At 40.5% G+C, this 144179-nt stretch overlaps 1 long non-coding RNA gene across 1 annotated transcript; it reads right to left on the reverse strand.

The window, feature by feature from the left end:
* Positions 1–77259: 77259 nt before the first annotated feature.
* On the reverse strand, positions 77260–79134 carry LOC145640985 (uncharacterized). Its single transcript, XR_014115070.1, has 2 exons — positions 78971–79134; positions 77260–77500 (listed from the first exon to the last, which is right to left on the reverse strand). It is a non-coding gene; the product is annotated as an uncharacterized LOC145640985 (long non-coding RNA).
* Between the last annotated feature and the right edge of the window lie 65045 nt (positions 79135–144179).

Here is a 144179-nt window from a genome sequence, read left to right on the forward strand (position 1 = left end):
CCGCCTAGGGAACAGGGGAGACGATCGGCACATGACCATCCGTTTCCTAGTGGTTGAAGAGCTCATAGCTTACAACCTCATCTTTGGTCGACCCACTCTAAATGAGTGTAAGGCCTTCATCATCTCTGCCCTCATGCTGCTCTAGTATGAGAAGGATGATGGAACAGTCGGTTTCCTCAATGGGTAACAAAAGACGGCTTGAGAGTGTTACCTCTCGGACGTCAAGCCCGCGGCCGCAACATCTGGCCGGGGCAAGCAGACAATCGACCTCGACGATGTCGAGGAAGAACAGTCGGCCCCACCAGCCGGAAAAAAAAGAAAGACTGATCAGCTGCTGGTGGTCAAAAAAGAAAAACAATAGCAATCACTGATCGGGGAACGGTCGGATAATCTCCGTCCCCAGCCTGCTGGCGAACACATAGATATCCCTCTGGACGACAGCCGCCTAGAGCGGACGGTTAAGGTGGGGACGGTTGCATTTGCAAAGCTAGGTGAGAGCCTACACCAGCTGTTTAGAGAATTCAAACACATCTTTGCCTTTGAAGTGGAAGAGATGCCGGCATCAGCCCGGATCTCGCTGTCCACAAACTTGCCGTGGATCCTAAAAATAAGCCCATCCGGCAAAAGAAAAGAAACCATGGCGAGGAAAGAAGTCAGGCGGCAGCCGCCGAAGTTAAAAAGCTGCTGGACCCCAAGTTCATTCGACCATGCAATTTCCCTGAGTGGGTAGCTAACGTTGTGTTAGTAAAAAAGCCGAATGGAACATGGCGCATGTGTGTTGATTACACAGACCTCAACAAGGCATGTCTAAAAGATAGTTATCGACTGCCTAAGATCGACAGTCTGGTCGATTCAACAGCCGGACATGCCCTGATGAGTTTTATGGACGCCTATTCAGGTTTCCATCAGATCCCCCTGTGGAAGAAAGATCAAGAAAAGACGGCATTCGTCACTGATCAGGGGTTGTTCTGTTATACGGTGATGCCGTTTGGTTTGAAGAATGCGCCTGCTACTTTCCAACAAATGATTAATACGGTCTTCATTAATCAAATCGGAAGGAATGTAGAGGCGTACATTGATGACATCATAGTCAAATCCAAACAACAGGCGGATCATCTTGCTGATCACCGAGAAACATTCGCCACACTCAGGCGGCACAAGGTCATGCTAAACCCAAAAAAGTGTGTCTTTGGTGTTGAGTCTGGGAAGTTCCTCGGATTTTTGATAGACCAAAGGGGAATAGAGGCCAACCCGGAGAAAACACAGGCGGTAATCGACATGCAGTCGCCCCGTACTGTGAAGGAAGTACAAAAGTTAATAGGTTGCCTGGCAACCTTGGGGAGATTCCTCAGGCGGTCAGGCGACAAGTGTCTCTACTTATTCTAGGCAATAAAAAAGAAGACCAACTTTGAATGGGGGGATGATGCAGAGGCGACCTTTCTAAAGCTGAAAACTCATCTGCACTCTTTGCCGAGGCTTGTTATCCCTTTGCCCAACGCAAAGCTCTTCATGTATTTATCCGTCTCTGATCATGCTCCCAATGTATTTCATTAGCCATGTTCTCAAGAACGCAGAGCTTCGTTACCCCATGGTTGAAAAATTTGGCCTTGCCCTTTACATGGCCATCAAGACGCTAAAACCCTACTTCTTGGCGCATGCGGTAGAGGTCTATACTGACCAACCGATCAAGCGGCCACTCACAACCTTGGAGTGTTCTGGAAGAATGCTTAAATGGGCGATTGAAATGCAAGGATTAGAAATCACTTAAGAACCAAGGAAGGAAATAAAGGGGCAAGAATTCGACGACTTTATTATTGAAATGACAAAGCCGGTTGCACCAGACAATACTGACCAGGTTTGGGAATTGTATGTGGATGGGAGCCCCACTGCGAACGGCTGTGGTGCAGGGATTATCTGCCAATCTCCTAAGGGAGATAAGTAAGAATATGCGCTACGGTTCAAGTTCTAGGTCTCTAATAATGAGGCCGAGAATAAGGCCTTGCTAGCTGGCATTCGGTATTGCAAGGCGGCAGGGGCAAAGAAAATTGACGCCTGCTCCGATTCTAAACTGGTCGTACTCCAGGTCAATGGAACGTACGAGGCCACTCATTCGGCCATGATAAAATATTTTCTTGCGGTCAAATGTGAGTTGGGACACTTAAGTAGTTCCATCTAACTCAGGTGCCCAGATCCTCAAACAATCAGGCAGATGCTCTGTCAAAACTAGCCTCCTGTGAAACGCCTCGGTCGGTTTTCTGGGAGGTCATGGAAAAGAGAAGTATATCTAATGAATACCCCATTGGAATACTCGACCGAAGCTCAACCTGGATGGACAACATCCGGGTTTATCTTGAAGACGGCACACTCCCCAAGTCACCCCAGGAGGCGGCTGTTTCGAAGAAGAAAGCGGCAAACTCCGAGCTGAGACAAGGAGAACTCTTCAAGACTGATTTCTTGAAACACATGTTGAAGTGTGTTACCCCAGAAAAGGGTAAAGAGGTCTTCTAAGATTTGCATGCGGGTTTATGTGCCTCCCATATAGGCGGCAGGTCCTTAGCTGCCAAGGCCAGGCTCTATTTCTGGCCTACTCTTGAGTCGGATGCCATGGAAATGGTAAAAAAATGCGACAAGTGCCAAAAGTTTGGCAAGCTCATCCATCATCCGGCCACAGACCTGATAGCCATCCACTTCCCAATACCCTTTGCCAAAATGGGAATGGACATACTTGGGCCTTATACAGCAGCACTAGGCGGCAAGCGCTACTTATTGGTAGCTTTGGATTACTTTACCAAGTGGGTAGAGGTGGAGGCGGTCAAAAACATCAAGACAAAAGATGTCATTTCCTTCATTTGGAAGAATATTATCACTCGTTTTGGGGTGCCCATGTTTATGGTTTTTTATAATGATCCTCAATTTGAGACGCCTCAACTCAAGACTTAGCTGGGAGACCAAGGGGTCTCAAGCTTCTTTGCATCAGTCGGCCAGCCTCAAGCAAACGACCAGGTCGAAGCCTTCAACAAGCTAATAAAATTGAACGGGCTGGTGGCCTTTGGGCGAATGAATTACCACACGTCCTCTGGTCCATCAGAACGACTACTAAAGGGGCGACTAGAGAAACCCCATTCCTCATGGTGTATGGTGCAGAAGTTGTCCTACCCATTGAATACTATGAACCTACCATTCGAGTCATGTTATTTGACGAAGAAGTAAACTGGGAGGCCATGCGGCAGGCATTGGACTCACTTCCAGAGCGCAGGGGCAATGCTGCCTTGCGCCATGAGATTTACCGTCTGAGAATGACATGGGCTTACAACAAAAGAGTACACAAGCGTCCTCTCAAAGTGGGGGTCTTTGTGCTACGGAAAATGGAGGCAGTCGGTAAGGCAAATGAGCAGGGAAAGCTAACCCCAAATTGGGAAGGCCCCTACCGAATATATGAGGAAGTAAGAGACGGCACCTATCGCCTGAAAGAACCAGACGGTAGGCAGCTGCCTAGAACTTGGAATGTAGATAACTTGAAAAAGAACTATTTCTAAGTACGAATGTAAATACCTCAAATTTTGTCATTTCTAATTTTGTTAATGAGAATATGCCTTCATTTCCCAACTTGTCTTTTTTATTAGCGTCACCTGTACAAAATACAGACGACCAATGTATTTGGAAAGCGTCTGTCCCAACAGCAGACGCCCCAATCTCTCTGAAGGAGCCAACTACTTTAAAGTAGTATTCCTACGAAAATCTTTAAGTTTATGCCAACACTTAACGAATATCTGCTTAATTCCTTAAAAGGCCTAAGGCCAGATAAAATCATTTAAAGGCCAATGGTCGGATGTTAATAAACAAATAGAGGCCGAACAGTCACAGTCTGCTCCAACATGAGTATGACCGTATGCTCCAACATGAGTCGGATAACCGGCGACGTCAAGCATCTCCCATTTGGGTGGCACATTTCTCTACGAATACATCAAGCAGCTCTACCAAATGCTAAGGCAGCATTCGCAGTCGTTTGATTTAATCGAAAGTGAAATCTAAAAGGCCAGAATTTTCTAACTGTTCCAGCACAGTCGGAAAAGGGTCATTGTTTCATAAGTTGAGGCTATTGAACCATTAAGCCAGATGTGCCTGTTTTTGCTCTTGGGCAAGACAGGCGGAAAATTTTGCTAATCTACAAGTTAAGTTAACTTATGAGGCCTTTGGCCAGATACGCCTGTTTCTGCTCAAACGCAGAACAGGCGGACTATTATTTACAAAAAAAAATGAAAAAAATGAGCTAAAATACTTAGCAGATTAAAAAAGAGACATGTGGGTCGGATGTGCCTGTTCTTTGCTCTTGGGGAAAGACAGGCGGATTTTTCTTCTTAAGTAAAATTAAGACTAAGTTAAAACTTAGCATCTTATCTTGACGAGGCCTATGGCTGGATGCGCCTGCTTTTAGCTCTTGGGGCAAAACCGGCGAAGGTTTTCTTCTTAGCAAATTTGCTAAGTCAAGAATTTTGTATTTCGTTTGTGCCAATGGCCGAATGAAAACAATTATTCATTAGCTCCGGATGGCCGTTGTAGGCGTCGCTCGAAGTGCGCCTACGTTAAAATCATGTTGTGAATATGCTTGACACTCATGGAAGTGGGAATTGACATTACGATGAGGGACAACGATTAGGGACAAATAAAGTAGGGAGCCGCCAACAAGTTTTTAAGGAACTTGTAAACCATTCACGGATCATTATAAAGCAACCACGAATAAGGGAAAACGAAGGCAACAACGATTGACCCGTGAAGGTTATACCCCATTCATAATCCATGAGATTACTAACTCCATATGGTTCGGAACCACTTAAGGAGGATCGGGGATGATGGTACGAAGTGAGTCACGGAGTCATATTCGCCCGTATTGGCCTTTACTCGATTCTTATATTGAAAAGCATTACTGTGATCTCAAAGGCATACAAACAAAATATTCAATTCGTTCCAAACTATTATTTAACTAAATTGGTTGAATATTAATGTACACATAATTCTAAAATATTTGGTGATCACTTTAATTAATAACAAGATTAAAAAGGAACCTAAACCGGTTGTCCAAATTATCTTATTAGGCGTGATTTTCAATTACATATTCCCTTTAACATGAAATATGGTGATCATAAAAAATATAATAGAACAACATTAATAGTAGAGCCAATTTAATCACAATTCCAACAACATAAAATCGTTAGAAAAATAATAAAAATAAAAGGAGCATGACTCTTACTTTGATACTGTTTGTTTGCAATTACAAAATAATAAACGAGTTAGTAACTTCAAAGAAGTAATAAAACGATGATTAAATTAAATTAAATAAAGTAAAGTTGATTTTGGAGCCAAACTCTCAAACAGTTCTACCTTTCACGCCTTGGCTTAAGGATAGAACCACGAGTAAAGTATGGACTCCTTTGAGTACTTGAAGAAGGAATTTTGAAGTAGAAAAGGGTAGGATAGTGTTTAGGTTAAAGCATAGAAGAGAGAAAAATAAATTAGAGAATTACTCGGTGCCCCGTACATCATAAATGAGGGATATTTATAAGGAAAATGTGCTGAGGGAGCACACGGAACCCTAAATTGATAAAAACCCTAAAAAAGTATCCCGTGACACGGCAAACTGTATAGTGTCACGAGAATTCCCACCGTCAGACGACACATTTTCCCGTGACACGGTACATTTTTGGTGTGACGCAGAAAATTTTTCAGAAAACGGGATAGAAAACGCGTTAAGGGTTTACACGGAAAAGACACAGAATGTCCCGTGTCACGGCAGACTTCCCGTGTCATGACGGGAAGGGTTCCCGTGACACGGTAGGTACCTGCCGTGGCGCGGGAATTTCCAGCCTGTTTTTCCGTCTAAATACATTTGTAACCCTAATTTCATTCGGCATTTTAAGTGTCGTTTGATAATTTCGGGCCTTTTTCTGACTTATTATTATTTGGGCTTAAATAAGAAAATAATTAAATAAAAATAAATAAAAGGTTTGGGCCAAAAATAAATAATAAAACAATAAAATAAAAAAAGGTTTGGGCTAAAATTAAATAATAAGTTTGGGCTAGAATTAAAACTATGCTTTTACCAAACATCAAGACTAATCCGTGGACTGTTCAAAAATATGAATTCAATCAAATACGATTTTTTAAGCATAGTCGACGGCACGCTTCTCCACCACGGTTCTGGAGCCGGCGATTTGAACCCTCGACTTCACCAGATCATTACGAGGGATCCTGCTACGAACGCCCTATGGGAATCGGCTAGTTTAGTAGATTTATATACGGCGGTTGTAGGGTTTCGCAGCCCCCGGGGTTGCGGTGCGACGGTCTTTCGCGCATTGTTGGAGTATTTCTGGGATACAACCAACACTTTTCATTTTGCTTGGGGGGAGATGATAGTGACCCCCCTAGACTTCAGTATGATTAGCGGGCTGCGCTTCACCGACCGGGCTATAGCTCAAATGTTTGATCTGTCTTGGGGATCGGCCGAGGCAGCTAATTTGTTAGGTCCGATCGTTCAGTATATCAGGACCTGAACAGTGTCTCGAGGTTGTCCTAGGAGCGGGCGATCGGAGATGGCTTCGGTTTTAGCTCGTGGCTTCGACATGGAGGATCCATCGGTTGAGCAGCGGGTGTGGATCTTCATCCTAATTCTGATCTTCATGACCCTTTCTCCTGATAATAGTTCACGCGTACTCCTTTGCTACCTCCCCTCTTTGGTCAGGATCCATGAGATAGGATCCTATAGCTGGGCCAGCCTTGGATACGCCGATCTTCTCTTATCGCTACGTTATGGCTGTCGGCAGCTGAATGACGAGTCTCCCATCATCGTCTATGGTCTGTGGAGATTCGTAGAGGTGATGATCTTTTCCTCTTTTGGTTTCACTTTAATTTATTCGACTCATGTGGTAAAGATTACTTTTCATTGCAGCTATGGTTCTACGAGTACTTCCCAGGCTTGGCTCCTCGCCGGCGTCATGGAGCGGTCCATGATTTCCCTGTCGGGGCCAGCTGACGTGATTGAGGAGAGTCGCGGGTGGAGTCTGTCCCTTCGTTGCGTGGGTTACTACGCCGAGGCACCTCTTCTGTTGGCGTAAGGATTAGTTTTGTAGCCTGTTATTTTCCCTCTGACGTTGTTTCCGTTGTTTCATGCCAACTTTTTATGGTTTTCAGGTTCCCATTGACGTCCAGTATTGTCCTTGGGCCGGGATGACTAATCTACCTGAGGCCTTGCGTCTTTCAGCGCACCGCACCATTTTGGTTGGTACCGGACGCTTTGTCTGGTATTTAGGGGAGCGAGTCGTTCGTCAGCATAATGGCGATCGCTTTGTGGTGCCTTCATCTCCACCAGAGTCGATGCTGGACTCATGCTTGATCAGAGAGTTGATAAACAGGGGAGAGCGCTTTACTTTTCCATGGCAGGAGCTTGTACACATGGAGAGTGACTATGCGCGGGACTTGCTTCCTTCACTTGCTCCTCCACCCCGTCTTCCTGAGGTATGATTTCGTTTGAGGATCTTCGTTACTAGTCTCTGTTTTAAATAGTCGAATAACTTAATTATTTGATCGTATTTTCAGACGACTATTCGCCCTGTGGGGAGGATCAAGATTCCTCCTCAGTCTGACCGCTATCCAGGGCCGATTGGTATTACCGAGGACAATATCACTGGCACGCGAAAGGGTTACAGACAGGCGTAGGAGTCTCTGCCCGAGGTTTTTGAGCCGGTAAGTTTTTTTGATGCATTATTCATCCTTTTAACACCGCTTGTTACTGACTTTTCTTTGTTTTATCCTAAGCCAAACCGCCCAGAGATGATGGGTCTCATGAAGCTGGTTGATGCCCTAAAGTATTGCATCATCAAGCTTCGGCATGGTGCGAGTTGTCGGAGCTCTAGCGGCGTTCTTGAGGTATCATTCATTTTTGTTTTTACTTCTACTATTTGTCTTATTTTGCATTGTTGACACCTTTTGATTTTTTATCTTTCAGGAGCAACGGAGGTCCCGCTCGCGCTCGAGGCATAGAGGCTCGGACGAGGAGGAGCTTGGTCATGGTAGACGATCTCCTGAGATTCACCGGCGTTCTCATTCTCAGCGAAAGCCTTAGACTACTCAGCCGTTTCAGGAGGCTTAGTGGCAGCAGCCTCAGTCTTCCCAACGCTCTCCGGGCCAGAGTCAGGGGCAGCGACAGTCGTTTTCACAGCCTCCACAGCCTGAGCTTGGGTCTGTTTTGACTCCCTTAGATCCTGGTTCATTTTCAGCTCCATTGTCCGGGATTCCTCCACCGGTGTCGGCTTGTTCTCACTTCCAATGTATGTCAGTTTCGATGTATGGGACGATGCCTTCACCGACGATTCCCGTGTCTTTGAGCCAGTCTACACCGTTTTCCGGCTGGACGGGTCCTGCCTTGAGTTTGACTACTGCTGGGGTTACAGGGACTACTAGGGACACTACTCCCCGTACTCGGATGATGGAGGGACTCTTTGGCTCTCCGTTCTCATATTCACAGGGTGGAGATGATACTGATTCTGGCTCTAGAGACTTTTGACCGAGGGTTTTTATTTGTACATACTATGATGACACTTGACATGTTTATTTATTATGACTCTTTTGTACATTATTCATAGCTTATGTATTTATTATTGTGTGTTAGTGTGTGCTTGAAACTCATTGTGTGTGATCGTGTATTTATTAATAACGTGACAAAAAATATAAGTGGAGTAATGGAGGGTACCGACCTTCCCCAAAAGAAAAAGAAATAAAAAGAAAAGCAAAAATAAAAAAAAATGATAAGGAAATATTAAATTGATGACTAAATAAATAAATAAAATTACCTTCCCCAAAAGAAAAATAAATAAAAAGACAAGCAAAAATAAATAAAATGATAAATAAATAAAATATTAAAGTGATGAAAAAAATAAGGATAATAATAATAAAAAAAATAGTAATAATAGAGATAAAAAAGTTGAGAATTTTATTAGAAATAAAACTCTCAGAAAACTGAAAAATAAACGGTGAACATAAAATACTATAAAAAATCCGGATAAATACGGGAAAAGATAAAAAAAAAGAAAAAGAAAACGCTTGTGGTGCCGTGACACGGCACTATGCACCGTGTCACGGCAGAACTTGCCGTTTCGCGGCAAAAGGTCCCGTGACACGGTAGGACTTGCCGTGTCACGGTACGCATATTACTAAGCGGTGTGTTTTACGCGTATGAAAAGATAAATTCTGGGCAGTTTCAAGCGCTTTTGCTAGAAAATAAGACCAGTTTATTCATGATATGCATAATTACAAAACAAAAAATAATTTAGAATTTCATATTTTAATAAACATGTCTTACAATTTTGATAATACATTGCGCGACTGGTCTTATTCTTTAACCAATGCTGAAAAAAGAAAGTTAGAATTATTTCATGTTAGGGGTTTGCTAGCCCTGCGACATGTAGTTATTGAACATGATTTTCTTAGGGCAGCATTAGATTATTGGAGTCCAGAAACACACTGTTTTAAATTTGATTATGATGAAATCTGTCCCCTGCCGGAGGAATTCGGTGCAATCTTTGGATTTCCTGCTAGAAATCTTATTGCCATGCCTACCCTACGTGAATATTATTACCAAGATTTTGAACGCCATCTGAATCTAACAGATCCAGATTTAAATAGAATTGTTTGTGATAATGAGGTAGACTTAGAAAAACTTGCAAATTTATATTTTAATCGCCCTATCTCTGAGTCTTATCATGTATATCGTAGAAGGGCATATATTTCTTCCATGTTTAGCAAGATTTTATTTGCAAACGGTAGGGTAGGACATGCTTGTCTAGCGTCTATGCTTGAACATGTCGAATCTGGAAGATCTCCTATGCCGACGTGCCTTGGAGAAACATTTCGTGGGCTTGACGAAGCAAAAGCTGACTGGAAAGCCATCAGAAAGGGCTCTCTGGTACTGCTGTAGGTAAAAATACGCTCCAAGTAGCCCCTGTGACACAAAGCAGGCACCGTGTCACGGTGGGTGTCTGCCGTGACACGGTGAAACCTGCCGTGTCACGGGAATCTGCAATTATTTTTTTATTTTTTTTATTTTTTTTTACGACTAATTTTTTTTTCTTCTTTTTTTTTTTTTTTTTATTGCAGATTTGGTTGATGGAGCGTTTAGAATTATTTGAAGCCCCCGACGATGTTGAAAAATATGGCTCTAACGACCTAGTCCGCAGGAAAAAGAATTACCTTGCGAACATGTCGTATGAAGATTGGAAAAATTTTTTTGCAAAGAGGGAATTTTTCATTCGTTGGGTGGTTCCTTGGTGGAGGCTTACTAGGATGGTTGGTACGAATGATACTCCATATTGTCGTGTTCCTAGCATCTCAAAACTGACCTTTTATTGCCCTTCTCGACTAATGCGGCAGTATGGACTTGAACAAGTAGTTCCACGCTATAACGATAGTCCTCGTGAAGTATCGTTGCATGAAAGTAACGTTCACAAGTACGACACTTATTGGATTGGAAGACCTTTGTGGACCGTTTCTGCAAGTGACCAAGCTCCTCCTCCTTTATCTAGTGCATACAAGGCATGGTTGAACCCTAGAAGTAGAAGGGAACGATTCGGATCACGCAAGTCTAATGTGAAAAGTCGTCTTGGAAATAAGAAAGCCCCTCCTAAAGATCGTCTAGGTCCGAGAACACAAGGGATTGAGTTTAAGACTCCTACAATGCCAAGAAAGAAGAATTATGTGAAAGGAAAGTGTAAAGAAAAGATGGTCTATAGGGAGAAATAACCGAAGAAATTCAAGAAAGGTGAAAGGGGAGAAAGTTCGACTAGGGGTGTGACGGTTCGGGCTACGAAAGACACAATAATGGTGAAGGCCGACCTAATTGACCAAGAGAAGGATGTTCCTAAAGTGAAGAGAGATTAGATCAATAGTGCTTTACTTTTTATGATTTATAATTTTTATTTAAAATAAGGCATATGATGCCAGTAATTGTAGTCGCATTTATTTTAATAATAATAGCACATTTATTTCAGCCTTAAAAAAATAAAAAATTACAATGACTTTTATTTATTATTTATTTATCCGAGTCAAGGAGTCGGACGCAATGGAAGAACGAAAATATAAAAAAAAACCTCGAACAAACAATGAATTCGCAACGAATGCGTCACTAAAAAAAACGGAAAACCTGAAATTCCACCGTGTCACGGTGAAAAATCCTGTGACACGTTACAAATTCCCGCGTAACGACAATTTCCCGTTTTTGTTTTTTTTTGTTTTTTTTTTGCGCTCAGGGCCACCGTGCCACGGTGAACTGCACCGTGACACGGTGGACTGTCCCGTGTCGCGGTAATTTCCCCTTTTTTTTGTTTTTTTTACGCAATGCTGAATTGACGCACATATTTGATCAACAGAGGGAGGACTTTTTTTTTAAAGTGGTCGGGCCCCATTGAGGGGTTGCCTACGTATCCTAAAAAGGAATCAGTCCAAACGTAGCTCTATTGGGTCATGAACCCATGCGACTAGGCATAGAATTTCTTGAGTTAATCCAAGTTGGTTAAATTGTGGAAGCCGTTACCGTCCATGTCCACTAATTGTGCCGCTCCGCCAGACAGGATGGCTTTAACAATGTACAGGCCTGACCAATTCGGTCTGAAATTTCCTCTTGTATCTAATACATTCTTACTAAGTGCCTTAAGCACTAGGTCACCCTCTTTGATGTTCCTGGTCTTGACTTTTTTATTAAAATGTCGCGCCATACGCTGTTGGTAGGTTTGGACATGATGCAAAGCTGCCAAGCGTTTTTCATCAAGTAAGACCAGTTCATCGTATCTTGCTCTAATCCAGTCGACTTCATCTAGTTGGCTTTCCAATGCGATTCGAAGAGAAGGGATTTCGAGTTCGATTGGTTGTACAACTTCAACTCCATAGACCAAAGAGAAAGGGGTAGCCCCCGTTGATGTACGAACAGAGGTTCGATAACCCCAAAGGGCGAAATGTAGCTTACTTGGCCAATCCTTGTAATTTTCTGTCATCTTTTTAATGATAGTTTTCACATTTTTGTTGGCCGATTCGACTGCACCATTTGTTTGTGGTTTGTAAGGTGATGATCGGTGATGCTTGATATGATATTTCTGTAATAATTTCGCGCATTCGGCTTGGAAATGTGTTCCATTATCATTGATCATCTCATGTGGTACCCCATAGCGGCATATGATATTTTTCTCAATGAATTGAGCTACATGTTTCGCCGTCAGCTTAGCATATGAGGCACCTTCGACCCATTTGGTGAAGTAGTCGATTGCTACTAGAATGAATTCATGCCCCCTTGTCCTGGTGGTGTTATTTTTCCAATGATGTCGATGCCCCAAGTGGAGAAAGGCCATGGATAAGTATATGTGTAGAGAAGCGATGGTGGAACATGCTGTAAATTTGCGTAGACTTGACACTTCATACATTTCTTGACGTATTCCTTACAATCTCTCTCCATGGTAGTCCAATAGTAACCTTGTCGTTGAATCTTTTGGACTAACATCTTTGCATTCATGTGTGTTCCACATATACCGGCATGAAGGTTTTCCATGGTTTTATGTGCTTCTTTCTTGGCTATGCATAAGATATTTCTCCCCTGATGAGAATATACTGTGAGGCCAAGAGGCTCAAAGCACGGTGTTCCCTTTTATCAGTATTGGGAGGGTATTCTCCTCTTGTCACATAATTAAGGATGTCTGTATACCATGGCTCTTCATCTTCTTCTTGTGGTTCTTGTTCATCGTCAAGTGCGTGAGCATAAGCCGGCTCATATCTTCTTTCTATGGTCAGTGGCATTCTGATTGTATCAGTTGGAATTCGCACCATTGATGCTAATTTAGCTAGTGCGTCGGAAAATTGGTTTTCGTCTCTTGGCAAATACGTATATTCCACTTCATCTAGTTGCTTTGTGAGAGTTTCTAAATGAGCTTGATACGTAGCGAGACTTTCACTTCTCACTTTCCATCTCTTGGAGATTTGGTTAATGATTAGTGAAGAATCACCATAGATTCTGAGTTTCTTAATTCCTAAGGCGACAGTTGTTTCTAACCTCAAAATGCATGCTTCATATTCTGCGGCATTGTTGGTGACATCAAAGTCGAGCTTCATGGAAATTGGGATGTGCTCTTCATTAGGTTATACAAGCAAGACTCCTACACCACATCCTTTTTGGTTTGAAGCTCCATCGAAATAGAGTGTCCAGCTATCATCTTCAGTCATGAGTAAATCTTCGTCAGGGAAATCGTACTCATCTTCTTCTTTTTCAACTTCTTCTAGCGGAAAGTCTGCTAAGAAGTCAGAAACCGCAGAACCTTTTATGGCTTTTTGTGACACAAATTTCAAGTCAAACTGAGCAAGATTGACTATTCACCTTGATAATCTGCCATTGAGTGTCGCTTTTTCGAACAAGTATTTGAGAGGATCCATCTTGGATACGACATGCACCATATGAGTGAGCATGTAATGTCTTAGTTTCTGTGCGGCCCATAGAAGTGCGAGACACAACTTTTCAAGTGGTGTGTATCGCGTCTCATATCCTTGAAGTTTCTTGCTCAAGTAATAGATTGCATTCTCCTTGTTTTTGATCTCTTGTGCTAGCATTGCCATGATCGCCTTTACTTTTGTAGGATCTATTTCAATCCCTCGAGAACTGATCACGTATCCAAGTAATTTGCCTGACGTGACTCCGAATTCACATTGTGCTGGATTTAATCTCATGTTGTACTTGCGGAGTCTTTCAAAGAACTTGCGAAGTGCAATAATATGGCGTGGGAAATCTTTAGACTTAATGATCATATCATCGACATAGACCTCCACCTCTTTGTGCATCATGTCATGTGAAAATGCTGTAGCTGCTCTTTGGTAGGTGGCACCCGCGTTTTTCAACCCGAATGGCATTACCGTATCGCAATATGTACCCCATTGTGTGATGAATGTGGTTTTCTCCATATCTTCTTCGGCCATCAATACCTGATTATATCTGGTCTAACCATCAATGAATGATAGGAGTGCATGGTTTGTTGTATTATCGACCAGAATGTCAATGTGAGGTAGAGGGAACCCATCTTTTGGGCTTGCTTTATTGAGATCCCTGTAATCAACACACATTCTGACCCTTCAATCCTTCTTTGGAACTAGAACCACATTTGCTATCTATTCTAGATATTTTGATACTCTGATGAAACCTACGGCCAACTGCTTCCTGATTTCTTCCTTAATTTGAGAGCCACATCGGGTTTCATACGGCGCAGTTTTTGTTTGACAGGCTTCATGCCTGGAATGAGTGGTATCGTATGCTGAGCTATATCCCTGTCAATTCCAGGCATATCTTAGTATGACCAAGTAAATACATCAACAAATTCACTAAGCAAGTTAATTAGCTCTTTGCGTTCATCTTGACTTAGTGTTAATCCAATTTTTACTTCTTTAACAGTCGTATCATTGGAAATGTTAACTGTTTCTGTATCTTCGATAACTGTTGTTTTATTTTCGTGTTCTTCCATTGCTTTTATTATTTCTTTGTCATTTTTATCATTAGCAAAGCAATATTTATCAGGTCTAGGGGAATGACACGCATCGTAAGCCAAGGTACTCATTTTATTGAATTCATTGGCTAATACATCAAGAGGGGCAAGGTCGGCTGCGACCTCACCGGAATTATTAGGACTAGAAAGAGAGGACTCAACAAGAGACTCAGGGTTGAACTCTATAGCACAAAGAGGTTCGTCCTCATACTCTAAGGACTCGTCTACAGACTTAGACTTAGACTCAGACTCGGACTCGGACCCAGACGACTCAGACACATCAAACATGGGACCCTCGCCAGCGGTTATTTCCAACTTCTCTCCACTCGGCGTAATGATCCTCAATGTCTTGCGCCATCCCCTTGAAATGTTGTCATCTTGGACGATTAACTCGGAGGGGTCAAAATCCTTGTTTGCTATGACAACTTGAACTAGCTCGGAGTTATCATTGCGGACCGGCTTAAACTCATTCTTCTCAAATCCAAAAAGGAGGTTGATTCCTAGATCATCAGAACTCGGGCTGGCTGGCTTCTCGGTTGTGAAGAGCTCTTTGTCTTCATTAACGAAGTCACAATCGAGGAACATCTCGGATCCTAGTTCACGGATCCCATCGCGGACGAATGGCTCAGGGAATTCATAGCATGGGAAGTCTTCCCCTTCTTTGATGTACTGGCCATTGAGGGTGAATGGATATGGATCCATGGCCATTTGCGTCTTCGTGATTTGAGCATTATTGCGACTCTTCATATTCAATAAAGGTTGTTTCACATCTTCTTTTGTTGGCTCGAATCCCAAGCCAAAAGTATCCTTCTTGAGTACACCAGGATGGCCCCAAGATTCAGCTAGTTTCTTCTTGAGTCCAAGGGTCATTCCAGGGAAATGACCTTGCTTCTTCAGAATGGCATTGATATTGGTGTTTGAATAGGGATCGAAGTCGAGATGACACTTTTCCTCCTCTCCAATCACGAGAACATCATCAAGTGAAAACCCCCAAAGATCTTCATCTTCTTCGTCATGTTTAACATGGACGATAGGAGTATCAATAACTTGAATGCGCATAGGAGAAGCATCAATAGTAATCGGAACCCCTCCAACTATGGCTTTCACTTTCAGGTGCAGTGATGATGGAATCGCCTTTAGCTCATGAAGACAAGGGCGTCCTAACAATAGATTGAAAGAGGCCTTAATGTCCACCACCTGAAATTTGGTGCGACGTTCAATGGCCCCAGTAGTTATATTCAGTATGATAGTACCCACGACTTGACGACGAGTATTATCATAAGCGCGAATCCCTTGAGTGGAGGGAGTCAGTTCTTCATTCTTTATGCCCAACTTCTTTGCAGTACGGAGTGGACACACATTGATTGCAGAGCCATTATCAACCAGGCTCATAGGAACATTCATCTGCCTACACACCATAGTGAGGTGTAAGGCCTTATTATGTTGGTCCCCTTCCGGGGGCAGATCCTTTTCAGAAAACGAAATCAGATTGCTAGTACTTGGCAATTCAGTAGTGAGAAAGTTCACCAGTCAATGAGGAGTCATGTCATCATTAACTCATATCTTCACCAGAGCATTCATCACAGCCTTTCGATGCTCGTGGGAAGTGGCCAAAAGCTTCCATACATTCATCTCCACCTTGGTCTTTTGCAGTTGTTTGACCACATCGCTGTTCACAGGGTCGATGGGATCAACTATCGGATGTGATTGTGGTGGAGGTGGAGGTGGATTAGGTTGTTGAAACCGTCCACTTTTGGTGAGAACCTTGACCTCAAAGTCCCCCCAAACATCTTCACTTGTGCCAAGAGATGAACAAGCTATATCTTTGAGATAGACGTCTTCATCGTCACTATCCCAAATTCCATTCACTTCTTCAGAACTTGAGACAAATACAACTTCCCGCAGAGGTTTATTCACAGGTTGAATGAGTATCGCCGGATCAAAGGAGACTTCATCTCCCATGATAGCCAAAGCATTAGAAAGAGGACATGTTTGAATGTTAGGCTTCTTGCTCCCTGGAGGGACAGGAAGTTGATTAGCATCGATTAGGTCTTGGATTGCATCCTTCAGTCTCCAACACTTTTCAGTGTTATGACCCTTGCCTTGATGAAACTTGCAATAAGCATTGGGGTCATAGCTAGCAGTCCTATTCTCTGGCCGAGGTTCTGGAAATGGTCAGATTGGCATAATCAGTCCTTGACCATGCAAACGGTCATAAGCAGCATCATAAGTCATTCCCAAAGGCCTATAAACCCTCCTTTTCCTTTGGAATCTTTGAGGAGGAGCATTAAGGGCCAGCACATCATTGATATTGATATTGTTGGTAGCATTATTGGGCTTAGAAAACGAAGAAGAAGGAGTGTCGTTCTTCTTGTTTTTCCAAGTGTTGTTATTATTGTTGCTACCAACATACTTCATTAGTTCATCCTCGATATTGATTCCAATATCGTATACAGCTTCAAAGGTACTCAGAGGCAGAAACTTCAAGTGTTGCTTGTACTTATGAGTCAGATTGGCAATGAACAACCGAACCTTTTCTTTCTCCTTGGGGGGATCCACCAGGAGCGCAGCCGTTTCCCTCCACCTGCTTAAGTAAGTGGTGAAGCCTTCATTCTCTTTCTGGTTGAGAATGGAGAGTTAACGTTCAGAAGTCTTGGCCTGGATGTTACACTTGTAACGATGCATAAAGCTTTCAGCAACATCCTCCCAGGTCGCGACATGTTTGGATTCCAAAGAATAGAACCACTGTTGACAGGCATGCTCTAAGGAAAGAGGGAACACCGTAGGGAAGAGTGTCACATCTACTCCCTTAAGAGCCATAGTTGTAGAAAAAGCCTTCAAATGGAAAAGCGGATTATCAGTAGGCTTGAATTTGGGAATGTCAGTAGTGGAAAACTTGTCAGGAAGCTTGTCTCTTATGGACGAAGAGGTGACAGGCTGTTCCACATAAGTGAACTCTTCAGAAATCTTGCTCATCTGTTCCTTAATCTTGTCCATTGCAGCAGTAGTGACATTGTTTTGATTGTCTTGTTCTACCGTGCTGACTCTAGTGGTGAGTGTCTGCATCATGTCAGACAATCTTTCAATTGTCGTGTTGAGGTTCTCGATGTCTTCCTTAGTGGCCATTGGTTGAAAGTAGACTGGAGACGGATCTTGTGGAGATGATTGAGGTGGTTTCCTTGTACGCCTCTTTGGTATAAGAGGTTGTTGAGGTATGGACTCGGACCGTAACAATCTACCCCTGCTTCTTGACCAAGTGTTGTGACACTGAAACAAACACACCTTTAATGAACAAACTTAACCTTAACCTATCCGGATTAAAAAGAAAAAAAGAAAAAAAAAATTTATTAAAGATCTATAATTTTCAAAAATCTATAATTTTGAAATTCTACTTGTTTTTTTTTTTTTTTTTTTAAAAAAAAAAAACATATGGGAGGATACCATCCGACTTACCCCGAAAAAAAAAACGACACAAAAACAAGATTTCCCTAAAATACGGTCAAAAAGTGGTGCACGACTTAAAGAAAAAAGTGTGTGAACACGATATGTGAGTGATTAAGTGAGGTTATAGACGCGTGTTTTGACCATATAGCTAGACATGACACAAAACTGGACACAACATTCGCATAAAAAACAAAAAAAAGACTGCCAGGACACTTTTCTAGGCACCGTGTCACGGTGCAGACTGTCGTGACACGGTGCAGTCTACCGTCAGACGGTAGACAACCCCGTTTCACGGCACTGTTCACCGTGGCGCGGCAGAACATGTCGTGAAACGGTGCGCAGTTCCAGGTTATTTTTGTGATTTTTCCAGATTTTAACCGATTTTAGGTCCGTACTAATTACTATGTGAGAAAAAAAAACCCTCGGTCATGGGTTAAACAAAAGAGCAAACACATGAAGGTTAGCACCAAACAACCACATAGCATTTAGACACGATGATGTAAAAGAAGTTCGCAACCTAAAGTCAAGATCTATGTTCAACTATTGGTCAAGATTTGGGTGTCAAAAGGGTACCATGGTTAAGAGTTTGGACGCGTTAGCAAGGCAGCCTCCCTTGAGGGTGTATGCCAACGGGCGGCTCCGCGAGTTCGTGATGAAATCGAACTCGACTCCATGGTTTGGGTGGATTTAATAACTCGGATGAACCCTTATTGCCATGACCGTTTTTGGGTTGATAGAGCTTAAATCCCCCGGGGCTAAGATGCATGTAGAACACATACGTTTTTTCAGAAAAATGGAAGGAAGTCGACTGTGAGGAAAGAAAATAAGCCACCGGACTGATTTTAGGACTGCCGTGACATGGCAAAAATTCCCGTGTCATGGTACTGTGCACCGTGAGAAGATATGACTGGAACCCTGTTTTCATTCGCACGCAACCAAGGTATCCAATTTTTCCTACGGGACAGACCTGAATGCGACGTTAAAACGTCTATGCAGATGCAAAAATGCCAAATTAATCACAGGAATATTTTTTCAAGAATCTTTCAAGTCTCATCCACTCATCTTAATTAAATACCGATCACTCAAATCGATAAATAATCAAGAATCCTCCTCAGTGAAGTCGCCAAATTGTAGGCGTCGCTCGAAGTGCGCCTACGTTAAAAGCATGTTGTGAATATGCTTGGAACTCATAGGAAGTGGGAATTGACATTACGATTAGGGACAACGATTCGGGACAAATAAAGTAGGGAGCCGCCAACAAGTTTTTAAGGAACTTGTAAACCGTTCACGGATCATTATAAGGCAACCACGAAAAAGGGACAACGAAGGCAACAACGATTGACTCGTGAAGGTTACACCCCATTCATAATCCATGAGATTACTAACTCCATATGGTTCGGAACCACGAAAGGAGGATCGGGGATGATGGTACGAAGTGAGTCATGGAGTCACATTCGCCCGTATTGGCCTCTACTCAATTCTTATATTGAAAAGCATTCCTGTGATCTCAAAGGAATACAAACAAAATATTCAATTCATTCCAAACTATTATTTAACTAAATTGGTTGAATATTAATGTACACATAATTCTAAAATATTTGGTGATCACTTCAATTAATAACAAGATTAAAAAGGAACCTAAACCGGTTGTCAAAATTATCTTACTAGGCGTGATTTTCAATTACATATTCCCTTTAACATGCAATATGGTGATCATAAAAAATATAATAGAACAACATTAATATTATAACCAATTTAATCACAATTCCAACAACATAAAATCGTTAGAAAAATAATAAAAATAAAAAGAGCATGACTCTTACTTTGATTCTGTTTGTTTGCAACTACAAAATAATAAACGAGTTAGTAACTTCAAGGAAATAATAAAACAATGATTAAATTAAATTAAATAAAGTAAAGTTAATTTTGGGGCCAAACCCTCAAACAGTACCACCTTTCACACCTTGGCTTAAGGACAGAACCATGAGTAAAGTATGGACTCCTTTGAGTACTTGAAGAAGGAATTTTGAAGTAGAAAAGGGTAGGCTAGTGTTTAGGTTAAAGCATAGAAGAGAGAAAAATAAATTAGAGAATTACTCGGTGCCTCGTACATCAGAAATGAGGGGGTATTTATAGGGAAAATATGTTGAGGGAGCACACGGAACCCTAAAATGATAAAAACCCTAAAAACGTATCCCGTGACACGACAAACTGTACCGTGACACGGGAAGTCCCACCGTCAGGCGACACATTTTCCCGTGACACGGTACATTTTTGGTGTGACGCGGGAAATTTTCAGAAAACGGGATAGAAAACGCGTTAAGGGTTTACGCGTAAAAGACACGGAATGTCCCGTGTCACGGGAAATCCCACCGTCAGATGGAAAGGGTTCCCGTGACACGGTAGGTACCTGCCGTGGCGGGGGAATTTCAAGCCTGTTTTTCCGTCTAAATACATTTTTAACCCTAATTTCATTCGGCATTTTAAGTGCCGATTAATAATTTTGGGCCTTTTCTGACTTATTATTATTTGGGCTAAAATAAGAAAATAATTAAATAAAAATAAATAAATGGTTTGGGCCAAAAATAAATAATAAAACAATAAAATAAAAAAAGGTTTGGGCTAAAATTAAATAATAAGTTTGGGCTAGAATTAAAACTATGCTTTTACCAAACATCAAGACTAATCCATGGACTGTTCAAAAATATGAATTCAATCAAATACGATTTTTTAAGCACTCTCGGGATTAAATACTGAACCCAACCAATAGTGGCGGTGAAAGGTTGTTCATCATCGGGTTTGGTTTTGGGGAGACATTTTTAGGTGTCTAGAGCCGTCTTTCGCGTGGTTTGGGGCAATCATTATAGTGATTGATTAACTTAGAAACCATGCATACTATTCTAAGTATCAATAATTTCAAAGTCAATCAATCCACTCAACAAAAACCACTCAACATCCGTCCAGGGGCAAGAACATTCGCATGGTGTACAGGTTAAAATACTTAGCCAAAAAACATGCAATGAAAAAATTTAAAGAACAACAATATTAATAACTTCAGCCAAACGGCCGAATAATTTTGAATTAAAAAATCCAATCGCCACCAAACGACTAGGTAAGATTGTTTGCTGGCAAAGTCAGAGAAATTGTTAATTTACCCGACCCCTCGATCGGTAAAGATACACATTTACTCGGCACGCAGGCCAGAAGATGAGATAAATGGCCTTTTGGCCGCAGAAAGAAATTATAAAAAGCTTAAGAGGCAGGGGAATTATCAACATTGGCAGCCGCATCATCACCTACTGGCTGCTCTGCATTTTCATCATTTTCCTCGTCCCCCTCCTCGTCCCCAGAAGAGCCTGATGAGGAGCCGACCTCTTCGCCCCCATCATCAGCCTTGTTCGCCTCCTCTTAATATTGGCGAAGAAGTGCAGCATTGAAATCCTCGTTTGCTTGATAAAACTTGGATTTCCTGGTGCTATAGTCTGTACCGGGATGTACCGCCTTCCATGCCATCCGCATGATGGCCTCATAGTCCTCCATCATTTGTTTGACAAGGGCCTCATTCTCCTCCTCATCTCGGGACTTGAACTTGGACTTCAGCTGCTTCTCCTTGTTTGCCAGGCGCACCTCCAGGCGGCCAACCCGCTCCTTGGCCATCTCGGCCTCTTTCTTAGCCTCTTGAAGAGGCTCAAGCTTTTCCTTAAGACCTTTAATTTTGGCCTTAAGGTCAATGATTTTGGAGCGTGCCGAATCCAGGTCCTTCTTTACCTGCATGGGAATACATCATATCAAGGGTCAGAAGCTCATTTTGAGAAATTTCAAATTGAGCTCGGTCTAAGGCGAACTTGGCTCGAGCTTTAGCGGCTGTTACCTCTTTAGACTTCTCCTGAATTGTCCTTCTTAGCCCCTGGATGCGCAGCATAGCCTGAAAATGAGAAAAGAGCCGAATGGTCAAGACTAGTCATATATGTGCTTAAATAATAAGAAAATTAAGCTAACTTTTTTACCTTACAGAGGTTCCCCAAGATGACATCCAAGTTAAGGGTGCCGACTCCTCTTACGGATGCCTTGTCCTCTGGGTCAAGTGCCCTCGGCATCTCCTTGGCAATCTGGACGACAATCGGCCTTTGCACAGTAGTTGTAAAATTAAGTTAGTCACGAATATTCTAATGAACTATGTTGATGTTGAAATTCAATAAATATGCGGTCTATACCGTCCGGATGAACCTTTTCCTCCTTCCTGTGACGCCTCTTCTCACCTGCTGAGCCGACAGTAGTACTGGGTTGCTTAAAGCCACCCTTCAATGCCTAAGTAGCATCCGGTTTGCTGACCTCCCTGTCAGCTTCGAGAGTAGAGCTGTCCCGTTTCTTGGGCTTGTGAGCAATGTGCTTGTGGTTCTTGCCGGATGCACTTACATCACCAGCCCTAGTCTTCTGGATTTTGGATTGGGATTGCTTGGAGGGAGAGGGCCTGGTGGAGCCACTCTGCATTAGCAAAAAAAAAGGCGTCAGAAAAACAGGCGGGCAAAAATTAACCTTTGTTGAAAAATATACCAAGTGTTATAAACAACTACCTTGGGAGTCCCGACAGTTTTCTACTCGTCATTCGCTCGATTAAGGACGTTCGAGCGATACTTTGCTGTAGAGACAGCATCCGGCTTCCTTGTTGCCGAGACCTTTTCCATAGCTTTGTCTGCACCAAAAGCAGGAGTTAGACTTTGTAAACAAACATTGAAAAGCAATTTAAAGGTTGCATAAAATCAGACGGCCGACTACCTCTCGGCATCTTAGAGCTTAGCCCACAAGCGGCCAAGAACACCCCATCTTCCAGCCACTTGTAAAGGGGAATGTAGCTCTGTGGTAGGACTATTTTCTTCCCCTGCTCATTTATCCGACCGGACACTTTGAACAAACCCAGGACAAAAAATTTCCTCCTAGGCCTGCCTAGGGAGAAGGGGCAAGGCACTCTTACTAGCCAAGAGGGGCGGATCCTTGTTCCACCTATATTATTTCTTGTTTAGTCGGCTATCAGAGGAATGCACTATGTAGAACTTTGTTCTCCAGTCCTTCCACTTGTTCTCCTTGCCGACTACCATCATGTACCCCTTGCAGGTAAAGAAGGTGTACCAGCCTTCGCCGCCCTTAGCACGCTCTCGGCTGAGATAATGCATGTGGGCGAATGCCTCAAAGCTAGGATCCACCACCAGCATTTCACATGCGGCAACGTACCCGATGATATTAATCCATGAATTTGGGAGAAGTTGCCAGATACCTTGTTAGTATCCGTCTAGTATCCTCTCCACGGCCGGATGGAGAGGGAAGCGTAGACCAGCCTAGAGGAATGCCTCGTAGCAGCCGAATGCTTGATCCTTATAACTGGCCAAGGTCGTCCAGGTTATCGTATCATCCTTGTTGGGAACGGACAAGGAAAAGCCATGACCCATTACGGTCTTGCGTCTGAAATTTGCAAGACCGGATGTCATAAAAGTCCGCTTACTTTGCGGGACATGGTGATAGTAGGGGGCGCGTTCCAAGCTCCTAGAAGCCCTCGTCTCCACCCAGCCTTCCCCCTTTTCCACTAACAAGGATTCCCTTGCAGTGCTTATCTTTGCTTGGGCCTCCTCTTAAGTAAGGGAGGCATTTTCAGAAGATGACGAGGCCGAATCGTCATCATAGCTCTCCCCAGAGCTAGGGGACTGCCGGCTAGGGCCAGGAGGGTCCTCTCCTAGACTCTCCTCCGACGCCTGTTCCGAATGCTCAGCCTGGTATTGACTGTCGGCTTCCCGAAGTATAGTATCACTGGGAGTGCCGCTTAAGAAGGGGAAGAGTAATAAGTTGGAGTTAAGGGAAGGTCAAAAGAAGGGTCTGGGGGGTGCTTAGAAATTTTACTAGCAGGCACCCTAATGGAGCCATCAGAGTTGACAGTCTCACTGTCCGAATGGTAAAAGGAACCATCCTCCCTATATCTCCTCGTTGTCTTCTTTGTTCTGGCCATCATGTCTTGTAGATGCACATACACTGTCGGATTTGGAGATGTACTTGAAGGAAAGTTCTTGAACGAGAATTCGGCACTCCTAGTTCTAGATTCAGCCGTCCCCGGTGACCGGCTGATCGCTAACCTAGGTCGTGCCGTGTGCGTTTGGGAAACCATTTGATAAAAAAAATGCAAGAAAGAATAAGTAAAAGAAGAGAGCGGGCGGTTACCTTAGAAGAAGGTATTACGAGACGCCTGGTTTGTTGAAACAGACGGACAGAAAGCCGAGCGTCGGATGCTTGACAAGTTTAGGTCTTTGAAAGTCTTTGAAAGTCAAAAGTCCAGAGATTCTCCAAGATTCGCAAAGGTGTGAAAACAAAAGGGGGGTCAAACCCTTTTATTTATAGAAAGGGTAAACCCTAATTTTTCCCCCAAAAAATGAAATTTGAAAATTCGGCCAGTCGGATGATGACACCTGTCACAGGTGTCATGTGCAATGCACGTAACCCTTGTGAGGGCCAAATGATTTGGGTATTTTTATACCCTGCCAAATGGCCCTATCAGAATCCACCACGTGTCAATGGTAGAGGTGCCATCTAGACCTTTGAGATGGTGACACGTGGTAGGCAGATATTCCCCCGTTATGAGATGATTGATGATCCAGCATGGACCATTAAGAGGGCAGACACGTGTCACCCTAAGAGATGCCCAAAAGCCTTTTGGGCTCAGTGACATGCGTCACAGGCATTGCTTATGGAATGGCGGCCTTCAAGGGCCCAAACCTTGAGGCGTCGTTTTACAGCGTGACCTAATCCCTAGGTCACCAAATCCTAGGGAGGGCACACTTTTCAAAAAGACCCTATAAATAGGGACAGTTCCTACATTTATGACAAGAAGATACTGAATATGAGACAACACGTCACTTACACATTTATTACAGAGATGTCGTTTTCAAGAAACAAACAGCACCTTACCTGAGCTTGGAATCCAAGCAGATAACTTTATTTTCGCACATTTTACTCTGAATAATAACTAACTTAATCTTCGGAGGCGAACCACCGATCATCCAGCGGTCCGTTTGCTTTGCAGGTACATGCACCCTTTGCTGAATCCAGTCTTAGTGTTGTAACTCTCCCAAGGGGCAAAAACCCCCGAAACAGTCATGACACGAGTCTTAACATGTCACTTGCACTCGCAATAAAGCACCCACTATTATGTATATACACCATGACCATGTCTTAGGTTCATGCATGAGTCGGTTTTCTCTGTCATTTGAGTTGGGGGTACATTCTATTCCTAATTTTTTCATATTTCACCATCTACATCATGTTTGCATTCTCTACATGCTTTCTTCACATTACAACCTTCATTCTTCCTACCTTCATCCATCCATTGCATGTTGAATAGAGTTTGAGTCAAATAATTAACAATGAATATCCCCAAATTCCTTTTCCACAGTACTTGGTCGAGGAGAGAAGGGCGGTTAATCAAGGACAACCTCTTTATTCAGGTCTTACTTTTTGATAAACCGATCTGTCAAAAGAAGAAAGCTAAAAAGATAATGGCAAGTCAAGAAGAGGTCAATAAACTTAGGAGTCAATTGACTGACGTGACTAAGGCGTTAAAGGCTTTAACCCTTAAAATTGATGACCCTGTGAAGCAACAACAAATGAACCTCATCCAAGAAAGCTTGAGCAAGCTATCTAGTGACAATAAATTCCAGGGCATTAGTTCACAAGGGGTCTCGCTGGACAAGGAACTTCTTCCGCATAAGTTCAATGCCAACGACATCCCAAAATTCAAGGCAACAGATAACCCTTACTTTTATCTAAGAGCTTTTGAAACTATAATGAATATTAAGGGGATTGATATGAAAAGTCTTTCATTCTTTGTTTTCTTTATCCCTTGAGACCGTTTGTCAACAATGGTTCTTTTCCCTTGACAAAGAGAAAACCTCTTCTTGGGATTCCATAACAAATGCTTTCATAGATAGATATAAATGTAACATTCAAGACGAAACAGACCACAGACAACTTGAGATGTTAAAACAAAAAGAAAACGAAGGGTTCACTTCTTTCTTCAGCAAATGGAGGGAAACTTCTGCTAATATGGTCAAGGTTACTACCGAAAAAGAATCTGTGAGGATGTTTATCAAGAATCTCCAAGGGAAGTATTCAAAGCACTTAAAATACTAACACAACTTGAATACTTTCAAGGCTGTGTATAATATAGGCATTGACATTGAAGATGACCTTCTAAAAGATAATAGTGCGAGAGCAAAGAAGAACGACCATCCTTCTTCTTCCTCTTCCATTAATGAGGTACATGCTACGAACACCTCTAAATCGCGAATCCAAAGGTCAAAAAGAGTGTTCACTCCACTTTGTATGAGTAATGAAACAGCTTTCTAGAAGCTACATCACAAAGGACTGGTCATGCCCGTAGGGCTCATCAGAGATCCAGTTCCAAAAGCCAGGCCACCCAAGTGGGACCCTAATAAGCACTGCAAATATCACCAAGGAAACGGTCACGACACTGAGAAGTGTTGGAAAATCAAATAAGCTATTCAAGATCTGATCGATGACAATAAAACTTCCAAGTTTCTAACCATTGAAGAAGATCAAACATCCTTCGATCCATCGCTTCTTATCATACCTGTAGGTGAGCCTATGATCGAGACAGCTTATATAACCTCTCTCGATGAAGTGGCCATAATTGAGGAGGATGAAAGTCTTTACTTAGATAATACCAGGGAAGACTCATCAAGTCTAAAAGAGGATGTTCGAAAACTGCAAGATGTCGTTGCCATGCTCTTGAATGTGGTAGAAGGACTAGCAAATCGGGTGACGATTATCGAACAAAATTCTCGCCAAGGATTTAATGAAGAACTCAATGCTCCTAAGCCACGGGAAAAACAGACCATTGAAGAATACACACCAATAGGAATGACATACAATGAAGCTTTTGACTATCTTCACGATCAAGGTCTTATTCACCCCATTGGTCCCAGTTAAGACCCTCCGCTAGAAAAATGGTTTCCCAATTGGGATCCAAATTCTTACTGTCGATACCATAGAGGTTGTGGTCACACCACCGAAGCATGTCTCGCCCTCAAAGATCGTGTTCAAGATCTCATTTATTCAAATCTCTTTCATGTTCCCCCGCGCGACAAAAAGGCCAAGATTAGTAACAATAAAAACAGTGGCTGTAAAGGAACAAAGAACGACTATCCTTCTTCTTCCCAAAACACCTACTCTAGTAACAATGTTGGTCATTTTGACCTTAATGAGATCTTAGCCATGGATAATCGAGGATTTAGAAAGCAACTAAGAAAGGATTTCACCCCTATTGAAATTAACTATGATAATACTTTCTATCGACTCCATGCCAAGGGACTCATTACTCCTATTAGACCTATTCAAGATCCCCCACTTGAGAAGCGATTGCCTAGTTGGAACCCAAATGTACGCTGCAAGTACCATTAAGGTAGGGGTCATACTACTAAGAGCTGTTGGAAACTAAAGAAAGCAATCCAATATTTGATCGACAATAACGGGCTTCCAATACCTCCAGTCGGCAAGAACACCAAGTGATGATGAGCCAAGGGACAGGAAGAAAGCTTCAACGACAAGATTTCATGATCTTTTTTCTATTTTTTATTCACCTTTTCCCTAACAAGTCTAGCATAGGCACCTTTCTATTCTCTTTTACTTAAATAAAAGGAGCATTTTATTCTCTTACATATGATCATCACATTGCATTGCATTGCATAAAAAAAAAAAAAAAAAAAAAAAAAAAAAAAAAAAAAAAAAAAACATGTCAAACTAAGCACAAGGTATACTAATGATTTGAGGCACCTCTTGTAGCCACATCATATCACATTTCACCCTTCAAATATACAATCCTTTTTTTTTTATAAACCACTTTGAGCCTTGTCTAATGACAGACCTTTCATTTTTAAACCCATATCTACCTAATCTTGGGATGGGATAGTGTGCAACTTATACAATTTTCAATATCATAAAAAGCTTGAGTGACTTCAAAAGATTAAAATAGCAAAATAATAATAATAAAAATATATAATAAAAGTATACAAAAGGGAAAGTGTTCCAATGTCTTTGACATGAACATGTCTTTGATATGAATACGTCTCAGATTGCGTCTCTTATCGAGTGCTCGGTACCGTGCCTGAGAAACATGAATGCCAAGTGAGTGATAGATCGCATAATCGGGATTTCCCCCACTTATAAAAATGAAATAAATGCTAAAGCAAAAGAAAGAGCTAAAAAAGAGTAGAAAACCTCAAGCATTAAAATACAAATATTCAAAAGCAAGGTTGCATTCCTTAGGGGCTTATCGAGGGTCTTGAGCCTTTATCCCCTTCTTCTACAACCTTTATCCTAACCACGTTACAACCTTTAAAAAGATCTTTTTGAGGTATACACATACTTGTGCTAGGTTTGGCGAGAGCTACGTTCGGTCTGATTCCTAACGGATACGTAGGCAAACTCAAATCGAGGTACGGCCGTAATAAAAATGCATTCATATTAAAATTCACACACTTACACCATGGTCATATCAAGGGATCTCCTATGCTCATCCCTATCCATGTAGAGCTAGACTTCGGGACTTGATCCCTACATCATTAGCTTACCTAGCCTAAGATTCACCACCATTTGACTCTTTTAACAAATAATATCTTTCAACACACTTCGCCTTTAGTGTCACTTTCACACATTGCACAGATACATGACCAAATATACTTTCCCTTAGGAACCCTTTGTCATGAAATCTTAACACAACGTTGAAGCATGTAATGTCATATCAAAATCACTCATCAATCATAATCATCATTGCATCACAAAGTATGAAGTGCTTAGCCTCCGTGCCTAAGTTACCTAAATACTTTCATTATCGAGTCAACTAGGATAGTTTAAGATGTTACAATCCTTGTACTGTGAGAGACAACGTTAATGTATTAAGCTTATTCAACATGCACCTTCAAAAACTTCGCTTCTTTTTTTTCACGTCTTTCTTTTTTGGGAGAAAGTCGGTACCCTACACAAAGATGACGGAAATTTTTTGCTTTTTTTCATTTTCGAGTCGCACAATCACATTACAATGCACACACGGGTCATAAGTCACACATGTCATTTCACTTCGAGTCGAGTCAACCTCGAGTCAATCACAGCGAGTCAAGTTTATAACTTGAGTCGTGTCGTGTCAATGAGTTAAGCAACGCTAAGCCTTAGGTCAACACTAAGATAATTAAAGAAATTAGCAAAGTCTTATAGTAAAAAAAAATACAGGTGCAGCTGAATAGGGAAGACCATACTCCAGCGCGAGACAAGAATATCTAGCGTCTAGCAACATATTTTAGCGCCTGGTGCTAGATCCTAGTGTCTAGCGACAGAGCCAATTCTTGGCGCCAGAGATGTTTCAGCAGCGACAGAACGCTCAGTCACTCAGAGAAGTTATTTTAACCTTTTTTCATTAATTTTGGGTTCCTTGGTACGCTAGTTAGCCCCTATAAGCAATTTAACATGATTAAGTAGTTGGCTTGATTACAATCGCAATAAGTGATTGACCTGACTAAAGATCATCTCACTTAGCTTAAGGCGCCTAAGCATTGGCTTATCGCAGAGACACCGACGTACTGGTTCGTAAATAACAGAGACACCGACATACTGGTTAATAAACAGTAGAGGCACCGACATAATGGTTCACAAGCAGCAAACCGCCGACGTACTGGCATAGCGGAATCAAAGTTCAAGCGAGCTTTAGAGATCGACAAGTGTTGGTCTTCGAAAATTTTTCTTCGGAATATTATCGCAATAAACATTCAAGCTCTTTTGTTCAGAGACGCGTGGACAATCCTTTCAAGCTCTTTTGTTCTGAGACGCCTGGACAATCCTTTCAAGCTCTTTTTTTTAGAGACGCGTGGACAATCCTTTCAAGCTCTTTTGTTCAGAGACGCGTGGACTATCCTTTCAAGCTCTTTTGTTCAGAGACGCGTGGACTATCCTTTCAAGCTCTATTGTTTAGAGACGCGTGGACATATTAAAAAAGAAGCCCTTTATTAAGAGGCGCGTGAACATATCTAAAAAAAAGAAGCTCTTTGTTCAGAGACGAGTGAACATCGAAACAGCAAGATGGCGTTCCCTAGATTGTGGAGAGTTGTCACAAACGACTGAAGGTAATTTCAAGCGAAGTTGTCTTCGATCGTGTTCCCTAAGATGTGGAGGATAGTCATAAAGCGGAAGAGGATCGTTTCAAGTGAAGAAATCTTCGATAGTGTTCCTTGGCTTGCGGAAGATTATCAAGGCGGAAATTGGAGGCAGTTGCAAGCGTAGCAGTCTTCAAGCAGGATGGCATTCTATGACTTGTAGGAGGTCATCAAAACAGAAAAAGCATCAACAAATCGGTTACTTCAGAGACATGTGCTCGACAGGCAAGATACACGTTTCCTAACTCTTTTATCTGTTTAGCTAACGCTAGTTTACAGGTATCAGCATTACAAGAATGATTTAGGATCGCAAAACATTCTGAATCATTCTCCATACCTATCGATACTTTGACTTTTGTTTTCGAAACTTGCGTTTCTCAAAACTCAGTCAAAGTGGGGCTTTCTGTAGACACCCATTTGTGTCTCCCCAAAACAAAACCCAGTGATGAATACCTTTCACGTCATTTGATTATCAAATAAAGCGAAAGTGTGAAAAGTCTAGTGATGAGGATGTTTTTATTAACATATCTCTTCTTTCTGTTTTTTAAAATATTTCTTTTCTTAACTTATTTTTGAAAAACGTGCATTATAGTTTAGTTTGGTCCATGATAAGGGTCCAATAATGGTGTAGTTGGATGGGGTTTGAAAAGACCTTTCCAACGATATATTATAAGCCCAATTCCGATGAATAATGAGGATGTTATGGCCAAAATACTAAATTGGGCCTGATTTGGTTTTTATATGCGGCCCAATGATCTAGAGGAGGGCCTATTATTAATTATCATTCCTAATGTTATTAGGATTGATTATAGTATTTTAGAATACTCTAGAAGGTTATCTTAAATCCTAATGGAGTTAGGATTGATAATTATGTTTTAAAGAGTTTGAAATTGAATAAAACTACTCCTTTTGAGAATCCTTGATTTGTACGGAGTGGAATATATTCAGATTTTATTTTTGTGACTTGTAATCTTTATCTAAATTTTATATGATTGGATATATCTTGAAATTATCTTTCCAATGATATATTATGATATTAAATCCGAGTTATAACGAAAAAGATATGAATGAGACATGAAACTCTATCCAAAACTGATACCCTTCCACTATTTCGGCCATATCTTTTAATCTACATATTATTTTAATATGATTCAAATTGGGTTGGAAATTATACTTTAAGATCTTTCCAACAACATATTATATGCCTTATTTGAACTTTTGAATCAAAAGATATGATAAAAACAAAAACGCGTGAAACTGATTATTAGCGCCTGGCGCTAATTGCCAGCGTCGACGCTAATCAAGTTTTATGCGCGGCAGAATTCTGTTTCGATTTTCTATCTTTTTGGCTGATTTTCTCTATAAATAGCTTTCTAAAAACTCCGTTTTCATTCACCAACTCTCATCAAGATTTTCTTGATTATTCTCTCTCTCTCTTTTCTAAACTAGCCTTCTCTCAAATACAATATTCTGCTTTCGCAAGACTTAGATACACCTAGCCATATTCGAAGTTGCCTTCACCCTAGACGTGAAAGGTTTAATTTTTCAGGGTTTGGCGGTCCCAAAACTCTATTTCAATTATTTAATTTAATTGTTTTATTATTTTCCTTGAAGTTACTAACGTGTGTATTTTGTTATTAGAAAGAGGTACGAGGCATTCAAGCAAGTTCTTTAATTGTTTAATTGATATTTTGATATAGAAATCATGTTTAAGTTATTATTTTGATTCCTAGTATCATGTTTAGGGTAATTTAAAATATCAAGTACGATTGAAAGAATGATTCCTAATATCATGTATGATTGTTAGTATCATGTTAGGGCTAAAGCTTTGATCTTTATTGTTTAGTGACATGCTAGGGTTTGTTATTAATCTTGTTAGTATCATGCCTAGGATCTTGCTATTATTATGCTTTAACATGATAATGATTATTTTTATGATTCATGAATATTATAATTATTATTATTATTATTTATGTTGATTATTATGTTGCTTGATTATATATATTATTATTGCTTCATCACACCTTTTAATGCATGTTTAAAGGGAATTTGTACATGTAATCACGCTTAATAAGATAATTAATAATATTGTTTAGGGTTAATATGATTATAATTCAAGTGATCGCTAGTAATAGATTTATTTGTGCATTAATATTCAACCAATATAGATAAACAAGTTTAGGGTTAATCCTATTGATTTCATGTTAGGCAAAAAGCGCACATGAATACGATCAAAATAAAGTAGAGGCCTATTATTAGGGCAGGTTCAATCTCTTTTAGGTTGGATTTGTACCTTCATCCCCGAACCCTATTTGGTTCAAGACCTTATGGAGTTGACGATCCCTTGAATTATTAAGGGGTGTAACCTTCACCTCGTGAACGGTTTACAAGTTCCCAAAAAAACCTTCGCCAACGTGCTTTAGTGAATGATCAGAGTGGGGTTTAAGCTAGGGATTAACGCTTGAAATATTCCCTACACCCCCCTATCTTACGAAAACGCAAAACATGTAAAAATACGTAAAATTTTCTAAGTACGAAATAGATGTAAAGGAAAACCGCTCACAAGGCGGCAAAACTTGGATTAATTAAAACCTCTCAAAGGGAGACAAAATATCTTACAAAAAACCGCTCAAAAAAGGCGGCCCTTAATAAAAAGAAAAATTGTTAAACAAAAGCTGAAAAATAAAAAGCTGAAGTCAGGGGACGGCCTGGGCTCTAGTTAGCTGGGTCTTGGCCTTGGACGGGCTCCTCAGAGGCAAGAAAAGACGTATCATCAGCGTGCTCTTCTTTGCTTTCCTCTTCGTCCTCAACTCCGTCCGCCCCCTCCTCATCTTTCTCATCTTCTCAGGTAGCTGGTGTAACGTCCAGCTCAGGAGAAGGATTTACGGCCTTCTTAGCCTCTTCCCAGTAGACGAAGTTGAGGCGTTTGGTGAAGCGCTCCTGATAGTAGGCGGCCTTACCTTCGTCCACCATGAGCTCAAATGCCTCAAAGAAGTGGATCTTCATCCTATCCTCAGCATTCTGCTCGATGCGGACGACCTAGTCTGCACTAGGGGACCGAGGTGTTTTTAGCTGTTGGGTTAAGACCTCAACGTACTTCTTTAAAGTTTCCACCTCGACCCGGAGAGCGTTCGCCTCATCTAAGGCCTCTTTTAGATTCTTTTGGGCTAAGGCCACATCGCTTTTCAGCTTCTCAAAGGCCTCAAACCCTTCTTTCCAGCGCTGTCCGTCCAGGATAGCCTGATCTCTTTCTTGTCTTATGGTCTCCCCGGCCAAGGTCTGCTGTTCGGGAGCCTTGCCCAGCTTGACCAGATCTTCAGCTTGTCACGCTGCCTTGTCGGACAGTGCGTTGATCTAAGTCTTAATGTAAGTGCGCTAAAAGGCGGTCGTCCCAGTAATGGCGTCTTGTGCCTTTTGGACCTTATCCAAGGCTCTCTTCATCTTCTCATTTTCTTTATCCTTCCACTCAAGGAAGGCGGTCAGCCGTAGGAAGAGCTATGTACAAGACAAAATAAGTTAGAAAAAAAAAATGAAAAAATATTCTAAGTATGAAAGTTGGGAAAGCTACCTCAGCGCTGCTGTTAATCATAGGGCCGAGGAAGCCCTCATGAATCCCCCGCATCTTGTCTCGCTGCTCAGCAGGGACGGCCATGGCCATGGCTTCTCTCATGGCCTTCTTGTCCGATCCAGTAAGAGACGGGCAAGGAAGCTTCATATTCAGCTCCTTCGTAATATCTGCACACGGGCGCACAAGAGTTTAGCTTGAGAAAGCAGACTTAAAAAGGAAAGAGAGTGCAAAGCTGTTTAAACTGATCGTCTGAGAAGCTTGGAGGAGAAATAGAGTTGAAGGTGAATGGAGGAGGCGGAGCAGGCTCGTCACCCTCCTCACCTCTAGGGCTAGGTTGGTCACCGATCGTCTGAGAGGCCTAAAGCCAATTAGATTTTTGGACTCTTTGGACGGGCGGAGTCACTTTGGGCCCCATCAGTTTTGCCGGGGTCGACTTACCCCTATCTTCCAATTTCACGTACTAATCATGGACCGGCGTGGCGGCCGGATCCACAGACTTGGAGACCCCGCTATCACCCCGTCGGGTTTGCTCTCCTTTAGACTGCTTAGAAGCAGTCCGCAACGTAGTCTTTGCTGCGGTGGTGGAAGTGGTCTTAGTTGCAACTGTCTTCCTTTGTTTGGACGTTTTCCCGTCCTTGTCATTTTTAGAAGCCGAGGACGGCTGCTTTCGTTTGGCCCTTGGGGTTGGAGTTGACAGTTGTGAAGAGCAAAGAAAAAGTTAAACTCAATAAAACTTTGTCAACGTCCGTGTAGATACAATAAGGATCCTGCTCCCAACATACCAACTCAAACGAATATATATATATATATATATATATATATATTCGGAACAACGTCCGTGTAGGCTCAAGAAGAAGCCTCCTTCTAACCTAGCAACACCAATGCTAGACCTAGAAAGGTTTTATACCTCCTTGGTTTGCTCGTACATCTTTTGACAAGCCTTGTAACGGGCCAAGTCAATTTTGGCCATGTTAACCTCCCCCTTCTATTCGGGATCCAATAAAGCGTACGCCTCTGCTGCAAAATAGAAGAGGAAAAAGAGTTAGAGAATTTTCAAACAAAATAATAAGCGTATAAGAGAAACCTAGACATCCCAACTTAGTGCAAGTTCTTGTACAGGCCGCAGGCTGACATAAATGTTGGATCCCTAAGCCAACTTGCCAAAGGGACCCAGTTCTTAGGGACGGCCACCATCTTGCCATCCTTGTTCACCTTGTTGACCCCAAAGTATTCAAGCCGGTACGCTTGGCTGGGTGGACGGGTGGCTTGTACGGCTTATGAACCCTGCGACCAAGCTGGATGGGCTTGGCATTAAATCGGTTCATCCTAAGGTTGAACTCCACATCTTGAGTCTTGACGAGGTAAAACTGATTCTTCCAGTCTCGCCACTTGGAGACACAATCGACAACCACCATATAGTCTTTGGTGGTGCTAAGGATGAACCAGTCGTCCGTGTGCTTCTCCAGCTTGGTCATGGAGTGCATCTCGCAAAATACCGGAAAGTCCGGCTTGAAACCCTTGCGGATGCACGTCACCAAGTACCCGAACACGTTCAGCTAGCTGTTTGACATCAGTTGGAAGAGAGCTATATGGTACTCTTCAAGAACAGTGCGAACGAAAGGGTTAAGGGGGAAGCGGAGCCCAACATCAAAGGCGGCCCTATAGACGCAGAAGGCTTTACGCCGTGGGCGCTCATCCTCCCACACGGCCACGGAGTAAGATTTCTGTGGCGCCGCTAGTTCGAAGCCCTCACCCAAATGGAGGAACTCCTTGTACTCTTCAAATCCGTCATTGAGGTAGCCCAAGGTTGTGCTACCCACTGTACAGGCGTACGGATCCTTAAAGTTGTCTATATTTGCGACCGCACCCTCGGTCACCTTCTCTCCTTCGGCTATTTCGCCATTGGCCTCAACCTCTTCTTCAACCTCCTCATTCTCTTGGTGAGGGGCAGTACCAAATTCGGAGGACAACACTCTGTCCAAGTCAGCTGCCTCAGCCAAGCTTCGTCTTCTAGAGAAGTGGTCGCCCCCAGCTGAAGGAGGCTCTTAAGAAACTAAGGGACTTTTACCCTTGTCTTTAGCAGTGGTCGCCTTGGTTTCCGAAGAATGGCCACTACGAGAGGGCAGGTCGGGCGGCTCGTTGATAGAAATTCTAAGTCTTGGCCTGTCCGACCTGCTATTTGAGATAGGGCGGTAAGAAAACTGAAGAGGACGGCCCAAAAACGGCCGCCCTAGAAGAGGAAGGAGGCCTCTCACGAGATCGCAACCTGGCCGATTGTCTGGCCGAGTTAGCTGGTTGTGAGGACCTAGGTTCAGGGGTTGGCCCCGCCACCCTTGCAGTAGAAGAGGCGCCCTGTGCACGTTGGCACTCTTCGAAAGATGAAGTTACTTCCACGGCCAAGCAATGAGTGCCATTGGAAGCGGTCGTGGGAGTAGTAGAAAGAGTCTCTAAGTCTGCAGTGTTTGGGTCATAAGAAGTTCTAGGGTTCACCATACTACCTTCTAGATTTCTAGCCGCATGGAGGTCATGCTTTTGCATCGATCTTACCATGTTCGACTGCAGGAACAAAAAGGAATAGGTGGAGGTGAGTTGCTACGCACTAGAAAAGGACCCACTCCATGAAGGAGACGACTCGTCTCCATCCACTCTAAACTCCTCAGTCCAAGGCAAACGGCCGGCCTCATGAGGAGAAACGTACGAAACCGAATGTTGAGCCAGATTTAAAAAATGAAAAACAAAAAATTTTATAATGAAAAGGGAAAAAAAATAAGCACCCTGCCTCTATATGTGTAAAAAACTTTAAAAGTCTTGATGGTTGACCGAAATACTCAAAAATGCGCCCGGTAAACTCAAATGCACGGCGGAGCTCTTGAAGATTCAAAGAACAAAGCACTTTCTCTCTCTTAAAGCTCTGATCTCTCTCTAAAAATCACAAAGTTCCAAAGTGTGAAAATGAGGTCAAAACCCCTATATAGGCAAAATTTATGGGGGCAAGATGGTAAATTCACCTTTCCCGCCTAAGGAAGCTGAACGGTTATAATTTGAAAAATTAACCTAGAATTTGAGGGGCAAAAGGACAACGCGGTTAGAATGAACGGAAAAAGAGACGGCCCAATAACCACGCGTCCAAAATGATGAACAAAATAGACAGAACCAAATCTTCCATCTCAATAGATAGACGTTCGCTTTTCCCCGAAAATCAAGGAGGCGTACCTCATTCGCTTCTTTCTCAAAGATAGGCGTCCGCTAGAGAATTCTCAGGAGGACGAAAGCAGTATGCCAGCCAAATACGGCCAACTTCAAATGGGACGGGCAGGCCCAAGCACCTCAGCAGTCTGCCAAATCCCTATATATTCGTACACATCAAGGCAAGTAAAGATCAGAGGAGGCGGCAATTATCGTACAAGCCACCCCCTTTGAGGGGAAAATGTGTAGGGTAAAAATATTCCATGTACGTGGACCAATCCCGTAGCGACACGTGGCCCAATCAAAGGGTGACACGTATCCGAAGAGCATGACCAATATCCGAAGAATTCCCCAATATTTTTGCAGTTGTCCTAGTCTCTTTGCCCGAAGAGCATGACCAGTATCCGAGGAATTCTAAAAAAACACCCGAAACACCTATGCTGGCTTACCTGACTTTGCCAAGCAATTTTTAGTAGAGATCTATGTTTTTAAAACTAGAATTGGGGTTGTTCTTATGTAGGATGATCACCCAATTGCTTTTATTAGAAGATCTCTAGGTCCCAAATGGCAAAAATTGTCTGTCTATGAGAAGAAACTATTAGTTATGGTCTTTGCAATTTAGAAATGGGAACAGTAACTAACTGGAGCTCATTTTATTGCCAAAATTGACCTAAAAAGCTTGATTTTACAACAAAAGATTTCAACTCCTTTCTAGCAATTTTGGTTGTTTAAGTTGATGGGCTTCAATTATGAAATCCAATTCAAATCTGGCAGAGAAAACACAATGGCTGATGTTTAGGGTAAAAATACCCTTTATATGTTGACTAATGCTACCGCAATACATGTCCGCAAGCTCAATGCTTAATGAGCCAATAAGATCATGACACATGTCACTCAATGATAGAAGGGTGAAAATGGGCTTTAAGCCCACAATCCTAGAAACCGTAAAACGTTGGATAGCCAATCTACCTAGGTTAAATAACCTAAAAGGCACATGTCCCAATGCTCTATAAACACTGATCATTACATAAATTCAGGAGGGTTAATTATCCTCTAAGGGCAATGCCCTCCACAATTACTCTCCCTTATCTCTACTTTCTCTCTCTATAATACATTCTTTCGGTCACTAACTTGATCGTCGGAGGCAGACCTCTGCCCCCCCGGGGTCTGTTGTTTTGCGGGTCACCAAGCCGTTCGAGTGTTGCATTGCTAATCTATCTCCCGCGGGATGTACACGCCCTCTATTTGGGTACGTACAAAAAACCCTCAAAACATTTGGCGCCATCTATGGAGAGACACATACGGTAATGGATAACTGTCTACAGAGGGAAAGCCTCATTTTTTTAGAGAAATCCATACTTGGTCAAGCAAAATAAATCCATGTATGGGACATAGTTGGCGTTAACTCTGGTACGATAGAGTTAGACGGCCATGTACTATAGGCATCATGAGGCCCAATGTCAATAGTTAGACGGTCAAGAATTGTTTATGGGTTTTTTGTGTCCCTCGGAAGAGTCACGACTCTAGACTTGATTCCACAAGGTCGCCTGTACTCGCAAAACAAACGAACCGTCGGATGGTCGGTGGTCCGCCTCCAAAGCTTAAGTTAGTAAAGTATTCGGACTAAAACGTACGGAAATAAAGTTATTTGCTCGGATTCAAAGCTCGGGTATTGTGTTGTCTGTTTCTTGAGAACGACAGCTCTATAATAACTGTTGATGTGACGTCCTAGGTTAATTGATTAATTGCCCCATAAATAAGGGGATTGTCCCTATTTATAGGGTCTTTTAGGGAAGTGTGCCCTCCTTAGGGTTTGATGACCTAGGGATTAGGGTACGCCGTTTTGCGGCGCCTCAAAGTTTGGGCCTCTAACGACCGCCATTTCAAAGGTGATATCTGAGTGACACGTGTCGCACATCCTAAGAGGCCATTTGGGCGTACTTGGGATCATCAAATATCCCAAATCAGGGTTGTACCTGCCTGACACGTGTCAGCATCTGGAAGGTCCAATGTGGCGCCCCTTCCAGTGACATGTGTCAGGTTCTGGTTGGGCCACTTGGTCGGGTATAAAATAACCAAAACATTTGCCCCTCACGGGGGTCACGCGCTCGGCACGTGACGCCTGTGACAAGTGTTAGGCCATGAATGGCCAAAAAACTTACTTTTACAGTTCACTCTGTTATAGGATTTTACCTTGGAACATTTTAACTCCCCTCTATAAATAGAAGGGTTCACCTCCCTTGCATTCACATTTGCATGAATCTTTGGGAGAATCTTTGAATTTGACTTGAAAAGACTTTGACTTCACAAGCATCCAACAGACGGCCATCCTAGTTCGCCTGCACATCAGACGCCCCAAACCAACGCCTCTTGTTATCTTCTTCTTAGGTAACTACTTGATCCCTTTTTTACTTATTTTCTTTGCATTTTTTCTCTTTATCAAAAATGGTTTCCCAAACGCACCCGACACGGCCTAGATTAGAGATCAGTTGGTCAACGGGGATGGCTAAATCTAGAACTAGGAGTGTCGAATGCTTGTTCGAGAACTTTCCTTTAAGTACATCTCCAAATCCGACAGTGTGTGTGCCCCTGCAGGACACGATGGCAAGATCAAAGCAAACGACAAGGAGATATAGGACGGATGGTTCTTGGTACCATTCGGACAGTGAGATAGTTTTATCTGACGACTTCATTAGGGCGCCTGTCTCTAAATTAAGTAGGGAACCCCCTAGCATCGACAACATTTCCAGTGACTCATTCTTGGAGGAGTGTGATAAAGAATATGAGAACCTTGGGCCCACTAGATTGGTGTCGGATGATGAGCTAAGGGAGGACACTGCTGGTACCAGCCAGCGGGCCCCCAGCTCCGAAGAGAACTCTAATGATGACTCTTCGTCATCATCTTCCAACTGCGTCCCCCTTGACTAGAGGAGGCGCAGTCAAACCTTAAAGCTGCTAAAGAGTGCCTCTGTTGAGAAGGGAGAGGGCTGGGAGGAGTCGTCTGCTTCTAGGGAGCATGAACGTGCGCCTTATTATCTGCACGTCCTCGAAGGCAGGCGAAAGATAATGAAGGATGATCTTTCCATGTTTATTTCTACCCATGTCACGGGACATGGGTTCATTCTGTCCGCGCCGGATGCAATAGACACGGTAACCTAGCCTGAGATTGCTTGCTATGGTGACCATTTCTTCGGCTGCTACGAGGCAGCCATCCAGGAAAGACTACGCTTCCCTCTCTATTCGGCTGTGGAAAGGATCTTGGACGGACACCAGCTAGGTATCTGGCAACTAGCCCCCAACTCTTGGGTTAACATTCTAGGCTATGTTGTTGCCTGTGAGATGCTGGAGGTGGAGCCCAGCTTCGAGGCGTTTTCTCACATGCATTACTTGAGCAGGACTCCAAATCCAAGCGGGATCGGCTAGTTTACTCTGATTAGCCATACCCCTTAGATGATGATTCTGGGTAAAGAGAACAAGTGGAAGGATTAGAGAGCTAAATTTTACATAGTCTCTTCCCCAAACCTTTGAAGAAACAAGCGGTACAACCGCTGGACTCAATATCCGCTCCTCCTGGCTGGGAAGAAAGCCCTTCTGCCTATTCCCAGGCGGGCACAGGAGGAGATTTATGATCGGGGCCTTTTTACTGTGGCCGTCCGAATGAAAAACGAGGCGGGGACAAGGATGTCACCCCACAAAGTTATATTCCTAGATTAAAGTGGCTCTCGACGGGACGCCTAGAGGAGCTGGCCACATGAATTTATTAGCTTTGCTACCCACATTGTTTCTTATTTATTTCATTGCTAACTCTTTTTGTTGTTTTTTGCAGACAAAGAAATGGCCAAGCTTCCTTCTCAAAAGAAGCCGGCTATCTCTACCGCTTGAACCTCAAGCCAGCGGATGAACAGCCGCCAGGCGGCCCTCCTAAGGTAATGAATTGTTCAGCTCTTGAAAATTTTCTACAATGAAATACTTAGTGTATTTTGTCTCAAGGTCTCACACTTAGAATTCTTTTAAGGGTGGCTTATCAACGCCTTTGCCCTCTTCTCAACCGGATCCCAAACTGCGCAAGCAGTTGGCTAGTGACGTTTCCCAAAATCGCAAGAAACACATCGCCACTAAGCCTCAAAAGAGAACGGTCACCTCTTCCCCCACCCAAATTCCAACGAAGCCGGATGCTCAACAGCGAGCGTCGGAGAGTGGCAAACAACCACTCACCACTGCTGGCGGCACAAAAGGCGGCAGCGAGACTGTAGGGGGAGAAGGAGGTAAATCATCCGATCATCTGACCATGCGCTTCATGAAGTGCAACTTTCTTCAAAAAGTCTTACTTTATTGTATTTGTATTGACAAATGCGCCAGTGAGGCCAACTGTCCATATGGCAAGGCGGATGCTCCAGACGCTTGATCTTGAGGACAAGGCTGCCGTCAGAGGGGTTGGCACTCTTGACCTTGATGACATACTGGTGCTTCTTTGCGAAGTAAAACTTCATCTTATAACTTGGTTAATATTTTTTGCCGAATGGTTTCTGATGAATTTCCTTATATTGGATGACTTTAGGCTATGCTGAGCATGAGCGGTCTTAAAGGGCCACTCAATGAGAAGACAAGGGAGGTAAAGGCAGCGAATGCTCGGGCCGCCTCTACTCTGGACAAAGCTCAGTTTGAGATTGCTCAAAATTAGATTCTAACATTTGATATGTTATATTCCCAAGCGTTAGCAAAACTGCAAATTAAAACCAGCATAAATTGGACGCAGCAAAGCAACGGGTGAAGGAGCTCCAGGAGCAGGTTAAGGGCCTTGAGGAGAAGTTGGGGAATCTCAAGGTGGCGGAATCCAAGGTGTCTAACCTTGAGGAGACGGTCAAGAGACTCTGAAGGCGGCTGAGCAACCAGGTTACTTAACTCCGGACCAAGTATAGGTCCTTGATGGAAGAGGAGAAACAGGCCTTGGTAAAACAAATGATGGACGATAATGAGGTCATCATGCATGTGGCCTAGGCATCTATGCTGTCGTCTGCCGATTATCAAACCTGGAAGGCCCAGTTTGATAAGGCAAATGACGAGTTTAATTCCCGACTCCTCAAAGAGGCTCAAGAGGCGGCCGAGAAGGAAGCGGCTGCAAAAAATGTCTTCAAGGAGTCTAGCTCGTCAGGCGGCTCGTCTTCTGGGGAAAAGGAGGATGATAAGGAGGGGGATAAGGATTCCAAGGAGCATGCGTCGGAGGATAAGGCGGATGCCAAAGCTGAGAAGCTCCCTTGATCTTTAAGCGTAATGTTTTTTCTTGCTGCGGCTGAATGGCCAATTATTCTGCTTTTCCAGCCTGTGTGCTTAGTAATCAATGAAGAATCCGGTCGTTTGACCGGTTTTATTTATATTGGTGTATATGCTTTAAAAATTTTCAAAGCTTTCAATTTTCATGCATAGAATTTTAGCTATGTATTTTAACCTGCATAGTATGCGAATGATCTTGCCCCTGGCCGAATGTCGCTTGGTTTCGGTTGAACGGATTCATTAACATAGAAATTTATATACTTTAAAGAGTATGAATGGTTTCTGAGTCAATCAATCACTATGGTGATTGCCCCAAACCAAGCGGCAGACGACCATATAGAGCAGATGGTTCTATAAATGCATCCGGCCAAAGGCCTCCAGTAATATGGAAAAATTGCTAAGTCTTTTAACATAACATTTTAATTAAGAAAATATTGGTCCGCCTGACTTGCCTCATAACAAGGATAGGTGGTGAGATAGCCTCTAATCCCGAAACAGTAGCCGTCATCCGTCTGTACTAGAACAGGCGGAAGACTCGGTGCTTTTTAGATTTCAAGTTAGATTAAATCAAACGATTGCGAGCGCTGCCTTAGCGCAATCGGTAGGGCCGCTTGTTGTTTTCGTAGAGCAATGTTCCACCCAAATGGGAGATGCTTCTCCTCGACGAATTCACTCGAATGGACGTCGCCGATTTCCTGACTCATGTTGGAGCGGATAGTCGTACTCATGTTGGAGCAGACGACGGTTTCAATAATATTCATCTGGCCATTGGCCTCGGTTAAAGAATTGAATAGCTACTAAGTCATTGACTTAGCTTAAAATAAAATATATCTAGCTGCTAAGTTAAAATATGAGTTTTTCATTCGGCCATTGGCCTTTTGTCACTCAGACGTTAGCTACAAAGTTATTAACTTAGCTTAAGGATAAGTTTTAGGTCGACTGCTTTGGTGCAGTCAGGTTCCTTATTGGGCGTTTGATGTTGGGGAAGACGATCCCAAAATTATATTTAGATTAAGAATGTGCTTAGTCGTCTGCCTATTGGGCAGGCAGTGGCTCGTAGAATCTCGACGTTGGTCGTCTGCATATTGTGCAGGCGATACTCCAATGTCACTATTATTGCAAATTTTGGTCCGCCTGTACATTGTGGAGGCGGTACCATAGAGGGTAAGTAGGATCCGCAAGCACATAGTGCAAGCGACATCCTTCATTGTTATGAGCATGGTCCTTCTGCAATTAATGCAGCCGGTGCTCAAAATAAAGAAAAGAAAACAAAGATAAGCATGAAATGAAGGCAAAATTTCATTAACAAGTTAAAAAACTTTACATAATTTTAGAAGTAATACATCTTCAGGTTATCTACATTCCAGGTTCTGGGTAGCCTCCATCCGTCAGGTGTTTCAAGGCGGTAGGTGCCGCCTCTTACTTCTTCATAGATTCGGTAGGGGCTTTCCCAATTTGGGGTTAACTTCCCTTGTTCATTTGCCCTACCGACTACTTCCATTTTCCGTAACACAAAGTCCCCAACTTTAAAAGGATGCTTGTGTACTCTTTTGTTGTACGCTCGAGTCATTCTCGGACGATAGATCTCATGGCGCAAGCCAGCATTGCCCCTGCGCTCTGGGAGTGAATCCAATGCCAGGCGCATGGCCTCCCAGTTTGCCTCTTCATCATATAGCATAATCCGAAGAGTCGGCTCACAGTGTTTAATAGGTAAGACAGCTTCTGCACTGTACACCATGAGGAATGGGGTTTCTCCAATTGCCCCTTTTGCTGTTCTTCTGATGGCCCACAGCGCCGCTAGCTCTCTCAATTTTCTTTTTTATGCCGTTTGAGATTAATTTTTTGAAGGCTTCAACTTGGCCGTTTGCTTGGGGTCGGCCGACATATGCAAAATAATTGGAGATCCTCTGATCTCCCAACCAAGTCTTCTAGTGTGGATTCTCAAACTGAGGACCATTGTCAAAAACCATAGACATAGGCACCCTGAGATGAGTGATGATATTCTTCCAGATGAAGGAAATCACGTCCTTTGTCTTGATGTTTTTGACCGCCTCTGCCTTTACCCAGTTGGTAAAGTAATCCACAGCCACTAAGATGTAGCGCCTGCAACCTAGAGCAGTCGTATATGGACCTAGAATGTCCATGCCCGATTTAGTAAACGACACTGGACTGTGGACAGACGATGAATCAGCTTTCCAAACTTTTGACACTTGTCACATTTTTTAATCATCTCCATAGCATCCGACTCTAGGGTAGGCCAAAAGTAATGCCGCCTGGCCCTAACGACTAAGGATCTACCGCTTACATAAGAGGCGCAGTATCCGACATGCAATTCTTTCCCCTTTTTTAGAGGCTTCATGAAACGTGCTTTGAAGAGCTCTCCTTGCCTTATCTTAAAGTTTGCAGCCCTTTTTTTCAGCACGGCCGCCTCCTATGGTAAATCTGGGAGGGTGCCGTGTGTTAGGTATGCCCGTATGCTATCCATCCAGGTGGAGCTTCGGTTAAGTACTCCTGTGGGGTCTTCATCAGATACACTTCTCTTTTCCATGACTTCCTAGAAGACTGACCAAGGTGTTTCACAGGAGGCAGATGAGGCCAGTTTGGACAGAGCATCCGCCTGATTATTTTTTGATCTGGGCACTTGGCTTAATTTGAAGTCTCCAAGTGTCTCAGCTTCAGCCTTGACCGCCTGCAAGTATTTGATCATAACCGGATGGGTAGCCTCATAAACACCATTGTATTGGCTTACGACCAATTGAGAGTCAGAGCAGGCGTCAATTCTTGTTGCCCTTGCCGCTTTACACATCCGAATGTCGGGTAACAGGGCTTCTTACTCAGCCTCATTATTTGAGCCCTGGAACATGAACCGTAGTGCGTATTCATAATTGTCCCCCTAAGGAGACTTACAAATTACGCCTGCACCAAAGCCGTTCATCGTGGAGCGTCTGTCCATATACACTTTCCAAACCTGATTGATATGATCCGGCTCAGCCGACCTTGTCATTTCAACAATAAAGTCGGCGAATGCTTGCCCCTTTATTGCCTTCCTTGGTTCGAAAGTGATTTTCAGTCCCTGTAACTCATTAGCCCATTTGAGCATTCGACGAGAAGACTCAAGGGTTGTCATTGGCCACTTGATCGGTTGGTCAGTGTAGACCGTGACCGGATGTGCCAAGAAGTATGGTTTCAACTTCTTGACGGCCATGAAAAGGGCGAGACCAAATTTTTCAACCATGGGGTTCCGAAACTCTGTGTTTCTAAGAACGTGGCTAATGAAGTATACCAAAGCTGGATTCCGTCTCTTTTAGCTAAGAGTTCAGCACTAAGAACGTGATCCGAAACTGCAAGATACATACAGAGAACCTCTTTGGGCAAGGAACTGACCAACCTTGGCAAAGAGTGCAGATGCGTTTTCAATTTTTAGAAGGCAGCTTCAGCATTATCCCACCATTCAAATCTAGTCTTCTTCCTGATTGCCTGGAAGAAATAGAGGCACTTATCGCCTGACCGACTGAGAAATCATCCCAGAGCTGCCAGACAACCGGTTACTTTTTGGATTTCCTTCACAGAACGGGACAACTTCATGTCAATTACCGCCTGTATTTTTTCAGGGTTAGTCTCTATCCCCCTTTAGTCAATTAAGAATCCGAGAAACTTCCTAGACTCAACACCAAAGACACTTTTTCGGATTTAGAATGACCTTGTGCCGCCTGAGTGTTGCGAATGTTTCTCGGAGGTCAGACAGGTGATCCACCTGCTGCTTGGATTTGACTATCATATCATCAATGTATGCCTCTACATTACTCCTAATTTGATTAATGAAGATTGTATTAATCATTTGTTGGAAAGTAGCAGGCGCATTCTTCAAACCAAACGACATCACATTGTAACAAAATAACCCCTAATCAGTGACGAATGCCGTCTTTTCTTGATCGTTTTTCCACAAGGGAATCTGATGAAAGCCTTAGTAGGCGTCCATAAAACTCATCAAGGCATGTCAGGCTATAGAGTCGACCAGATTGTCGATCTTTGAAAGTGGATAACTATCTTTCGGACATTGTCTATTCATGTCAGTGTAAACTACACACATGTGCCAGGTGTCATTCGACTTCTTTAAGAGCAAAACATTTGCAACCCATTTAGGGAAGCTCCATGGTCGAGTGAACCCAGCGTCTAATAGCATTTTAACTTCGGCGGCTGCCGCCTGACTTCTTTCCTCACCATGGTTTCTTTTCTTTTGCCGATGGGATTCTTTTTAAGATCCATAGCGATTTTGTGGACAGCAAGATCCGGACTAATGTCTGGCATCTCTTCCACTTCAATGAAAAAATTTCTTTGAATTCTTTCAACAGTTGGTGCAGACTTATGCCCAACTCAGCTAAAGCAGTCATCCCCACCTTAACAATTCGCTCTGGATGGCTGTCGTCGAGAAGAATATTAATGTGCTCAGTTCCCCTGTTAGTGATTGCTATTGTTTTTCTTATTTAACTACCCCTAGCGGACTAGGATTTCGTTTCTTGACGGCTGGTGGGGCCGGATGGTCATCCTTGACCTCATCAAGGTCAATAGGCTCTTAGCCCTGACCGGATGCAGCTGCCGCAGGCTAGATGTCCGAGAGATAGAATTCTCGAGCCTTCTTTTGGTCCCCGTTTAGGGAGCCAACAGTCCCATCATCCCTCTCATACTTGACAAGCATAAGAGCTGGAATGATGACTGCCTTGCACTCATTAAGAGTGGGCCGGGTCGGCCAAGGATGAGGTTGTAGGCGATTAGCTCCTCGACCACTAGGAACCGGATGGTCATGTGCCGACCGGTACCTTTTTCTCCTAGTCAGATTGGAAAATCAATGCGTCTAACTGGATGCACAACTCCTCCCCTAAAACTCACAAGGGGGTGGGAGACATTCGTCATACTTTCTAGCTTGTATTTCAGGTTGGACAGACATTTGTAGCTAATGATGTATGTGGAGCTTCCTGTGTCAATTAAGATGCGACCAACCAATTGGTTGGCCACTTTACATTTTATTACCAAAGGGTCATGATGCAGCAAATGGACTTTGCCTCTGTCCTTTTCGGTGATGACGACTTTAGGGAAGGCAGATGTGCTAGCCGCATGTCCCTTATCAACAGAATGGACCATCTTTCTCAGATGATTCTTGTTTCCCCGGATGGTTAGACCACCATCAGCAAATCCGCCTGCTATCGTATAGACCGGTTCCTCATCCGTTTTAGAGCTGATAGCGGGCTGGGAAGTCTTTTTGTTCAACTTCTCAAGATTCAATTTGGAAGCCATTTTGGACTTCACATAGGATTTCAGCACTCCTTTGTGGGCCAGACGGTTAAGTTCTCGCTTGAGGTTGAAGTAGTCGTTTGTGTCATGGCCGACATCCTCATAGTAGTGACAGTGTTTGTTCTTATTTGATTTTCAGCGGAAACCTTTCATAGAAGTCGGCTTCTCAAGAGTCAGTCGATCCTTCATCTCAATGAGGAAGGAGTAGGTGTCCTTGTGGAACTCGTACCTTGGAACGTACGGCTTCCACTCTTTCTTTTTCTTCTGGGCTAGCTAATTGGAGTTATCAACCGCCTAGATTTGTTTTTTCTTTTTGCTCTCTTCTGGTTTCAGAGACGGCTGAGCATGCCGACTCTCCTTCTGTCGGTCAGACTTCTTGGAGTCCGACTGCTTATAAGAAGAGAAGATCTCGGTCGCCTGTATATAAGCATCCGCCTCCGTCAGGGCTCCTTGGAGGGTAACGATTTTCTTGCGGACGAGTTCGAACTTGAAAGTCGACCCATCCTTGAGACCCTTGAAAAAGTCTGTGAAAGACACTTCGTCAGACAGTCCTTGTTTCTAGATTCTCACCAGATTGAACCGCCTGAAGTATGATCGCAGCCCTTCTCTATCTCCCTGCTGCACATGGCCTAAATCAAGGCTCGTTTACTTTGCAGGGATATTCATACAGAAGTTAGAAGCAAACAAGAATGCAAGCGTCTTGAAGTTGTTTATGCAACCAGCCGGCAGATTGCCAAACCACTGCTGGGCTATGCCCCTTAGGGTGGCTGGGAAGCATCGACTCCAGGCGGCGTCATCCAACCCCTGTAAGTACATGAGGTGGGTGTATGCCAAGAGGTGGTCTTCAGGGTTGGAAGTACCGTCATAGGTTCCAACCATGACATTTCTAATCTCGGCCGGCTGTTCGGACTCGGCTATTTCCCTGGAGAACGCAGAGGGCTGCTCCCCGAGGTTTTGTAGCCGAAGTTGCTAGTCCAAAGGCTAATAGTTATATGTCATCTGTCCTCCGAAGAGGGAAGGCTGGATGTAAGGTAAAGCAGGCGGTCAGTACGGTGGTTGTGCCACATACTGCGCCGAATTAATTACGTGAGGCCACGACTGCATGAGGGGGCCGCTTGAGGGAGTCCTTGGCACGGAAGAGGAATTCCTCACTGAGGTGTTCTGAAATTTGTCGTGATAAGTTGACATTTAAGCCGACTCCAACAGCTGCTGATTCCTTAACAAGTCGATGTACTGACGAGCATCAAGAAATGTATGTGTCCTACCATCTGGCTGAACATGCCGGATGGCTTTCCTTTTCCCCATTTCAGGGAAACAAAGTCTTGACAGGTCAAACTGAGGCGAAGCCTTCTCCGAGTAAAGAGTCGGTTGTCGGTGTCGGACCGACTTCTGCTGCCCTGACATGGCAGGCCTTGCAGGCGACTTCTCCTTTATAGGGGTAGCTGTCCGCTTGTTGATTAGTCCTTTGATTTTACCCCTGAGGCTACTAATAAATTTCATGAGCTCGTCACGAGTGACTAGGGCTAATCATGTCGCCTGGGAGGCATCAGTCACATGCCCTGTGGGCTTACATGAGGGTCCAGGAGTCCTATTAGTACCCGCCTGGTTAGCATTGCACTCCCGCCGGCCGCAGGCGCGGGTATTTCCAGCAGGCCGCGGGCGCGGGTCAGTTGAGCACAAATTGCTTGATTTTGGCAGGAGCTTCACGCGGGTGCGGGAGATCTGGAGAGGGCGCTTCGTCTCAGAGAGACCGCGTCCCCATGATTGAGTTTTGGGAGCAGGGGATTAGCCGCGGGCGCGGCATCTTTGGCCACGGGCGTGGGTTTATCCTGCCGCGGGCGCGGGTGTTGCCCAGAAAGCCCGCGGAGGGTTCCGTACCCATTTCTCTGCGGCCGTGGATTCATCGGGAGAGGCCGCGGGATTTGCCAGTTTCTTCTTTACTTATAAATAGAATTGTAATTCCTTTTTTAGACTAACTTTTTGATAATATTTCATTAGCTTAGTTTTAGACAGAGAATTTAGAAAGAAGTTAGAGAGAAGTTCTTGGTTTTGGATTTGTAACTCAACATTTGATCAATCAAGTTTGGATTTCTTCATTTTCAATCATCAATATTAGTGAGAATCTCTTCCTTCTTACATCTCTTACTTACTTGCTATTTGATTTATGCTTGTTACTTGTTTTTCTTTGGATTTGAATTTGATATTGTTGAATAATTTGTTTTCTCTTAGATTTTGATATATAATGATGATTAATGCAATTTCTAGTTATTTGTTCTTGAATTTAACCATGATTAGTGAGTAGATTAGAAACTAGGGAAAGGGGGAAGCATGTTTGATTAATGAAATTGCTAATTGATGCTCTTTGATTGATTGATTTGTTGCAATTAAATTGGTTGACATAGTTTTGCATGTGATTGATTAGACTAGGAGTGATTAGCCTATAAGATTAATCTAGATTGCATTGCAACTCTTAATGACATGAACAATTGAATTGAAAGTTGCTCTAATTGATTGGGTTTGCTTGTGATTCTTCTTGATTTGCCTTTCATAGTGATTCCTAGATTGGCCTATAGGAGATAGCATTTGAACTCTCTTGATTGCTACTACTGTTTGTCCATTGCAATACTTGAATTAATTGATTGAGCTCTAAATTAGCATTATCATTGAACTTGCATGTGGAACCCGTATCCCTAGTGTTTAGTCCTTTGATTTACTTGATTAGATTTGTTTTAGTTTACCATAGGTAATCTCAACTCCATCTTCGACGTAGCTTGACTTAGACTCTAGTTTTCATCATTGCATTCCCTAGGTATCGACCCTTAACTTGCCCTATATTCATATAAGGTTGTTTAGGTGTTTACAAATTTAGTTTGACTTGGGGGAAGGGTAGATAACGACATACATTTTCCTCTTGTCAAAATGGCGCCGTTGCCGGGGAATGCTATTGGTGCTTAGCTTTTGTTGTTGAGTCTACTTCATTTTAATTGAAAAATACAAAAAGATTTTGTTTCTGTAGGCTACACTTGTAGCCGTGCTACTAATATTTTCTTTGAGTTTTGCATGCATAGATCTCGTGATCGATCCATTGTGCCTTTTGACCCGAAAATCGAAAGGACTCTCTCAAGGAGAAGAATAGCTAATCGATCCTTGGGGTATATTTCTTCAAGTGAAGAAGAGATTGAAGAAGAGCAAGGCATGGGAGAAAATCCGAGAGTGGCCTTGAAGGAGCTAGGAGTACCCGGTGCTTATAGGTTTGAGAGCGGCATAGCTCCGCCTACAACACCGGCAAATGATTTCGAAATTCGGCCGGCCATGATCACCTTAATTGAGAGGAAGCAATATAGTGGGGCTAAGAATGAGAGCCCGTTGAACCATCTTAAAGAATTTGAGAAATATTGCAACACCATCAAAGTCAACGGAGTTTCTCAAGAGTTCATCCGCCTCAAATTGTTCCCCTTCTCTCTCATAGGAAGATCCTTAGAGTGGCTAGATAAAGAGGTGAAGCCCAATTCCTTGAGAACATGGGATGATGTTACAAAGGCCTTCTTGCCCCGCTTCTACCCTCAAAAGAAGACGGCGGAGGCAAGAGCCTTGATTCAAGGGTTCAAGCAAAGGCCAAATGAAAGCCTTTACGAAGAATGGGAGAGATACAAAGAGTATCAAAGGGAGTGCCCTCACCACGGAATCCCAACATACCAAGTGGTCCAAATCTTCTATGGCAGTTTAAGTCCCCAAGGCAAGTCATGCCTTGGTGGGGGGGCCGGGGGTCCTATCATGAACAAGACCGAAGAAGAAGTGGTGGACATTATTGAGGATGTGGTGACATACTATAGAGATTGGCAAGATGGGGAGAGGGACTCTTCAAGCAAGCAATCTTCATTGTACTTGGTGGACCATCTAAATGCGATCAACAACCTTTCCTCCCAAATGACAAACTTGGAAAAGGAGGTGACCGCAATCAAATCCAAGTTGGAGAGCGCTTCTTCTTCTTCCCAAGCTTCAAATCTTCCCTCCCAATTTAAGGGGATAGGTACTCTTTCTAACTCCTAACCCCCTCCCTCTTCACATAATATGCCTATGGGTTGTTTATTTTGTGATGCATGTGGATCGTATGATCATGACTCTAGTAATTGTCCTAATTAATGTGTTGATGAGTTTGATAACAATGAGAGTGAGCATGTGAATTATGTATCAAATAATAATGTTCAAAGGTTTGATAACCAAAGAGGTCAATGGAATAGGAATTACCAAAACCAAGGCAATTTTGACAACTATAACCAAGGTGGTGGTTATAGCTAGAAACCAAGGGAACAAAGGTTCTCGTGGCAGCTATAATAACCAAGGTTATAGTGGCCAAAATCAAAGCCAAAATTATGGTAATCAAAACCAAGGTTATGGAAATCATAACCAAGGTAGTGGTAATCATAATCAAGGTGGTGATAATCATAATCAAGGTTATGGTCAAAATCAAAATAGGGGTACTTGGAACAATCAAGGGAGGGGCAATTTTCAAAATAATGCTCAAAGAGGTCCCCCACCCGGATTTGTTCCAAGGACTCAAGGTGAAAATTCCTATTAACAACCTTCTTCACCTAGGACCAATTTGGAAGAAATAATTGAGAATAAAACCAAGTTGTTGAACACATACATGGCCGTTAGTGATAAAAATTCAATGAAATGATGACCCACAATAAAATGCTTGAAAACCAAATTTCTCAGCTTGCTAATGCTTTGAAAGATCATGCAAGCCCTTCTTCTTTACCTTCCCAAGGTCTTGATCCCAAGAAACCCATGAAGGCTATTGTTACAAGGAGTGGTAAGGTTCTTGAGGAGAGATTGCCTAGGAAGGGTAAAGATAAGGAGATTCCTAAGGAAGCCTTGGTTGAGAATGAGGGGGATAGGGCATCATTGGATGAGATTGTTGTTGAGACACCTAGAGAGGTGAGATTAGAGAAATAAATTGTGAAACCCAAGCTCCCTTACCCACAAAAATTCATGAGACACAAATTGGATGAACAATTTGGGAGATTCATTGATATGCTAAAACAACTTCATCTTTCTCTACCTTTTACCGATGTGATCAACCAAATGCCAAATTATGCCAAATACCTCAAGGATATTTTGAGTGGGAAAAGAACTTGTGAGGTTGTGGAGACTCTCAACTTGACCGAAAATTGTAGTGCTATCATCATGAACAAAATGCCGCCCAAATTGAAAGACCCCAGAAACTTCTCCATGCCTTGTGCCATTAACAAGATGCAAATTGATAATGCCTTATGTGACTTGGGAGCTAGTTTGAGAATAATGCCATATTCGGTTTATCAAAGACTTGAACTAGGGGAACTCTTACCTTTTAACATTACCTTGCAATTAGCCGATAGGTCATTCAAGTTTCAAAGAGGTAAGGTAGAAGATGTTCCATTGAGGGTTGGGAAGTTTGTGTTCCCGGTGGATTTTATTGTGCTTGAAATGGATGAAGATGCTACCATTCCAATCATTTTAGGTAGACCCTTTCTTGCTACCTCGGGTGCTATGATCGATGTGAGGAGTGCAAAGATTTCCCTTAAGGTAGGAGATGAGGTCATTGAATTTGATTTGAATGAAATCATGAAGTATCCATGTTCTTCTCAATAAAATTGCATGATGATTGATTCACTTGATCATGTTGTGTCTTCCATGCATGAGCACTTGCTCACCTCTAACGATGATCTTGAGAATGTTTTGTTGAACAAGGACAAAGTGGGTACACCATGCAAGGAAGTGGCATTCTATGAGAAATTGCTTAATGGAAGCATGGAGGAAGTAGATGAGCAAATGTGCTTGAAAATCTCAAGCCAAGAAGCTTTGCAAGCGGCCACATCAAAACAAGGTAACGGTGTGCCTATGGTAGAGCTCAAACCTCTACCATCACACCTTAGGTATGAGTTCTTGGGCCCTCATTCCACTTACCCCGTGATAGTTAGTGCATTCTTGAGCGTGAGCCAAGCTCAAGCGTTATGTGGTGTTTTGAGAAAGCACCAAGGTGCTTTGGGGTACACAATCGATGATCTTAAAGGTATAAGCCCCGCCTTGTGCCAACACCACATATTTCTTGAGGAAGGCGCCCTTCCTTCTATCGAACGACAAAGAAAACTACATCCCCAAATGGGAGAGGTAGTTAAGAAGGAGATCACCAAGCTATTTGATGCGGGAATCATATTCCCCATCTCTAGCTCAAGGTGTGTCTCCCCAGTGCATGTCGTTCCAAAGAAGGGGGGCATGACCGTGGTTGAGAATGAGAAGGGTGAGCTCATTCCAACTAGGACGGTCACGGGTCGGCGGATGTGTATAGACTATAGACGTCTAAACACATCCACCCAGAAGGATCACTTCCCTCTTCCATTTATTGATCAAATGCTTGAAAGACTAACAAGGCACAAGTTTTATTGTTTCGTCGATGGATATTGAGTTCATTTTTTATGACAAATGCTTGAAGGCATTTGATAGATTGAAGAAGGCCTTAATCTCCACTCCTATTGTTCAAGCCCCAAGGTGGGATCTTCCTTTTGAATTGATGTGTCATGCGAGTGATTGGGCAATTGGAGGTGTTTTGGGACAACGTGTAGACAAGAAGCTTCATGTGATTTACTATATGTCAAAGACAGTCAATGGGGCTCAAAAGAACTACACAACAACGGAAAAGGAATTTTTAGCAATTGTGCACTCTTTTGAGAAATTCCGTTTGGGTTCCAAGACCATAGTCTTCACGGATCACACGTCCCTCAAGTATCTCTTTGCCAAGAAAGAGTCCAAGCCTAGGTTGATTCGATGGGTGCTTGAATTTCAAACTTTTGAGATTGAGATTAGGGACAAGAAGGGTGCGGAGAATGTTGTGGCGGACCATCTTTCTCGCCTTGAGGGTGATCAATTCATGATGATGGTTCACCAATTGAGGATAGAATGCTTGATGACTTCTTATATGCCATAGAGGTGAAGGAACTCCCATGGTATGCTGACTAAGTGAATTTTCTAGCATGTGGGGAGTTTCCACCTTCCTTCTCAAAGAACCAAAGGAAGAAAATCAAAAGGGAGGCAAGACATTACTTGTGGGATGATCCAATCTTATACAAACGAGGGGTTGATGGCTTACTTAGGCGTTGTGTTCCTAATGAAGAGGTTCCTAGTGTTTTAAGGATGTGCCACTCGGACCCTAGTGGTGGGCATATGGGTGTTTCCAAGACCGCTACCAAGGTTCTTCAATGTGGTTTGTTGTGGCCGCATCTCTTCAGGGACTCATAGGGCTTTGTGAAGTCATGTGACCGATGTCAAAGGGTTGGGAATATCTCCAAGAGGAATGAGATGCCTCAACAGCCTATTCTTGAGTTAGAGGTGTTCGATGTTTGGGGGATTGACTTCATGGGACCATTCCCATCTTCATATGGTAATCAATTCATACTTGTGGCTGTGGACTATGTTTCTAAATGGGTTGAGGCCATAGCCTCCCCTACTAATGACCACAAAGTAGTGTTGAAGTTGTTCAACAAAATCATCTTCCCAAGGTTTGGCGTGCCTAAGGCTGTGATAAGCGATAACGTATCTCATTTTGTTCACAACGCCTTCCAAAAGATGTTGAGGAAACATGGAGTGCATCAACGGTTCGGCCTTCCATATCATCCTCAATCGAGTGGCCAAGTCGAGGTCTCCAATCGTCAAATAAAGCTCATTCTTTAGAATACGATTGCAAGGAATAGAAAGGATTGGTCGGACAAGTTAGATGATGCTCTTTGGGCTTATAGGACGGCTTTCAAGACGCCTATTGGTACCACTCCATATCGCCTTGTCTATGGCAAATCGTGCCATTTCCCGGTAGAGCTTGAACATCGTACTTTGTGGGCCATCAAGAAGATAAATTTTGACTTAGCTAGTGCGGGGGAGAAGAGGTTGTTGGATCTTCATGAGTTAGAGGAACTTCGACTTGATGCTTACGATTGTGCTAGCACCTACAAAGCTCACTCCAAGGAGGTTCATGACAAGTTGATTGAGAAAAAGGATTTTTGTGTAGGTGACAAAGTCCTCCTCTACAATTCAAGGATGAAGTTGTTCCCCGGAAAGCTCATGTCAAGATGAGAGGACCATTCTTGGTGAAAGATGTTTTTTATAATGGTGTCGTGGAGATTTCTCCTTTGAACTCCTCATCTTCATTTAAGGTTAATGGTCATCGGCTCAAGAAGTACTATGATGGAGTGTTTGTTGGACTTGTTCACAAAATGATTATTTTTAAGCCACCTTGAGATGATGGTGCACGTCGAGCTAACGACATTAACCAAAAGAGCTTACGGGTTGCAACCCAGATTCTGATCTCATTTCTCTTTCCTTTCTTTTCTATTATTTTTCCTTGATTGGCTTTTTATTTTATTTTGAGTTGGTTTTGTGTTTGTTTTGTAGGTCGCCTATTATCATCACTTGTTGGAAAGAAGGTTTTTGATGAAGAGTTTAGAGTGTAGGGGATAGGGCTCCCCGAGGGCTTGGAGGGACCTCGGGGGCCTATTCACCTTTTTGAGGCATTTCAATCGAGGGACTTCCCGCGGTTGCCCCGCGGTCTCTCCGCGGGCGCGGGATGTTTTGGAGAGGCCTCGAAAGTTTTTTTTTTTTTTTTTTTTTTTTTTTTTTTTTGGAAAATAAGATTTTATTACGAAAGAAAGAAAGTTACAGCTTACAAAATCTAAGTTATAACTACCACCAGAACACCAAAAGACCTGAAAACAACAGGTCAACCCCACAACCAGCTCTAGACCCAAACCTAGCCACATTCTAGGAAGGGTTCTTGGAAGGGCCTAGAACAACTGGACTCAGATTTCCGGCCACCTTCTAGGAAGGGTTCCGGAAACCAGGACTAGACAACAAAAAAACCAGAAAACTACAAAACCACACACCTAAAAGCCAACAAAACAACAATCAGAAGCAGACAAGCCTGCAAACTGACCAAAACACCAATAAAACAAAATTAGGCAACAAAAAGAGCAACAAGGCTTGCACCAAACAGCAGACAGCAGGGCAAAGAGCAAAGGACAGCATATAGAGGTGCACAGACCGACAAAAACAGTTGCTCAACAGCAACAACAAGCATAGCCAGCAAGCAGCAGCTCATTAGACCAGCACAAGCACAACAAGGCAGAGAAAGGAGCAGTAACAGCATCATGAGAATAGCAGCGCAGCAGGAGAAAAAAACCAGAACAACAGCTGGCACTACAGACCAGCAGCAACAGCAAGCAGCAGGCACAGCAACAGCAACAGCAATACAACAACACCATCAGTAGACTGCAGCAGACAGCAGGCACAACACTAGACAGGCAGCAGCAGAAGACCAGCAGATCAGCAACAGCATAAAGAAGTGCAGCAGCAACCAAACCACAACAAAACCAGCAAACAGAATGCAGCAACAATAGCAGTAACACACCAGCAGTGCAGCAGCATAGAAAGCAGGCAGCAGCAACACAACAGCACAGCAGAGCACAACAACACAAAACCAGCAGAGCTACCAGAAGACAGCAACTAGAAACAGCTTGCAGAAAAGGAAACCAATACAAAAAGAAACAACGGGAAACCCAGTATCAGAACCCAACCCAAGGAAACCAGAACATAAACACAAAGAGCCTGAGACAAGCCCTAAATGATCAAATATTTTCTTCCCGCCGGGATTCTACAAACTGAGTGAACGACAATATCCCGAACAAGGGCATCAACTGATTTGCAACAACCAGTAAAGAGAAATGCATTCCTTTGAATCCAAATACCATAAACCGTTTCAGTGAAGGCCACCTGGATCACTTTATTCTTCAATCTGGAACTTCTGTAGATTTTCTTCATCAAATCAATCTCATCACTAAACTGCTGAACAGGCTTGGAAACACGTAAGATCCCCAAAACCTTACTCCAACCCTTCCTAGAGAAATCACAATCAAAGAAAAGATGCTGAACACTTTCATTGCCATTCAGACAAAGGAAACACTTTGGATCACAAGAGATGTGCCATTGAAGCAACCTATCCTTAGTGACAAGCCTATTCCATAAAGCTAGCCATAATATGAAAACACTCTTGGGAGTGGCTAAGTTATGGCAAGTAACTCTCTTCCAAGGAACTTTAGGCACTTGAGGCCTAATAGCAGCATAAAGCTTCTTGATTTTCATCTTGTTGCCCTGAACAGAACCATCCCATCCCCCTTGATCATTCACAATATCTCTACAACTCAAAATCTTCTTCAAGAACCAGGAGCATCTAGCAGGGGTAGGAGTGGTCCAACAATCTTTGTGCTTGAAATAGTAGATATGAACCCACTTAACCCAAAGATTATCAGCCTTGTGAGCAATATCCCAAAGTAACTTAGTGACAGCTGCTTTATTCCACTCAGGAAGAGAAAGCAGATTCCAGCCACCACAAACTTTAGGAAGACAGACATTATTCCAAGCAACCAAAGACTTCTTAGCAGGAGCAGAGGATCCAGTCCAAAGAAAGCATCTGAACCTAGCCTTAATCTCTTTCAGAATTTTCTTCGGAAGAATAAAAATTTGAGCCCAATAAGTCTGGATACCAAATAACACACTCTTCACCAATTGAAGCCTCCCAACATAGGACAGGTGTTTAGCCATCCACCCTTGAATTCTAGTAGTGACTCTCTCCACCAAAGGCCTACATTGAGCAATAGTAAGCTTCTTTGAAGAAAGAGGGACCCCAAGATACCTAAAAGGAATGGAGCCTTGAGAAACACCAAGAAGCTCCCTCAACTCATTCTGAACATCAACAGAGACTCCTCCAAAGTAGACTTCACTTTTATCAAGGTTAGCAGAAAGCCCAGAGGCACCCGAGAATTTTGAAAAGGCTTGGAAGAGAAGCTTAACATAAACACTATCAGCTCGAGAAAACATCAATAAGTCATCAGCAAACATCATGTGAGTTAGGTTTAACTTTTCACATCTAGGGTGAAAGTTAAAGTCAGGAGACAACCTAAGCTCATCAAGGCATCTGGAGAGGTATTCTATACCAATAGCAAAGAGAAAGGAAGACATAGGATCACCTTGTCTTAACCCTTTCTTAGCTTCAAAGGGGGGGGGGGCAGGAAAACCATTAATAAGAATAGAGTAAGAGACAGAAGTAAGACAATTCCAGATCCAATCAACAAATCTCTGAGGGAAACCAAGCTCTTGCATGACAGTGATCAAGAAACCCCACTCAACCGAATCATAGGCTTTCTTCAAATCCACCTTAACCATACACCTGGGAGAGATAAATTTGTGATCATAGCCTTTGATCAATTCAGTTGCAAGAAGAATATTATCACCAATGTGCTTGCCAGGAATGAACCCAGCCTGAGCATCATCAATCACCTCACCAATGACAGCAGCAAGCCTAGCAGTTATGATTTTAGAAATGAGCATATAGACCACAGTACAACGGGCTATAGGTCTAAAATCCTTAACATGAGAAGCAAAAAGGACTTTAGGAACCAAAGTAATAGTTGTACAATTCCATTGCCTAGGCAAAATCCCATTATTAAAGATATCAATAACACTTGCATAAATATCATCTTTCACAATATGCCAAACTGTCTTAAAGAAAAAGGAGTTAAAGCCATCAATACCAGGAGCTTTAGTGTTATCAATTCCCTTAAGGCCAGCATCAATTTCAGCATGAGAAATAGGCCTAATGAGGTAGTTCTAAGCAGCAGAGCTAAGCTGCTTACCCCTCCGCATAGTAACAAGGTCAACAGCAGGAAGCCAAGGAGCCTGAGTCCCTAAAAGAGACTTATAGAAAGAGATAATTTCATGAGAGATAGCATCTGGATCCTTAAGCAACACCTGATTAGAATAAAAAATGGAGTCAATTCTATTCCTTGCTTGCCTAGTCTTCATCACAGAAAAGAAGTAGTGGGAATTGCCATCTCTAAGCTTAACCCAATTAATCCTAGATTTTTGCTTGAAGATGCTTTCCTGAATATCATTCCAGTTCTTAACAACCTTAATAGCATCAGATTCTTTAGCATATAAATCCAAATCATCAGGGTTCTGAGCCATTAAGGTTTGAATTCTAGAAAGCTCATCATTAGCCTGATCAATCTTTCCCTCAATGTTACCAAACTGCTTGCTAGTAAGAGATTTGATACTAGACTTCACAGAATTAAGCTTCTGCCAAACAGAACTACCAGAGCCCCAAGCCTACGAAAGAGTATCAAGAAAATCAGGGTGATCAGCAATACAGTTTAGAAACCGGAAAGGTCTACCTTTCCCAACAGGGCCAGAGCAAATATCCAGCAAAACAGGACTATGATCAGATAAAGATGGAGGGAGATAAACAGTCTCCACATGCCCATGAGAAGCTAACCAAGCTTGATTACCAAAGGCTCTATCAAGTCTAGAGAGCGTTCTAGGGCCAGTATGAGCCTTATTAGACCAAGAGTAGAAGGACCCTTTGCTTTTGAGCTCAGTGAGGTCCAAATCATCAACCAAATTCTGAAAGTCTCTAGTCTCATAATCAGTAACATCAGCACCATGAAGCCTATCAGAAGCATGAAGAACAGAGTTATAGTCACCAACACAAAGCCAAGGAGAATGCTGGATAGAGACGCTTCTGAGCCCCTCCCACAAAGAAAGCCTATCATTAATGGAGTGAAGACCATAGACAACAGTGAGAAAAATCTGAGTAGAGAGATCCTTAGAAGAAACAGTACAATGAATGAACTGTTCATGAGTCTTCAAGACATTAACAGTTACTCTATCCACATTCCAACCAAGCCAAATCCTCCCTTTGGGAGAATGATCATAATTACACAACCAAAGCCAAGAAGAGCCAAACTTCTTCTGATAAGTGAGAACATTTTTCAACTTGATTTTTGTTTCAAGCAATCCAACAACATCAACTAAATGAGAGTGAAGCAACCTCCTTATAAAGGCAACTTTGCCAGGGTCATTCAGGCCCCTGACATTCCAAACAGAGTAAATCATGACACCAAAAGGGGGATTAACCTCACCCCCGCTTTGATTAATAGTGAAACCATCTGCACCATCCATTTCATTTGCAAACAAAGCAACAAAGGCATTAGAGGTGAAAGCAGGCTGATGAACTCTAGTTTGCTGCCTTTTTGTTTTCCTCCCTACTATTCTCCAACCCTCATCTGAATTCTTAGAGGTATGAACCTGTGGAGTAATAATAGATTGACCATGAACAGAAACCCCAACATCAACAACAGCAGAAGGAGCAGGAACATGGGTAGGCTTAGGAGCCCAAACTTGCTTTTTCTTAGGAGGAACAAGAGCCGGTTGCTTAGAAGCCTGCTTAGGCAAAGGAGGCTTAACATAGCAATCATGACCAATCTTGTTACACTTAGAGCAAAAAGAAGGAGCCCACTCATACACCACCTTGATCTCCAATAATTCCTTCGAAGGACTCTCAACCCACATAGAGGTTGGCATAGGCTTTGTAACATCAATCTCAATCAGAACCCTAGCAAAAGACACTCTAAGTTGTCTAGTAGTACACTCATCAGCACAAATTGGCACTCCAAGCAAACTACCAAGGCGGCTAAGAGTGTGAGATCCCCAACAATTAAGTGGAAGATTAGGGAATTTAACCCAAAGAGGAATAGTTCTAAGTATTTCAGCATGAAAATCAAAATCAGGGCACCAAGGCTTCACTATTGCAGGCTTTCCAAAGAACATATGAGGACCAGAACAAAGAATAGTATCTCTATCATCACTAGAACACATATTGATAATAAAGTACCCATCATCATGCCAATACACATCTGGTTTTTGCATATCATTCCATTGTTGAGCAAAGAAACGAAGAACAACAGCAATAGTAGGATAAAAGCCAACCATATAAAAAACAAGAGCATTAGCCCATTTTTGATTACCTTCCTCAAGCTCGGCTGCTTGTAGCTCAGCAATTAGCTTTCCATCTTGCACTTTCGGAGCAACAAAGGATAGTGAAGCTCCTTTAGCAGCCAATTTCCCAGCAAACGATGAAGCACGAGTCCCATTCTGCTCCAGAACAGGGGAAGCAGCTCGGTTTTAAGCAGAATCGCGCGAGCTCAGCTCCAAGTCAGAAAGAGGGGTAGCTCGATCTTCATTAATATCATGCGCAATATGCTCCAGAGAGATTGAGGAAGGAAATACAGAGTGTCCTGTTGCACCACCGAGCCCAGATCCACCAGCATCCAATGGAATAGTAACCTTAGAAACCCTAGGTACTGTTCCATTTGAGTGATTCGATTTGGCAGCAGCTTTAGCACTGGAAGTAACTGTTAGGGTTTGGTGAGTCCAACTCACCGCGGAAACAAACCCCAACCCAAGGAACCGCTCGCAATAATTAAAATCATAAAGCATATATAAATAAACACAAAGAAAAGATAACGAATCTTACCCTCGAAGCGAGCTTCGCCCAAAAATCGGGGCTCTTACTTGAAAGCTACGAGCACGTCAAGCGCCGTGCCTCCGACGGTATCCACCCACAAAAAGGCGAACACAACTTTAAGGTCTACTACAAGGGGGTTAGCGAGGTCCGACCAATACTCGAGTGTTATATGAGTTTAAGAGTTTTTCCAATATTATGGAATGCTCTATTTAACTCCCACTCAAGCATCATTTCCAATGCCCAAAGTTGGGTATTTATAGGGAATGATAGGAGTATGAAAATCTCTCCCATCAATGTGGGACAATGAGATTTTCTCATTTTATTTTAAAGCTAAAATAAAATTATTAAGCAAACTAGTAATAAATCAACAAGTGTCAAGCATACATGAGAGAGTAGGTGAGGACCACTTGGAGATGGGGACCAAACTTGCTCCCCACTCTCTCCCTCACCTTGTGCCACATGGCAACCCACTTGCTCCCATATTCCAACCTTCCCCTTACTCAAGGCCCTATGGCCCGAGCCAAGCCACGAGCCAAACCCGAGCCCGGCCCGTACCCAGCTCGCACCAGCTGCTGCTGTGGCGTGGTGCGGCTGCGGCTGCTGCCGTGGCGCGGCGCGGCTGCTGCTTTGCCTAGCCGCGGCTAGCCGTGGCTTCAGCACGGTGCGCCGGCTCGTCTTGCCCTTAGCATTCGGATGCTCGGGGCACTCCGATGCTAGGGGTATTTTCGGGAATATTGTTGATTAATTATTATTTTGCGCGTCTTGTCTCTTATTATTTAGACTCGACTTCCGACGATTAGTTTCGACGCTCTAAGCTCGAATTACCGACGTCTAATTATTTAACACTCGGGCGACGAATTAATTTCTTCCGAATTAATTCGTCGAGTTGGTTCGCATATATTTGCTTGGGTGTGACCCGAAGGGTTCAGTCAAGATTAAGCTGTAATATTAATTATATTAATATTACTGATCGGAAGCGGCCTCCACCCAGGCATTCTGATCACTTGACCTTGCTGAATATATTAGCTTTCTAATAATTCTGAACCCGCTATCAGAATAATACACTTGTTCGAAGGACACTATTCCTTTCAATCTCCCACTTGTCTTTCCGGACAAGTGTGCATTTAGTGTATAGCCCTTATCCTATGTCTCTTCATGTCTCTTCATGAACTACAGAGTAAGATTACTAGTCATCTCTGTTACGTCCAGAAGTGTTTCTCGAAATCCGAGTTTGACTGTCAATAAGCAGATGATTTCTAAAATCCATCTGAGCACGGCCATGCATTTTTCACAGTCTTGCTCTTCTAGAGGCCTTGTAAGCAACAAGACATGTTCCCTATTGTTAGTAGGGGGACATTTCCAGTCTTGTAATGTAGCTTCTCTTACTAAGAGGACTCACCCGCCCGATATCTGTCTTTATAATTCCCAGTTACGGCAGACGTTTGGCGGACCAGTACTCAAACAAGAGATCTCCCACTACTCATGGTCAAAGGAAAAGAGTTTCGATAGTAATAATGAGAAAATACTTATGACGATTTTAAATCTCTTAAAGTATCCTCATAGGTCGATCCAGTATGGTTCTAAACCAAAACCTGTGCAAATTATTTATATCCTCATAGCACAAGAAACGGTGCTACAAATCATACTACACACTAATCTCTGATGGTCATCAATAGTCCACAAAATATGACCTTGATTAGGGATAATTTTTGATTAAAATATTCAATGTTCACTTAATAGGTGTTTCTTTATCCAAGCCATTGACTTGATACCCTATTTTGAATATTTATTAAAATCGAATGGACTCATTATTTAATTCTAAACCACAATTAAATAGTTTTGTGGAATATTTAGAAATATTTTATTCCACTATGAAACTTCACAAAGTTTCATCTTATGATAAATGGTTTTTCCCTAATGTTTAAAGAGTAATACTCTTCATAAAACATTCACAGAAATCACACCCATATTTGATATGCTTGATTTCTTTCATGCAATTATGAATGTTGTCGTTCACTTATTGCATAGGTTTAGTTATAATTACTTTGCAAACCTTAGCATCTTCATTATCCATCATTTCCATAATAAGATGATAAAATTTTGAGATATTTAATGGATTACATGTGATTCAGGATTTATTGTCCAAGCAATGGCTCCCACTCATTTTCATGATTTGAGACCTTCTACTTGACAACCTACAATCATTAATGTTCAACAACGAACCTTTCCATTTAACATCTATATTATTATTGCCTTTAAGGCAACAATATTCTCAACATATATTTTAGTAGACTCTCCGATAATGCCTTGCTTGGGTTTAACTCCAAGCGACTCACAACGATTTAGGATACCCTAATCACTTGTGATCATGGAAATTTTCCTTAAATTCCCGCACATTATACATGGATGCACATCCATGTTACCATTCTCAAGCCACGACACTACTTGCCTCGTGCTTATAAATGGCTTCCTTGCTAAGGATCTAATCCTTGTTAAGGTTTGTGCTTGCAACATCAAAACTCAAATTATATTTGTTTCCATGCGTCAAGAACTCATCCAACTACTTATCTAAGTTCTTTTGATGTTCTTGACTATAATCTAATGATCTATTACTTAGATTAATGTCGATTGCTATTGTATACGTACTTCACATGCTCTAAGCATGTAAGTAATCTGACGATTCCATATCAAAGCCTTACATGATGGATTTAATTCTAGAATGATTCTCAATTTTATTCCATCCATGTGACATTTAGCTCATACAGTTACACTGAGTCTTGCCAAATTGTTCGCTATATGATATGATTGAAAGTCTCTTACTAGAGTATTTCTTGTTTGATTTAGTAATTAGCCTAGCTTATACTTAGTTCAAACATTTACTTAGCTTCATACATATGGGTCGAAAGCCTTTCAAAGTCTTTCATGTTTAACATGGTAATATCTTTTACTCATTTAAAAATTTAATTAAGTCTATACCATAGAACTTAATTCCCAACATGTTCTAAGTATTGTCTTTAGCTCGGTCCATTGTCGAAAACACTTTCAAATCTAAACATTTAGCATTTGATGGTTGTTCCACAATAGAGTTCGTAAACTTCTTGTTGGACCATTACTTTTGCTCCCACTAAACTTCTTGTTCATCAGAATTTTTTTATGTTTCTCCATAAGTCAATCCTCTTATTAACTTTATGAGAAAACACATTCCAATTCCTTCATGCAATGCTTCCTTTAATCCCATGATGGATTCCATGTGCTTTCTTTCAAATCTAGCATTATTTAGATTTTCAAAACCCTTAGACTATTCCATAGTAACTTCCAAAATTCAATTTTGGGAAGGCGGTTTTGGTATCTATTTTGCCATATTTCATATGCGCAATTTTGCTAGATCAATCACGAAAAGACTTGAGCATTCCGAGTGGTGAATGGGATTTTATTAAAATTTACTCCTTGAAAATAATTATATCCTTTACAACTAATCTAGCTATGTATGCATATACATTTCCACATATGTTAGTTTTCTCCTTGAAAATTTATTTGCAATCGATGGGTCTTTCACCTTTCATGCAAATTAATCAAGTTTCAAACATGATTTTCAAACATGGAGTCTATTTCGGATTTTCATGGTCTTTAACCATTATTCGGAATTTGGATTTGTCGTAGCTATCTTACAAGACATTATTCCTTTACTATTTAATAGTAAATAGTATGCTAGTAAGTCTTAGGTTTGTTTCTAACTTAATAGAAAATTTATAGGATTCAATCCAAGCCTTTGGTGAATTCTATACCTATACAGGGCATCAAACACTGAGTTTTAAGGCGCTTTCAAAGCCCTTTTATTATGTTGATCTTACTCCAACATCTTTAATGTTTTGTGAGTAATGAATTCTCTTTTAAGGCACTTGTAAAGTCCTTTTGAGTATTCTTGATCAAGCATTATCACAAAGTCCTTTAAGGTCTTTCGAGATTCTCAGTTCTAGTTTGTTGCTAAGATCGATGATCATCGAGTTCATTTTCCTCCCACTTGTCGTTTTGGAAACGTGTTACTTTCCAGAAAGACACTACTTAGAGCAACAAACAATTTTTGTTCTCAATTAGGATGTGGAGGTAATACCCGTAGTCTCACTTGAATGCTTACAAAGAGACATGTATATTGTATTTGGGTAAAAGTTCGTTGTAAAACAAACAGTTAGCTCCTACTTGAGCTATCTTAGTCTTTATTGAGCCATTCAGCTCCCACTGAGTCACCTAGCTCCCACTGAGCCACTTTGCTCCCATTGAGCTAGTGAACTCCCACTGAGACTAAGAGCCTTAGACATATACTTGAAAAGACTTTTAGAAGTTATTTCTATCCATAACTGAATATGGCATCCTTTTTTAGCTTTGACACATTGTTTAGTGTAACTTTAGTCATTTGTGCAAATCTTTAAGAACTTTATAGGAAGGGTTGTGAACCATCATCGTTCGAGTCATTTTCAAATGACACCGAGGTCTCCGTGAAGACACACCATGTTCTTTATGGAGTTATTTATGAAAATTTCCATTCATAACTTTGAGATTGTCACGCTTGGCTCAAGCAAACATCGCTCGATTCGATCTAGACATTTTGATATCTTGCCAAGTCGATTTTGTACTTCACCGAACTCTTGAGCTACTCAATTCAAGTTTGTTCACATTTGATGAATATAGCCATATCCTTTCAAATTCTTTGTGAAACATTGAAGTAATTGAATCCTCTTTAGCCTTCAGAGTCAACTGTCTATACCAAGAACAATAGCTCTCTGCTTTGTCGGTTTCAACAAGTAAGACTTTCTTGTCTTAGAACGATTCCAATTCAAGCAACTATCAAGAGCCTATTTAATAGAGCCTTGAGTACGTTCTTGTCGATGTGACATTGCTAAAGATGTTTGGAACGCAAATCAAGCCCATGACTTGAACTTAGTGAGTTTATCATGTTAGAGAAATGTTTGTTTATAATCAAGCATTCTTAACTCAACGCTTGGATAACCATCCCATTCAAATAAATCTCGCAACTATTGCTCATTACTTTGAATGTGAGTCTTTCTGTGTGTAAACGGATCAGTTGCTGATTATGGAACATAATAACCATTACTTGTTCCAGCCTTTGGCTTAAAAGGTCTTTAAACAAAACATACGAGCTTACAACTGATGTAGCTCTTCTTGCTTCATTCTAAGCTTGTAAGTCGATAACTTAGCTTAACTTCAATAGTTTGAGGTCACTATTATAGTGGAACACTCAAGAAGTATCCGATACTTGTGAAGATAACGAATTGCTAAGTAAATAACATGAACTCATAAGTTGAAATGAAATCTAATTCCTTTTCTTCGTTCCTTCTTTCCTATATTTCTTATCATACAACATCTCATAATCTTACTTTAAGAATAATTTCTTTAAGTACCTTGACTCTTATACTTTGTTAGGCATAATCAAGCACCTAGTGCGCCGTTAAACAAAGTTTCATCTTTTCCATTAATTCTTACTCGAATTACTACATCAATGAGTCCTACTCAATTGTGATGCGAAAAGATACGTTTGTTGTCAAAAATTGACAATCTTGAGTTTGCAACTCAATACCTCATGTTTTATCAAAACTACCTAGTATTTTGAATACATGATGTCCAACCGTCCTTTCGGACTTAATTATAAAAGTCATTCATGAGAATTGTATTTTAGAAATGCTTTTCCTTTCTTTGAGAACTATTCTCAAGGATTTCCTTTACCAATCATGGAAACAATATTATTTGATTTAGAATACTATAAATATAAGTGCTAAGTAAACCATTTATCAAGAACATAATAAGTTTGAAATTTAATAGCATTCATGCAAACTTCAATCTTATTAAACGTCTTATTTACGCATAATAATTGTCCCTATTTGGCGAAAATAAGGCGATTCCAAGATCCGAAGAAACAAAGAGTGGTTAAGCATGCTTTGGCTTGTCTTAAACACTCAATCTTCTAGGGTAAGCATTGCCTTGCTAATGGCTCTAAGCCACGCTTGGTTAGACAATCGTCGCATCTAATGCATCTTTAACGATGTATCTCTTTTGCCACGGTATGTGAGGACTCCTCACTCATACCGATGAGTTAAACCAAAAGCAACGTGCACACTCGGTGTGCCTTATGCCCCTTGGAGAAGTGATGGCACCTCGCTTTGGCGTAGCCTACCATCACTCTCGTTCGGTTAGTAAGTGTTGTTTTGGAAAGGCAAGTTTGACTCAATATTATTAGGGACCTAGGATTTCTATGTTGGTTGATTTAAGTGAACTTAACTAATCATCGCAACATCAAGAAAACCTAAACATGCATCTAACGAATAATTCATACATATATATATAAGCATAAAATATAAAGCGAAATTATAGATGCATATTGGCAACTAGCATGACCCCTTGAGATCTTCATATCTTCAAAAGGTCTTCATTTGCAGTTCAAGGCTTTGTCTTCCAAGATACGCCGTCTTCAAGACTTCACCAAACTATGCAAAAACTAGTGTCTACAACTAGGAATGATCTAAATAATAAAGTACAAAAATACTTAACGGTGCGTAGACCGTATTTAGATTTACAAAAATACATAACGGCACGTAGTCCGTATTTTCTATCCTAGTGGGGTCCCACTAGTTGCCATTTCATAAAACCTGTGAGAGAGAATATATGTATTCCATTCATCCATTCACTATTTGTGAATGGCCCATGCAATTTACAAATTAAAACAAAATAAAATGCATTTTAAACAACGCGCGCACTAGAAACTAATCTAGGTGGTTAATCCGATTAACACGCCTAATTAAAACTAGTCAAAGTTGTTTAACCGATTATATAATTTACGTCATTAATAATTGAAGCTCCCATTAAATTCCGCATTTCCTTAATTAATCTAATTAATTAAGTCGGTAGCACCCAAACTTGTCAAAATGAAATTTTGCCAATGCCGCTCAAAACCGAGGCCTAGCCTCCCAAAATTTTAATTAAAATAAACAAAATTAATTAAAATAGATAAAACGAAAAAATAAGCAACATCAAGCCTACTACGGCTAGCCACCTCACCGCACCAAGCATACACACACGCCAAGACCACGAACACACGGCCCACGGCACACGGCCGCGAGCTGCTGCAGCCTGCGTGTGCTGCTGCCTTGCGTGGCTGCTGCCGCGCGTGTGGCCGCAAGTAAGGTGGTGCTGCCACCTTGGCAGCCACATATGGGCTGTTGTGCAGCCCGGCTCGCCAAGGTGATGCATTGCCTTATTTTGCGTGTCATGGCCTCGGGATTTGATCCCTTTTCGCGAGACAACAATAATTAATTCTAAATTAATTTTAGAACTAATTAGAGAGCAAAATAAAATTTTAAACAAGTCTAACTTAATAAAATTTTCAAAGTGCAAATAACCAAAATAATTCCAAGAACCATTCTTAATTAAATTGGTTTAGCTTGGTGCAACATAAAATTGAGGCAATTTCTCACTTTCAATTTAATCATTTTAAATTAAACTTGAGAATTTGACAAAGTAAAGGGAAGTTGGAAAAATATGAACTTTAATGTTCAAATGAAAATTTTAACATCTAAATTTTGTGAATCCTTGAAAATTATATCTTCCAACATGAAGATAACCAAATTTCTATCACAAAAATCGAAACTTTATGTTTCCAATCAACTCAAAATGATTAAAACATCAAAGTTTAATACAAAATAACATGGAATTTAGTGGTTTTTAAAGTTTCAATCACTTATCACAAATAAAGATTGAATCTTTAACACTTAGGAAGCCTCAAAATAAAACTTTCACACTAAAAAGCAATTAGTTTGCAATTATCAACCATATAATCAACAATTTATGCCATTAATTTCAAGGTTAGAAAAGACTTAAAATTTTTCGTAAAAAACGAAAAACCCCTCAAAACAGGCATTTCTGGTCAGAATTTGGCTAAAACACAGTTCCCTCTGGGGATAAAAACCTTTCCAGAACATGTTTTCCACCCAAAATTCACTAGTCTTGGGCGAAAATCTGGGTTCTGGGCCAAAATCGACATTAAAACGGGATTAAAATAAATAAAACCGAGCTACTAATCTAATTAGCAACTTAAACCAAAAAAGTTAAGCCAAAATAAACCTTGAAAAACATAATTATAAAAATAAACGAGCGGGGCTCCGATACCGCTGTTAGGGTTTGGTGAGTCCGACTCACCGCGGAAACAAACCCTGACCCAAGGAACCGCTCGCAATAATTAAAATCATAAAGCATATATAAATAAACACAAAGAAAAGATAACGAATCTTACCCTCGAAGCGAGCTTCGCCCAAAAACCGGGGCTCTTACTTGAAAGCTACGAGCACGTCAAGCGCCGCGCCTCCGACGGTATCCACCCACAAAAAGGCGAACACAACTTTAAGGTCTACTACCTGGGGGTTAGCGAGGTCCGACCAATACCCGAGTGTTATATGAGTTTAAGAGTTTTTCCAATATTATGGAATGCTCTATTTAACTCCCACTCAAGCATCATTTCCAATGCCCAAAGTTGGGCATTTATAGGGAATGATGGGAGTATGAAAATCTCTCCCATCAATGTGGGACAATGAGATTTTCTCATTTTATTTTAAAGCTAAAATAAAATTATTAAGCAAACTAGTAATAAATCAACAAGTGTCAAGCATACATGAGAGAGTAGGTGAGGACCACTTGGAGATGGGGACCAAACTTGCTCCCCACTCTCTCCCTCACCTTGTGCCACATGGCAACCCACTTGCTCCCATATTCCAACCTTCCCCTTACTCACGGCCCTATGGCCCGAGCCAAGCCACGATCCAAACCCGAGCCCGGCCCGAGCCCAGCCCGCACCAGCTGCTGCTGTGGCGTGGTGCGGCTGCGGCTGCTACCGTGGCGAGGCGCGGCTGCTGCTGTGCCTAGCCGCGGTTGGCCGTGGCTGCAGCACGGTGCGCCGGCTCGTCTTGCCCTTAGCATTCGGATGCTCGGGGCACTCCGATGCTATGGGTATTGTTGGGAATATTGTTGATTTATTATTATTTTGCGCGTCTCGTCTTTTATTATTTAGACTCGACTTCCGACGATCGGTTTCGACGCTCTAAGCTCGAATTACCGACGTCTAATTATTTAACACTCGGGTGACGAATTAATTTCTTCTGAATTAATTCGTCGAGTTGGTTCTCATATATTTGCTTGGGTGTGACCCAAAGGGTTCAGTCAAGATTAAGCTGTAATATTAATAATATTAATATTACTGATCGGAAGCGTCCTCCACCCATGCATTCCGATCACTTGACCTTGCTGAATATATTAGCTTTCTAATAATTCTGAACCTGCTATTAGAATAATAAACTTGTTCGAAGGACACTATTCGTTTCAGTAGCTTCAGCATCCAAAGGCACGCCGGAAATAGCACCACCAGCTGACTGAACTACCGCCGGCGCCGGAGTAAGCATTTCATCCCCCTCTTGAATTGGGATAGGAACAAAAGGGGTATTTGAAATCCCCAAATTCTTCAAAATCGAACCAACAACTTCATGAGCAGCCTTTTGTTGCGCAATTTGAGGTGTAAAAGTAGCTTGCTTCTTCTTCTTCGCCATTGAAATCCAGATTTGATGAAGAAAACCAATCAAAAATGAAGAACCATGAAGAAGAGAGAGAAGAGAGAAAGTCAACGAAAGTCAAACCTCATACCTCGAAAGTTTTGGAGAGGGCGCGGCCCTCATTTCAAGCAAATTTGGAAATCCATTCCAGGGACTTCCCGCGGTTGCCCAGCGGTCTCTCCGCGGGCGCGAGAGGTTTTGGAGAGGGCGCGGCATTTCTGGAGAGGGTGCGGCCCCCCGTAAGGTATAAAAATCCCAAAAATTCCAGGAGCTCCCCGCGATTTCCCTGCGGTCTCTCCGCGGGCGCGGCAGAGTCAGGAGAGGTCACGGCAATCTAGGTTTGTTATACCCGGGCGCGCCCCTCTTCTCTCTTTCTCTTCTCTCTTTCTCTTCTCTTATTTTCTCTTCTTCTCCTTATTTTTCCCCTTTCTCTCTCTACCTCCTCTCAAACCCTAACCCCAAAACATCAATTTCTCACCTATTTCTTCAACTTTTGCCTAAAATTTTCACAAATTCTTCCATTTTCAACACTCCTACTCTTCTTTCTCGTGGTTTTTCGGGAAATTTCGGGTCTTTGAAGTGCCTTGAGTTTAATTTGAGTCTCCAATCTTGGTATACTTCTAACCTTTGTAATATTTTTGTCAATTTCAATTGATTTCTTTACATTGGTTTGTTTACCTAGATTTTGAGCATGATTTTTGTGTTTTATGGTTGATTTATGAGAAATTTGGTATATTTGGGTGATTGTTACTTTTTCTTGTTGATTCATGATTATATTGATGAATGATTGTTGATATTGTTGTTTGTTGTTGGATTTTGGTTGCTGTGTTGATTGGAACAGGTACCTTGTAGTTTGTGGGTGTTTGGTTGGATTTGTAAGGAGGGTTGTGAGTAATTTTGGTGGAAGTTGTTTTGTTTGAGGGAGTTTGTTTTGTTCTTGTGAATTGTGTGAATTTTGTCAAAATGGATTTGATAAGAAAAGTCAAAAGTAGCAAGAAGCGCTCAAACCAATTCCCCAGCTAATCTTCTCAAGGCCAATCCTCAAACCCTCAACCCCAACCGCATTCCACAACTCAAGATGATGCTCCTCCTCCTCCTCTCCCCCCCTCAAATTTTGGAACCGGTCTAAACAAACCCCCATCTATAACAAAATGAAAGACCGGATGTTTAGACCCTCCCGCCATTACTTTCGTGAGGACATGGCCAAGCTATGAATTGAAAATGACCTTGACATCCTTCTAAACAACCTAAGCTTGGGTGAGTTTATAAAGTCTTCCCGTAGAACCTATTTGGAGCCTTCCATTGAGTTTTTCTCCACATTTGAGTTCAATAAGGTGGGGGAAACCGACTTTATTATTTCCTTCCAACTCTTCAATATCAAACACACCATGAACCATAGCCAACAAGAGGGAGTTTGATTCGAAGAAGTCTCTTGCTAGTGAGATTATCCATCCGGCCCTTAGGATCCTTCATAGAATTCTTGGGTATTCGGTCTTTAATAAGCAAGATTTGGGGAAGTTATCTCGAGAGGAGATTATGGTGTTATGGATGGCTACCAAGCCGGAGTTAGGGTCAAGGATTAATTTTGGTTATATCTTCATGAATTGTTGTAAGGATATAATGCATGGGGTCAAAACGGGGGAAATTCATTGTGGGGGCATAGTGACACGTCTTGTGTCATATTTTAAGCAAGAGGGGTTCTTGAAGTCTTGCACTCTGGTTGGAAGGAGTGAAGACGTGTGGATTAGTTTGAAGCAAGTTAACACTTTGCGTTTCATAAATAGCACTAGGAGAACCGAGACTTACTCTTGGCTAGTGAGAAATACCCACCATTGCCTACTCTCTAACCCGGCCGCCACATCCATCCTTCGTGAGGCTAGAAACATTTGGATGGTCCGTAGGGACAATGGGAGGATTGAAGATTAGATGGAGGAGGATGATGAGATTGATGGGAGCGATGAGAATGATGAGGAAGAGGAGGAAGGAGGAGGAGAAAAATATGATAAAGAGTAACAACAACCGCCACTACAAAACAACATGAGCATTTTCATGATGATGCTCAAAGAAGAAGAAGAGAAAGAAGACATCAAAGACAACAACAACAACAAGATTCCCAAGGAGATACTTATCTCCGAGAGATGGAGGCAATGAGAGACAACATGGAGCGCATGCAATTGAGCATGCAAGGTATGTACTCAGACCACAGAAAATTGTCTTATCAAACTAGCGCCTTGTTTGACGCTAGTGTGCGTAGGGGGGAGGTCACACCTCCGGTCAACTACCCCTTTGTGCCGCCCCAACTAGGGCCAGTACCTTCCTGGGGTGGTGACAACCTCCCTACGTACCCTTATTGGCCCGGGGTTGAGGACCCCGATGAGCCAAGGCGCAACTTCCCGCCTTATGATTATAGGGTCTCGGGGGGGAGTTATTATCAGGGTGATCCCGCATACTACTATGTTCACCCCATCACCCCGAGCCCCTTGTTCAGCGTGAGCCCTACGACCAATTGACCCGATCCCAACTTGACCTATTCAAGGGTCACTATGGATTTCCTCCCGGTTACACCGGAGGTTGGGATACGGGTGATGATAGTGCTAGCCCTAGTGGCCAGTAGTCCCCTTATGCATGTTTGTTTCCCTTTTTGTTCTCCCCCTTCCCTATTTTGCATGTTTGTAGGCATCGCGGTCGATGCCTTCATTTTGTGAGGGGGGAGGGTCAAAAATGATGTTTTATGGTTGGTTTGGGGGAGGCACCTGGGGCTCGGTGGGAAGTCTTTGATAAGGTTTTTGGTGGATTTTTGCTAATGGTCTTGTTGGTTTGTTGCTTGTTGTTTTGTTTCATTTCATGATGTTTTTGGGAGTTTCTTGAGAAAAAAATAAAATAAAATAAAATTTTGATGATGATGGTTTCTCTAGGTTTTTGTATATAGTTTGTGTCTAAGTGTTTTATCGTTTGCTTTTGTTTGGAAGATACTAACAATTTCATTTTGTATATATAGTTTTTTTTTCTTTACCTCACCTTGCTCGTAGCCTATGCTTTGGATTGCGGAACCTTTTGGAGAAGCACGTTCCTACTCCTTGGGTACTTTAATTTAGCACGGATGCTTGGTGAGGCCTTTCTTATTTTACCTCTTTATTTTCACTTCTTCATTTTCTTGGTTGCTTAGATTAGGATTAGATTTAGGAGAAGTTGAACGGTTCGAGGATGTATGAATTTAACACCTAGTGTGTTTGGGGTCTTTGGCAATGTGGCCATTAGACCGCTTGTATGTCGATTGGGATAAACGTGTTATGATTGCATCTTTGCCCTTTTCCTCTTTCCGCTTCTTGTCCTTATCTAGGTTTTTCCAACTTCTCTTTTCTTTTCTTTCCCTTTCTCTTATTCTTGTTTGTGTGCATAACTTTTTGAGGCTTTATTTTCACTCTTTCTCTTTTTGAAAATTGGACTTGTATGCAATGGAATTTCGCTTTAGAATAATAGTCTTCCTAGGCAATAATGGTATGACCGGTTTGAGATTACGTTTGGTTGATTCTAGGATAAAGCATGTTGAGATAGATAGTTGTCTAGAACTAGGGGGATCATGAAACCGGATTCTACTCGTTTGTGGCATGTTGGTAGTTGCTCCCTATCTTTGATTTGACAACCTTAGTGAGTTTTTGCTACAACCATGTGAGATGTATATTTGTTCAAGCTTTCATCAAATTCTTGCATGAGCGGCATGGATCCTTGATTTTCGCAAACCTAATCTAGAATCTTAGCGTATGATTCCTAAGACCGTGACCGAACTACCTAGGGAGGACAAAGGCAACTTTTCGGGGAGGTATTTTCTTTTTTCTAGGATAGTCCCTTTATGTTTACTTTTTTTTTTTTGTTTGGGATACATTTGCCTACTTGTTACCCCTTTGAACATTTTTCCCTCTTTTCAAGCCGCATAATTAGATATCTTGAGCCTTTTGTTTCGTTCTCCTTCTTTTTGGTTTTTGTGAAGCAAGGGTCAATGTTAGGTGATTGTGGTCTATGAAGTTGGAGTTTGGTTCGAATTGGTACACATAATTGAGTTGTTTATATTTGGTAAATAATGGCAAATGCTTATGTAAAAGCCGTCCTTAGTAAAAGAGGCAAGGATGTTAATAAATGCATATTTGAAAAAGTCGTCCGAATTGAAAAAAGGCATGGACTAATGCTTTTAAGGAGTACAAGAAAATACAAACAAATTTATAAATGAGAAAATGCAAAAAAAATATATATATATAAAGAAAAACCATAAAAATTCAAGTGTCTTTCTCCTCTCTATGCATTGAGGACAATGTTTCTTTTAGCTTGGGGGGAAAAGCGTTTGCGCTTTTTGTTCTTATGTTTGTAGATTGTTGCTTTGAATAAGCTTGGGGGTGTTAATACGTTATTGTTTGGTGATTTCTTAAGTTTGGTGTTGAGATTTGGCCGGTCTTTGCTTCACAATTTAGGATAACCACCAAATTTTAAATTTTAGCCTACCTTAACCCTTCTTGCCTTACGTTACAACCTTTGGGAAGACCTTTGGACCTAGGAGTTGAGTCTTTCATCGGTGGAGGGAATCATGGGTTGTAGACTAAGGAAAGGGGATGCGAAATCAAGATGTCGAGTAGCCCAAAATGTTGATCTTTTTCCGGTTCCTTCGCGGAATCTATGAGATGCTCACTAAGGGGAGACATGAGATTAGTAGGGGGAACGCGGTAAGACCGTTTGGGATGAAAGTGGAATGTGATAACTAGTTCCTATGCTTAGCATATTTATGTTTCAATCAACCTTAGGTATCTTATAACGTGCATACCATAATTCACTTTAGAAAGGTTGTTATTCATTTGAATTATAGTCTCTTTGTAAAGTCCATTTCGTAAAGATTTTACTTCCTTTTTCCTCTTTCTTTTCCTTTTCTGGTTTGCCTCTTGGGGGTTTGGTGGAGAGTTATGGGTAAACTCTTAGGATACCCTTACGAGAGCATCACTCGTCCTCTAGGGCGATCTAGGGGTTTAAATGGCTTGTTGTAGCTAAAAACAACCGTGATTCCTACGACAGTGAGTCTTAGTGTAAATTCTCGCCCCTCTTTTTCCTTTTGTTTCGAATAAGCCCTTCTTATTCCTTTTCGCCTTTGTTTTGTTCGGGACGAGCAAAAGTCTAGCTTGGGGGAATTTGATGAGTGTCATTTATGGCACTCATATACACTACTACAAAAAGCGTGTTTTTTGGACGCTTTTTAGGTCTTTTTTCGACGCTAAAAAGCGTCGGAAAAAAATTTCTCGACGCTGCTAAAAAGCGTCGAGAATCCGTGAGTCGGAAATTTTTAGGGACACAAAAAAGCGTCGAGAATTTCGACGCTTTTTTGTGTCTAAACTAATATACGAAGTGTCAGAAAATACTAATTTCGCGCATTTTCCCAACTTTGTGTAGTTTTTTAGTGACGCTTTTACATGTCCACATACTCAAATTTAGCGACGCTTTTTGTTGTTTTGCGTTTATTCGTGTCAGCCTATGGTATGGCGGAAAACTTTTGAAATGTGAAAATATGCAAAATATTTAGACATTAAAAGGCGTCTAGAGATTTTTTTAAGCTTTTTTTTTATTATATTTTTTCCTTTTATTAAATTATTACCATCATACATACATTATAGTTATTTAAATTTATCATAAATTAAATTAATAACATTTAAATTAAAGTAAACAAATATTCTTATAACTAGATCAGATAAAAAAAAATTAAATAATTAATCAACAATAATAAGAGTACGTTATTGATTAAATTACCAAATTTATAAACGAAAACATCAACACAATTAATTATTTTTAAAAAAAACGTCGCATATTATAGTAGCTTGTCCCTAAATAAATACATCACTAATATAATTAAGACTAATAACCAAAATAGATAGATGATGGCGTTATAGACGATGTAGTCGCTTGTTTTGATGGTCAAGTGTCCCGGTCTATTCTCTTGTTGCAGCTACATTGCTTTTTCCAATCTTCAAAAAAAAATATACAAAGTATAAATTAGTAAATTACACAATATAGGCTTTTACACACACACATACACACACAAACAAGCTTATCATTCCATCTTTCCATTACTAGCAATCACCACATACGAAGATAACTCAACAATCGAACGAGGAGCACAACCAAATACCAGGGTACCACGTCCAACGAGTTGTCCATGATTATCCACTACAATGCCCGCATGATCAACTCGTAGAAGCACCTTCTTATCTTTTGACAACAATTTGAGACAAGGAATAGCAGCCGTGTCAGGCAGAACAACATGAATTGTAAATACCAGAATTACCAGATGGGTTTTTGTATCTAGTTGATCTGCAATCAAATACCAGAATTACCAAATACCAGGGTACCACCAACTCAGCAATTGATCTGCATGGATCTGCAATTGTTACAGCCTGTGAAAATATCAAATCAACATGCCCTATAATACAGGACATCAAACTATAAGAATTATCAGTCCCTAAAATCAATGAATCATCAAGCCAAGCCATACTCTTCACACCATCAATACACGACATTTCCTTCAAAACCACGAACAACCCACGTTTCCCATCGACCTCTCGATCATGCTTACTACTGCCTGAATTCAGCTCAATGAACACCACTTTCTTCCCCATTGCCACCACAAAAAGGTAGGTACCATCATTATGCACTCCCCTAGAAATGAATTCCTTAACCCTCGCCCCATTCGATCTAACCCCGCCACCTAACTTTTTCATAAGCCTCCCACCTACATTACTACCACTACTACTAACTCCCTGTTCATTGATCCAATTAGAATTTTCAGATTCAGTACTACAAACCCTTCTAGCAACAACATTAACACCCTTTAGAATCCCTAACTTTTTCACAGGCTGTAACAATTACAGATCTACTAGATACAAAAACCCATCAGATAGACACAAAATTCTACCAATTTGATTAACAACATGAATTGAATTAATACCAGAATATACTAACACATCAGATATAATTTGTGTGCATTCAGATGCGTTTGAAGCACAATAATCCTATCAGATTATTAACAACTTAAAATAGTCATTTCATTCACCAATTGTAAATAAGCTTTAAGCATACAAGAACTCAAGAGTGAACTTGATTATATGAAAGATCAAACACATATTGAAATCAGATTAGTCTGCTAAGAAATGACTTAAGTATAAATGTATCAAATTTGATTTTCAGATCTGAAATTCAGTTCTGAACTTCAGATCTGAAATTCAGCTCTGAAATTCAGCTCTGAAATTTTTCCAAAATACAATTTTTTCCAGCACATTTACAGAATCGAACAATACATTCTTTATTCAATAAATTTCTTAAAATATCTTACACTGAAGCACCATAAGGACCGTACCTCGATTTCAGATTTTCAGGCAGAATAACAGGGAAACAAAGACATGTGAGAAAACAAACATGTGTAAAAGAGAGCAGCAGACCTCATTGATGACGAATTTCTTTAGAGAGGATAATCAGTACTATTTCAGACTCACCAAGCTCGTCTGTTCAATCCCGGGGTCTTCTTACTCTCTATTTAAGACTAAATTTCTTCTTCATCACAAGGGTCACTTGATTAACTTCCCCAACAAGAGTTAGTAGAACCTCCTGTCCAAATATTACATAGAATCAAAATCACAAAGTCCATGGATCCTCTAAACATGTTAAATATTGTCTTATTTCATTTTGATTAGGTTGAAGTTGCTGTTAAAAAGATTAAGTTGAAGTGCCTAATATACTTCATAAACTAATAGGTAGAATCTTTCCAAGATTAATTTGCTTTTCACTGTCAACTACAGACCAAATGCTCTGTCCATCAAACAAAATTTGCAATAAAGTCACCATATATGATAATAGATTCAATTACCTAGTACTTAGTATGCTTACTAACCAATCTATTTATGTCAGTCTTATTTCAAATGGATAAATGAACTGAAAAAGGATAAGAAACTTATATTAGAATCCTGTTGACATAGTCAGGTCCAAGTTTTCATACCTGTTTTATCATGGGCTCGTGTTTTGATGCAGGTGCTTTATCCGTACCACCACCATCATGACACTAAAATTTGCACCCAACTATGTAATGGAAATAAAATAACAAGTGGTGTGATTAAACCCAAAGTATCGTTGTTCATTCTTCTAAAATGAACAAATATATAAGGATAAAACAAATACCTCTTCCGTTTTGAAGTCTAAAGATGACAAGCTTGCAACAAGAGTTAACACATTTTAGATAAACCTTAAAAAGAAGACAGAAATTGCACAACTCAATAGAAAACAGTAGTTAAATTATAATAGATATATCACTGGCTTTGGAGCAGCCATAGGGGCACGGTGCACTAACCCTTCTTACATGGAAAATCAATTCCAGGTATAATATTTGTCGAATTTTCTTACTTAAGCATGTCATATGTACGTAGTACATACAATGGATTAGTAGACATCCACTTATTACTACTCCCTAATTAATTACCTATTAAGTTCAATAAGCTATGTAGCAAAAGCAAAACCATTACACTAATTTAATTAATTCAGAGAAATAGTTGTATGTATAAAGTTCCCAAAAAATAAACTCTTAGCCCATTTGCCAATGAAATACCTTTTGAAGATTCAAGAGCCCTTTATAGCATCTCTATCAAAGTTGGAATGAAAAAGTTCCTACATTCAACAAAATGTCAGCAAAATATGCCATAATCTGATTAAATATAAAACCTAATCCATAATCTTCAATTTAGGTATCGTTTTTCACTTTTTACCAAAACCTCAATAACAAAAGAATTCCTATATTCAATTAAAAAACAATCTTTTTGATGAGACGTCAATATTAAGACAATAATTAATAGCAAATTACTCTACTTCAACAAGGTACACTAGAAGAACAATTATAGCGCTTTTATGCCAGGAATAAATTCCCCCCCCCCTTCCTCACTACCCATGGCACTACTTACCAGTAACCTTTCTCACTCTCTCTCTCTCCATGAATTACATTCATTCAATGCTGAAATGCAAGCAATTTTCTTGTTTTATTAATTATCTAAACACAGATAAGCGCCACTATAGTACCCCTAGTATTCAATTAAATCGAACCCCAAAAAATCCAAAACCAATTTATGCAATTTCTATACTCATACTTAAAAACTGCAAAACAGAATCCCAATTAATAAATTAAAACTGTACAAGACTAATTAAAGAGCTTGAAATCGTCCTTCATTCATACAAAGAACAAAAAAGGCTATTTATTCAGAATTTTATTCAAATAGTAAAACAAAAAGAAACCCTAAAATATCTATCGCTCATGAATCAAACTCATATCTGACACTAATTTCGTGAAATTACTTCTAAAAATAATCTAAAGGACTCAAATTTGACAAAACAAGAATTGAAGCGAAAAAAGAAACAAGGTACCTCAATATTATCGGCAAAGAAAAGGATAAAATGGAAAACCATTGAAGGCGAATAGAGAAATTCAGCAAGCATATGACCAGTGCAAGGAGAACCAAGATCCGAGTTTGAAATTTATGACGTTCTAAACCTCATAGCAAAATTTTGGATCTGGATGAAATAGAGATGAATAGTTAGGGTTGAGAACTGAGAAATGAGAGGGGTTTTGTGTTTTGCTTTGGGCGGTTTTAATATTCCTAAACTAAACCTGAAATAGAGGGTTGAGCTAATTACAATCATGTGCGTGGCACATGCTAACATTCTCGACGCTTTTTCACGTCAAAAATTAATGCCGACCCACAAAAGCATCGAGAAAACATGCATATGATATTTACCCACTGGCGCTGTTGCCTCAGCGTCAAGGCTTAAGCGTCGAAATTTTACTCATTTTGTAGCAGTGATAGGGTAGTCTTTTAGGGTTATTTCTTTCCCTTTTTCATGCTTTCTTCTCTTATTTTTGGTCTTTTTCCTTTAGTTTCTCTTTCTCCTCTTTTCTTTATGGTTCTCGTGTTTTTCTCGTGTTTTCCTTTTATTTGGCTCTTTTTCCCTTTTATTTCCTTTTTTTGTTTGCTTGTGTAGGTATTTGGATAATCACCTTTGCAAAGGAATCAAGTAGGGACCTTAATGACCAAGTAAGGAAGAAGCATTTGGCTAGAGAGGGCTTGGAGAGGCCTCGGAGAGGTCTCAAAGGTATTTCCAGCAGGCCGCGGGCGCGGGTCAGTGGAGCCGCGGGCGCGAGCTCAAAAAGCACAAATTGCCAGATTTTGGCAGGAGCTTCCCGTGGTTGCCCCGCGGGCTCTCCGCGGGCGCGAGAAATCTTGAGAGGGCGCTCCATCTCAGAGAGACCGCGACCCCCTGATTGAGTTTTGGGAGCACGAGATTAGCCGCGGGCGCGGCATCTTTGGCCACGGGCGCAGGTTTATCTTGGCGCGGGTGTTGCCCAGAAAGCCCGCGGAGGGTTCCGTACCCATTTCTTCGCGGCCGCGGATTCATCGGGAGAGGCCGCGGGATTTGCTGGTTTCTTCTTTACTTATAAATAGAATTGTAATTCCTTTTTGAAACTAACTTTTTTATAATATTTCATTAGCTTAGTTTTAGAGAGAGAATTTAGAGAGAAGTTAGAGAAAAGTTCTTGGTTTTTGATTTGTAACTCAACATTTGATCAATCAAGTTTGGATTTCTTCATTTTCAATCATCAATATTAGTGAGAATCTCTTCCTTCTTTCATCTCTTACTTACTTGCTATTTGATTTATGCTTGTTGCTTGTTTTTCTTTGGATTTGAATTGATATTGTTGAATATTTTGATTTCTCTTAGATTTTGATAAAGAATGATGATTAATGCAATTTCTAGTTATTTGTTCTTGAATTTCACCATGATTAGTTAGTAGATTAGAAACTAGGGAAAGGGGGAAGCATGTTTGATTAATGAAATTGCTAGTTGATGCTCTTTGATTGATTGATTTGATGCAACTAAATTGGTTTACATAGTTTTGCATGTGATTGATTAGACTAGGAGTGATCAAACTATAAGATTAATCTAGATTGCATTGCAACTCTTAATGACATGAATAATTAAATTGAAAGTTGCTCTAATTGATTGGGTTTGCTTGTGATTCTTCTTGATTTGCCTTTCATAGATAATGATTCCTATATTGGCCTATAGGAGATAGCGTTTGAACTCTCTTTATTGCTACTATTGTTTGTCCATTGCAATACTTGAATTAATTGATTGAGCTCTAAATTAGCATTATCATTGAACTTGCATGTGGAACCCCTATCCCTAGTGTTTAGACCTTTGATTTACTTGATTAGATTTGTTTTAGTTTACCATAGTGCCAACCATAATCTCAACTCCATCTTCGAGGTAGCTTGACTTAGACTCTAGTTTTCATCATTGCATTCCCTAGGGATCGACCCTTAACTTGCCCTATATTCATATAAGGTTGGTTAGGTGTTTACAAATTTAGTTTGACTTGGGGGAAGGGTAGATAACGACATACATTTTCCTCTTGTCAACTACTCCATGTTTTGGGTATTTTATACCCTGCCAAGTGGCCCAACCAGAGTCTGACATGTGTCACTAGAAAGGGCGCCAACTTGGACCTTCCAGATGGTGACACGTGTCAGGCAAATATAGCTCCTAATTTTAGGTATTTAATAATCCAAGTGGACCAATGAGAGAGCAACACGTGTCGCCCTGGGAGGCGCCCAAATGGCCCCTCCAGATGTATGACACGTGTCACTCGGATATTCCTTCTGAAAAGACGGCCTTCAAGGCCCAAACTTTGAGGCGCCGCAAATCGGCATGCCCTAATCCCTAGGTCATCAAACCCTAGGGAGGGTACACTTCCCAATGACCCTATAAATAGGGACATTCCCCTCATTTATGGGAACACGTGACGTTACATTGCATTACTTACAGAGCTATCATTCTCAAGAAACAGACAGCACCTGAGCTTGGAATCCGAGCAGATAACTTAATTTCCTCACGTTTTATTCCGAATACCATATTAACCTAATCTTCAGAGGCGGACCACCAACCATTTGGTGCTCCGTTTGTTTTGCAGGTACAAGCGTCCTTGTTGAATCCAGTCTTGAGCAGTAACTCTCCTGAGGGACATAAAAAACCCCAAAACATTTGGTGCCATCTGTGGAGAGAGTATCTTAAAGATGGCATCCCATGAACAACCTGTACCGCCTCCAAAGACCACTCAGCCTCTGGACGAAATTGAGGTCCAAATGGACCATGACTTAGGTGACGACGGAGACGTCAAAACCTAAATGGCCCAACACGGGTTATTTATCTTTAAGCGCATCCATCACAAAGACAGGCGGGAGCGCAATGCTAACCACGCGGATCCTAACAGGCTCCCTGGACCCTTAAGTAAGCCCTCGGGGCAGCCAACTGATGCCCCCCAGGCGGCAGGATCAACCTCAGTCACTAGTGATGAGCTCATGAAGTTTATGAGTAGCCTCAAGGGTGAAATTAAGGGACTAATCAATAAGCGGACGGCTGCTACTAGAAAGGAACAGTCGGCTACAAAGCCTGCTAAATCTAGACAACAGAAGTCGGTCCTGGACCGACAGTCGACTCCTCACCCTGCTCCAAAGGAGAAGGCTCGGCCCCTGTTTGATCTATCAAGACTCCGTTTCCCTGAAATGGTAACAAGAAATGCCATCCGGCATGTACATCCGGATGGTAGCAAAAAATCATTTCCTGATGCTCGTTAGTACATCGACCACCTAAGGAATAAGCAGCTGTTGGAGTCGGCTTCTACGTTGACTTATCACAACAGCTTACAGAACACCTCGATGAGGAACTCTATTTCAATACCGGGGACTCCTTCAAGCGCCCCCCTTGCACAGTCAGGGCCTCATGTGATCAATTCGGCGCAGTATATAGCACAACCATTATACAGACCGCCTGCTTTTCCATACATCCAGCCTGCCTTCTTTGGAGGACAGGCGGCATATAACTATCAGCCTCTAGACTGGCAGCTTCGGCTACAAAACCTTGGGGAGCAACCCTCTTCGTTCTCTAAAAAAATAGCCGAGGCTGAACTGCCGGCCAAGGTGAAAAATGTCATTATCGAAACTTATGATGGTACCTCCAACCCAGAAGACCACCTCCTGGCATACACCCACCTCATTACTTACAAAGATTGGATGATGTCGCCTGGCGTCTATGCTTCCCAGCCACACTGAAGGGCATAGCCTAGCAGTGGTTCGACAATTTGTCGGCTAGTTCCATAAACAGCTTCAAGACGCTTGCGTTCTTGTTTGCTTCTAACTTCTCTATTAACATCCCTGCAAAGAAAATGAGCCTTGATATAGGCTATGTACAGAAAGGAGATAGAGAGGGGATGCAATCATACGTCTGGCGGTTTAATCTAGTGAGAATCCATATCCAAGGAATGTCTAATGAATTGGCTTTTACTGACTTTTTCAAAGTTATGAAGGACGGTTCTAGTTTCAAGATCAAACTCGTCCGCAAGAAAATCTTCACCCTTCAAGGATCCCTAATGGAGGCGGACGCTTACATACAGGCGACCGAGCTCTGATCCTCTAATAAGCAGTCGGACTCAAAGAAGTCTGACCGACAGAAGGAGAGTCGGACTGCTCAGCCGTCTCTAAATCCAGAAGAGAGCAAAAAGAAAAAACAAATCTGGGCGATTGATAACTCCGATCAGTCGGTCCAGAAGAAAAAGAAAGAGTGGAAGACGTACGTTCCAAGGTACGAATTCCACAAGGACAGCTCCTATGAAAGGTTCCGCTGAAAATCATAACAAAAATAAGCACTGTCACTACCATGAGGATGTCGGTCATGACATAAATGACTGCTTTAGCCTCAAGCGGACGCTTGACCGTCTGGCCGACAAAGGAGCTCTGAAATACTATGTGAAGTCCAAAGTGACTTCAAAATCAAATCCTGGGAAGTCAAGAAAAAAGACTCCCCAGCCTCCTATCAGCTCTGAAACGGATGAGGAACCGGTTTATACGATAGCAAGCGGATTCGCCGGTGGTGGTCCAACCATCCGGGGCAACAAGGACCATCTAAGAAATATGGTCCATTCTGTTGATGAGGGACAGACGGCCAGCACATCCGTCTTCCCTGAAGCCATCATAAACGAAAAGGACAGAGGCAAAGTCCGTCGGCCGCATGATTACCCTGTAGTCATAGAATGTAAAGTGGCCAACCAATTGGCTGGCCGCATCTTAATTGACATAGAAAGCTTCTTAGACATCATTAGCCACAATTGTCTATCCAACCTTAAATATAGGCCAAGTAGTTTGATGGATGTCTCCCATCTCCTTGTGGGTTATGGAGGAGGAGTTATGAACCCGGTCGGACGTAGTGATTTGCCCATCCGACTGGGGAAAAAGGGTAGCGGTCGATACATGACCATCCTATTCCTGGTGGTCGAGGAGCTGACTGCCTACAATCTTATCCTTGGTTGACCCACTCTTAACGAGTGTGAGGCAGTCATCATTCCTACTCTCATGCTTATCAAGTATGAGAAGGATGATGGGACTATTGGCTCCCTAAACGGGGACTTGAAGACGGCTCGAGAATGTTATCTTTCGGACGTCAAGCCTGCGGATGCTGCAGCAAGTCAGGGCAAAGAGCCAATAGACCTTGATGGTATCAAGGAGGACCATCCGACCCAACTAGTCGTCAAGAAAAGAAAACCTAATCCGCTGGTGGTGGTAAAAAAAAAAAGCAATAGCAATCACTGACCGGGGAGCAGCCAGAAAACCTCCGTTCCCAGCCGGCGGCTGGTGAGCATATTGTTATTCCTGTGGACAACAGTCGACTAGAGTGAACTGTTAAGGTGGGGACGACTGCTTTTGCTAAGTTGGGCGCAAGCTTGCACCAACTGCTGAAAGAATTCAAAGACATCTTTTCCTTTGAAGTGGAAGAGATGCTAGGCATCAGCGTGGATCTTGCTGTCTAAAATCTCCCTATGGATCTTAAAAAGAAGCCCATTTGGTAAAAGAAAAGAAACCATGGCGAGTAAAGAAGTTAGGCTGCAGCCGCCGAAGTTAAAAAGCTGTTAGACAATGGGTTCATTCGGCCCTATAACTTCTTTGAATGGGATGCAAATGTTGTGCTTGTAAAAAAGCCGAATGGTACCTGGCTCATGTGTGTAGATTACACTGACTTAAACAGAGCATGTCTGAAGGATAGTTATCCACTTCCAATGATCGACAGCCTGGTCGACTCTACAGCCGGACATGCCTAGATGAGCTTTATGGACGCCTATTCAGGCTTTCAATAGATTCCCCTATGGAAAAAAGATCAAGAGAAGACGACATTCGTCACTAATCAGGGTTATTCTTTTATAATGTGATGTCGTTTTGTTTGAAGAATGTGCCTGCTACTTTCTAACGCATGATTAATACAGTCTTCATTAATCAAATTAGGAGGAATGTAGAGGCGTACATTGACGATATGATAGTCAAATCCAAACAACATGCGGATCACCTTGTTGACCTCCAAGAAACTTTCGCCACACTTAGGCGGCACAAGGTCATGCTTAATCCTAAGAAGTGTGTCTTTAGTGTTTAGTATGGGAAGTTTCTCGGATTCTTGATCGACCAAAGGGGGATAAAGGCCAACCCTGAAAAAATACAGGTGGAAATCGACATGCAGTCGCCCCGTATGGTGAAGGAAGTCCCAAAATTAACCGGTTGTCTCGCAGCTTCGGGAAGATTTCTCAGTCGATCAGGCGATAAGTGCCTCTACTTCTTCCAAGCGATCAGGAAGAAGACTACATTTGAATGGGGGTGATGTTGAGGCCGCCTTCCAAAAGATGAAAACGCATGTGAACTCTTTGCCAAGGTTGGTTAGCCCCTTGCCCAAAGAGGCGCTCTATATATATCTGGTCTTTTCAGATAATGCCCTCAGTGTTGTCCTCTTAGCTGAAAGACATAACATCCAGCTCCCGGTCTACTTTATTAGCCACGTTCTTAGAAACGCAGAGCTTCGATACCCCATGGTTGAAAATTTTGACCTCGCACTTTACATTGCTGTCAAGAAGTTGAAACCTTACTTCCTTGCACATCTGGTCACGGTCTACACTGACCAATCGATCAAGCGGCCAATGACAACCCTAGAGTCTTCTGGCCGAATGCTCAGATGGGCTATTGAGTTGCAGGGACTGGAAATCACTTTCGAACCAAGAAAGGCAATAAAGGGGAAAGCATACACCGACATTATTGTTGAAATGACAAGGCCGGCTGAGCCGAACAATATCAATTAGGTTTGGAAAGTGTATGTGGACGGGAGCTCCAAGATGAACGGCTATGATGCAGGCGTAATTTGTAAGTCTCCTGAAGGGGACAAATATGAATATGCACTGCGGTTCAAGTTCTAGGCCTCAAACAATGAGGCCGAATATGAAGGCTAACTGGCATTCGTATGTACAAGGCGGCAGGGGTAACGAGAATTGACGCCTGCTCTGAATCACAATTGGTCGTTAGCCAGTACAATGGTGTCTATGAAGTCACCCATCCGTTTATGATCAAATACTTGCAGGCGATCAAGGATGAAGCTGGGACACTTGAAGACTTCAATTTAAGTCAAGTGCCTAGATCGGCAAACAGTCAGGCGGATGCTCTGTCCAAACTGGCGTCATCTGCCTCCTGTGAAATGCCTCGGTCAGTCTTTTGGGAAGTCATGGAAAAAAGAAGTATATCTGATGAAGACCTCATTGGAGTACTCGAACGAAGCTCTACCTAAATGGATAGCATCTGGGCATATCTAACACACGGCACCCTCCCAGATTCACCTTAAGATGCGGTCGTGCTGAAGAAACGGGCTGCAAGCTTTGAGATAAGGCAAGGAGAGATCTTCAAAGCAGGCTTTTTGAAGCCTCTCTTGAAGTGTGTGACCCTAGAAAAGGGACAAGAAGTTCTTGAAGAATTGCATGACGGATACTGCGCCTCTCATGTAGGCGACGAATCCTTAGCTGTCAGGTCTAGGCGACATTACTTTTGGCCTACCCAGGAGTCGAATGCTATGTAAATGGTTTTAAAAATGTGACAAGTGCCAAAAATTTAACAAACTAATCCATCGTTCGGCCACCGACCTAACGGGAATCCACAATCCTATGCCATTTGCTAAACGGGGCATGAACATTTTGGGCCCATAGACGACTGCTCCAAGCTGCAAGCGTTACATATTAGTGGCTGTGGATTACTTAACCAAATGAGTAGAGGCGGAGGCGGTCAAAAACATCAAGACAAATGACGCCATCTCCTTCATCTGGAAGAATATTATCACCTGCTTTAGGGTGTCTATGTCTATAATTTTTGACAATGGTCCTCAGTTTGAGACCCCTCACCTAAAAGCTTGTCTGGGAGATTAAGGAATCTCCAATTATTTTGCATCAGTAGGCCGATCCCAAGCAAACGGCCAAGTTGAAGCCTTCAACAAGTTAATCTCAGACGGCATAAAGAAGAAAATTAAGAAAGCTGGTGGCCTATGGGCGGATGAATTACCACACGTCCTACGGGCCATAAGAACAACAGCAAAAGGGGCAACTGAAGAAATTCCAATTCTCATGGTGTATGGGACAGAAGCTCTCTTGCCCATTGAGCACTATGAGTCGACTCTTCGGATTGTGCTATATGATGAAGATGCAAACAGGGAGGCCATGCCCCTGGCATTGGACTCACTCCCAGAGCGCAGGGGCAATGCTGCCTTCCTCCATGAGATCTACCACTTGAGAATGACTCGAGCTTACAACAAAAGAGTACACAAACGCCCTTTAAAAGTTGGGGACTTTGTGTTACGAAAAATGGAGGCAGTCGGTAAGGCGAATGAACAAGGGAAGTTAACCCCTAATTGGGACGGCCCTTACCGAATCTATGAAGAAGTAAGAGGCGGCACCTACTGCTTGGAAACACTAGACGGCAGGAGGCAACCCCCAACATGAAATGTAAATAACCTAAAGAAGTATTACTTCTAAAAATTTGTAAAGTTTTTTACTTGTTAATGAAATTTTGCCTTCATTTCATACTTGTCTTTATTTTCTTTATTTTGAGTACCGACTGTACAAAGTGTAGAAGAACCATGCTCATAGAAATGAAGGATGTCGCCTACACTATGTGCTGGCGGATCTTACTTACTCTCTATAGTACCGCCTGCACAACGTGCAGGCAGACTAAATTTTTAACTAATGACGACGTTCGAATAACGCCTACACAATGTGCGGACGGACAACGTCAATATTTTACGAGCTACCGCCTGCACAATATGCAAATAGCTAAGCACACTCTAAAACTTAACATGATTAAGGGACCGTCTGCCCCAACGGAAGACGCCTAAGAAAGGACCCGACTGCACCAAAATAATCGTCCTAAAATCTATCCTTAAGCCAAGTTAATAACTTAGCAGCTAATCATTCTTTATTTAAATCTAAGTTAATGACTTAGTGGCTATTTATTCATTAAGCGAGGCCAATGGCCGGATGAACATTATTCAAACTACCGTCTGCTCCAACATGAGTACGACTCTGCTCCAACATGAGTCAAACAACCGGTGATGTCCATCAGTGCGAATTGCTCTACAAATACAACAAGCGGCCCTACCGAATGCACTAAGGCAGTGCTCGTAGTCGTTTGATTTAATCTAACTTGAAATCTAAAAAGCATTGAGTTTTCCGACTATTCTAGTATATACGGAACACGGCTACTTTTCAAAATTAGAGGCTACTTTACCGCCTGTCCCTGCTATGGAGGAAGGCAGTCAAACCAATCCGTTTTCATTATTACTCGAGGCCTTTGGCCGGATGCATTCAAGAAACTATCTTCTCTATATGGCCGTCTGCCGCTTGGTTTGGGGCAATCACCATAGTGATTGATTGACTCAGAAACGATTCATACTCATTAAAGTATAAAAATATCTAAGTCAATCAATCCATGCAACTGAAACCAAACGACATCCGGCCAGGGGCAAGAACATTCGCATACTATACAGGTTAAAACACTTAGCCTAAAATTCTATGCATAAAAAATTAAAATATTCAAAAATTTTAAAGCATAAGCACCAATGTAAATAAAATCGGTCAAACAACCAGATGCTTCATTGAAGTAACAGCCGTTAAAACTAACGACTGTAAATGTTAACTGGCAAAGCCAGAGATTGTCAAGTTACCCGACCCCTTGGTCGGTAAAAGATACATTGAATACTCGGCATGCAGGCCGGAAAAGCAGAAAATTTGGCCATTTGGCCGTAGAAAGAAAGAGCTTAAAGCTTAAAGATCAGGCGAGCTTCTTAGCATCGGCATCCGCCCTGTTCTCCGGCGCATGCTCCTTTGTCTCCTCATTCTCCCCCTGATCATCCTCCTCGTCCCTAGAAGACGAGTCACCTAATAAGCTAGACTCCTCCGGGGCATCCTTGGCAGCCGCCTCCTGAGCTTCCCTAAGAAGTCGGGCATTAAACTCGTCATTTGCCTTATCAAATTGAGTCTTCCAAGTTTGATAATCGGGTGACGGCTGCACAGCTGCCCAGGCCGCACGCATGATGGCTTTGTTGTCTTCCATCATTTGCTTGACAAGGGCCTATTTCTCCTCCTCCATGAAGGACTTATACTTGGTCCGAAGTTGGTTCTCTTAGTTTTGCAGCCGCCCTCGGATTTTCTTAACCGTCTCCCCAAGGTTAGCCGCCTTGGTTTCCATCTCCTTGAGGGTCTCCACCTTCTCCCTAAGGCCCTTGACCTCGTCTTGGAGCTCCTGCACCCGCTGCTTCGCCGCGTCCAAGTTTAGCTGGACTAGTTGATTTGCTGACGCCTGGAATACAACATATCAAGTGTCAGAATCTCATTTTGAGCAATCTCAAGTTGAGCTTTGTCCAGGGTAGAGGCGGCCCGAGCATTCGCTGCCTTTACCTCCTTGGTCTTTTCGTTGAATGTACCTTTAAGACCACTCACACGCAGCATAGCCTTCAATCGTCCCAAAGCAAGAGAATTCATCATAAACCATTCGGCAAAAAATATCAATCAAGTCATAAGATAAAGTCTTACCTCGCAAAGAAGCGCCAGTATGACGTCGAGGTCAATGGTGCCGACTTCTTTTACGGCCGCCTTATCCTCATGATCAACGTCCTGAGCATCCGCTTGGCCATCAGAAGGACAGTTTGCCTCACTTGAGCATCTGTCAATACAAACACAATAAGTTAAGATTTTTTAAGACAGTTTCATTTTTTGAAAAGTACAGCTGGATGATCAGAGGAATTACCTCTCTCTCTCTCGCTGCGCCTTTGCTGCCGCATGCTATGCCGCCAGGAGTGGTGAGTGGCTGCTTGCCACTCTTCGACACTCGATGCTGAGTGTCCGACTTTGTTGGAGTGTGAATGGGGGAAGAGGTGCCCGTTCCCTTTTTTTGACTTAGTGGCAACGTGTTTCCTACGACTCAAGGAAACGTCGCCAGCCGACTGCTTACACTGTTTAGGATCCGGCTGAGAAGAAGGAGAAAGCTTTGATGAGTCACCCTGTAAAGAACTCTAATGTGAGACCTTAAGATAAAATACACTAAGTAATTCATTGAAAAAAACTTCAAGGTTGAACAGCTTGTTACCTGAGGAGTGCTGCTTGGCGGCTGCTCATCCGCTCGTTTAAGGTTCGAGCGGTAGAAGGCTGCAGACACAGCTGGCTTCTTGTGAGAAGGAAGCTTTGCCATTACTACGTCTGCAACAAACAACAAAAAGTGTTAGCAATGAAATGAATAAAAAACAATGTGGGTAACAAAGCTAATAAATTCAAACGGACAGCTACCTCTCGGCTTCTCTGTACTAAGGCCATAGACGACCAAGTACGTCCCGTCCGAGAGCTACTCGAATCGGGGAATATAACTTTGGGGGGTGACTTCCTTGACCCCTGTCTCGTGTTTCATTCAGATGGCCACAATAAAAAGGCCCTGATCAGAAATCTCCTCCTTCGCCCGCCTGGGAACAGGCGGAAGGGCTTTCTCTCTAGCTAGGAGGGGCAGATACTAAGTTTAGAAGTTGTACCGCTTGTTCTTTTTGAAATCTGGGGAAGAGACCATGTAAAACTTGGTCTTCCAGTCCTTCCATTTATTCTTATTCCCTTGAGTCATCATATAACGGGTATGGCTGGTTAGAGTAAACTAGCCGATCCCGCTTGAATTTGGAGTCCTACTCAAGTAATGCATATGAGCAAACACCTCAAAGCTAGGCTCCACCTCCAGCATCTTACAGGCAGCAACATAGCCCAGAATTTTAACCCAAGAATTTGGGGCTAGTTGCCAGATACCCAGCTGGAATCTGTCCAAGATCCTCTCCACAGCCGGATGGAGAGGGAAGCGTAGTCATGCCTGGATGGCTGCCTCGTAGCAGCCAAAGCACTGGTCACCATAGCAGGCCATCTCAGACCAGGTGACCGTGTCGATAGCATCCGGCGCGGACAATATGAACCCATGTCCCTGCCTTCGTCAACGTGCAAGTAATAAGGAGCATGCTCATGCCGCTTGGAAGCAGACGGCTCCTCCCAGCCCTCTCCCTTCTCAACGGAGAGGGACTCTCTGACAGCCTTAAGGTTCGACTGCGCCTCCTCCGAGTCAACGGAGACACAGTTGGAGGATGATGACGCGGAGTTATCATCAGAATTCTCTTCAGAGTTGGGGGCCTTTCGGCTGGTGCTAATAGTGTCCTCCCCCAACTCAGTATCCGGTACCAAGAACCATTCGTCCTATTTCTCCTGGTCGTCTACTTTGTTCTAGACATCGTGTCCTGCAGGGGCACAGACACTGTCAAATTTTGTGAGGTACTGAAAGGAAAATTCTCGAACGAGCATCGGCACTCCTAATTTTATATTCAGCTGTCCCCGGTGACCAGCTGAGCTAATCTAGGCCGTGCCGGGTGCGTTTGGGAAACCAATTTTGATATCAAAAAAATGCAAAGAAATAAATAAGGAAAGGATCAGACAGTTACCTTAGAAGAAGGTACTAAGAGGCGCTGGTTTGTGACATCTATTTGAGCAGGCGAACTAAGCTGGCCAAGTGTCGGATGCTGAAGAAGTCAAAAGTCTTTGCAAGTAAAAAATTCAAAGATTCTCCCAAAGATTCACGCAAGTGTGAATCCAAGGTAGGTCAACTCCTCTATTTATAGAGGGGGTAAGTGCTCCAGGATAAAAACCCTAGAACCAGGTGAACACTAAAAGTAAAAATCCTCGGCCACTCATAGCCTGACACTTGTCACAGGTGTCATGTGCCACGCACGTGACCCCTGTGAGGGGCAAATGTTTTGGGTATTTTTTACCCTGCCAAGTGGCCTAACTAGAGTCTGACATGTGTCACTGGAAGGGGCACCAACTTGGACCTTCCAGATGGTGACACGTGTCAGGCAGATATAGCTCTTGATTTTGGGTATTTAATAATCTAAGTGGACCAATGAGAGAGCAACACATGTTGCCCTGGGAGGCGCCCAAATGGCCCTTCCAGATGTATGAAACGTGTCACTCGGATATTCCTTCTGAAAAGACGGCCTTCAAGGCCCAAATTTTGAGGCGCCGCAAAACGGCGTGCACTAATCCCTAGGTCATCAAACCCTAGGGAGGGTACACTTCCTAATGACCCTATAAATAGGGACATTCCCCTCATTTATGGGGAAACGTGACATTACATTGCATTAAATACAGAGCTGTCGTTCTCAAGAAACAAACAACACCTGAGCTTGGAATCCGAGCAGATACCTTAATTTCCTCACGTTTTATTCCGAATACCGTACTTGTTTAGGGTAAAAATACCCTAGACACGTGGACCAATGAGAGGAGGCCACGTGTCGAGTTCAGGATGGCCCACGTGGCTTAATATCCTCTTGACACGTGGCCCCCTTAGATACATCTCTGAAATGGCGGCCTTCAAGGGTTCAAATCCCAAGAACCGCCGTAAAACGGCGCATCCCACTGAAATCTAGGTCAAGTGACCTAGATAGGGGCACGTTCTCCAATGTCCCTATAAATAGGGAGATATTTCCCCATTTTAGGGACACATTCAATCATTTATTACACCTACATTCTCTCTCATCATAGAAACACCTGAGCTTGGAATCAAAGCAGATCCCCACCTAAATTTCCGTACCATTTATTTCCTTTCAAGTTACTAACTTGACCTTCGGAGGCGGAGCTCCAACCATTCGGAGTCTCCATTGTTTTGCAGGTGCAACTCAGTCGGACCAGAGTTCGTGACGTAACTCTCCCGAGGGAAAAAAACACCCAAAACATTTGGCGTCGTCTATGGGGAGAGTAACTCGAAGATGGTTCAAGAGTCTGTACCACCTCCTAACCGTCTGGGCGATGACCCGGAAGTTTTTACAGACCAGGAGGATGAAGATCCTCAGGTCGAAACCTATACATCCAATGATGGCTCTCTGATAACCAAGCGCATTCGGCCCAGAGACACTCTAGAGCGGGGTGCCTCCCAGGCGGGTACAAATCGACCCCTTGAGCAGCAGGAAGGGGAAACCCATACGGCAGCTGGATCATCACCTGTCACCCGAGACGAACTCATGAGATTCATGACAAGTTTCAAGGGTGATATTAAATAAATGATCACTAAGAGCCGGGCTGGCCCAAGTAGGGGTCAGTCGGTCAAGAAGACTACTCTGGAAAGGGGGAAGTCAGTCACAGATTGGCTGCTAACTCCTCATCCAAAGGAGAAGGCAGCCGGGACCATTGATTGGTCCAAAAGTCTTCTTCCTAAGAGGAATACCAACAACACCCGCTGGACTCAACAGCCGGTGGGAAGCAAAAAATCAACTTTTGATGCCCGAGAGATCATCAACCGGAAGAGAAATCAACAGTTGTCTGAGTCGGCTTCTACGTCAAATTTTCCAGACAACTTCAACAATACTTCTGTAGGGAATGCACTTTCCTTGCATGAGAGTTAGACAGGCAGTAATACTGTCCACTCTGGCCCTCAAATGATCGGGACTGCACCATATGTACCTTCTCAGGTCTACGGTCAGTACCCACCATACTATATGGAGCTGGCCTTCTTCGGAGGTCAGGCGACATATCACAATGTCCAGCCACTGACTGGCAACTCTGTCTGCTTCGCTTGGGTGAACAACCTTCTACGTTCACCCGGGAGATAACCGAGGCGGCACAGCCGGCCAAGGTTAAAAGTGTTTTGGTAGGTACCTATGATGGTACCACTAACTTGGAAGATCACCTCATGGCTTACACCAACCTCATGTACTTACAAGGGTTGGATGATGCCACTTGGTGTCGATGCTTCCCAGCTACGTTGAAGGGTATTGCCCAACAATGGTTTTGCAATTTGCCAGCCGGGTCCATTGATAGTTTTAGGAAGCTTGCCTTCCTGTTTACTTCCAACTTCTCAATGAACATCCCTGCTAAGAAAACAAGCCTTGACTTGAGCACCATTAAGCAGGGGGAGAGAGAAGGGCTACGCTCCTATGTTAGGCTGTTCAATCTAATTAGAATTCAGATTCAAGGATTGTCTGATGAGGTAGCTTTTACAGACTTTTTCAAGGGTCTTAGAGACGGGTCGACTTTTAAGTTCGAAATAGTTAGAAAAAGGGCTTTCACTTTACAGGCGGCCCTAAGGGAGGCGGAAAGCTATATTCAAGCAACCGACCTCTGTAAGCCTGGTAATCAGTCGGACTCCAAGAAGTCTGACAAACAGAAAGACAGCCAGCCTGCTCAGCCTCCCAAAAAGAAAGAAGAGAGCAAGAAAAGAAAAGAAGTCTGGGCGGTTAGTTACTATGATCAGCCGTCCCAAAAGAAGAAGAAAGAATTTAAACCGTACATCCCTAAGTATGAGTTTAACAAAGACTGTAACTCCATCCTCATGGAAATTAAGGACCGGCTGTCCTTGGAGAAGCCGAATCCAATGAAAATTTTCATTTAATCAAGGAACAAAAACAAATTCTGCCAATACCATGAGGAAGTTGGCCATGACACTAACGATTGCTTCAGCCTTCAACGGGCGTTGGACCGTCTGGCTAACAAGGAGATGTTAAAGTCCTACATTTCTAAGTCCAAAGGGACTAATAAGAAGAATCCGTGGAAGTCGTCTAAGACCCCCCAGCCTGCTAGTAGTTCGGACACTAACAAGAAGACGATCTACACAATAGCAAGCGGGTTCTCATGCGGTAGCCCTACCATCCAGGGAACCACAAGCTCCTCCTTCCCAGACATCCTGATCACTAAGAAGGACAGGGGCAGCGTCCGCCGTCCGCATGATGACCCGGTCGTCATTGAATGTAAGGTTGCCAACCAGTTGGTTGGAAGGATCCTTATTGACACCGGCAGCTCATCAGACATCATTAGCCTCTGGTGCCTGCAAAAGCTGAAATACAATGACAGCAGCATGCATCCGGTTACCCACCCCTTAGTTGGTTTTGGGGGTGGAATGGTTTACCCAGTCGGTAGGGTTGATTTACCAATCCGACTGGGTGAGAAAGGAAAACGGCGACACCTGGTCGTCAAGTTCTTGGTCGTTGAGGAGCTGATCCCCTACAACATTATTTTGGGCCGGCCAACCCTCAACGAAGCCAAGGCTGTAATCATCCCTTCCCTCATGTTCATCAAGTATGAGAGGGATGACGGCTCTATTGGTTCCTTTAATGGGGATCACAAGACGGCCCGGGGGTGCTATCTCTCAGCCGTCAAAGATATTGTGGCCCCGGGCGAACAGGAACCAATAGACCTTGATAATGTCAGGGATGCCAACCCAGTACCAGCCCCACCAGCAGCCGGAAAGAAAATAAAGGCACCTCTGCTGGTGGAGGTGAAGAAAGAGAAAAAATAGCAATCACTGACCGGTGAACGGTCAGATGAGCTCCGTCCCCAACCGGCTTGAGAACATGTTGATATACCTCTGGATGACAGCCGTCCGGAGCGTACTGTGAAGGTTAAGACGGTTGCCAATGCTAAGATGGGTGCAGACTTGCACCTTCTGCTGAAAGAATTCAAGGACATTTTTGCCTTTGAAGTGGAAGAGATGCCAGGCGTCAGCTCGGATCTTGTTGTCCACAAACTCGCCGTGGACCCTAAAAAGAAGCCCATCCAACAAAAAAAACAAATCACGGCGAGGAAAGAAGTCAGGCGGCAGCTGCCGAAGTTAAAAAGCTATTGGACGCTGGGTTTATTCGGCCATATAATTTCCCCGACTGGGTAGCGAATGTTGTGCTTGTAAAGAAGCCGAATGGTACCTGGCGTATGTGTGTTGATTACACAAACCTCAACAAGGCATGTCCCAAAGACAGTTATCCGCTTCCTAAGATCGACAGTCTGGTTGATTTGATAGCCGGGCATGCCTTGATGAGTTTTATGGATGCCTACTCCGGCTTCCATCAGATACCCCTGTGGAAGAAAGATCAATAAAAGACAGCCTTCGTCATTGATTAGGGGTTATTCTGTTACACTGTGATATCGTTTGGCTTGAAAAATACGCCGTCTACATTCCAATGGATGATTAATACGGTCTTTATTAATCAAATTGGGAGGAATATGGAGGCGTACATTGATGACATGATAGTCAAATCCAAGCAGCAGGCGGATCACCTTGCTAATCTCCAAGAAACATTCACCACACTCAGGCGGCATAAGATTATGTTAAATCCTAAGAAATGCGTCTTTGGTGTTGAGTCTGGGAAGTTTCTCGGATTCCTGATTGATCAAAGGGGGATAGAGGCTAACCCTGAGAAGATACAGGTGGTAATTGACATGAAGTCACTGTAGGGGATTATAGGTACTACGCAGCGAAAAAACATGAATCATATTCATACAGTACCTAATCCCAAGATCTAATGCATAACACATAAAGAACATATAATAGTACCTTTGAAGCGTGATTCCACGTGCGATCAAGCAAGAACAATGGGAGATAAAGAACCTCAAGTGTGATTCCTCTACTTGGTCCACGGGCACAGATTAAGACCTCCACTAATGCTAGTTAGTTGCAATTGAACCCTTCAATTGACCTTCTATGGAGAAGTGCGAGCAACGAACCACCATGAACCACCACGAACCACCACACGCGCCACCAAGGTGGCCGGCCGTACATACGAGGGGAGGAGAGAGAAAGCCGTGAGTTAGAGAGAGGAATTAGGGTCTTTGGGATTGGTTGCCTTGATGTCAAAATACACTGTGTGTGAATTATGACTGCTTGCATGCAACCCTAGGCATGAATCTTATTTATAGATCTCATCTCTAAATAAGAGCCCATGTCAAAAGCCCAAAACCTAATTCTAATCTAACTATGCTAGCCCAATCCATTTCATGATTAGTTACTTGCTCATGAGGCCCATTAATGGGCCTCTAACTTGCTTAACCCAATACCCTTGTGTGTGACCTCATAAGATCCATTCTAGCGGGCTTTGGACCATTTGACTAGCCCAAAGATCATCTCTCATAGTCTAGCAACATATGATGACGCCCCAAGAGAACCAACTTATTATCTCTATAATAGTGATCCTTGATATATCTAGTAATTCCACTTATCGAAGACACAATTTCTTCAATCTCCCACTTGTCTGAGACAAGTGCGCAATATTCAAATTCCTTAAGTCAATGTGTGTCGATTTGATAATATGATTGCATCTCATGTCGTGATCATGTTAGTCTACAAATCTTTAATTGAAAACTGAGTGAGAATTACAAAACAAATGGTTACTATGTAATCCACTTGAGCACGGCCGTGCATTTTCTGAATTGTCCCTCTTCAAGGGGCCAAGACACATTCCTATTTAATAGGTAGACTCAATCCAATATTGTGGCAACCAAAGCTCCCACTCAACTTTTGAAGTAACCGGGAAACATCCTTTATAATCTTCAGTTACGGGCAGACGTTTGAATGTACCACAGTCAAATCAGCAATTGAATGGAATCATTGTTCCACTCATGTCAAAGGAATCCACTAATATATCCCAAAGCTCTATACTTAAACTTCAAAGTAGGTCTATAGTTCGATCATGCATCATTCATGCATATCCATGTGATTGACCGAGCTTCACTACGCTCCTATAGCCCATGAAACTGCGCTATCCAATCAATCTTACATGCTAGTCCATGAATTGAAATCATTTATGTCCAGTTTAATGATTCCAAACTAGGAACTTAAATAATATATGAATTTAGTTCACCTGTGGGGTTTCATTCACCAGGTCATCAACCTGATGAGCCCATTAATTCATAGTTATTTTGGACATTTTACTTAATCTTGAAACCACGATTAAATAAGATTGAAACTTTCTTTCAATTGATAAACATAATTCTGCAAATGAATGTATTACACATGTAACTTGTTTTTCCCCATAAACAAATACAACTTCTAATTACATCATTTGCCTCAATCCAGTTTCATTAACATGTTTCTCATGCTTTGGAAGTGGAAGGGGTTTAGTAAGTAGAGTTCATGAGACATTCTCATAAACATGAATTTTGCAATTTCTAAATCTTATAATCATTTTCATCTCCATACACTAAGAATTTTTCTTCGCCCTTTTGCAAGGAACTCTGGAATTTCTAATTTGTATTCCAATGTTACATAGGATTTCGATTGAAATCTATCATCACTTGTTCTTAAAACGCGTGAATCAAATAGACGAGTATAGTCCATGACATACATGATGCATCCTTTGCATATTGCATGAGGATCATCACTCAACACCTTAATTTCATCAATCTTTCTCAAAGCATTGAATCATTAAGCAACGTGTCATGTTACATAGGATTGAAACTCCTTTCAATATAACGTTGAACTTTATAAGAATCTTATCAATATAAGTTTCTTAACCAAGTTCAAACATCCATCAAAACCTATCTCTATAGATTTTAAATCCCAAATGTACTCATCATCCTCTTCAAGGTTTTTCATACAAAATGCAATACCCACCACTTGACTCTTCAAGCAATGAATAATTTGCTCTTTATACTAGACCAAGAAGACTTCATAGCTTCCACTAAACATCTTGTACACACAAGACCTTTTCTTCATTTTACGAGAACATTAAACGATTTGATTAACTCACAAAATTAAGAACACTAACTCCATGATGCTAACTTCAATCCATTGAGGATCTTCTATGCATCCCTAGGATTATTGGATCTTCAAACTTTTGATTGTATCATATACAAATCTTCTTCTATGAACAATTTCAATAAAGTGTTTTGAAATCAATCTACCAAATCTTATAAGGTAGAAATCACTTAAACATCTTTAATAGATCTTTGCAACGTGACTAATAATGTAAAGGTTTCATCGTAATCATAGTCATACTATGAATTAGTTGAATCCTTTAATAAGTCTTTTCTTTAGTTAGAAAACATTTTTCTTTCTTGTCTTCTTTGCTTATAATGGGTCTCACCCAATTAGGCAAATTATTCAAGTGTCATAGACTTGCTTACAGACTTAGAATCTATTTCAGATTTCCTGGTTTTTTAAACCACTTGGAGTTATAACTTGTCAAATCATCTTTGTTACTTGCATAATCATCATGTTCCAAAACGAATGTTTTAGAACTCTTAGTCAATATGAAATCATATTTCTTTGGCTAAGTTTTACATATGCTAGTCATTATTGTGGGTTTTTATGCAACAATTGAAACTCATACAACAACTTTGTTTAGCTTTCAATGAGAAACGACAATTGAGGATGTGCACTTGGAATGTACTACCTTCGACACATGGTTATTATTCCCATTACACTTAATGAGACCACGCGTTGTCATTTGTAACATGAGGTGAATCATGCTCATATTGTTGCTTTGATTCGATTACTTCTCAAATTTCTTCAAGATTTTCGAAATCATTTTTCTTGAACTCTTTCAAGGCTCTCAAACTTTTCGAGATTCTTATACTCCCACTTGCCTTTTTGAGGAGGCACTTTTAGCATAGGGTGAACCAACCATGGTTTGAACCATGTTTGTTTGTTGCTTTTCTCGAACTCTTTCGAGATTTATACTACTCCCACTTGACCTTTTGGAACAATTTCCATAGGGGCACCTACTTGAGCAACAAACATTTTGTGCTAAGTATGGTTTGTATAGTAGTACCTTGTGCTCTGTATAGGAATTGATCGCGCATTAAACGATTTAATACAAATTTTATTCCTCGCTTTGTAGAAAGAATTTATAAGAACTCTTCTTATCCATATCACATATGAAACCTTTGCTACATTTTGATTTGACCTATGTTTCTTTGTTTAGTTTTGTAGCTTATCTTAAAAGTATATCCCTTGAACAATGGTTGGAAGATAGGTAATTTTCATCCATTATAAAAATATATCTTATATAGATTGATAGCTCCCTTCATAAACACTTCACAAGATTTTCTTTCGGAGTTTGTTGTAAAACGATTTCACAACTCTTGGATGTTCATCAAGGTCTTGGCTTAAATTCTCATTATTACGATCATATCGCAATACTTTGAATGTGTTGCCAAGTATATGTCTTGACTTAAATTTTCACAATTACAATCATATTGTAATGTAATCATTATCTTGTCAAGTTGATACTGAACTTCATACTGAACATTTTGAACTTTTCAAAATTTTCACTCTTATGCTTCAACTAAGCACATGTGAAGTTTCATTGTCCGTCTCTAGCCTTTGAACCTTTGGTTTTCTTACATCTATATGTATTCGACCTTGAGTTCTCATCATCATTTCTCTAATTGGTGACTTTGTCAATACTTTCAAATTAGAATGATATTTACATATATCAATGGATTCATAATCCAATGATATTGAAAGTCCATCCCTTTGGATCTTTTGCATGCAATGTTCATTTTTCATTCGAATTAATTGACATTTTTAGAGACAATTTTTATATATAGAAATGGTTTAATTATTTCTATCATATAGAACTTTGAACCGATTTAGCAATCTCAAAAACACATTATGACTCAATGAAGCATAGAATAACATTTATTCCGCGTTTTTGAATCTTCGATGCTTAGTCATTACTAACATTGAATGGTGTTTTTATAATGGCAAGAATGAATAACATTTATTTAATTCTAGCCAATAACAAGGTAAGGTGAAATATAGGCTCTACTTGTAAAGTTGCAACTTTTGCTTCTACACTCGTAGACTCTACTTGTGAAGTAGCAACATTTGCTTCTAAACTTGTAGATTTATTTCTCTTTTAGCCATACTTCTTTATTTAGTTCAAACTCATTCTCAATGAGAGAACTAAACAAGACATCATATGTCCAAGAAGTATCAATGTGCTAAATCAATTTCTATAATATACTTCTTAAATTGGAACATTTCCATTTTTTTACCTTCCAACTATATGAGGTAGTTTGTAATTAATTAGAATTGGTCCATTTAATTGGAAACATTTGTTGTTCATAACAAATTTTAGCATGTAAGTAGTTCTAGGTTTTAGAAGTAGCAACTTGTTTGCTTTTCGTGGCCTATAACTTCTTCATGCAATCCTCATATATTCCTAAACCTTTCTCATTTGACCCACTTAGAACACTTCTCTTAGGTTCAAAATAATGCTTTGCTTAACTACTTTAAGCACTTTTCATGATTTTGCTAAGTCTATTCAATCATTATTTATAATAGAGTTTAATCAACTATTTAACTCTTATATAAAGTGGATGAAGAATAGCGTCATTTGATCAACTTTTGATCATAGAGATTTCCAATCACTTTTTTATATTCAATCATATTGAAGATAAGAGATTTTATTGGACTTCTATACTTGTCTGTTAGAGGGTTTGTACCTCCCATCTCATTATATCTCTTGAAACACCTTTCAAAATGAAGATGTCCTTGCATTTTACTCAAACATTTTGAATAAAACCATTCTAGACATGTGACATGGATTTCTAAAATTTGCCTTTTAGAACCATCTTAGCAAAATTGGAATATAGGTTTATGGATTATCTTTTAACCTTTTGAGAACGTTTCTCAACTTTATTTTCAATCGAGGAGATTATATTTAATAATAAAATTAGAACGACATGTTACTTGTAAGTAAATGCAAAATTCAATTATGTTTTATAAAAATTTAAAGTGCCATAAGCGAATTAAATTGGCAACTTTAAAGCATTTATTCAATTTTAATTGATCCCTATTGAATAAAATGATTCCAAGATCCTTTATTTGTGAAATAATTGACCGGACTGAGGCCCTACCATCAAGTATTGCATTTTTAAGGTGAGTAAACTCTTTACTGATTACAACTCTTTGTAACTCTTGGTTGAATAATTAATCATCACATGTTTAATTATTACCCTTAGCTTCAAGGTTCTAAACTCTTTAGGTAACCTTGTTGAGTATAACCAATTAAAATTGTAAAACGTGATTTACCCCCACTCCCCTAAGATATAATATGACACCCAGCTGAGGCATGACCTATCATAAATATCGAAGGTTTCATCGGGTTTTTAATTGGAAAAGCAACCTCAATATTACTGGGACCTAGATTTATTATATTGTGATTAAATAGTGAACTCTAGCACATCATCACAAAATATCAATAAAATCTAACATGCATAATAAACTGAATGCATAAACAAGACATAGCATGGCCCCTAATCCTAAGAAAGCTAACAAAGTAAATGCTCCCACTTGAACCTTCATGGATCTTATCCACCTTTCTCCTTTGGGCCTTCACTTCATGGGCTACTTGGATTAACTGCAACCTGTAATTTTACTCTATTCTATCTACTACTTAAATAAAATGAAATAAAATTACAAAAATACTTTATCGGTACGTAGACCGTACAAAGATTACAAAAATACATCACGATGCGCAGACCGTATTTAGTAATCTACTGGGCCATACTAGTCATTATATAGCAATAAATAACATCATATATTATAAAATTGCCACATAATAAATCACTCATCATGCTTTCCTAAACTACAACATCGAATGTTCATAATTAAGGAAACATGGCACCAAAATGTCTCATATTTTTAATAATGTAATTAGATATTATCATATATTATTCATGACCATCAATAAAATATCATATATTCTAAATTAGTCATGAAATAGAATCAAATCTTATTTTAATCTTAAAAGATAAATCATATTTATCCTCAAAGATTATCCTAACAAAGTTAGGAAATTCTATCCTAATTACTAGCCAATCACAAAATTTTAAATCAATTATATCCAAAATTAATTATGGGATAATCACATTATTTAAATCAATTATTATCCTTTTGGAATATGCTTAGAATATCCTAACAAATCTTATCCAAAATTAACCACTTTAATTATGGATAATTACAAATTTAACAACTGTAAATATGGATAATATCAAATATAACAACTTTTGAATATTTGATTTTATCCTAAAATAAAAGATTTTATCCAAATAAAATTGATTTTATCTTTCAAAATATAATAATTTTTTTTTTAAAACCGTGCACCAGCCACCGTGGTGTGGCCAGCCTAAGCCGGCCACGGTAGCCGTACACCTTGCGGTGTACGCTGCCGAAGCAGCGGTGCAGCAGCAGCAGCAGCGGCAGCAGTGTCGTGCAACACTTTGCACGGTGCTGCTGCTGCTCTTTTGTTCTCGGACCCTGCTGCCCTCCCTCTTGGACCACCACTTGCGGCAGCCACCGTGGCTGCCGCCCAAAACTACGCCAAATTTTTTTTATTTATTTATATTTTATTTAACAACTTTTGTTAAATAAAATTCATGTGGTCCATCATAAATTAAAACATAACTTTTATGCTAATTCATCCAATTAAAATTAAATTCACAATCTAATTTTAAAATCTAGGGTTCTTCATGAAAAATAAATCCCCCAATTTAATTTAACTTTTAAATCAAATCATTGATCATGCAAAATTCATAATTTATACATAAAATCAACTAGATTAAATTCATGAAGCATAAAACAAACGAAATCGAACAAATAATCAAGCACAAAAAATCAGATTTTAGGGCTAATTAGGTTCAAAATTTTTGAAAAAAAAAATAGGTTTAGGGTTCGAAACTTTCGAATGCTCTAGGGCTTAATTTGGTCCTCTTCATGGCTATTTTGAGCATAATTAAATCACATTTAATCGATTCTAAAAGTTAAATCACATTTAATATAATAATTGACCCATAATTAAATTATTCTCCCTCTTAATTGAATTAAAATTGTGGACTATCAAAGAATTATAATCAATATGCGTAAATGCAATAGGCTAACTAATACCACTGTGGGGGAATTATAGGTACTATGCAGCGGAAAAATATGAATCATATTCATACAGTACCTAATCCCAAGATCTAATGCATAACACATAAAGAACATATAATCGTACCTTTAAAGCGTGATTCCATCTGCGATCGAGCAAGAACAATGGGAGATAAAGAACCTCAAGTGTGATTCCTCTACTTGGTCCACGGGCACATATTAAGACCTCCACTAATGCTAGTTAGTTGCAATTGAACCCTTCAATTGACCTTCTATGGAGAAGTGCAAGCAAGGAACCACCATGAACCACCAAGGTGGTCGTCCGTACAGCGAGGGGAGGAGAGAGAAAGCTGTGAGTTAGAGAGAGGAATTAGGGTCTTTGGGATTGGTTGCCTTGATGTCAAAATACACTGTGTGTGAATTATGACTGCTTGCATGCAACCCTAGGCATGAATCTTATTTATAGATCTCATCTCTAAATAAGAGCCCATGTCAAAAGCCCAAAACCTAATTCTAATCTAACTATGCTAGCCCAATCCATTTCATGATTAGTTAATTGCTCATGACGCCCATTAATGGGTCTCTAACTTGCTTAACCCAATACCCTTGTGTGTGACCTCATAGGATCCAGTCTAGCGGGCTTTGGACCATTTGACTAGCCCAAAGATCATCTCTCATAGTCTAGCAACAGATGATGACGCCCCAAGAGAACGAACTTATTATCTCCATAATAGTGATCCTTGATATATCTAGTAATTGCACTTATCAAAGACACAATTCCTTCAGTCACCCCGCACTGTCAAGGAAGCACAGAGACTAACCGATTGCCTGGCGGCCTTGGGGATATTCCTCAGCCGGTCAGGTGACAAATGCCTTTACTTTTTCCAAGCAATCAGGAAGAAGGCCAGATTTGAATGGGGGGATGATGCTGAGGCGGCCTTCCGACGGCTGAAGGAACTTTTGCACTCTTTACCAAGGCTTGTTAGTCCACTGCCTAAAGAGGTGTTATACATGTACCTAGTCGTCTCAGATCATGCCCTCAGTGCCGTTCTCCTTGCTGAGAGAGATGGCGTTCAACTCCTGGTCTATTTCATTAGCCATGTTCTAAAAAATGCTGAGCTCCAGTACCCCATGGTAGAAAATTTTGGCCTTGCTCTGTATATGGCCTTCAAGAAATTGAAGCTATATTTTCTGGCCCATCCGGTGGTAATTTAGACCAACCAGCCCCTTAAGCGGCCAATGTCTACCTTGGAATCATCCGGCAGAATGCTGAAATGGGATATCGAAATGCAAAGTCTTGAAATCACTTTTGAACCTAGAAAGGCAGTGAAAGGTCAGGCGTTTGCCGACTTCATTGTTGAAATGACACGGCCAGTGCAACCGGACAACATTGACCAGGTTTGGAAAGTGTATGTAGACGGAAGCTCAACGAAGAATGGCTACGGTGCAGGAATTTTATATGAGTCCCCTGAGGGGGACAGATTTGAATATGCACTGCGGTTTAAATTTCCAGCCTCAAATAACGAGGCGGAGTATGAAGCCCTGCTAGCCGGAATCCGCATGTGTAAGGCAGCAGGGTCAACTAAAATTGACGCCTACTCTGATTCACAATTGGTCGTTAGCTAGTATGAGGGAAAATATGACTCATCCGGCTATGATCAAATACCTTTAGGCGGTCAAAGAAGAGGCTGGGGCACTTGAGGAATTCCGTCTGAATCAAGTGCCCAGGTCGGATAACAATCAGGCGGATGCATTGTCTAAATTGGCTTCATCCGCCTGCTTTGATACGCCTCAGTCGGTCTTTTTGGAAGTTATTAAAAAGAGAAGCATACATGAAGGGCCCATTGGAATCTTAGACCGAAGCTCTACCTGGATGGACGGCATCCGAGCATACTTAGCAGACGGCAAACTTCTTGATTCACCACAGGAGGCAGCCGTCATGAAAAAGCGAGCAGCAAACTTTGATTTAAGAAACGGAGAGCTCTTCAAGGCGGGTCTCCTTAAACCTCTATTGAAGTGTGTTACCCTAGAAAAGGGGAAAGAAGTTCTCGAAGAATTGCATGTTAGGTACTGTGCCTCTCATATAGGTGGCAGGTCCCTAGCCGTCAGAGCCAGGCGGCATTACTTTTGGCCTACTCTTGAAGCAGACGCTAAAAAGTTGGTGAAGAGATGTGACAAATGCAAGAGGTTTGGCCAACTTATTCACCGCCCGGCTACTGATCTGACGGCAATCCACAGCCTAGTCCTATTTGCTAAATGGGGCATGGATATCTTGGGTCCTTATACGCCTGCTCCAGGCGGAAAGCGCTACATTTTTGTGGCTGTGGATTATTTCACCAAATGGGTAGAAGCTGAGCTGGTTAAGAACATCAAGACAAAGGATGTCATCTCTTTCATCTGGAAGAACATCATCGGACCGGTTTGGGGTACCTATGTCCATGGTGTTTGATAATGGCCCTCAAATTGAAACCCCCCATCTCAAGACTTGGTTGGGAGATCAGGGTATCTCACATTGTTTTGCATCAGTCATTCGACCCTAAGCAAACGGCCAGTTTGAAGCCTTCAACAAACTCATCTCAGACGGCATAAAAAAGAAAATTGAAAGAGCCGGTGGCTTATGGGCAGAAGAGTTAATTCATGTCCTATGGGCCATTCAGACTAATGCTAAAGGGGCAACCGGAGAAACCCCATTTCTTATGGTATACGGTGCTTAAGCCGTCATGCCCATTGAGCACTACGATCCGACTCTCAGAGTCATGCTCTATGATGAAGAGGCAAATTGGAAGGCCATGCGGCTGGAATTGGACTCCCTCCCGGAACGCAAGGGCAACGCTGCCCTGCGCCATGAGATATACCGTCTGAGAATGACCAGAGCCTACAACAAGAAAGTGCACAAGCGTCCTATGAAAGTTGACGACTTTGTGTTACGAAAAATGAAGGCAACCGGTAGGGCCAATGAGGCTGGGAAGCTAACCCCTAATTGAGAAGGCCTCTACCGGATTTATGAAGAAGTCAGGGATGGCACCTATCGTCTTGAAATCCCAGACGGCCGGCGTCTTCCTAGAACATGGAATGTAGATAACTTACAAAAGTACTACTTCTGAGAAATGTAAATTTTTGTAAACAGTAAGTCAATAAATTAGAATTCAGACTTTGTTTGCATAATTAGTTTGCCATTTTTATTGCTTGTCCGCCTGGGTAATACTCATCCGAACTCTTTGTTAACTAACTAAGTTTGATACTTAGTATAATTCAATGTTATAATTGTTTGTCCGCCTGGGTAATACTCAGATGGACTCTTTGTTTAACTAACTAAGTTTGATACTTAGTGTAATTTAATGTTGTAATATCTTGTCCTAGTCCGCCTGGGTAAAACTCAGACGAACTCTTTGTTTAAAAAACTAAGTTTGATACTTACTGTAATTTAATAATTGCTTGTCCGCCTGGGTAATACTCAGACGAACTATTCGTTCAACCAACTAAGTTCGACACTTAGTGTAAATTCAATGTTGTAATAACGCTTGGCCAATGATCCGATTAAAAACTAAGAACAAAAACACTTAGTGGCTATACAACCGGTCTCAAACAAGACCAAAGGCTAAAATAGCCAGATGGTTGCTTATTTTATAAAACCGCTTGTCCCAACATAGACAAAGGCGTCCGGCGACACCCCTCCGGGTGCAATCATCGCAGAGAACAGACTATTCGTCGGTTCTACGTACCTATGTAGATGACGAAAATTGAACAATCGAATTGGTCACTCATAGCCGTCTGACCAGAATAATCTATGAAGAACGATTAAATTACCGAATACAAGATGCCCTGGGGCATCAGTCGGTCACCGGCTGAAGTTCTCACTTAGGTTATTTATTCCAAAGTTGCACTCACTCTCCCTATTGGGGCAAAAGATTTTGTGTAATGGCTATGTGATAACCCCAGACGGAATATAACCTCCTGGGTAAGAAGCTCAAAGCACCCGCTCTAATGGCCGGCTGTGCACTTGGTTTGGGGCAATCACCAGTGTGCTTGATTGGCCTAAAAACACTCCATACTTCTCCTAGTATCAAGTGTTTTCAAGCCAATCAATCTAAAATAAAACCAACCACACAGTCGTCCAGGGGCAAGAGCACCCGGATTGCAAATTGTTGCATGCTTTTTTAAGTTAGGCAAAATATTAAAGAATTGCAAACATACGCAAAATTTAAATTGAAAAATTCAAACATATATAAACACCGACTGAGTCGGAATACTGCATAAATATCCAAATGGCACAAAGGCTAGAACAAGTGTTAACCGGAATCACATCCGGTGAAGAAACTAAAAAATTAATTGTTAACCCAACCCCATGGTTGGTAAAGATACAACAATACATGGCATACAAGCCGGTAAAGAAACATAATGGCATACTGCCGCAGAAAGTGGGAGGCCCGCCTAAGGCTGAGGTGGATGTTGCTGCTCCGGCTGATTTTGGCTGGTTTGGCCTTCATTTTGCTCATCCGCCGCCGGCTCCTCGTAATCAGAGACTTCATATCCCTGCTCGGCAGCATAGTCTTTGAAGCGAGGCGGAAAAGCCTCACCCAGTACTTGGGCATCATACACCTAAGTGGCGTAATCATACCTTAGTTTATAGACCTCAAAGCCTACATCTGGGTAGAGGAGGCTCCAAGTGATCTTCAACCGGGCCAGATTATCACGCTCATTCTCCTCCATCAGCTGCTTTTGCTCTTGGGCGAGCTCGTCCGACTGCTTGTTTTGCAGAGTGACAAGCTTAACCCCTAGGCGGGAAACGTCTGCTCGGAGTTAAGTGTTTTCTTGATTAGCATCTTCCAATGCCTTGAGCTCAAATTTGGCATCCTTCATTTTTTGCTCAAGGTCATCAGCCCGGCTGTTAGCTTCGTCGTTCACAGCCGTCAAGCTTCAGATCAGCTCCTCCTGTTTCAACTCTACTACTTTAATTTTTAAATCACACATATAATCAGCATATTCAGCAGAGTTGAGGTTTTCAAGGGCCCTTCGTTTGGCGTCATTTACCTCTTCTTGTTTCCGCCTGAAGGGGACCCGGAGGACATCCACTACTCTCACCATTACCTGAGAAAAGAGCAGCCGGATTATGATATGCTTAGTTAAAATAAAGGAAAAGTATTAAGGTTGTGGGATTTTTTACCTCAGCCAGTTGGCCCATTATCTGGTCGAAGTCCACCACCTGCAGGTTAGGTATGGAGTTCTTCTCTGACCGGGTGAGGGTCCTTACCATTCGTTCTGCGAAACTCGCAAGATCCGGCTCGTCAGATGTCAGATCTGCACCAAAAGTAGTACTCTGTGAGTAAGAGGCAACATAGTTGGCACTCATCCGTTGCCGACTTCTGACTGAACCCCCAGAGGGGTCTACCTTAGTCTTGACTCTCATGAAATCAAGTGGCCAAGGTATTTCAATACTTCCCTTACCTTGGGTATTCGCATGGGGCGCAGGCTTCTGCTCCTCCCCAGGTGTTGCCGCACCGGCTGCAACATTAGGTGGCTCGCCACCCTACAATACCGTAGAGGCATCATCGCAGCAGGAGATTTGCCTCCGGTCGTTGGACGATCGGATTTGGCGGCAGAATGTGTCTGGGGAGGGGGGTCCTTTCTGGCGGCTTTCGCAGCCTGAGTTTTTTCCTGTTCCTCTCCATGCCTTTTGAAAATCTTGGAGAAGGATCGGGGTACACGCTTTGCAGAGTCCTGCAAAATGAAAGTGGTTAAGTATACCCAGCCGACAAATTTTGAAAAAAAGAAAATTGTATACATGTAGACACCCATTTGTGTCTCCCCAAAACCAAACCCAGTGATGAATACCTTTCACGTCGAACCATAATCGAAAGAGGTGAAAGTGTGAAAAGTCTAGTGTTGCGGTTAGTTTTTGTTAAAATTCTTTCTTTTTGTTTTCGAAAACCCACTCTATTTTATGAAAACGTCCATTCCAGTTTAGTTTGGTCCATGATAAGGGTACAATAATGGTGTAGTTGGATGGGGCTTGAAAAGACCTTTCCAACGATATATTATAAGCCCAATTCCGATGGATAATGAGGAAGTTATGGCCAAAATACTAAACTGGGCCCAAACCGGATTTTACCTACGACCCAATGATCATGAGGAGGGTCCAAAGGTTTAATCCTATTCCTAAACTAATTAGGATTGATTAGAATCTTCTATAAGTTTCTAAAATATCTTAATTATCCTATTTTGAAAAGATAAGATTAAGGAATTTGATTTAAATATAAACTTTCCTTTTTTATAAAACTTTCCTTTTTTAAAGTTCTAATTCTATTCGGATTTAAACATGTTCAAAGACAGTCAGATATTATTTTTTTTGCCTCATAATTTTTATCCAAATTTTATATGGTTGGATAGATCTTGAAATTATCTTTCCAATGATATATTATAATAATAATTCCGAGCTATAACGGAAAAGATATGAATAAGATATCAAACTCTATCCAAAACTGACACCGTCTCACTATTTCGTTCATATCTTTTATTCTACAACATATTTTAATCTGATTCTAATTGGTTTAGAAATTAGAATTCAAGATCTTTCCAACGACATCTTATTCATCTTATTCCAATTCTTGGATCAAAAGATATGATAAAAACAAAATCCGCAAAAATTGCTGTCTACGAGTTTTATTTCGATTCGAATTTGGATTCTTTTCTTAATTCTTCGACCCTCTTTTTTCCTATAAATCGAGGTCATGTCTCCCCTTTTTCAATAACCAACTCTCATCAAGATTTTCTTGATTATTCTCTCTCTCTCTCTTTTTCTAAACTAGCCTTTTCTCGAATACAAAATTCTGCATTCGCAAGATCTAGAAACACTTAGCCATATTCGAAGTTGCCTTCGCCCTAGACGTGAAAGGTTTTAATTTCTGAGGGTTTGGTCCCAAATCTCTCTTTCAATTATTTAATTTAATTGTTTTGATTATTAATTTCCTTGAAGTTACTAACGCGTGTATTTTGTTATTAGAAAGAGGTACGAGACATCAAAGTAAGTACTTTAATGGTTTTTATTGATATTATGATGTAGATATCATGTTTATATTGTTATTATGATATTCCTAGTATCATGTCTAGGATATTTTTAATATTAAATATGATTGTTATGATGCTTCCTATGTTCTTCCTAATATTAATTCATGTTAGTATCATGTTAGGGTTAAAAATTTGATTTTTATTGCTTAGTGATATGCTAGGGTTTGTTATTAATCTTGTTAGTATCATGCCTAGGATCTTGTTGTTATTATTATGCTTTAATATTAACATGAATATGATTATGATTATAATTGTTATAATTTATGATGATTATGAATATTATTATTATTATTTTGATAATGATTATTTTATTTATGATTATTATTGTTTTGATTTTATCTATGATGATTATTATCATGATATTGATTATTATTATGTTGCTTGATGCTTATTATTTATTGCTTGATCACACATTTTATTGCATGTTTAAAGAGAATTGGTACTTGTAATCACGCTTAATAAGATAGTTAACAATCTTGTTAGGTTAACTTTGATTATAATTCAAGTGATCGCCAATAATAGTTTATTTGTGCATTATATTCAACCAACATAGATAAACAGGTTTAGGGTTAATTTATTAATTGCATGTTAATTAGAAAGCGTACATGAATACGATCAGAATAAAGTAGAGGCCTATTATTAGGGCAGATTCAATCTCTTTTAGGTTGGATTTGTACCTTCATCCCCGAACCCTTATTTGGTTCATGACCTTATGGAGTTGAAGATCTCTTGGATCGTTAAGGGGTGTAACCTTCACCTCGTGAACGGTTTACAAGTTTCTTAAAAACTTGTTGGCGACTCTTTTGCTCTATCTTCTTCCCTTTTGGACGCCACCGTACTTTAGTGTATGATCACAGTAGGGTTCAAGCTAGTGGGATTTTAAAGGCTAGAAATTATTCCCTACAATACACATAAAAAGTCAGGCGGTCTTACCCCGCCTTTCTTAGACTCCTTTGCGTCGATGGCTGCTTTCTTGGCAAGTGCAGCCTCTTTGCGCAGCAGCGCCACCGACTTAGCCGGTGTCTTTGCCGGGTTGACCATCTTCAAGGCGTCAGCTGCATGAACAGAATTCAAGGTTAGAAGAAATTGTGGCAAGTTTGCAATAAAAATAAAAATAACAAACACTCCGGATGCAAGGTAATCTACCCTTGGGAAACATGGGACTTAACCCACAGGCGGACAAGAAGCGTTCATCCTTGAAATAGTCCGGATGGGGGATCCAGTTCTTGGGAAATATAATGTGAGTCCCATCCCCCATGGGCTCATTTCTGGTCTCAAAGAAGCCCAGTTCTATTATTTACTCCCGGGCCTTAGTAGATAGCTCCGGGAGAGGGCATTTCCTTCTCAGAAGAGTCGGCGCTGTGTTGTACTGGCGGAGAGTCCGGTAATGCCTCAAAGTTGGGGAAAAAATCAAGTAAAACTTGTCCTTCCACCCGGACCACTTGTACACTTTGTCCAAGCTCATCAAATATTGGGGCAAGGTAGTCAGAGTATACCATGCCCCATGGCCGCCTGGGGCCTTGCTCAAATAATGCATGTGAGCGAAGGCGGAGAAGCTTGGATTTATATTCTAGAGCTCGCAGGCGGCGATGTAACTTATAATGTTCACCCACGAGTTGGGGGTGAGTTTCCAAACTCCTAAAATCGTACCCCTTCAGGATTTTCCTAATCCCGGGGTGGAGAGGGAGCCAGAGGCCGACTTCTTTTACTGCCTCATAGCAGAAAAAATAATAGTCTGCATTATCAATGTCTTCGTCCCACGCCATTACTGCGTCAGCAGGCAAAACAATGATATCCCACCCCTTCCCAAAGGGGTACTTCTCTTTAAGGCCCTAAAACCGCTTCTCAGTAGGGCGATGTCACCGGACAGCATTCTAGTCCTTTTTGGGTTAGGGTGGTCAGCGACTTTAGGCAGCTGCTGATAGTCAGCCGCAATGTTATCCAGGTTAGAGCCAGAAGATTTGGCCTTTAACCCTTCACTGGCCTCGTCGTCACCGGTTCCATTGGAGGAGGCGGCTTCCTCAACGCCTTCCTCTCGTACTCCTGAGCTCCCGAAAGTAGAGGGAGCCTCTTCATCAGAACCACTCTCCTCCAATTCCCTCTGTTCCCCATCTTGAACAACCTCATCGGCTGGCACTGACATAGTGCGCCGGCTCCTAGATTTCCAGGCCGTCTGTTTGACTCTGGCCATTGTGTCCTACACAGACACAGAGAGGGAGGAATTCGGAGATGAGCACATCGGTTCTAACAGTCCAGAAAAGGCACCCCCTGTTCTAGACTCAACCGTTCCAGGAGACCGGCTGAGTGTCTTAGGCAGTGCCGAGTGTGTGGATTGAGAGCTCATTTATATTTTCTAAAACTATGTATACAGGCGAAGAAAAAATTGTATACAAGTTAAAAAGGAGAAAAGCTAAAATGGTACAAGCGATTACCTTACTTTTACTCTGAAAAATCTGAAAACCGTTACAACCGGTAAGCCAAGTGTTGAACTTCTAGCACACGGAAACTTGAAACCGCTCTGACGCAGACGGAGGCAGAGAATCTCTCTCTAAAAAGTCAAATGAACGTAAGGTGAGAGAAAGGGAGGGGTAAACTTCTATATATAGAAGGTGAAAACGGGGGGGGGGGGGGGGGGAATTTTCGTTTGAAATTTAAATTTACTATCCATTACTGTTCACCTCTGATAGGTGGACACGTGTCACAGGCCCCACGTGATATGCACGTGCGCCCTGTGTGGGGAAAATGTTTAGGGTAAAAATACCCTAGACACGTGGACCAATGAGAGGAGGCCACGTGTCGAGTTTAGGATGGCCCATGTGGTTTAATATCCTCTTGACACGTGGCCCTCTTAGATACATCTCTGAAATGGCGGCCTTCAAGGGCCCAAATCCCAAGAAGCGCCGTAAAACGGCGCAGCCCACTGAAATTTAAGTCAAGTGACCTAGATAGAGGCACGTTCTCCAATGACCCTATAAATAGGGAAATATTTCCCCATTTTGGGGACACATTCAATCATTTATTACACCTACATTCTCTCTCATCAGAGAAACACCTGAGCTTGGAATCCAAGTAGATCCCCACCTAAATTTCCGTACCCTTTATTTCCTTTCAAGTTACTAACTTGACCTTCGGAGGCGGAGCTCCAACCACCCGGAGTCTCCGTTGTTTTGCGAGTGCAACTCAGCCAGACCAGACTTTGTGATATAACTCTGTCGAGGGACAAAAACACCCAAAACAGTACTAACTTAATCTTCAAAGGCGGACCACCGACCATTCGGTGCTTCGTTTGTTTTGTAGGTACAAGCGTCCTTGTTGAATCCAGTCTTGATTTGTAACTTTCTCGAGGGACATAAAAACCCCCGAAACAACATATATAGACGGCAGCTTCCATACTCGTCTGACATTGGACTTTTCATCAAGAAGGAGCTCAATCGGCATTCGAGAGTAGTTGCATTTATTCATGCGACACTCCAAGGCCAAGCAGCAAACCTCCAACTCCACATATACAAGCGGCAACTACGGGGAATTGAATCTCAGATTCCGCAAATACAAGCGGCAAATATGCCGACTTATATAATAGTAGTCAGGCGGCACTTAGAGAGTGGATGCCCGAGTGATACAGTCGGTTGTATGACTTCGTGCTTAATCGTCTCGAATTTTAATGTAAGAGTCGGCCATGTATAATGCCGCTTGTGTCTTTTGCTTACAAGAGAGTGAGCAGCCATTGCCGAAGCTCTTTATAGCCAAGAAAATTAGCTTAGCTAATTGCTTAGCCACTTTGAAGAAGAGTTGCAAACTTAGAAGACCACGTTGATAAATACACAAGAGGCCAAGCTTTTTTCTTATGTTAGCATACACAAGAGACCAAGCTTTTTTCTTGTTTTAGCATACACAAGCGGCCAAGCTTTTTTTCTTGTGTTAGCATACACAAACGACCAAGCCTTTTTCTTGCGTTAGCATACACAAGCGGCATTTTCAATAATTTATGAGATCCGCCTTTATATGGGATTAAGCCTTGCCGCCTGTATATGGGTTGAAGCCTTGCCGTATGTGTAAATGATTATCAATGCGGGAGACGGCAATTGATCAACGCAACAAAAATGATCATCAATGATGTTAGCCGGCCATTGATCGCTGGACGACCATGTCATAACAAACTAGCGGCTGCTTTGTTCATCAGTCAAGCCTAGTCGTAATGGGCTGCTTCATGCCTTAACTAACCCCGGTTGTGAGGCTGCTACCTGCCTTAATTAAGCCCGGCTGTAGGGATGTTTCTTACCTCAATTAAGCGGCTGTCATGGCTGCTCTATTCTTTAATCAATGGCGGTTGTAAGGGTTGCTTTGTTCACCTCAAAGCCGGCTGCCATGGTTGATTTGTTTAACATCAGAGCCGGCTGCCATGGTTGCTTTGTTCAACCTCAAAGCCGACTGCCATGGTTGCTTTGTTTAACCTCAAAGCTGGATGCAATGGCTGCTATATTCATCATTATTATGATTTTAAAAAAAAAAAAAAAAAAACAGAGAGAAAGTGAGAAAAGCCGCCTAACTGATGTTCTACCATTTTGTAGGTATATACAACTTTGGTGAAAAAAAAAAGAGGCATGCATCACTTAAGTATATTTATATATGCATATTAGCATATATAAAATACATATAAAAGGAGAGCTACTCCATTATTATACATCTCTTAGTGAGCCGACCATGAGTCAGGAGACACTTCTGATTCTATTGAATACATCACTAATATTAGCTAAGTAAAAGCTTCAATATGGATTTCCACGAGCAGCTTATTATTCATTAAGTTTTTGGAGCAAGTTCTGGTAAGCAAAGATAGCCGAAAGTTGGCTATAAAGTACCATAGGTGGCACTACTTATTCCTGGTTGCCTTGTTCATTCTCAAGCCCAGCCCGTAAGGGCTTCTTTGCTCATCAATTAAACCCAGCCACACCCATCCGGCTGTGTGGCTGCTTTGTTCACCAATTAAATCCGGCTGCATGGCTGCCTAGCTCATCAATTAAGCCCGACTGTGGGCTTCTTTGTTCTTCATAAAGCCCGGCTATGGGCTTCTTTGTTCTTCATTAAGTCCGGATGTGTCATTGGCTCATTGAGCTCGATGACAGGGGCTACTTTGTTCATCGACACCTCTGGCTGCTCTGATCATCATTATCATTACTATGATAAAAAAAAAAAAAAAAAGGTCGGTTGTGAAGTGTGCTAACAAGAGAGCTGGATTGTAAGCTTGGTCAAGCGGCAACCAAGCTAAGCAAGGGTCAGACGGTTCAAGTTTCATCCCTATGTCAGCCCGGTTTTAGCATTGGATTGTAACCAAGTTAGCCAGTCTATGGAATTGGCTCATTGAGCTTGCCTAATCAATCATGCTCGGCTACAGGGGCTACTTTTTTCAAGCGGATGTGGCTATTAAAATAAAAGCTTAGTCAAGCGGTTGTGGCTATATATATGTCGTCTAAGTAGTGAGCAAGCAATCTCTAATTATTTACTTCAGTTCGAGAGCTCGGTATTCAAGATTGTTCTAGCAGCGAACTTCAATTCCATATCTCATTGGTTGAGCTCACTCACTCGGTAATCATGGAGTCGCTCGACCTCTTACATAGCAAAGAAGCTCACCTTGTGAGAGCAGCCGCCCACGATCTACCGGCCATCTACATTTAGGGGCTGTTTGTGGTTGCATTCTCGCTCAAAGTCGGTCTTATGTTTCGGTTATACCACCCTTGAAGCAATTCATTTGCGTGAAGTTACCAGGGCTATCATGGCAGCCAATAAGCAATAAATAAAAACCTACAAGGCTCCTTGAAAAATAAAGAGATGGATGGTCGTTAAAGCCGACCAACATTCAAGAGTGTGTACGTTATTTGGAGGGTTGTCTGAGCCATAAGGGAGAAAGCGACATCAGAGGCTGCACCTTTGTACAAACGGCATGAAAGCTGAGTGAAATGAGCAAGCTCCCCTTCATGTGAGGGAAACCTTAACCTCTTGTATCCAAGCGGCATTAATATAAAATGATAAGGTTAGGCACATCCGGCTGTGACTTCATATGCTCGAGGGCAATTCAAAATCTGGTTGTGATTGCATATGTGAAGCTGCTCTCTCATATAAGTGGAGGAACATCACCTCAAGAGTATCTTACTCTCATCGATATAAGTATGAGAAGCCGCATGTATAAATGGGAGATCGACTCTTTGGGAGTATAATGGTCAAGCTGTATAAGTGTCAAGCAACCTTTGTATTTGGTTAAGCTCGACAGCCGGCCTCTCAAGGTCCTTCAAGGGTTAAGCTACCCAATTACATAGGTTGAGCATCGAGCATTGAATATTTGAGGTAACATTGATTTATTCTCTTCTAAATAATGTTGATGCATAAAAATAAACTTAGTAGCCAAACTAATGTCCAAGTGGCATAAGGCCAATAGCCGGATAATAAACTAAGTAAAAAACTTAGTGGCTATACAACCGTCTTAAAAATACATGAGGCCAATGGCCGAATGGTAATATATTTTATAAATTCGTCTGCTCCAACATGAGTAAGACGTTCGGCGACGCCTATCCGGGTGAAATCGTCGCAGAGAGTAACTCCCGTCCTAGTGACATAGTGCTCTACAACCACATGCATGCAAAAAAGATTGAACGACCTAATTGGTCAACTCATAGTCGTCTGACCTGGGTAAACTAAAGAACAATTAATTCTTCGCAAACCGGATGTCTAAAAGACATTAGCCGGTGACCGGTCAAAGTTCTAGCCTAGATTACCTTTCGAAATTATACGATTCCACTCAATGGGGTAAAAGGACATTAAAAGTATAATTACAAACACCCCAGGCGGCCATTTGCCTCCTGTCATATCAGGCGGCCATTTGCCTCATGTCCTGCCAGGCGGCCATTTGCCTCCTGCCCTATGAAATGTCAGGCGGTCATTTGCCTCCTGTCCTATCAGGCGGCCATTTTTCTCCTGTCCTATCATGCGGCTATTTGCTTCCTGTCTAGCCACGCGACCATTTGCCTCTTGCCCTATGAAATGTCAGGCGGTCATTTGCCTCCTGCCCTATCAGGCGGCCATTTGCCTCCTTTCCTGTCAGGCAACCATTTGTCTCCTGCACTATGAAATGTCAGGCAGCCATTTGCCTCCTATCCTACCATTTGCCTCCTATCCTACCATTTGCCTCCTATCCTGCGGGACGGCCATTCACCTCTTGCCTTATGAGATATCAAACGTCTTAAAAATATTCTAAGTCACCCAAAGGTCATATGACCACCATATTGGGGCTAAAAGAAATGAAAGATCATTATTATGACTGATTAACTTAGAAAATTTCATCCATTAAGGTATCAAAATTTCCAAGTTAATCAAATCTCTCTTTTATTGAACTAGACATATGCCGACCAAAGAGCTTTTGAGCAAGTGGCAAATAAAACCTTAATTTCAAAAGGAGCAATTCCTCTTGAAAGAGAAATTACCCCTTTCGAGGGGCTAATGTTTAGGGTAAAAATACCTTCTATATGTGGACCAATGCCACCGCAACACATGTCTGGAAGCTCATCGCTCAATGAGCCAATTAGAGCATGACACGTGTCACTTGATGATAGAAGGATGAAAATGGGTCTAAGCTGTAAAATGGAGGGAAGTCAATTTACTTAGGTTAAATAACCTAAAAGGCACATGTCTCAATGCTCTATAAATACTAATCATTTACATCAGTTCAAGGAGAGTTAATTCATCCTCCAAGGGCAATGCCCCCTACAATTACTCTCCCTTCTCTCTATTTTCTCTCTCTAAAATACATTCTTTCGGTCACTAACTTAATCATCGAAGGCAGACCTCCGGCCCCTCCGGGGTGCGTTGTTTTGAGGTGACCAAGCCGTTCGAGTATTGCATTGCGGATCTGTCTCCCGCGGGACATTCACACCCTCCATTCGGGTACATACAAAAAACTCCGAAACGGCTGATGTACTAGTGATTGAGTCAAACCTAGCTCACTTAATTACTGCTAGTTATGCCTTGGATACAAACACAGCTTCCCTGATTCATAAATTGAAATAGGGTGAACAAGTTCCTAGCTAGTTTCCAATTTCATGATGGAATTTTGAAGAAAAATGGTAGAATAGTGGTGGGACCAGATGAAAACTTGAAAAAGAAGTTGATTAGTTGGCAACATTCTTCTTTGGAAGCTAGACACTTAGCTAGGGACAAAAATGGGAAGAGAATGTAGGGCATTTTTTATTGGAGGGGCATGCTGAAGGATATAAGTCAATTTGTTAGGAGCTTTACAACCTCTGTCTATTCCGGAGAATGTGTGGACTGATATTTTAGTGGACTTCATATCTGGCTTGCCTATGTCTATGGGAAAAATTGTGATACTTGTAATGGTGGATAAGTTTAGTAAGGATGCTCATTTCATGGTTCTAAAGCATCCCTATACGGCAGTTGATGTTGCTCAAGTATACCTTGACTTTGTGTTCAAGTTGCATGGATGGCCTAAGAGTATAGTTAGTGACAAAGATCCTATATTTCTGAGTTAGTTCTGGAAAGGGTTGTTTTCCCTACATGGTTCTGAGTTTTTATTGTCTCCTGCTTACCATCCATAGACAGATAGACAAACTGAAGTTGTGAATAGGTGTTTGGAAGCTTATTTGAGGTGTTTTTCTAGGGACAGAACAAAAGACTAGTGCAAATACCTTCCCATGGCTAAATTATCGTACAATACACACTATCATAGTGCTGCTAAGGTTGCTCGATATGAGGTGGTGTACAATCAAGAACCTCCTCTACATCTTCCTTATTTACCTAGGGAGTCAAGCAATGTTGTGGTTGATAGAAGCATGCAAAAAAAGGAAGACATGCTCAAGCTGTTGAAGGAAAACTTGAGCAAAGCACAACATGGAATGAAAATGCAAGCTGATAACAAAAGATCTAAGAGAGAGTTTTAAATTGGGAATAGGGTTTGGCTGAAATTATAGAATTACAAGAAACAGTCATAGAAGCAACAATAAGTAGGCAACTAAGTATTTTGGCCCTTTTCGAGTGATTGCATTCATTGGAAAGGTTGCATACAGATTGCAGCTTTGTAGTGCAGCTAAGATACATGATGTCTTTCATGTTTCTTAGCTTAAAGTTTTCAGAGGCACCTTGCCCCCAGTAGTTGTGCTGCCAATCTTGATTGATTCTCCTAATCGCACTCCTTTGGTGTCTTTTACAGTGGTGGCTCAGAGGACTCTATAGAGAGGAATCTACATGACTGTTGGTGGTCAGATGGAGCAATATTTGGTTCAATGGCAAGACAAACCAGCTCATGATACTTCTTGGATGTCTGCTAATGAATTTGTGGCTCTCTTTCCTAGTTTTAGTATTCCTTAGCCTTGATGTCAAGTCTTTTATATGGGGTATTATATAGGTGAAGTTAGTTAAGTTGGTTATTTTTGGTGAACTGTATTTATATTTCTTAAGTTTTGTCATTTTCTGAATTTGTTAGACGAGGCTTAGTGTAATGAGCTAACTTATTTAAGCTAATCATTGTAATTGAAATTCATAATATCAATTACGTTGAACCTAATCTCTTTCTCTTTCTACTTTCTCTCTTCCTCTCTCTATTATGTTACACTTTCTTCTTCCTCAAATTCTTCTTCGTTTTCTGGAACCCAACCTTAACACTTTTTAAGTGATCCTTTTAGTTTTTAGAACTTGGTTTGTCTATAATGAGCTTTCTGTAATTTTTCCCATGTCTCTACAAGTTTCTGTTACTATTAGTTGCTTCTTATTAACAGACAACTAGGACAATTGTTATGAAACATAGTTATTTTTGGTATGAGCTGATATACATTGTGAGCTGAAATTAGGCTATGGTTTGGGATAATTAGGCAAGTTTACCATAAATTTAAATTAGGTCGATGAGTATATGTTCACGATGTGCACATCAATATGCTTTCGATGAAAATCACTCCTTAGATTGGTTGGTTGTTGTGTCGTGCCTCTCAAATCATGCAATCCTATGGTATTACCCTGATTACTTTCTTGACATGTAAATCTATGTCTGCTAGTACTTATTTTAAAATATGAAATAAAAGATTAGTCACATTGCATTGACTGGATACCCTAGAGATCCACGTAACTGTATCGATCTGACTTATCTTAGTAATGAATGGCATGAATGTTAGATTGCATTGTGTTGTTATCTGCTTGCTATCTCAAATGGACTGCATTTTTGTCACATTGGATGGACAGGAACATAAACCTCCTAGATTACTTTATTTCTACAGCAAACGAATGCGTAATCTCGGGGTCATTGATTGTATATAGTGTAGGAAATATGAGTAATAGAAATAAAGATAATTAAACTGACTTATCTGGAATATGTCGTGACGTGACAATAAATCACTATGTTAAAGTTGAATTTGCCCCGCACAGGTACACACAGACTGTAACACCCCCAAATCTCCCTCTACAGAAATACCAGTATAATATGTATAATTATAGCGTACAGATAGACTGGGGCATATTGCCGACGCGTGATTACGCAAGGCTACTCAAAATGCTTAACTCAACAACAAAACTTGCAGCGGAAACTTAACTTTCTTTTATTAATACTTATAAAAATAGTAACATGGTTATGAGTGCTCAAAAATAAAGACCAGACCAACATTCCTAAACTAGGTGAAGCAAATGTCGGGACTCCCATATGCTCATTCATGACTCCACCTGAAAATAGTCAACACTGCTTACCATTACGGTAAACAGGGCGAACCAAACAAATAAGAAATACGGATTAGCAAATTATGCTAAGTACGATAAGTGCAAGATAGTGTAAACTTAATTTATTTGCAAACATGCTTTTAAAACCAATTCCAATAATTAATCCAATAAATTCAAAACTCATCATTCCAAAACTGATTCCAATGATTAATATTCAAAATAATGGTTAATAAAACCAATTCCTTTATTAAGAACCAATTCCTTTTAATCCAATTCCTCACTCAAGTGTGCACACCCCCCAAGCTAGTCTCCTTATATTACAAGCTATTCTTGAGGAAAGACCCGGTCATACAAAGTCCAAGGCCTTATCAATAAACCAAATCCGCATAGTGGGATTACTAACATGCTTATAAAGCATTAATAATAATAATAAGGAAAAATATACTTTAATAATCCCAACTATGGGCAATTTACCTACAATAATCCCAACTATTGATTATTCTACAATAATCCTAACTATTAGGTGAGTTTTCCTCCAGCAGTCCTAACAACCGGTTACCTGCTAAAAGGGTAAACTCTTTTTTTTTAAAAAAAAACACCAGGCTTAATATTAAAAAAAATAAAATAAAAAGAAAAAAAAAATCAAAAGTCATCCCAGCCACCCCCCTTCTCCCTTCAACCACCTTACACCCACCATGAAACCCTAGGCCATGGTGGCTCAATGCTTTTTCTTCACCCAACACCGCGGCCCCGCCGCCTCGACCGTTCACCTACCCCCTCCGACCAATTGCAGCAGCGCAGCCCCACGCTACTGTTCTCAACCACCACGAAACTCCCTTCTCTCTCCTTCTCGTGCCTTTTTCTCTCTCCTCCGCTGACGAACACCCATAAACACCCACGCTGACGAACACCCACAAACACCGACGAACACCAACGAACAACCACTGAATTCTCGCGAACACCAACGAATACCTACGAACACCCATGAATACCCAAGAATACCCACGCTGCGATTTGGGGATACTGGTGGTTTCACGGGGAAGGGTTTGGTGTTTTGGTCGGTTTCGAGGGTGCGGCTGGTCGTGGGAGCCGTTTCTGATTTGGGTGGATGGAGAAGGTGGTGCTTTAGGGTTGGGCGGCAGGAGGTGGAGGAAGTGGTTGGGCGGCAGGAGGTGGAGGTGTTGGTTAGGGGTGGCTGCCATAATTTTTTTTTTTTTTTAGTTTCTTTTTTTTTGTTTTTTTTAAAAATTTTTTTGGAACCACTTACACGCTGACACGTGTCAAACAACCTACAATAATAGGTTGTTGACTTTTGTTGACCGGTTTGGGACTGCTAGAGGAAAACTAACCTAATAGTTAGGATTATAGTAGAATAATCAATAGTTGGGATTATTGTAGATAAATCGTCCATAGTTGGGATTATTAAAGTGTATTTTTCCTAATAATAATAATTCAATGGTTCAATAGATCCTTTTAATATCCAATAGTCCCAATATAATTCAAAATCCTTTTTAAATAATTCTACATGCTTTCAAAATTAAACCTTGTAATAAATACTTGAGAATAAAATCTCATATTAATAACTTTTGAAAATCAACAACTCTTCCTTGAAAACCCTTTATTTAATTCAACAAACATTTTAAAATCAATTCCTTTATTTACATACAATAAGCAATCCAAACCATTCAAAACATGATTTAAAAATCAATCATTCAAAATACTTTTATTAAAATCAATACCTTCAAACATAATTTATTTCAAAATCATAATTCAAATCAATTTAATTCATCACTAATCGAATCATGTAAAACATGTTATTCAAACTAATCACTTTCAAAGGTATCTATCCACCTAAACGTACCTTGATCCTTGCTAGAAAAAACACACAAAAAGAACCTCAAGAACCTTGATCGAACACACCCTACAAATAAATATAACCTTAATCAATATAAGGTTAACAAATAATTAAAAAAAACCCCAACTATATGTACATGAACCTTTTAAATTAATTTCATAATAATAATAATAATAATAATAATAATAATAATAATAATAATAATAATAATAATAATAATAATAATAATAATAATAATAATAATAATAATAATAATAATAATTGAATAAGAGAAGAGAATAAGAAACCAAGAAAAAGAGAAGAATTGGATTTGCGTTAGAAACAATAGGCAAAACTTGTAGAGGCTATAACGCCTTTGATATAACTCCAAATTGGGTGATTCTTGAGCCTAACCTTAAGGATTTTTTGAGAGGAACAATATTTTGAGAAATGTCAATATCCAAAAAACTGACCAAAAGTGCCCAAAATTGGCTTCAAAGATAAACGGGATGATTTGTGTAAAAGGAAGAGAAGAAAAGTAGAGAATTGGTGTAAAGAATGTGAGAGGTATGAAGGGGTTTTTATAGGCTAGCTCATGCAAGAATTATGGAAAGAGAATGTGGGAAAATTATGGAAAATAGGGTTTATGAGATTACTTGGAGAAGGGAGTAAAATAATTAAAGAAAGTTTGGATATTAAGGTGATTGTGTATACTTGAATATGGAAGGTATGTAAGTCATAAAAAATAATAAGGAAATTAGAATTACTTGGGGAATAATTAAGAAGAATGATTGGCAAGAAAATATGATCATAAGATATTAAAAATATGGGGAATTAGAATTAAGGAAAATAAGAGATTTTGGGAGATAATTAAAAATATAATTTTACCAGTTAAATTCCCCCAAAATAATTCAAAAGGGCCGAAAATATTGAGCTTACCATATCTCAAATTTTCGGACTCCTATAAATATATTTAGGAAGATTTTGCTCGGTTTTAAGGAATAAAATAATTGTGTAAATAATATAGAATAATTAATTAACTAAATACCAATTATTCCCCAACAAAATAACTAAGAAAAATCGGATTTCCTACACATTGGAAATCCGAAATTCCTAGCTAATTAATGGGAATTTTCGGACATATTAATTAATTAATAAAATATAGTTTTTGCCTTACATAAAATATCCGAAATATATAAATAATCCGATTTTTAAATAGGATAAATGGATAATAAATTTTATCCAAAATAATGATTAGTTTTCAAAATACTTTTGGCGCCCAAAATTCAAATATTATTTTGGCTCCAAATAATAAATTTACTAAAATACCCTTTTTAAAAAATAATTATTAATTAATTAATTAGAAAATACGGGGTATTACACAGACTCATAGCAATCAACTTCCAGGGTTACACAACTCCAACTCTTCGGTGTACTACGAAGAGTTAGATTGAAAACACCTTCGAACAATGCCCAAAACAAGAAACTATTTTGTGTAACATTTTTGGAGTAAAGACTAAAGAGTAATATGTAGTATACTCCCTCCGTTACATATTACTCGCAACAAAGGAATATTTTATGTCTCACAAATAATACCCCTTTGTTGCAAGTAATTCGTAATGGAAGAAGTATAATTTTTTTGCGTGTCCGAATAAAGTACAAAGGCCTCAATTATATACTACTACAAAATTATGAAAATATGGAAGGAATTACAAGCTCACGGAAATCAACTACTACCTCCGGTCCAAATTATTCGCAACTTTAGAATATTTTATATCTCACAAATAATACCCCAAACTTGCGAGTAATTTGTACCGGAGGCAGTACAAATGATCATTTTGCTCCACTAATCAGTGATATCTATGCATGCATTTAGCATATATTACGGTTAGGTGAAGGAAATTGAAATGATAAAGTCAACTAATTGATATGTAATATCAATTAGGCAATCAAGTAAAAGGTGAATTTTTTTTTTTTCCTTTTGAAGCAACAACAAAGAACCTAGACTTGGAGTAGTATTATGGGGATTGATTAATGAATAATTCCAACATTCCCCACATGATTCAAAAGATCAAAGAACGAAGTAAACATTTGGGCAAGGGTACTCGGTTTTGCAAGTATCAATGTCTTGTGGACTTGAATTGATACCCAATACATACAATTGTGTTTTACAGTCATGTTGGGTAGACTTCGCCTTAAACCTTTCATGAGTTAGTATAAACACAGTTGCGTACTAAACCTTTCTCAAATCAAAAGTGTTCTCGCGAAATAAAAAATGCCTCACATTTGCCCGGATTTTTCATGAATGCTCTAGAGGTCCTAGCCTTTGGAACCTCATAGGGGATTGGGTGTAACCTCCTCATTCACATAGGTAAGTTAATCAAGTTTGTCTTGCCACAAACCACTTTTATATATTAAGGCTATGAACTTATTAAGAGTTCTTTTACTCAACCTCATACACATAGCAGTAAAAAGTACCACATCTCTTTATTAATTATGAATGGTCGTGGTACTATACTTGAGCTCTTTTGTGACTTCATTTGACCCATTGAATTTAGACATTTCTAAGATGGGTATCAGCTACAATTCACTCCTCATAGGCTTAAACCCATCCTTTGTGCTGACTCCAACATCAATCTATAACTTTATACTAAAGGCGAAATCAGGAATGACACATGTCATCTCCTGGTTAAAATTTTTCCCTCCAAAAGTTTTTTTTTTATTTTTTTATTTTTTTGGCCAAAGCTTCTTAGAAAAGTTTTTAATACAAATATATGCAATAATATTTCATTTCCTATTTGATAAGTACATTCTATTTGTACACATTCAAACAAAGATATTATTTTTTTTTTATACAATAATATGCAATAATAGTTTGCTATCTATAACTTTGTAATGTAATTCATAGTTATTTTTATTAGTCGTGCATATATTATTCTCTCTGTTTTCTTTAGTGTGATAAATTTTTTAAAAAAAATTATAATTACAGAACTTTCATCCTATTTTGCAATTAGGTATAATTTTTTATAATTAAATAATAATGTTAAACTAATGATAAGTATTAAGTATTAAAAATTACCGTACATGGCACGGGACTTAACCTAGTTATCTATAAAGGCCTTTATTGAGGGAATCTCTAATATTCCTCTTACATCACGTGAACACATTTTTTATGATTAATATCCATGCCACTAGCATGTATACATTCTTTTTCCATTATAAGATATCTCAATTGTAACTTATATATAATTCACAACACATGTATTTGATGGAGTTGGCTCCCCCCACAATTGATATCTACTAATAGATTTTGCAATAAGATTGCATAACTTTTTGAGCCAAACCTTCATAAAACTCATCATTCTTGGTTACTTTGTTAGCATCTTAAACCTGCAAATTTAATTCTTATTTCACAGTACCATACAATGATCATTAAAGAACACTTTCATTGTCTCCACCTGCACTGTGGTTAATATCATGACAATATTATCGTCACATAACGACATTATGTTAGAAGCGTATGATTCATAATCATGGTTAAACTAACAGATCACAAGAATAATCATGTGATGAATTCTCACACCATAGCTTTGGTGCTCAATTTAATTTATATAATAAACTTATTTACCTTGTATTATTTCTTACAAGGACACTCACACAAAGAAAGTTCCTCCACTTTCATTTAACTAAGTTGTCATATTAGTTTGCAATTTTAGCCTTCATTTGAACCCACTATCAAACCACTAAAAGATAATATCACAAACAAGACAATATACAAATTTAGTTAATGACGCCATCACCAACCTTCAATGAATCTACCATATCAATTTCTTTACTTTCAACTGGCTCGTGAAAAACAACATTACACCCAATTGTTTTGTTATGCATGGTTAGACAAAATTAACTTTCACAAATAAGGACTTAAATTTAAATTGCTTCTCTCCAAAACTAGTACAAACACAATGACATGGTCTCTCCACATGATTTAGGATACTTATCCAAAAGTTACATGAATCGGATTAAAATATCATACTATTGCAATGATGAGTAACGATCTCAATGTGATTCACATGATTCATAATTTCGAAGAATAACACTTCTCAAGCTAAGTCATTCTCAAAACAATATTATGTCAAACACAAAGCTTTAAATCGCTATGACATAATTCTAAAATCAAGTTAACATACTCAGCCTTGATCATATATTAGGTCCTTTAAATATTAGGAAAAATTGCGGAAAATAATACAACCTTTGGCCCGTTCTTTTTTAATAATACAACCCTTTGATTAAGTCTTAATAATATAACCTTTGGGGGTGTCAATTTTAAACAAGACATTACCTGTTGGTAACCTGTTTTTGAAGGTTACCGTGACACGTGTCATTGTTTTATTGGTTTTTCAATATAATTAATAAAATTATTAATTATTATTATTATTAAAGAAATAAAAATAAATTATAAAAATTATAAAAAAAAAAAAAAAAAACTACCCAACCACCACCACCCAGCCACCTCCTCTCCCTCCCCCACACTTATGCGCGCGGCACCCTTGGGCCTTGATGATGAAGGTTCGGACGGTGACCAACATCCTCACCGTCGGCCGACCACTTCTCCCTTAACCCCGACCTTCCCCTTTCCTTCATCGCGACACCAGGCCAAACCCTAACCCCTAACACGCGAGCCTCACCGCGATGCAACACAACAACGGACATTTTTTTGATGCAAGGGATGTGAAGTGGGGGTGATTTTCAAGCAAGGAAAGGGGTGAGACGTTGTTACGGGGTCTAAGAAAGGGAAGGAGTTAGTTTAGTGGTGTTTCGGCGGGTTGTGTGGTGGCTGGTTGCGAGAATTAGGGTGGTTTTGGTGGTGGTTGGGAAAGGGGAAATCGACAGAGGGAAAGGGAAGAAAGGGGAGGTCAGGGTTAGGGGGTAATTGGGTTGGTCGGCGGCGGAGGAGTTAGTCGCTGTCATGGATGCTGCGTGGGGGAGGGGAGAGGAGGTGGCGTGGTGGTTGCTGGGATTAGGGTGGTTTTTGTTCGCCGGGGAAGGGCGGGCTGCCGTGGTGGAATAATGGTTGTCGGGGTTAAGAGGGGGTTGCTTTTTTCTGTTTTCTTTTTTATTTTTAAATCTAAAATTAATTATTTAAATAAAAAAAAATTAATTTAATATTTAGACCAATTACCTGATGACACGTGACATGGGTAACCTGATTTAAAGGTTACAAGTTTTTTGTCTTGTTTAAAATTGACACCTCCCAAAGTTTATATTATTAAGACTTAATCAAAAAGTTGTAATATTAAAAAAGAACGGGCCAAAGGTTATATTAATTTCCGCAATTTTTCCTAAATATTATATTCAACATATTCAACAATCATCATAACATCACAAAGTTATTATAGTAAAATAGGGTATCCACATACTTCATTTTTGTCATGAGCTCATGACTCATAAGCTAATTCTAGTGCTATATAATATACGTACTGTATGGAAGCACGACATATACTCCATCACAATGTTAACGTAAAATTCATAAGTGCAATATGATTTTCAAATCCACACTTAAAAAATCGACTAGCAAATCAATGTGTACTAAAATAGTCTCCCTATTAGCCATAATCTAAAAAAAAAAAACTTAAGTAAATTCGACTTTAGATTGTAGGAAATATGACTAATAGCAATGAAGATAATCAAACGACTTATTAGGAAAATGTTGTGGCGTGACAATAAATCACTGTCCTAAAGTCGAATTTGCCCATACAGATACACACGGACTCATAGCAATCGACCACCAGGGTTACACGACTCCAACTCTTCGGTGTACTATGAAGAATTAAATTGAAAACACCTTCGAACAATGCCCAAAACGACAAGAAACTATTTTGTGTAACATTTTTGGAGTAAATAATACTAGTATGTAGTATGTAATATTTTTGCGGGTCCGAACGAAGTACAAAGGCCTCAATTATATACAACTCCAAAATCATGAAAATATGGAAGGAATTACAAGCCCACGGAAATCAACTACAAGGATCATTTTGCTCCACTAATCAAGCTAGTGATATCTATGCATGCATTTAGCATATATTACGGTTAGGTGGAGGAAATAGAAAAGATAAAGTCAACTAATTGATATGTAATATTATTGCGGATATATTTTCCGTGATCTTAGCATATATATGATAGAGCTTGTTTATGGTATTTAGTTTATCCTTTGTGATTGTTTCCTAAATTCCGGGTTACCAAAGATAAGCCACTCAAGGAATAGTTTGTACTCTATATATTGTTTTGCGGTGATTAATGAGAATTAATCCAATATTCACAAAGTTTAGCATGGTATCAGAGTCAAATTTTAAAATCTCTTAATTTAATTCTCTTCTTCTCATCGTAAACAATGGGGGAAGGTGATACTCCACCACCACCACCACCCAAAATTGAAATTAATTCTCCTTTCTATCTCGGACCGCAAGAACGGTCTGGAGATTTTATAACCTCTCAACGACTGAAACTCGACAACTTCAATGATTGGGCTCACGCCATTCGTATTTCTCTGTCTTCTTGTCGTAAGTTTGGTTTCTTGGATGGGAGTATTCAAGCGTATGTTCCTTCTTGTTCGAAAGATGATTGAATTACTATTCATTGTATGCTCGTTTCTTGGTAAATGAATACCATCGAACCAGAGGTAAAATCGATGATTTCTCACTATGGTAATGCTAAAAGGTTCTGGGATGATTTACACGAAAGATTTTGTCTTGTGAATGGTCCTCGAATTCAACAACTTAAATCTGAAATTAGTCATTGTGAGCAACTAAAATCAATGTATGTTGCTGTTTATTTCAGTAAGCTTTCTGTTTTGTGGGATGAACTTGACAAACATGAGCCCCTTATATCCTGTAAGTGTGGAAAGTGTTCCTGTAATGCTGGCAAACAACATGCTGACAGGAAGATGGAGATCGTTTACAGCAATTCTTTCTTGGTCTGTGTTCGGAGTACTATGCTCTTCTTCATTCTACTTTGTTATCACAAAATCCCCTGCCCGCATTAACCAGAGCATATCAACAAATTAGTCAAGATGAACGTGTTCGTGGTATTTCCAGCACCAAGGAAGAGCAGCCATTGACATCAGCACTCTGCTTTGCAGTTCGGTCAGGTGTTGGTCGAAGCGGTGGTGGTTCTAAAAAACCGCTAGTGTGTGATAAATGCAACAGAATCGGGCATGAAAAAGCCAAGTGCTGGCAGATAAGACTTGCAATCATTGTAAAAAAAAGAGGCACGAGGAGAGTAGATGATATGATCTTCATGGCTAGCCGGATGGTGTGGGTCGTGGTCTAGCACAGGTGAGAGCCAATGCAGCGTCGGCAGGCAATCTTGGTTCTACTCCGGGTCCGCTTAATTCACCCTCTTCTTCTTCTAGTCAATTGTTTACAAGTGAACAGTAAAAGGCTATTACCGGTTTAATGGGTAATGCTACATTTTCCGACAATCGTTTGAAAGGTAAGTTTGATGATACCTCTTGGATAATGGAGCTACTCATCATGTTACATGAGATAAATCGTGGCTTTCTGACACAAAGAACTTTGAGTGTCCCGTAGGTTTACCAAACGGAGAAACCGTGTTGACTTCTCTTATTGGTTCAGTTTGTTTGTCGGACAAAATTACTCTCACCGGAGCGCTCTTTGTTCTGAACTTGAGTTGCTACTTACTTTCATTTTCACAGCTTAATGATGACCTTAATTGTATTGTCCAATTTAATTCTTATATGTGTGCTATACAGGACCAAACGAAGGAGCTGATTCAAACGGGAACTAGGAGGGACGGATTGTACTACTTTAGCAAAACGAAACCGGTGCATCATGTGGGCGCTATAGACGCAAGATCTTTTTTGGAGTTGTGGCATCGTGTATGGGTCATCCTTCCGAGAAAGTGGTTAAGTTGCTTCCTACTGTTAGTCATAAAGAAAGTTTAAATAACGCATGTGAAGTATGTATGCGTGCTAAACATCCTAGAAATAATTTTCCTTTGAGTGATAATAAAGCATCTAGAATTTTTGAGAAAGTACATTGTGACTTGTGGGGTCCGTATCGACATGTTTCGTCGTGCGGAGCTAGGTATTTTTTTACTATTGTTGGTGATTATTCTAGAGGTGTGTGGATTTATTTGTTGATTGATAAAACTGAGGTGTTCTGTTTTTTCATTTGTTGCTATGGTAGAGAGGCAATTTTCCCAAACTATCAAAGTTGTGCAAAGTGATAATGGTACTGAGTTCAATTGCTTGCTTGATTTTTTAAAAATATCAATTAGGCAATCAAGTAAAAGATGATATTTTTTTTTTTATCTTTTGAAACAACAACAAAGAACCTAGACTTGGAGGAGTGCAACTAGGCGCATAGCTTTTATGTGTTTAGGATGCATAAAGGAGGGTTAATTGGTAAATTCACTTAGTTTTTGAGGTTTTTTTTATTGCTACAGTGGTATTTTTAATGTACCATTATACTTACAGTGGAAATTTTTTTATGTACTAGTAGCCTAGTAGAGTATAAGCTATTTTACTAGTACTATTATAGCTATTATAGGTTACAGTGGTACAAATATTGTACCACTAGAAGAAAAAAAAAAATCACCACTCTTTTGTCGTATAGTTGTTATTTACTCAGCATGTAAATAGCAGCTATGCGCCAATACTTAACCGACTTGGAGCAGTATTATGGGGATTGATTAATGAATAACTCCAACATATATTAGTTCATAGAGTCTGTCATAGATTACTTTGTTTGAGCAGCTTCTTGTATACATCAACAGGATTATATTCCCTTTACGGATTCAAGTTTATATTATTGTGAAAAGCTTACTTTGATTTTCTTTATTGGTTGTGGTAACATGGTGCAGGTTTTAGTGTAAAAATTTTTGCCTACACCCCTATATAGGTAGCACTATATGCACCCCCTCTTCATCATAATGATGTCATCTTATAATTTTTCGATTTCGAATCATATGTAAAATGTTCATTTTGGCATATATAAATGTTCATTTTTGTAGATATAAATATTCAGTTTTGTATCATTAAATGTTCAATATTGTTAATACAGCGATACTATATGTTTATTGTTTCTTAAGCATAACTTTTTTTTCTTTTCAAATGTATAAATGTACACAAGATCAATTTATTAAATAAAAGTAGAAACTTTTATAAAAAAAAAAAAAAAAAAAAAAAAAAAAATCAAAAGTGAAAATCTTAAACTTCAAAAATGTACATATCATATACTTAGTATATATGTGTCTTGCAAAATAAATTGAACATCGCCTCTAATTTAACATTTGGTATAAATAAAAAGTTTGTAGAGTCATCGTCCTTGTAATAGATACCCTTCTATGTACTCTTATGATGTGTGTGTGTTTTCCTTAGTACATATCTTTTCATCAATACATACATTATTGTATTCAACTTTTTTTATTTTATTTTATTGATTGTTCAGTGTGATAAAAGATCATAATTTTATAAATATGTTAGTAACAATCAAAACACACGTATTATAAATACAAAATATTAACATATTCCCAGAAAATAATGAACATAGTTCAATATGAAGATGAACAAGTAATATCATAATCTAAATAAACATTTTTCAATACGAGAATGAACAAATATTAAAATTTAATTGAACATTAATATGACAACAAACCAATATTAAAATTGAAACAAATGTCTTTTAATGTGAGAATGAATGAATAAGTATAAATCTAAATGAACATGTTAATATATGTGAGAATAAATATTGAATTAGATTGCAATGCAAATGAACATCTTTAAATATAAGAATGAACATATAATGTAAAGAGAATGAACATGTATCAAAATTAATTGAATATAAATGAACATGAAATCCATCTAAAATGATCAATGTTCCTCCTAAAATGAAAATTTACAATAGACCGATATTCATTATTAGATCAATAGAAAATATAGGAGAAAATGGAGATAAGGACATTTATCAGAGTTCTAATGAGCGTATATTAATATAATAATATGTGCATGAACATATATTAGTACATATATGAACATTTATCAAAATGAAAATGAACATTCATATACGAGATAAATTTATATTTCTATAATCATACGAAATAGATCAAATCTAGAAAATTAGGGCAATTAAACTCTATTTTATTTTTATTTTTTTGTCTAGTAAATTTATAAGCTAATAATACACCACAAATTAATTCAACTTAAAGTGGATTATTATACCAAACATCATTCTACTATAATTATAAGAAATCATTGTTATGACAAATATTATAAAAAAAAAATAATTTAAAAAAAAACCATTGTAATGATAAAAATTATAAGAAATCATGAACTAATACTAGAATTTCATATACCTAGAGAAAGTAATTGAATAATAAGGCAAATAAAAAGTTAGGGTTTATACTTTTATATATATATATATATATATATATATATATATATATATATATATAACAAAATTAACTTACAATTTGATTGTTAGTCGTTCTTTTGTAGAAATTTTCTATAATTTTTTCTCTTACATATTATATTTTGGAAGAGATCTAAGAGTGTTTAATTTAATTTAATTTTTTTTTTTTTTTTTTTTTGTAAGACAAAGTTGGGAGCTTTTGATAGTTTATGAGTGAGAAAATGGAGAGAGAAATTTAAAATATTGGTAAAATTATAGGAAAATTGATTTATAAGAGGAGAGAAAAAAGGTAAAAATACCTACACTAGGATGTAGGTATAGGCTATATAGTGTATGTGGGGAGGGGGTGTAGGTATTAATACCTACACTTGGATGTAGGTATTAATAACGAGTATTAATAACGAGGTTTTAGTATACTGTTTTGTCAGATTGAGGCTCATCTTAGCAGTCCGACCTTAGTAATATAAGCTTTGCTAGCAATTATACCAAACTAAAAAATAGACCAGTTTGCAGCTGAAATTCTAAAAATTAATTTCTGTGGGTTTTAATGGTTTGTCATTGAGTCTTGTTTGTATTATTTGTGCATAACTAGGTTAGTTCCCGTGTCATGCACGATAATTTTTAATAATCACTGTTAAACTATCATTATTATAAATAAAACAAAATCTAAAAATGTAGTGACAAAAGATATGTTAAATATAAATGATGTAGACAATTATCAAAATATGTTAAGAATGCTTTTCTAAAGCTATATAAATATTTAAGCTCAAGATATGTCAAATTTTTTTTTATTTTAAGTAATAATATTGTATAGTATAAGATATGTCAAATTTTTTTTTTATTTTTTTTTTTTTTTTTTGTATCAGATTTGTTTTGATTTTTAAAAGATTTTTTTCAGAAAAAAAAATAAGAACACACCAAGAGATGACACGTGTCATTACTAGTGTGTCGTTTAGTATATACTAGGTTAGATCCCGTGCCATGCACGGTGATCTATAGCTTAATTAGCCCAATGCAATGCATGAAAAAAAAATTTCTTTGAAATAAATATATTTTATATATGTACCTCATATTAGAAAAAAAATAATATAGAAACATAATCATTAATTGCAATGATATTTAGATCTAAATTATTTTTAAGATAGTAAAAATTTAACCAAATTATACAATAAAGAGTACTCTTAAACTGGGACTAATTATATTTGGAAGCCAAACACTCCCTCCGTGTTTTTTAAGTGTTACAGTTTGACCTTCACATAGTTTTAGGAAATTTAATTGATTTAAATAAAATAAGAGGTAAGTGGGGTAGTTGGAGTATTAAAAAATTGTAAAAGAAATATAGAGAGGTTAATAATTTATTGAACGAAAAATATTGTGTAGAACGGACTCATGTGAGTTCATTCTATTTACTGGCCCGCACTCGGCCCATTTATTAAAGTTCAGCCCGTGCGCAACCCGAACCTTAAATAGCTCTTTTTTTTTTCAAACACATCCATCGTTCCGCCTTCCTCCTCCTTCTTCTCACCCACGTTTTCTGCATTTTCACTCCATTTTTATCGATTACACTCCATTACTATCGACTTAATTTCACGTTTCCGAATAATTCGCATAACTACTTCATTTTCTAGCTTTAATTATATTTGCATGTATTTAATTTTTACTTCTTCTTTATAAACCCTAACATTCGTCATTTTCGACTCAATTAATGTCTACCATTTCATCGATTAAAGATTCTTCTCCCTTAAAAGTTTATCATAAACGAAGTAAACAAGCTCGAAAAAAGGAGAATACAGTTGCAATGGCTGAAAGGTTTATTATACTTCAGTTATTTTTTAGGTTATACTGATTTTTTGTAAAATCATTTTTATAAGTTATTATTTCGTTTTGTAGGGTTGATTCAGAACCACCATTGAAGAAGCGTGGTCCTAAACCTGGGTCTAAACGAAGTCGACCTGTTATATGTGAAATTGTATTCTATTTATTTCATAAAAAGACGTAGCATTTTGTATTTGTTGTTTCATATTGAATATTTTTTCTCAGGAAATAAACACACATATGTGGTTATTATATTGTATTTTGGTAATAGATTATATTTGTCAGGATTATCTTTTGTTTTTCCCTTTCTTATGGATATGGTTGTTTCACTATTCATAATGCTATATTATGATGTGAGTATTTATGATTTTTGCATTTTTAAGTGAGGAATAAGATTTGGAAAAAGAAAATTTTAAAAGAAAATGAATGGAGGAAAATTTTAGGTTTGGATGGAGAAGAAGATTTGGAAAAAGAAAATGAATCTGAAACTAGTAAAAAAAAAAAAAAAAAAAAACAAGAGGAAAACTGGTGATGAATCTGAAAAGGTATAGAAAGCAAGAAGAAGGAATCTGAAATACCAGCTCAAAATAATAAGAAGATGACATGTCAATTTTCTTACTTATCAAGCATTGTTTGAGAAATATAGGGGTGGAGGTTATGAATTCATGAGACTCTTTGTTATGTTTGCTGTTTCTAATTTTTTGGCTCCAATTGGTGATAAGTCCCCCAATTTTAACATCATAAAGTCTTTGGAAGATGTACGTTTCATAAAGACTTACAACTGGGCTGGTTATGTGATGGATTGGTTATGTACATCTATAGCAGAGTTTCAGTCCTTTGTTTTGAAGAAGAAGGAAGGACAAGAATTGAAAAGTAAATCAAAACAAGTAAATGGTTGTTTGGTTGCCTTTATAATTGCTTTTTTTCAAAAGTTTGAGTTTGGGACCACTTTTGATTGGAAGCCATTTGTAATGAATTGGTCATGTGAATCTCTGAATGAGCGGATTAAAGTCGTTGCTGAAAATATTGATTATGGTACCGTGAAATTGTATCCTCAGACATTACAATTACAGTATGTTGGCAAAAGTGAACAGGAGCTTCTTAAATCTTTTCAGCTTGATAACATTGAGTTTAAACTTGAAGATACTGATGATGAAGATTCTGGTGGAAATATGGAAGGTCACGGTGTACAATCTGCCCCAATTGATTCTGTTGAAAATAAGGAAGTTCAGGGTGTACAATCTGCCCCAATTGAGTTGAAAGCTGAAGATGACCAAGCTAGATATGTCATGTACAAAATTCCTAAAGAATACCTAACTGATGATGAGATTGATAAAATGGATATTGACGTAAGTTTAAAATCTCTTTTTTTTTTATTAATTTATTAAAGCTTTTAATTCAAGAATTCATTATGTATAACCTGTTATTATGCACTAAATTCCTAAAGCTTTTTTATTATAACCTATGATTAAGTAAGTTTAGTTTTATCAAGAGTAAGAAATTTGATATCATTGTTAATATGAGAATGTTGATCAGGAATATCAAAGTTTTGTTCAGGAATGGAATTATTTTAGTCAAGAAATAACTTGTATCTCAATTGTATTCAAGTTAGACATATAATTCTACAAGTTAGAAATTATCAAGTCAGATATAAGCATATTTTTATGATAATTATTATTATGTTGCTTGTTTTTTATTTTTATTGCTTGATCACACCTTTTATACATGTTTAAAGGGAATCTATACTTGTAATCACACTTAATAAGATATTTAATAATTTTGTTTAGGGTTAATTTGATTATAATTCAAGTGATCGCCAATAATAGATTTATTTGTGCATTAATAGTCAACCAACATAGATAAACAGGTTTAGGGTAATCCTATTGATTGCATGTTAGTCAGAAAGCGCACATGAATACGATCTGAATAAAGTAGAGGCCTATTATTAGGGCAGGTTCAATCTCTTATAGGTTGGATTTGTACCATCATCCCCAAACCCTATTTGGTTCAAGACCTTATGGAGTTGACGATCTCTTGGATCGTTAAGGGGTGTAACCTTCACCTCGTGAACGATTTACAAGTTCCTAAAAAACTTGTTGGCGACTCTTTTGCTCTATCTTCTTTCCCTTTGGACGCCACCGTACTTTAGTGTATGATCACAATGGGGTTCAAGATAGGGGATTAACGCTTGAAATATTCCCTACAGTTTTTGGCGACTCCCCTGGGGAGGATTTCTATTTTAATTCTTGAATTTTTTTCGGCAATGATTTAGAATGAGTGGATGAGACTCAAAACGTTCTAAGTATTTCATGTGTGTAATTTTTATTAACATTATCGCCATATGCATAAAAAATATCTCATTGGAAAGACCATCCGTAGTGAGTTAAAAACATAGGATTTTACACGTAGGAAATTTAAGAAATATCTTTCACAACTAGGACTAAAATAACACTACACGAAACTGGAAAATTTTATCGAGCACAGAAAGCTGCTGAGGCATGTAGGAATTAGCTTCAGCGAACAGAAGCTGGCGCCAGACATTTAACTGTAGCGCCAGACAACAGCCATGTCGCCAGGCGCTACAGCTAAATCCTGGCGCCAACCTCTGTTTGCTGGCGCCAAATTCTTCCAATACCGAGCCAGAAATATGCGTTCTAATTTCGACCAGTTTTTCGCATTGTTTGCTCGATCCTACTTCCTGATTGAGTTTTTTCTCACTTTTTTGAAACCCATATGTGTTCTACATATGGACATAACCCTCTGGGAATTCATGCTCCATCTACCTGATTGAACGCTCTGAGCAACAAAGGGTACATCCGAGAATGTTGAATTCACCAAACCATGGAAGCGAGTTTTTCTAAAACTCGCGGTGTCCTATCCACCCGAGCCAACCTTTCACAGTTAGGCTTCCGCGCGGTGCATCCTGACAATTAACCATGGAACCTTTTTTTACTAAACCATATCCCGAACTTTAAAGAACTAGAGCCATGGTTAGGTTACAAACTCATTGCATCATATTATGCCTACTTGACTAATTGTGCTGCATATATTATGATTTCTTAACCGTTTGTTTGACTTGTGTTGAGATCTAATAAATTAATGACTTAAATAAATTTTCCTAATTAATTAATTGATTAATTAATTTGAGTAAATAAAGTCTAATATTTTAATCAGAATTGACCTAGTACGACTTTAGGCATGCCCCTGTTGATTAATAACACCGAAAACAATCTCAGATTGAAGCTCCACCATTAGCGCCAAAAGATGAGCTGTAGCGCCTCTTTGTGGGGTGTGGCGCCCGGCGACAACTCTGTCGTCTGGCGCTACACTACACAGTGCGACGCCAGTCCTGTCGTTTTGCTGACAGTTCGGATTATTGGTCGAGTCATCGCCTAGTGTCTAATTAACCAGTTTGCTAATTAATTCGGTTAATTTTCGCTGTCATTAATACTTGGTTGAGTCATTAATCGAGTCCCATGGCCTTACACAAGAGTCCAAACATGTCACTTACACTCAACGCACACACCAATACACACACTTTGACCATGTCTAAAAGAGTCTTGCATGCGCGTTTTTATTGTCATTTTTTTAGGGGGGTAAGTCGGATATTAATCCTCCATTTTTTAAAAAGAAATGAATACTATACTTAGTTCTTAAAAATATACACATTATTTTTGCTTATTTTTGCCAAAAATATGCACCCATTTTTTATCTTTTCCTCTTTAAAAAACCGTAAAGTCAAGTCGATTCGAGTCAAGTAATTAAAACGCAAAATGGTTTAAATCACAGCGCGTGGTCAAGAAAGGAAGGACGGTTAATCAAAGACAACCTTTTCGTACAAGTCCAACTTTTCGACAAACCCATAGCTGGTAAGAGGAAAGCTAGGACACTAATGGCAACACAAGAAGAAGTCAATGAGCTTAAGAACCAACTGGTTACCGTGACTGAGGCACTGAAGCTCCTGACACTTAAGATCGATGATCCCGTGAAACAACAACAGATGGACCTCATGCAAGAGAGTCTAAGCAAGCTATCTAGCGACTACAAGTTTCAAGGGCTTACTTCACAAGGGGTCTCGATGGACAAAGATCTTCTTCCGCAGAAATTCAATGCCAACGACATCCCAAAATTTAAAGCAACTGATAACCCTTATTTTCATCTAAGAGCCTTCGAAACAATAATGAGTATTAAGAGTATCGATAAGAAGGTTTTCCTCTCTCTATTCTCACAATCTCTCAAGACCGTTTGCCAACAATGGTTCTTTTCTCTCGAGAAAGAAAAGACCTCTACCTGGGAGTCCATAGCAAACGCTTTCGTTGATAGATACAAGTGCAACATTCAAGTTGAGACTGACCATAGAGAACTTGAAATCCTCAAGCAGAAAGAGAACGAAGGCTTCACCTCTTTTTTTAACAAATGTAGAGAGACCTCAGCTAAGATGATTTAGGTGCCAAGTGAAAAAGAGTCTGTAAGGTTATTCATCAAAAACCTTCAAGAAAAATACTCCAAGCATCTCAAGTATCAAAACAATCTCCATACCTTCAAGGCCGTTTATGACATTGGAATCAATATTGAAGACGACCTGGCTAAGTTAAAAGCTGCCAACAATAACTCCAACAGTGGCTTGAAAGGAAAGAAGAACGACAATCCTTCTTCTTCCAAAACCACCCACTCAAACAACGTTAGCACTTTTAATTTAGGTGAAGCCCTTGCTATGAACAATCAAGGACAAAAGAAACCATTTAGGAGAAACTTTACTCCTATTGGCATGAGTTATGACACCGCATTTGATCGATTAAATGCAAAAGGTCTTATAACTCCTATTGGACCATTTGGGGACCCACAAGTTGAAAAGAGGTCGGCTAATTGGAACCCCAATGCACACTGTAAGTATCACCAAGGTAGGGGCCATCTCACCGAAAACTGCTCGAAGCTTAAGGAAGATATCCAAGACTTAATCGATAACAACAAGCTACCATTGCCCCTTGCCAATAAGAAGCCAAGCATTGATAATGCACCTCTCGCTCATGCCTTGGCTACCTCTGATGAAGAAAACGAGGTTGACCCCTCGTCCCTCATTAAACTTGTCAAAGAAATCCATGTCATTGAAGAAGACGAGAAGATATTCTTCGACGCCATGGATAGCCTTCCAGAACCGACAAGTAAAGAAGACATATAATCACTCACACTGTCTATGATGGAAGGGTCGCATTTTCTACGTGAAACTCTCAAAGCTATAAAGGAACTTCAAAAGAAATATGACCAGATTCCACTCCCGAAAGGTGAACCTAAGAGAGAATTCACACCCATGAGAACGACTTATGAGACAAAATGTTTTCCTTTACAAGTCACTGAAACACCCAAGAAGAGTAATAGAATTTACACTCTAATTGGGATCCCATATGCACAAATGTTCGAAATGCTCTCCGAGAGTGGCGAGATCAAACCTCTCGAACCGAGACCATTCGAATCATTGAAAAGGACAGATAGATATTATTGTCAATATCATCAATCAGGGGGTCACACTATCGAAAACTGTTTCAAATTCAAGGATTTAGTTCAGAAAATGATTGATGAAAAGAAACTAGTCCAAGTTCCACAAGAAGACGATGCAACCATTAATGGAGTTTTGGATAGTGATGAAGAAGATGTCTACTTAAAATATATAGTAGGGTCTCCACCATCTGTGTCATACGCCATGGATGACTTTTGGGCTGAAGAAGACTCATCGATAGACGTCCTCACAAGATCCGGGAGAATGCAACCTCCCGTTTCAACACAACCTATGTCGACCACACAACAAGTTCCCATACCTGTCATTGAAGACAATGATATCGTTAAGCAGTTTAAGAAGACAAAAGTTGAGATGAACGTATGGAAACTTTTGGCGACATCTCGAGAACATAGGTTGGATGTAATGAATGCCTTGGACAAAATAGGGATAGATTCTGACACTACTCCTGAGGGGTTAGCCAACTTCCTCACAAGTGATCTTCCTAGTCCAATCAATTTGATCACCTTTTCTGACAAGGATTTACCTCTAGAAGGTGACAAACATTACAAGGCATTAAACCTCACAGTAGTTTGCAAGAGAATGTCCCTATGACTCTTGTAGACAATAGATCGACCATCAACATTTGTCCACTTAGAACTGCAAGGATGCTAGGCATAAGGGATGAAGATTTAACCCCGTCTACACAAGGAATAAGGGCCTACGACAACACTCCTCGTCAAGCTCTTGGTAAAATTACCCTGAATGTAACGGTGGGAGCAATAGAACATACTACTACTTTCCAAGTAGTAGACATTAAAGCTTCATTCAATTTGCTGTTGGGACGCCCTTAGCTTCATGACCTGAAGGCCGTCCCGTCATCTCTCCACCAACAAGTAAAGGCTATAGTTGAGGGAATTCCTATCACCATCAATGCTTCGCCTATGAGGATCAAGTCTATAGAAAATCCAATAATCAATGTGGAGCACGAAGAGGATGATGAAGATTTATGGGGCTTTAACGAAGAGGTCTCCTTAATCCAGGAGGATGAAAGGACCCCTCTTTGCCATGACCCCCATTCCAACATGGTTGTAAATGCTATTCTGAAGAAACAAGGACATTTTCCTGGGATGACCCTAAAAAAGAAGAAAGGAATAGCAAAATCGCTGGAGTCACCTAGCCTCCCTAAGTTAGACACTTTCGGACTTGGTTTCGAACCAACTCGGA

The sequence above is a fragment of the Chenopodium album genome, chromosome 7, assembly GCF_948465745.1.
Source record: "Chenopodium album chromosome 7, dcCheAlbu1.1, whole genome shotgun sequence".
Lineage (NCBI taxonomy): Eukaryota > Viridiplantae > Streptophyta > Magnoliopsida > Caryophyllales > Amaranthaceae > Chenopodium > Chenopodium album.